Here is a 122,126-nt window from a genome sequence, read left to right as displayed (position 1 = left end):
GAGGGAACAGAAAATTACAAAGTAAGCATGGGAGGGGGTAGCATACAGGTTTATCTAAAGATCGCTGGACCCAAAACAAACAAAAGATTCTAATCCTATTAAGATTCTTATCCTCTTATCAATGACTACAGTTACAATAAATAACATCAAGGTGAGCGATAATTTGAGGGGTAGCATTTTTCTAGTAACATGTGAGCGAACACGGGATTTAGTGAATGCAGGTAAACAGAGTCATAAAACCAGCCCAGAATGGGAACTTCAAGAGACAATAGTCTCGTAAATAGTCACGCAGGCCTCACCCAGACATGCCATTAGTTCAGTGGATCAAGAATAGGCTTCTGCAAACTCAGGCCTCTATCACTTCCTTCTTTTTTCCTCAGCTCGACTGCCCTCCGGGCTCTAACTCCGTCATGGCGGAGACACGGAGGGGTCTCTACGCTGATGGAGTGATCCCCATACCAGGCCATGAGTGGGGATGGTGCTTAGGAGGGTTTTATGGTTCTGGGGCTCAGCTCTCTCACAGCTGCCTTAAGATTAATAGAGCCAACACGTATATAAAACTTACTACGCACCAGGTACATATATTAGCTTATTTAATTCTCACATGAACCCTAAGGGGATAGGTACTGCTTTTATTACCATTTTTATGGATGAGGAAACTGAGACACTGAAAGTTTAAGTACCTTGCCTAAGCCCATATGGAAATAATGGCTCTGAACCATTAAGTTTTTCTATTTTCGCATAGACTTCAGGGCTGTACCACTCAGCTGGTAGTGCAGGTGGTTGGGGAAGGTGTGAAGCATCCAACAATGTAATGAAGGACCCCTATCTGTGTTCCTGCCCAGTCCCTATCGCTGCTCTTGAGAGGCAAGTCCTTGGCATTGATAGGGACTTATATGCCCTATGAACAGGAGTTCCTGGAGCTGGCAGGCCGTAAAACCACTCCCAGGGCATTGTGGTAAGGCTAGATATATCAGCCCAGCCAGAAGGTTGCTGACATTGTGGTGTACACTGCAGTGGAAACACCTCAGAGCTTTCCTGCCCTCCCTCTTGCATGACAGCTCTTGCATGCAAATACCCTAATTAATGTTCCTGACAAGCACATGCTCTGGACACAGACCTTTGATAACCTGGGAGCATGCAGAGTCTTAAAGATTTAGGGCAGAAAAAAGGTGTCCATATTTTACCTTTCTAAGGTCTGACCATGACTGGGGGTTGTGGGAACAAGCTAGGGTCAGCCCTAGGCACTCAGTCCTTCACAGGGAGACTCAATCCTGTGTGTTGTGTGTTGGCTCTCACTAAAAGGTGCTCACCTTGGTACTTGCTTTCCATTTTGTCCAGTGGTCCATGGGCTGGTTGAGGCAGAAGTGACTAGCAGTTTTTTCTAGAACAACTCCTGGAGAGCCATGTCATGGCTTCTGGTAGGGTCAGCTCATGCTATTTTGGAGCCATTTAGGGAATTGTTCAGCCATAGTCTCCTTAAAAGCCAGTAAATGGCAGGTACCCAATAAATATTTGTTGAATTGAATGAATAAATGAACAATCAAAAATACTGAGCCTTCCTTAAGGCACTGATCATCCTAGATGAAACTCCATACTCATTAGGAGGAAAGAAGAGATTGGGTTCCTGTAGGGATTGAGGGCTCTCACCTGAACAGTTCATGAAATCCATCTGAAGTAGGCTTTAGTATAGAGATATGGTGGTATCACACAGAATCCAAGAAGGCAAGAAGTGTAGCAGGTCCTCAGAAAAGCCTAGTTAGAAGCTGAGAGCAATCAGAAGGGGCAGCCGCTCCCTTTGTGATTCTCTTTAGAGAGAATAACCTGGGCTCAGTATCTGCACTTGAAGGGAGCTGGCAGAAGGAGTTGGAAAAGTGTCATAACTGGGTTTCTTCAGATTGGGACGAGACCCTGAGAATCAGGGATAAACCACTGTGAAGCACAGGGTTGGGTGTGGTATCAGGGCCTATACTACTTTTTGACTCAAAATAAACAGCCCCTTTAAAAGAAGGAAGAGCAGGGAGAAGAACCTTAGATTAAGTGCCTGACAGGACCCTCAGCCTCCAGCAAGGCAGTGTAGGGGTGGACTCATTTCTGGATTTTGGCGCTCTGGTCTTTTCTGAGGACTGCTGTCTCTGACCACAGATGTCCCAGGCTTTTGAAGTCTACTTGAGTATTTTTTAAAAAATTTAATTAGTATTTTGTTTTTGCGACAGAGTCTTGCTCTGTTGCCCAGGCTGGAATGCAGTCATGTGATATCGGCTCACTGCAACCTCTGCCTCCCAGGTTCAAGTGATTCTTCTGCCTCAGCCTCCTGAGTAGCTGGGACTACAGGCATGCACCACCTTGTCCGGCTAATTTTTGTAATTTTAGTAGAGACAGGGTTTCACCATGTTGGCCAGGATGGTCTTCAACTCCTGACCTCATGATCCACCCACCTTAGCCTCCCAAAGTGCTGGGATTACAGGTGTGAGCCACTGCACCTGGCCTTACTTGGATATTTCTTATTCCTTCAGTTCCCTGCTCCTGATTCTCTGATTACCTTCAGTTCATCTCTGGTTCCCTAACCCTGATTGTTGTAGGGGTAAGGGATTGTGGGGGATCTATGTGGTCTCTCTTTGTATATTCTAGTCTTAATTCTCATCTGTTGTTTAAGAGATTCTAATTGTAGACCAAATAGTATTAATTGAGGAGAGAATTTTCATTGTCTTTAGTGTTTAATTTTTTTTACAATGGGCACGTATTAATTTTATAAACAGTTATACAGAAAATGAATTCACGATGCATGCAAAGATTTAGTTATAAGGATATTCACTGACATGTATTGCTTCTAATAGTGAAATAAATAGAACTCTAAATATTCAGCAATAAAAAATGATTGAATACATATGCAATGGACGACTATGAAGCCATTAAAATTATGCTGCAGGTCTATACTTATTAATATGATGGTGCTTATCATGTATTAAGTGGGGGAAAAAAACAAGTTATAAAACTATATAATCACCTTTTTGTTTATTTTAAAAATGATCTTCCAGTTGCAGAACAGATTTGATATTCTTCATAACCTCCTATAGCAGAACACCTAAATGCTACAGAAAGTGCAACATACATATATACTTAAATTCATTAGTGACCTCCCAAGAAGGTAAAGGTAATTCCCCCAAGGGCATACCTCTGAAACCAGCAAAATAAACTAATACAAAACAAAAAAGTAAAGAGTAAGTGAACAGAGAGGTTAACTAGAAACCTAGAGCTTTGGGATTTGTGTATAGGTGTGGGAGTTGGGGGAGAACCCAAGAATAAGCCCTGGGACCCAGGAAGATGGGAGAGGTGAATCTGAAACACTCCTATTCCCTATAAGCTGGGACCCTGAAAGTGACTACATTCTTAGTGGAAAGGGAAAAGTCCACTGCTCATAAAGGGAACCTACAAGGAAATCCACCTAGGATGCAGCACTAGATATTAAAATTAATAAAAATGTTAGTTTCCGTGTGAGACTTACTCTCACATTGACCTGTGCTTGGGATTTTTACTTTCCCTTAGATCAAGTAAACCATAAACTGAAAAATTTAAGTGGCTCCAGATTATTAATGCTCCCCAGAGACCAGCAGTAGCAAATCAAATCCTCCTTGGAGGAAAGCATCCTCAATCCAGGCTTCTGCATTAAATTCTGCCAAATATAAACTCACTAAAAATTACTAAATACATAAGGCTTCAAACTATCATGAAGAAGAAAATCAGCAGAAACAATAATCAACAAGTTTAAACTTTTAAGGACTTCGGAGTTTGGAATAATCAGATAACAAATCTAAAGAAGCTATTGTAAAATGTTTAAAGAAATAAAAAAAATAGAGTAGAAAAATAAAAGAGCAAGGGATAAGAGATCATAAACAATGTCCAGATATATTTACAAAAAATAGAACATCAAGAAATAAAAAATATATGTAACCATTAAAATGGAACTGTAATTTTGATTAAACAGAAGATACAGCAGATGAAAGAATTAGTGTACTGAAAGATGGAGCTGAAGAAATTCTCCAGAATGCAACAGAGACAAGCAAATAGAAAAGTTAAGAGACAAAGAAGGAGGAGGTCTAACATGTCAAATTGGAATCCCATCAGAAGAGAAGTGAAAAAAAATGGGGGCAAGGCAATATTTAAAGAGAAAACAGCTGACAATTTTCAAGAACTGATGAAAGACAAGGATCCATCTGGGCACAATGGCTAAAACCTGTATTCCCAGTGCTCTGGGAGGCCAAGGTGGGAGGATCACTTGAGGACAGGAGTTCAAGACCAGTTTGAACAACATAGTGAGACTCTGTCTCTATAACATAAAAATTAAGATGAAAGATTGCTAGGTGGGGTAATCTTAGCTACTTGGGAGGCTGATCTGGGAGGATTGCTTGAGCCCAGGAGTTGGAGGTTATGGTAAGTTATAATTGCACCATTGCACTCCAGCCTGGACTACAGAGCAAGACCCTGTTTCTAAATAAATAAATAAAAATAAAAAGACAAGGTCGGGTGCAGTGGCTTATGCCTATAATCCCAGCACTTTGGGAGGCCAAGGTGGGTGGATCACGAGGTTGGGAGTTCGAGACCGGTCTGACCAACATGGTGAAACCCTGTCTTTACTAAAAATACAAAAATTAGCGGGGTGTGGTGGTGCATGCCTGTAATCCCAGTTACTCAGGAGGCTGGTAGGAGAATTGATTGAACTGCAGAGGCAGAGGTTGCAGTGAGCTGAGATTGCGCCACTGCACTCCAGCCTGGGTGACAGAGTGAGACTCCATCTCAAAAAAAAAGACAAATATACACAAATATAGGAAGCACAATTTGTAGCAAGAAGGATAAATATTAAGAAATTCACTCTAGTTACACCTCTGTGAAACTGCAGAACAGTAAACACAAACAATATCAAAGGTTAAAAAGAAAGCATAGATCATCTACAAAGAAGCAGTAACTAAACTGGAAGTACACTTCTCAATAGCCAAGTAAAAACCAGAAGACATTGAAACAATTCAAGGTGCTCACAGACAGGAAAACTGTTCCTGAAAAAAATAATTTTGATGGGTATACAATTTCATGTTTACAGATGGGTTAAAAACAGAAAAAAAGACATTTTCAAATAAATGAAAACTGAGTTTACCACCAACAAACTGTTTCCTAAAGAAGTTTCTAATGGATGTGCACAAGGAAGATTTTTTTTTTTATTATCGCGTTTTAGGTTTTGGGGTACATATGAAGAACATGCAAGATTGTTGCATAGGTGCACACGTGGCAGTGTGATTTGCTGCCTTCCTCCCCTTCACCTATATGTGGCATTTCTCCCCAGGCTATCCCTCCCCAACCTCCCACCCCGCACTGTCCCTCCCCTATTTCCCACCAACAGACCCCTGTGTGTAGTGCTCCCTTCCCTGTGTCCATGTGTTCTCATTGTTCAACACTCGCCTATGAGTGAGAACATTCGGTGTTTGATTTTGTGTTCCTGTGTCAGTTTGCTGAGAATGATGGCTTCCAGGTTCATCCATGTCCCTACAAAGGATGCAAACTCATCGTTCTTGATGGCTGCATAATATTCCATGGTGTATATATGCCACATTTTCCCTGTCCAGTCTATCATCGATGGGCATTTGGGTTGGTTCCAGGTCTTTGCTATTGTAAACTGTGCTGCTATGAACATTCATGTGCATGTGACAAGGAAGATTAAAAACAAAATTATCCCAGAAGAAATGTGTGAGATGCAGGAAGAAATAGGCATTTCCAGTAAGGTTAACCATGAAATTAATTAGCATCATATCAGACACTTAGTAATGAGAGAGGGTGGCTCACTAATATACATATATATATTTTGAGATGGAGTTTCGCTCTTGTTGCCCAGAGTGGAGTACAATGGTGCAATCTCTGCTCACTGCAACCTCCGCCTCTAGGGTTCAAGCCATTCTCTGGCCTCAGCCTCCTGGGTAGCTGAGATGACAGACACCTGCCACCACTCCGGCTAATTTTTTTTTTTTTTTTTTTTTTTTTGAGACGGAGTTTCGCTCTTGTTGCCCAGGCTGGAGTGCAATGGCGCGATCTCGGCTCATCGCAACCTCCGCCTCCTGGGTTCAGGCAATTCTCCTGCCTCAGCCTCCTGAGTAGCTGGGATTACAGGCATGCGCCACCATGCCCAGCTAATTTTTTGTATTTTTAGTAGAGACGGGGTTTCACCATGTTGACCAGGATGGTCTCGATCTCTTGACCTCGTGATCCACCCGCCTCGGCCTCCCTAAGTTCTGGGATTACAGGCGTGAGCCACCGCGCCCGGTCTCCGGCTAATTTTTTAAAATATTTTAAGTAGAGACAGGGTTTCACCATGTTGGCCAGGCTGGTCTCGAACTCCTGACCTCAGGTGATCTGTCCGCCTCAGCCTCCCAAAGTGCTGGGACTAATTTTTTAAAAAAGATCTGCTACCAGTAATTCCACATCTGAGTATATCCTAAAAGAATTGAGACTGGGTGCTGTGGCTCATTCCTGTAATCCCAGCACTTTGAGAGGCCGAGGCTGGCGGATCACTTGAGGTCAGGAGTTTGAGACTAGCCTGACCAACATGATGAAACCCCGTTTCTACTGAAAATACAAAAATTAGCCAGGTGTGGAAGCATGTTTGTAATCCCAGCTACTCAGGATGTGGTGGCGCGTGTTTGTAATCTCAGCTACTCAAGAGGCTGAGGCAGGAGAATTGCTTTTATTCAGGAGGCAGAGGTTGCAGTGAGCCAAGATCGCACCACTGCACTCTAGCCTGGGGAACAGAGCAAGATTCTGTCTCAAAAAAAAAAAAAAAAAAAATTGGAAGCATGGTTTCAAATAGATAAATGTTCGTAGCAGCATGATTCATAATAGCCAAAAGGTGAAAACAACCTAAATGTCCATCAATAAATGAATGGACCAGTCCAATACAAACTGTTGTGTATGCATACCATACAATATAATTCAGTCTTAAAAATATGATTTAACCTTACTAAAATTCAGACACATGCTATAACATGGATGAATCTTGAAGATATGGTAAGTAAAATGAGCCAGTCACAAAAGAACACATATTGTATTATTTCACTTATATAAGGTATCTAGAATAGTCAAATTCATAGAGACAAAAGTAGAACGGTGGTTTTGTAGGGGCTGAGGGAAGGGAATGGAGAGTTACTGTTTAATGGTTACAGAGTTTTAGTTTGAGAAGATGAAAGGTTCTAGAGATATAGTAATGATTATACAATGAAGTGAATGTACCTGATGCCACAAAACTGTACACTTAAATTGTCAAAATAATACATTTTGTGCTATTTTGTGTATTTTACCACCAAAAAGATCTGCCAAAAATATGATTCTATGTATTAGAAAGGGATAAGTGAAAATTTGTATTAATAAGCATTTAGCTGTTTGATTTAAACATCAAATTTCACTCTGAAGTAAGAATGTATATATACATATATATGCTTAGAAAAATATATGAATGGACAAATAGAAAAATGTTTAAAGGAGCCATTCCTGGCTGATGGGCTTACAGGTAATTTTTATTTTCTTATATTTTATATTCATATCTTTTTCTTAATGTATATGCTGCTGAGGTGAGTACTTACACTCTTATTTTTATCTGTATTTTCTAATTTTCCTAAAATGAATTCATGAAATGAGTGTAGTAATTCTACAGTTCAGCTTCCTCTTTGTCCCCAGGACGAGCCCAGAGATGTACGTGCTTCCCTCTCTCTCGCCTGCCACTGCCCTTTCCCGTCAATCTGTTATTTGTTTCTCCCTCCTGATTTCTTGCAACTGTAAGTAGTTTGTTGGTCACGTTGGTATTTAATGGATGTTATTAGGTCTCAGAGTCTCAATATGGTGAGTAAGATTTTGACGGACATAACAGGATAGAGGTGATTACAGTCAGAAAGAATGTTATGAGCCAAGGGTAAAGTCTATGGTGTGAACTTTACGCCTGCCAGACTGAGTGGCCTTTCCCGCCTCGCCCCCTGCTGGCAACAATGATAAAAACTGGTCTTTTCCACCCTTTTTTTTTTTTTTTTTAGATGGAGTTTCGCTCTTGTTACCCAGGCTGGAGTGCAATGGCGCAATCTAGGCTCACCACAACCTCCGCCTCCTGGGTTCAAGCAATTCTCCTGCCTCAGCCTCCTGAGTAGCTGGGATTACAGGCACGCGCCACCATGCCCAGCTAATTTTTTGTATTTTTAGTAGAGACGGGGTTTCACCTTGTTGACCAGGATGGTCTCGATCTCTTGACTTCGTGATCCACCTGCCTCGGCCTCCCAAAGTGCTGGGATTACAGGCGTGAGCCACCGCGCCCGGCCCACTTTTCCCCACTTGATGGTTCGCAAAGCACTTTCACAGTAAATCCTCACAATCAAGGGAGGTTGGACTTATTGTCTAAGGTTTACAGAATAAAAAGGTCACTTTCGGCCGGGCGCGGTGGCTCACGCCTGTAATCCCAGCACTTTGGGAGGCCGAGGCGGGTGGATCACGAGGTCAAGAGATCGAGACCATCCTGGTCAACAAGGTGAAACCCCGTCTCTACTAAAAATACAAAAAATTAGCTGGGCATGGTGGCGCGTGCCTGTAATCCCAGCTACTCAGGAGGCTGAGGCAGGAGAATTGCCTGAACCCAGGAGGCGGAGGTTGCGGTGAGCCGAGATCGCGCCATTGCACTCCAGCCTGGGTAACAAGAGCGAAACTCCGTCTCAAAAAAAAAAAAAAAGATCACTTTCTTTTTTTGTCTGGAGGTGAATAGCAAACATAGAGTGATAAGAAACGTCTTTTTACTGTGGCAGTGCAGATTCCCGCCGGCCCCCCTCCCTCCACCCCCTGCTGACTCAGGGATGCTCCAACTCATGGGAGAACCCTTATCCCAGCTGCTGAAAACAAACCCTCCACACATGGGGAAAGGGTGCAACCATGCGCAAAAGAACTGTCACTTTTGGGGACTCAGCTATACTCAACTCAGGAAAGTCACAAAACAATCCTGGGTTTGAGAGAGAAGAGTTATGGGGAGAACTTTCCATTTGGACAGGGACTCCATCCACTGTGTCACCCGCCTCTCCCTATCCTTGGGGTGCTTTCTTTTGGGGAGCCTCCTCCAGGGCCCAAGTATCGCTTTTCTCCTTTAGGATTCCAAGCAGGTCCGAAGTCCCCTTTTACTTGTTTTTCCTTAGGAGAGCTGAGGGGCTGATGCTTTCACAAAGAACCACACTGCCTTCAGTTCTCCTATCCCGCCTGTGCCCACCGTCCCAGCAAAACGGAATCCCCGTGCTTCATCCGCTTCCTCACAGAGTGCATTTTGGATCTGTGTCCCAGAGCGTCTCTTTGGCAAAACTTAAGATACCTCTCTGTACCCTTAAGGAAAGGGAGGCTGGACAGGGTAACTATTTTGATTTTATATTACCATGGTGGGACCAAATAGGTTTTGAACAGCTCTAAGTGATAAGTGTCCACACACATATAACCATAATGCATCTTCTGTCAGTGTGGAGTCCTTCTCCCTTTCTTACTGTCTAGTTAATGTCAAAGATCTAATTTCTGTGCTCTCCCAATGCCTCTCACCCCAGTGAAGCAGGCCACTGCTTCAAATTGCTTCCCCAGCTGGGTGTCCTGCTGTTTCTTTACAGGGAGTTAAGTATAGCCTAATGGTCAAGGGTATAAGCTCTGAAGTCAGGCTACCTGGGGTTGATTTCTGCTCTGTGGATTACTGGCTGTTTGACCTTTAGCAAGTTACTCGACCTCTCTAAGTTTTGGTTAATTATAGCACCTATTGGATTGGGTTGTTTTGAGGTTGAAATGAAATGAGGATGAAAGAACATGGCAAGGCTTAGCAAGATAATAGGTTGGACCGCAGGAGGCTGGGTGCAGTGGCTCACACCTCTAATCCCAGCACTTTGGGAGGCTGAGGGAGGCAGATCACAAGGTCAGGACAAGACCAGACTGGCCAACATAATAAAACTCTGTCTCTATTAAAAATGCAAAAAAAAAAAAAAAAAAGAAAAAGAAAAAAGAAAAAATTAACTGGGTGTGGTGGCGGGCTCCTACTGTGGTCCCAGCTACTTGAAGGCTGAGGCAGAAGAATCGCTTGAACCTGGGAGGCAGAGGTTGCAGTGAGCCAAGATCGCGCCACTGCACTCCAGCCTGGGCAACATAGTGAGACTCTGTCTTGAAAAAAAAAAAAGGAGAAGAAAGAAAGAAAGAACGTAGCATAATTCCAGGCACGTATTATATGCTCAATAAGTGATAGGTATTATCACAATAAGCACTGCTGTGTTTCCAATCTGAGGAACATATCTAGTTCACAATTTATTTGTAGAGCAGAGAAAATGGATTTAACTAATTGTCAATGAAATAGCTCCCTCTTCTCCTGATAAATTTCCAGCCCCACCCCTTTGTCCTAGCGCCTTTTTAATGACTCACCCCTCAGGTCTCTTGCTTCTTTTCCAGAGAACTGTCCTGAGGGAGTGACTGAGGAAAGCAATATGTCCCTCCCTGCCTGTGGTCTTGAGGAGAGAGGGCTTTAACCGAGGGTCTCTGGTTTCTCTGCTGAGAAGTATTGGATGTCTGTTGTCTGGTGCGAAGGTGCTCAACAAGGCTAACAGGGTTACGTTATTGACCCAATAATGGCCTTTGGGCCTGAGGCAGCCATTTGGGGTGCACTGGGCCGCGTGTTGTCAGGCTGACTCTGATTTAAGCTGCAGCTGTGGTGAGCTTAACCTTAACCCCTAACCCTGCCAGCATCCCATCCAAGAAGCCTTGCCTCTGCCTTTCTCCCTCAGCTGAGAGAAGTGTGGGAGAGGACAGGAGCATCAGTGCTCTGAGCGCAACCCTCAAGCAATGGAGGGCACAGGTCAGTGCCCAGCCTCCTGTGCTTTCTGAGGTGTGTTCTCCAGTATTCCTCAGAGGGTCTGCTCTGAGCTCCACCTCAATAGCTAGCTCAACATGCACCTTTGGGTTGGCATTTTCTTCTTCCCTGACTCACATTTTCCGGCTCCTCCCTTCTAATCCCTGGGATCACCCTTTCAGGAAGTCTCAAGTGCAAGTCTCAGGGGCACTGTTTTCAGGGAACACAACTCAAGACACACCCTTTGGCCTGTTTCCTCTTCGTTGTTTCTCCCCTGAATGACTGTGTAACTAGGATCCCGATCTGGAAGGAAAGAGGAAAGGAAGGGAAAGGAGGGGAACCGAAAGGAATCTAACCTCCTCAGAGATGGGGCCTGATGTATATACGCTGGAGCCTAGGATGTGCTAGGGACTCTCTCCCACTTGTCACCTCATTCTAAGTTTAGCAACAAACCTGTGGGACAGAGTATCATTAGCCCCATTTAACGGATGTGAAACGGAAAAGGCCATGAGAGTAGCCAGCCGAAGGTCACACGTTGACCTCGTGGCAGAGGAGAGTTTTAAACTCTGATCTATGCTCTTTTTAGCTATCTTCCTTTTTGGGCAAAGTCCCTTGACAGAATCTGAAAGAAGACAAACTTTGAATCAATAAGACGATTTTAGTTTTTTTTTTTTATTAAATATGTTAACAGCTTTACTGAAGTGCAATTGACATCAATAAACTATACATATTGAAGGTATACAATTTGGTAAAATTTGACACGTACATATACCTGTGAAATCATCACCACAATTAAAATAGTGAACACATTCATCTCCAGTTTTAGGCTGTTTTTGCGTTACTATAAAGGAATACCTGAGACTGGGTAATTTTTTTTTTCTGAGATGGATTTTCGCTCTTTTTGTCTAGGCTGGAGTGCAATGGCGTGATCTTGGCTCACCACAACCTCCGCCTCCTGGGTTCGAGCAATTCTCCTACCTCAGCCTCCCGAGTAGCTGGGATTACAGACATGTGCTACCACACCCAGCTAATTTTATATTGTTTTTGGTACAGACAGGGTTTCTCCATATTGATCAGGCTGGTTTCAAACTCCCAACCTCAGGTGATCTGCCCACCTCAGCCTCCCAAAGTGCTGGGATTACAGGCGTGAGCCACCGTGCCCTGCAGAGACTGGGTAATTTATAAAGAAAAGAGGTTTAATTGGCTCATGGTCTGCAGGCTGTACAAGCATGGGACCCCCATCTGCTCAGCGTCTGGTGAGGGCCTTAGAAAGCTTACAATCATGGCAGAAGGCAAAGGGACAGCAGGCAAATCACATGGTGAGAGCAGGAGCAAGAAAGGAGAGAAGTCCCGGAGCAGATCTCACCTCAAAAGAACTCATCACCAAGGTGATGGTGCTAAGTTACTTATGAGGGATCCACTCCCGTGATCCAGTCACCTTCCTCAAGGCCCTATCTCCAACATTGGGAATCACATTTCAACACGAAATTTGGAGGGGACAAACATCTAAATCATGTCACTCCCAAAAGCTTCCTCGTGCTCCTTTCAATCTGTCCCTTCTGCCCTTCTATGACACTTATTCCCTCTTTCTTGGGAACCACCAATCTGCCTGTTGTTGCTTTTGACTGATTTGCATTTTCTATTTTATATAAATGGAATCACATAACATGTATTCTTTTTTGTTTTGACCTCTTTCACTCAATACAATTATTCTGAGATCCATCCATGTTACTGTGTGTATCAATTGTACGTCCTTTATTGCTGAGTAGTGTTCCATTGTACAGATATGTCACAATTTCTTCATCCATTTACCTGATCACGATCAAAATATTTTGGCAACAAATAAAGCCCCTGTGAATATTCATGCAAAAGTCTATGGCATATGCTTTCAATCTTGGGTAAGTATCTTGGAGGGGAACAGCTTAATCATAATGTAAGCTTATGTATTAGTCTGTTCCCACGCTGCTAATAGAGACATACCCGAGACTGGATGATTTATAAAGGAAAGAGGTTTAATTGACTCACAGTTCCACATGACTGGGGAGGCCTCACAATCATGGTGGAAAGGCAAGGGATGTCTTACATGGTGGCACTGCAATCTTTGCCGTCCCGGTTTATAAAGGGAAATTTCCCTTTATAAAACCATCAGATCTCGATAGACTTATTCACTATCAAGAGAACAGCATGAGAAAGACTTACCCTCATGATTCAATTACCTCCCACTTGGTTTCTCTCACGACACATGGGAATTGTCTCTCTCTCTATTTCTCTCTCTGTCTCTCTCTGTCTCTCTCTCTCTCTCTCTGTTGATACTTGCAATGTTGCAAGGAGTCACATGTACATGGTATAGCCAGTTGCCCTGGCTAAAGTCTCAGGCAACAGCATCACCTGCTAGACATGGTGATTCTAGCTCCCATTCTTTGAGTTCTCCACCAGACAGTGCTGAACAGATAGAAGCCTTGCTCACTGCACCGTCTGTATTTTTTACTCACAGAAACTGTGAGAGATAATGATCATTGTGATTTAAAGCTATAAAGTTTTGAAAGTGATTGGTTATGAAGTAATAGATAACTAATACATTATGTGATAACTTGGAATGTTTGTGTGTAAAATTTTTCACCTGAGACACTTGAAAGCTATTAGCTTCAATCACGGAGAAACAAAGACACATTGCAATTTTTGGAATTTATTGTGAAATGGGGCTTTTATGAGTTTTGCCAATCTTATCCTTATTATTAGGAGAAAATATTAGGTTTAATATTTTCTCCCCTAAGGCCAGACACAGTGGCTCATGCCTGTAATCCCAGCATGTTGGGAGGCTGAGGCCAGAGGATTACTTGAGGCCAGGAGTTCAAGACCAGCCTGAGCAGCACGGGAAGACCGTCTCAACAAAAAATAAGGCACATCTGTAATCCTAGTTACTCGAAAGGCTGAGACAGGAGGATCACTTGAGCCCAGGAGTTCAAGGTTACAGTGAGCTATAATTGTGTCACTGCACTCCAATCTGGGCTTTATTTCTAGAAATTTATATATCTGTTACTTCATGGGAAAATTTTTTTCAAAATTAAAATTAGCTTTCAGCCATAAAAAGATATAAAATACTGATAAAAAAAAAGGAATAAAGTACTGATACATAAAATGATATGGATGAACCTTGGAAACATTATGCTAAGTGAAAGAAATGAGACACCAAAGGCCACATATCGTATAATTCCACTTATATGATACGTTAAGAACAGGCAAATCCATAGACACAGAAAGTAGATTCATGGTTTTTAGGCATTGGAGTAAAGGGAGAATAAGAAGTGACTACTAACTAATAAGCATAAGATTTCCTTTAGGGATGATGAAAATGCCTTAGAATTAGCTATGGTGATGACTGTGCAACTTTGTGAATATACTAAAACACACTGAATTGTAGACTTAGAGTCAATTTTATGCTATATGAATGGTATCTCAGTAAAAATTAAAATTATTAAGAAGTTTTATCAACTAGGAGCAAGAGATCAACAAATCTGTCTATACAGTCTGTTGAAGATACATACATGAAGTTTTTTGTTTTTTTTTTTTGAGACAGTCTCACTCTGTCTACCATGCTGGAGTGCAGTGGTGCAATCTCAGCTCACTGCAACCTCCACCTCCCAGGCTCAAGCAATTCTCATGCCTCAATCTCCTGAGTAGCTGAAATTTCAGGCGTATGCCATCACACCTGGCTAATTTTTTGTATTTTTAGTAGAGACAAGGTTTCACCCTATTGGCCAGGTTGGTCTTGAACTCCTGGCCTCAAGTTGATCTGCCTGCCTTGGCCTCTCAAAATAATAAAGATCAATTTTGATAAGGTCATTGACAAATTTGTGGAAGTTCAGACTCAAAACAGAATTTGTAATGTTGTTTTTCATCCCTGTGACCAACCAATATAAGATACATATTTCCTTTTTTAAAAACAAAAAGTAGGCCGGGCTTGGTGGCTCATGCCTGTAATCCCAGCACTTTGGGAGGCCAAGGCGAGCAGATCACTTGAGGTCAGGGGTTTGAAACCAGCCTGGCCAATGGTGAAACCCTGTTTGTACTAAAAATACAAAAATTAGCCAGGCATGGTTGCAGATGCCTGTAACCCCAGCTACTTTTGAGGCTGAGGTAGGAGAATCACTTGAACCTGGGAGGCAGAGGTTGCAGTGAGCCGAGATCATGCCACTGCACTCCAGCCTGGGCAACAGAGTGAGACTCCATCTCAAAACAAACCCCAAAAGTATATTAATATCACTGAAATTATTAACCCATTGCTTTTTCCTTTTTTTTTCTTCTTTGAGGATATCTTTTTTTTTTTAATTGTACTTTAGGTTCTGGGGTACATGTGCAGCTCATGCAGGATTGTTGCATAGGTACATACATGGCAATCTGGTTTGCTGCCTCCATCCCCTTGTCACCTCTATCTGTCATTTCTCCCTATGTTATTCCTTCCCCACCTTCCCACCCACCACTGCCCCTCCCCCAGCTCCCCCAACAGACCCCAGTGTGTGATGCTCCCCTCCCTCTGTCCATGTGTTCTCATTGTTCAACACCCGCCTATGAGTGAGAACATGCAGTGTTTGGTTTTCTGTTCTTGTGTCAGTTTTCTGAGAATGATGGTTTCCAGATTCATCCATGTCCCTACAAAGAACATGAACTCATCGTTTTTTATGGCTGCATATTATTCCATGGTGTATATGTGCCACATTTTCCTTGTCCAGTCTACCATCGATGGGCATTTGGGTTGGTTCCATGTCTTTGCTATTGTAAACCGTGCCACAATGAACATATGTGTGCATGTGTCTTTATAATAGAACTATTTATAATCCTTTGGGTATATACCCAGTAATGGGATTGCTGGGTCAAATGGAATTTCTATTTCTAGATCCTTGAGGAAATTGCCACACTGTCTTCCACAATGGTTGAACTAATTTACACTCCCACCAACAGTGTAAAAGTGTTCCTATTTCTCCACATCTTCTCCAGCATCCGTTGTCTCCAGATTTTTTAATGATTGCCATTCTAACTGGTGTGAGATGGTATCTCAATATGGTTTTGATTTGCATTTCTCTAATGACCAGTGATGATGAGCATTTTTTAATGTTTGTTGGCCTCATATATGTCTTCTTTTGAAGTGTCTGTTCATATCCTTTGCCCACTTTTGAATGGGTTTGTTTGCTTTTTTTCTTTGTAAGTCTGTCTTAGTTCTTTGTAGGTTCTGGATATTAGCCCTTTGTCAGATGGGTAGATTGCAAAAATTTTCTCCCATTCTGTTGGTTACTGGTCACTCTAATGATAGTTTCTTTTGCTATACAAAAGCTCTGGAGTTTAATTAGATCCCATTTGTCTATTTTGGCTTTTGTTGCCAATGCTTTTGTTGTTTCAGTCATGAAGTCCTTGCCTACGCCTATGTCCTGAATGGTGTTGCCTAGGTTTTCTTCTAGGGTTTTTATGGTGTTAGGTCTTATGTTTAAGTTTTTAATCCATCTAGAGTTACTTTTAGTGTAAGGTGACAGGAAGGGGTCCAGTTTCAGCTTTCTGCACATGGCTAGCCAGTTTTCCCAACACCATTTATGAAACAGGGAATCCTTTCCCTATTGTTTGTTTTTGTCAGGTTTGTCAAAGATCAGATGATTGTAGATGTCTGGCATTGCTACTGAGGCCTCTGTTCTGTTCCATTGGTCTATATGTCTGTTTTGGTACCAGTACCATGCTGTTTTGATTACTGTAGCCTTCTGGTATAGTTTGAAGTCAGGTAGCACGATGCCTCCAGCTTTGTTCTTTTTGCTTAGGATTGTCTTGGCTATGTGGGCTCTCTTTTGGTTCCATATGAAGTTTAAGGTGGTTTTTTCCAGTTCTATGAATAGGGTCATTGGTAGCTTGATGGAGATAGCATTGAATCTATAAATTACTTTGGGCACTCGGCCATTTTCACAATATCAATTCTTCCTAACCGTGAGCATGGAATGTTTCTCCATCTGTTTGTGTCCTCTCTTATTTCCTTGAGCAGTGGTTTGTAGTTCTCCTTGAAGAGGTCCTTTACATCCTTTGTTAGTTGTATTCCTAGGTGTTTTATTCTCTTTGTAGCAATTGTGAATGGGAGTTCACTCTTGATTTGACTCTCTGTTAGTCTGTTATTGGTGTATAGGAATGCTTGTGATTTCTGCACATTGATTTTGTATCCTGAGACTTTGCTGAAGTTGCTTATCAGTTTCAGGAGATTTTGGGCTGAGACAATGGGCTCTTCTAAATACACAATCATGTCGGCTGCAAATAGAGACAATTTGACTTCCCCTTTTCCTAATTGAATGTTCTTTATTTCTTTTTCTTGCCTGATTGCACCAGTTAGAACTTCCAATACCATATTGAATAGGAGTGGTGAGAGAGGGCATCCTTGTCTAGTGCCAGATTTCAAAGAGAATGCTTCCAGTTTTTGCCCATTCAGTATGATATTGGCTGTGGGTTTGTCGTAAATAGCTTTTATTATTTTAAGGTATGTTCCATCGCTACCTAGTTTATTGAGAGTTTTTAGCATAAAGGGCTGTTAAATTTTGTTGAAGGCCTTCTCTGCATCTATTGGGATAATCATGTGGTTTTTGTCTTTGGTTCTGTTTATGTGGTGGATTACATTTATAGATTTGTATATGTTGAACCAGCCTTGCACCCCCAGGATGAAGCCTACTTGATTGTGATGGATAAGCTTTTTGATGTGCTGTTGCATTCGGTTTGTCAGTATTTTATTGAAGATTTTTGCATCTATGTTCATCATAGATATCGACCTGAAGTTTTCCTTTTTTGTTGAGTCTGTCGGGTTTTGGTATCAGGAAGATGTTGGTCTCATAAAATGATTTGGGAAGGGCTCCCTCTTTTTGTATTGTTTGGAATAGTTTCAGAAGGAGTGGTAGCAGCTCCTCTTGGTATGTCTGCTAGAAATTGGCTGTGAACCCATCTGGACCTGGACTTTTTTTGGTTGGTTGGCTACTAATTGCTGCCTCAACTTCAACCCTGGTTATTGGTCTATTCAGGGTTTTACCTTCTTCCTGGTTTAGGCTTGGGAAGGTGAAAGTGTCCAGGAATTTATCCATTTCTTCCAGGTTTACTGATTTCTGTGCCTAGAGTTGTTTGTAGTAATCTCTGATGGTGGTTTGTATTTCTGTGGAATTGGTGGTGGTATCCCCGTTATCGTTTTTTATTGTATCTATTTGATTCTTCTTTCTTTTCTTTTTATTAATCTGGCTAGTGGTCTGTCTATTTTGTTGATCTTTTCAAAAAACCAGCTCCTGGATTTATTGATTTTTTTGAAGGGTTTTTTGTGTCTCTATCTCCTTCACTTCTGCTCTGATCTTAGTTATTTCTTGTCTTCTGCTAGCTTTTCAGTTTTTTTTTTTTTATCTTGCTCATCTAGCTTTCAATTTTGATGATAGGGTGTCAATTTTAGAGCTTTCATTGCTTCTCATGTGGGCATTTATTGCTATAAATTTCCCTCTAGACACTGCTTTAAATGTGTCCCAGAGATTCTTGTATGTTGTGTCTTCATTCTCATTGGTTTCAAGGAACATCTTTATTTCTGCTTTCATTTCATTGTTTATCCAGTTGACATTCAGGAGCCTGTTGTTCAGTTTCCATGTAGTTGTGCAGTTCTGAGTTAGTTTCTTAATCCTGAGTTCTAATTTGATTGCGCTGTGGTCTGAGAGACTGGTTGTTATGATTTCTGTTCTTTTGCATTTGCTGAGGAGTGATTTACTTCCAATTATGTGGTCAATTTTAGAGTAGGTGTGATGTGGTGCTGAGAAGAATGTATATTCTGTGGATTTGGGGTAGAGAGTTCTGTAGATGTCTATTAGGTCTGCTTGGTACAGATCTGAGTTCAAATCCTGGATAAACTTGTTAATTTTCTGTCTTGTTGATCTGTCTAATATTGACAGTGCAGTGTTAAAGTCTCCCACTATTATTGTGTGGGAGTCTAAGTCTTTTTGTAGGTCATTAAGAACTTGCTTTATGTCTCTAGGTGCTCCTGTATTGGGTGCATATATATTTAGGATCATTAGCTCTTCTTGTTGCATTGATCCTTTTACCATTATGTAATGCCCTTCTTTGTCTCTTTTGATCTTTGTTGGTTTAAAGCCCATTTTATCAGAGACAAGGATTGCAACTCCTGCTTTGTTTTGGTCTCCATTTGCTTGGTAAATCTTTCTCCATCCCTTTATTTTGAGCCTATGTGTGTCCTCCAGTGGGTCTTGACTTTTTATCCAATTCGCCAGTCTGTGTCTTTTGATTGGGGCATTTAGCCCATTTACATTTAAGGTTAATATTGTTACATGTGAATTTGATCCTGCCATTTTTATGCTAGCTGGTTGTTTTGCCCCTTAGTTGACACAGTTTCTTCATTGTTTCCATGGTCTTTACCATTTGGTACGTTTTTGGAATGGCTGGTACTGGTTGTTACTTTCTATGTTTAGTGCTTCTTTCAGGAGTTCTTGTAAGGCAGGCCTGGTGATGATGAAATCTCTGAGCAATTGCTTGTCCGTAAAGGATTTTATTTCTCCTTCACTTATGAAGCTTAGTTTGTCTGGATATGAAATTCTAGGTTGAAAGTTATTTTCTTTAAGGATGTTGAATATTGGCCCCCACTCTCTTCTGGCTTGTAGGGTTTCTGCCAAGAGATCTGCTGTGAGTCTGATGGGCTTCCCTTTGTGAGTAACCAGACCTTTCTGTCTGGCTGCCCTTAGCAATTTTTCCTTCATTTCAACCCTGGTGAATCTGAGGATTATGTGCCTTGGGGTTGCCCTTCTCAAGGAATATCTTTGTGGTGTTCTCTGTATTTCCTGGACTTGAATTTTGGGCTGCCTTACTAGGTTGGGGAAGTTCTCCTGGATAATATCCTGAAGAGTGTTTTCCAGCTTGGATTCATTCTCTCTGTCACATTCAGGTACACCTATCAAACGTAGATTAGGTCTTTTCACATAATCTCATATTTCTTGGAGGCTTTGTTCATTTCTTTTCACTCTTTTTTCTCTAATCTTGCCTTCTCATTTTATTTTATTGAGTTGTTCTTCAATCTCTGATATCCTTTCTTCTGCTTGGTAGATTTGGCTATTGAAACTTGTGTATGCTTCGCAAAGTTCTCATGCTGTGATTTTCAGCTTCATGAAGTCATTTATATTCTTCTTTAAGCTGTTTATTCTAGTTAGCATTTTGTCTAACTTTCTTTCAAGGTTTTTAGTTTCTTTGCATTGGGTTAGCACATGTTCTTTTAGCTCAGAGAAGTTTGTTATTACCCACCTTCTGAAGCCTGTTTCTGTCAATTCATCAGACTCGTTCTCCATCCAACTTTGTTCCCTTGCTGGTGAGGAGTTGTGATGCCTTGGAGGAGGACTGGTTTTTGGTATTTTCATTCTTTTTGTGCTGGTTTCTTCTCATCTTTGTGGATTTATCTACCTGTGGTCTTTGTAGTTGGTGACTTCCAGCTGGGGTCTCTGAGTGGACATCCTTTTTGTTGATGTTGAAGCTATTTCTTTCTGTTTTTTAGCTTTCCTTCTAACAGTCAGGCCCCTCTGCTGTAGGACTGCTGGAGGTCCACTCCAGACCCTGCTTGCCCGGGGATCACCCACGGAGGTTGCAGAACAGTAAGATTTGCTGCCGGTTTCTTCTTCTGTTATCTTTGTCCCAGAAGGGTACCTCCCAGATGTCAGTCTGAGCTCTCCTTTATGAGGTGTCTCTTTGGATATATGGGGGTCAGGGAGCTGCTTGAGGAGACAGTCTGTCCCTTATAGGAGCTCAAGTGCTGTGCTGGGAGCTCCGTTGTTCTGTTCAGAGCTGCTGGGGCAGGTATGTTTAAGTCTGTTGCAGCAGAACTCATAACCACCTCTTTTCCTAGGTACTCTTTCCTGGGAAGGCGGGGCTTTATTTATAAATTCCTGACATGCTGCTGCCTTTTTTCAGAGATGTCTTGCCCAGCAAGGAGGTAATCTAGTCACAGTCTGCCAGCAGAGAAGTTGCTGAGCTGCCGTAGGCTCTGCCCAGCTGCTGTGTGAACTTCCTTGTGGTTTTGTTTACAGAGGTGTAGTTAGAACTGCCTCAGTAATGGTGGACTGCCTCGGTAGTGGCAGACTGCCTCGGTAGTGATCAACTGCCTTGGTAATGGTGGGCGCCCTTCCCCCTACCGAGCTGGACCATCCAGGTTCAGCTGAGCTTGCTGCAAAACTCTCAACCCAGAATGTTTCAGATTGCTGGTCTTTGTAGGGGTGGGGCCCACCAAGCCAGATCACCTGGCTCCCCGTTTCAGCCCTCTCTTTTTTAGTTGAATGGGTGGCTCTGTGTTCCAGGTGTTCCAGGTGCCACTTGAAATGGCCACCTAGATTTGTGTGAGTTTTTGTGTAGTAACCCGTGAGGCCAGCTGAAACAGCTATGCTGGAAACTAATGGCACTTTTTGGCCCAGGAATATCTTGGTCTGTGGGCAGGAAAACTCATTTGGAAATGCAGGATCACTCACTCTCTGTGTTGTTCTCGGTGGGAACTGCACTCCAAAGCTGTTCCTATTCGGCCATCTTGGATTTCTCTCCTGCTTTTCCCTTTTTTTACTGTGTGTGTGTATATGTGTATATATACACACACAGAGGAAAGAAACTTTGTGTGTATACATATACTGTGTGTACATATATACTCTCCATATATACAAACTGTGTATATACTACATATACATATACTGTATGACTATATATATACACACTGTATATATACATGTATATCTGTGTATACATATATACAGAGGTACAGATATATACACATGTATATATACATATATGTATACATATATGTATATATATAGATATATATATACACATATATACATATATAGTATATATGGCATATCTGTGTATATACTGTATAGTATATGGTATATCTGTGTATATGACCTCAAAAGATCCACCTGCCTTGGCCTCCCAAAGTGCTGGGATTAAAGGGGTGAGCCACTGCGCCTGTCTTTTTAAAAAATTATTTTCAGCAGAGACAAGGCTATGTCTCTGTGTTGCCCAGGCTGGCCTCTTCTCTTCAATCACATTCTCTATGGTGCCACAGACAGTCTCAGTAGGATAATATTCCAGTTGCTCAGAATAGTGACCTGTTTTGGAGCACACCCTTGGATTGGCTTTTCTGCTTCCCAGTTTCACTTTTTCCATTGTTCCCCTTTTGTTCCTTGTGATTGCTTTCCACTATAAACTACCTGCATCCTGTTCTTGTCTCAGGCTCTACTTATTGGAGGAACCAAGACTAAGACAGATTCCTGTGTAAATGTGATGTAATGAATTAGCACTTGACAAGGACCCAGGAGGCCTGGGTTCCAGATCAACTCTGTTACTAACCTGATTTGTAAAAGTCACTTTATCTACTGAAAAGGTGGGCATTTTCATCATCATTTTCAGGTGGCACTACGGGAGAAGATCTTCAACCATTTGTTAACTGAGGGAAAAAAAGCAAGAAAAATGCTTGTCATGCGCATAAAAAGAGCATGTGTGTGTGCACACATGTTAATAAATGCATACAAAATGGTGGACCCATCACGGTTTACTACATATTTTTGTATAGCTTGAATTGTTTACAATAAGAATGTATATTAATTAGCTTTGTTTAGACCTCTGGGGGAAAAAAGAAGACTGCATCTTGTGTAATTAAAAAAAGAACGTCCACCTCCAAGGAAGTGGAATGATGCTTATTAAAGTGCAGAGCAGAAGGCATAGCGGGCCACCAATCAAGGTAAGAAAGCCGAGCTGTGCTCTCGTAAGCGCGCTAGGAGGCAGCGGAGCTGAGACCGAGGCCAGGCGGTGCAAGAAACCGCGAACCGAGGAAGGGCGGCTGGGTCTTTTTGGTCGCCAGGGGGCAGAAGTATAGGGTAACCTAAATCTGCAATCAACCCGCGGTTGCCCAGGCTCCAACGCCAGGCCGAACATTTCAGAAGTCATAAGTTCCATCTCTCTGTCGCGGCTGAGACAGATTGGAGGATTTTCAGAGTCAAGAGGATGCCCCCCCCGCCCCCCGCCCGAGAGAAGCTTGGCACTCTGTGCAGTCTCAACCACTCTCCCCTCTGCTCTTCCCTTCCCTACCCCCTAATACCCATGGAGGGGAAATTGAGTCACTGGGAGGAGAGGCCAGAGTCATCAGGGGAATGAGGGCCGACGCCAGCCCTCAGGGCCTTCCAGATGCTAGGAGAAGGAGGGTTCTCCAGGAAAACAAAGGGGGGTGAGGGGGGAGGCGGTTGGCTGGGCAGGAGCTGAGCCAGACACATGGAGAAACGCTGCCCAGGATCAAAGGAAATATGACATTTGAAAAGAATGTGCGCGTCTGCATGTGCTGTGCCGGCGGGGAGGGGGACCGGGGAGGGGCAGAGTCTGGGGAACAGGGGCTGGGCCTCGGGGTCTCTACCCTTGCCTTTCTCGCCTCTGCTTCCCACCTCCCCTGCTCTGTTCGGTGCAGGCAGGTTGATGGTTCGAGGTGTTCCTCGTCCTTCCTTCCCGTGTGTTTCTCCTTCCTTTATCTCCTAGATGAAGCTGGAAGGGAAATGTAACCTGAGGAGACCAAGCAAAGAGAGGGGGGAAGAAGAAAGAAAAAATCAAACTAGGCCGCCTCCCCGCTTGGCCTCGGAACATTCTTCTCTCCCCGCCGGCCTGGCCTCTTCTCCCCGCCCCTCCTGTGTTGCGGCCCTGGGCTTGGAGCCGGGGCAGCTCCGCACGTCACTGGGGTCCCCCGAGGCTGGGGGGGTCCCCTGGGCGGGCCCGAGGGAGGACCGAGGGGAGGGAGGGGAGCCGCCAGGGCTGCTGCGGAGCTCCGGCCCGTCGGGCCAGCCCTCCCTTCTTTCCCCAGTCCCGCAGAGCCTGTTTCTCATTAGAGTAACGGGCGCGGTCCCGCCCGGCTTCTGAGTGTTTGTAAACGTCTGACCCTGGGCCGTCGCTTAACCCTTCAGGTGCTGGGATGGGGCGGCGTTGGGGGTGCAGCTCTGAACCCGAGGGATTTAGAGATTGGAGACGCTGCGGCCTCAGAGAGCTTTGAAGCTGTGTAGGAGGAAATGATAACCACCCCCCAATCCCTCCCACCCTCCAGCCTTGCCAGTATCTCCCACCGAGTTGCGAATCTCTCCTCTAATTCCCTCTCACACAACCCAGGCCTCTCCAAGCCTGACTTTCCCGAAAACTCCCGTCCGGGTCTTTCTTCCTCCTCCAACCCAGGTGACAGGTGTCCAGCCTGGGGGAGGTGGGGGAAGGCGGGGGAGTGGCGGGGGGGGGGCACAGGGTCTCGAAGTTCCAGGCCCCTAATAAACCTGGCCAGGAGTTTTAGAAGAGCCGGAGTGGGATGCTATCGGGTCAGAGTTTCATTCCAGACTACAGTTCTAGGGAGGAGGGAGCCAACTTCCCGTGGAGGCTAATTAATGGCCCCTCTGGGTGGCTGGGACAAGGGCAGCGGCAAAGCCTGGCCTGGATCTACACCCATCAAGGGCTGTGGGCCTAGGGACAATTCTCAAAGCCTCTTTGACTCAGACTGCTCCCAGAGGGCATCCAGGCTGGCTAAGCGTTCTTCACTTTACGGGTCCGGGAGGAATGGCTGATGGAGGCGCTGATTCGGCAGGGCAAAGACTTCCAGAAGGCCCAGGCAGAGCAGTTCCAGGCAGGGGACTTGGAAGAATAGCCTTTTCCTCTTCCGAGCAGCCCGGTGCCACTCTGCACCCAAAGACCCTCCTGGCCTCAGGCTTGGAGGGAAAGGGGAGGAGAAGTGGTTCCGTCTTGCTGGGTGCTGTCTACACAGTCTTCAGAACTTAAAAAAGGGTATTCCATGGGCTCTATACCCTGAGGGCCCAGGATGTGGCCCCTTTAAGGCTCTCGGACCCAGAACCATGAACTGAGACTAAGGGAGGTGGGGGCTGGGCTCCCTGCGGAAAATGATTGTCACAAAGGCTGACCAATAGGCAACATTACTATCACTCTTGAAGGACCGTTTTCCAATTCAGTTTTTTTTTTTGAGGAGGAGGGACTGAAGAGAGGGCAGAGGGAGGGAGGGTGGGGGAGGAAGAGGGGCGCGTGGTTTTACCATCTCATCCCTGGAGGAGGGGCTGGAGCATCCCCGGCAGCCAATCAGGGACAGGCTAGAGGCCCCGCTTTGAAGAAGTTTGGGGGAAAAAAGTTTGGAAAAGTTTCTATAATAACGAGGGGGCGTCTGGAGGGAGGCGGCAGCTACGGAGGAGGGGGCTTCTCACAGAAAGGGAGGGAGGGAGCCACCCTGGTGAAGATACAGCAGCCTCCTGAGCTCCCCCCTCCCACCCAGGCCGGGACCTGGGGGCTCCTGCCGGATCCATGGGGGCGGCCAGCTGCGAGGATGAGGAGCTGGAGTTTAAGCTGGTGTTCGGGGAGGAAAAGGAGGCCCCCCCGCTGGGCGCGGGGGGGTTGGGGGAAGGTTAGTGCGGGGCTGGGAAGGGGTCTCGGGGTCAGTGAGAGGAGGGCCGGGGATCCTGGTCTGGGGGATTTCAGGCAACGAGCCTAGGGTGGGGGGTGAGGGAGTCAGAGGTCGAAGGGAGTCGCGGGGGCTCGCTGGCCTGCTGAAGTGAGGCTGGGGGCCGGGGCACCACTTTCTCCTTTTTAGGTCGTGACTGAGATGGGGGTGGGGGTGCCGTTGGCTGCGCGCCGCCTCCCGACTGGGCCGCCTGTCACTGAAATGGGGGGCAGGCGGGAACGGAGGCCCCAAGAGCACCGGGCGCCGCCAGGGGAAGGGGAGGTTCGGCGCTGGAGCTGGCCCCTCTCAGACCAAGCACTGGCGCGAGGCCGACTGGACGCCAGGGGCTGGGGGCGCTGTCAGGCCACGCCGGGGCGCCCCTCCCCCTCCCTCGTCTGGCCGCAATGAGAGGCAGATGGCGGGGACTGAGTCGGGGGCGGCGGCTGCAGCTCGCACGAAGCCGCGCTGCCCGCCGTCCCCCTTCCCTCGGCTGGGCCGGGCACGCATCACCCCCTCGGCTGTACCTCCGCCCCCAGATGGCGGGGAGCGAGGGAGGAGCCGCTTCCCCTAGTCACCACAGCCCTGACGCCCCCCTCCCCTCTGGCCACGGTTGCGATGGCAACTGGGGCTCCTGCCAGCGCCGTTTGGGGGTTTGGGAACCGCTGCTAATTGGGTTCATGTGTGAGTCGCCCCCAGTCCAGCACAGTGCCTCAAGAAACACGCCTCCAGGCCCAGGCCCAGCTCCAGCTCCTCTGGACCCATCTCCCTCACCTTAAGTCCCGCTGGATCGGGTACCCTCAGTCCCAGGATCCAAGGGCCAGTGGGCAAAGGCCTGGCATGCCTGCCTCAATCTCTTTCATCTTCCCAGGTCCAACTCTGCTTTTGCCTTTGTGGCTCAGAAGGTCTCCTTGCTGAGGGGCAGGGACATAGCAGGACTTGCAGCCTGGCCACTCAAGGAGCCTAGCCATCTCAACCTGCTTCTCTCTCGCCCCCTCTCCCTCTGCTCCCCTTCCATTTTGACAGAACTGGACTCAGAGGATGCCCCGCCATGCTGCCGTCTGGCCTTGGGAGAGCCCCCTCCCTATGGCGCTGCACCTATCGGTATTCCCCGTCCTCCACCCCCTCGGCCTGGCATGCATTCGCCACCGCCGCGCCCAGCCCCCTCACCTGGCACCTGGGAGAGCCAGCCCGCCCGGTCGGTGAGGCTGGGAGGACCAGGAGGGGGTGCTGGGGGTGCTGGGGGTGGCCGTGTTCTTGAGTGTCCCAGCATCCGCATCACCTCCATCTCTCCCACGCCCGAGCCGCCGGCAGCACTGGAGGACAATCCTGATGCCTGGGGGGACGGCTCTCCTAGAGATTACCCCCCACCAGAAGGCTTTGGGGGCTACCGAGAGGCAGGGGGCCAGGGTGGGGGGGCCTTCTTCAGCCCAAGCCCTGGCAGCAGCAGCCTGTCCTCGTGGAGCTTCTTCTCCGATGCCTCTGATGAGGCAGCCCTGTATGCAGCCTGTGACGAAGTGGAGTCTGAGCTAAATGAGGCGGCCTCCCGCTTTGGCCTGGGCTCCCCACTGCCCTCACCCAGGGCCTCTCCTCGGCCATGGACTCCCGAAGATCCCTGGAGTCTGTATGGTCCAAGCCCCGGAGGCCGAGGGCCAGAGGATAGCTGGCTACTCCTCAGTGCTCCTGGGCCCACCCCAGCCTCTCCCCGGCCTGCCTCTCCATGTGGCAAGCGGCGCTATTCCAGCTCAGGAACCCCATCTTCGGCCTCCCCAGCTCTATCCCGCCGTGGCAGCCTGGGGGAAGAGGGATCTGAGCCACCTCCACCACCCCCATTGCCTCTGGCCCGGGACCCTGGCTCTCCTGGTCCCTTTGACTATGTGGGGGCCCCACCAGCTGAGAGCATCCCTCAGAAGACACGGCGAACTTCCAGCGAGCAGGCGGTGGCTCTACCTCGGTCTGAGGAGCCTGCCCCATGCAATGGGAAGCTGCCCTTGGGAGCAGAAGAGTCTGTGGTTCTTCCAGGAGGTCCCCGGAAGGAGGTGGCTGGCATGGACTACCTGGCAGTGCCCTCCCCACTCGCGTGGTCCAAGGCCCGGATTGGGGGACACAGCCCTATCTTCAGGTGAGGGTTGCACCTGGCACCACCCCCTCTGCAGCATTCCACTAGGGGAGCAGGAAGGTGAAAGGATGGATTTGAAGATACTAGTTTCATGCCCTCTGAATTTCAAAAGAGAATCTGCTACAAGCTCAGCAGCTGCCAACTACCTGCTTTTAAAGAGAATTAGAAAAAAGCACACCCTTTGGATGATTTACAAAAGGGCAACAGTTCCCTGTGGCCAAATTAGAAAAAGCCCCTCCACCCACTGAACCCCAGGTATTGTAGGAGGATCAACTAGGTTAAGGAGTTCCTGTAGCCTATAGAGCGCTCCCAAGCCCAGGCTCTGCGTGGCATATGGCTGAGTGTGGAACTTGGGCTGGATTTCAGCCTTCCACTCTGGCCCTTTCAATAGGTGCCAGCCCTAAACAGATTTCCACTCTGTTGCAGGAAATTTCCCTTCTCCAATCCTTAATTTCTAGAGGCTGACCTAGTGACTTAAAAGTATAGTTGCTAACTTGAATAAAATAGCGTATTTTTGCAAGTCAAATAATTCATATTAAAACTTGCAGTTCTATCCCTTCTATCCTCAGAGAATCCTGCCCATTTCAATAATCCTAAATCTTGAGATGTTAGCCTGAGTTGGCTCCGTCCAGAGCTGTTTCTAGGGGAAAGAACCTTTAACACTGGTACCCCTGGGTTTCCCATAGGGCAAAGTTTCTCAAACTCAGCACTATTAATTCAGCACTACTGATATTTTGAACAGGATAATTCTTTGTTGTTTGGGGCTGCAGTGGGCACTGCAGGATGGTTCAGCAGCATCCCTGGCCTCTACCCGTTAGATGCTAGTCGTACCCACTCCCCTAGTTGCGATAACCAAAAATGTCTCCAGACATTGCCAAATATCTGGGCAATTACCTGGGGGAAAACTACCAGTTGAGATCCTGAGATCGACCATCCTAGGGTATCAGGGAGCACAATACAGGACAAGTTGTCCCATCTGAAACCCTTAGCTACCTGGAACTCCATCTATCAAGCCCCAACTACTGGAAAGGGAGCTGGCTTAGGAGCAGAATGTGCTCAGTCATAGGTCTGTCGGTGGCTGCTGGCTTCAGTTTGTTTGTTTGTTTGTTTATGAGACAGCGTCTTGCTCTGTCACCCAGACTGGAGTGCAGTGGTGTGATCTTACTCAGCCTCAACCTCCCGGGCTCAAGCTATCCTCCTGCCTCAGCCCCCTGAGAAGCTGAAACTACAGGAGCACCAACACGCCCAGCTAATTTTTGTATTTTTTGTAGAGATGTGGTTTCACCATGTTGCCCAGGCTGGTCTCAAACTCCTGGGCTCAAGCGATCCTCACACCTCCCCTCACCCCCACCTTAGCCTCCCAAAGTGCTGGGATTACAAGTGTGAGCCACCATGCCTCAATTTTTTATTTGTAAAACAAAGGGTTCATATCTGAGGTCTTTTGTGGTCTGAAGTGGCACTTCTTTATTCTTTCCATCCAGGTCTAGGGATTAGGGCTTGAGAATCCTCTGTATCTACGTGAAGCCTTCTCACCCCAATCCCTGTGCTCAGAGCTGGGAAGAAGAGAGTTTTAGGCCTGTTGTCATCTTCCACACCTCAAGGGGCTGTGTCCCCTTTGCTTCTGGACTTTTGGATTTCTTTAGTTCTTTATCTTTTTTTTAGTTAAAAAAATTCTTTTTTTCCCTTATTTTCACACATGTTGATGTACTTCTTTATTTCCTCTGTGCTTTCCTTTCTCTCAGACCCATACCCCCTCCTCCCTCCCAGATTCAGTATGGTCCTGACTGGGGCAGAGGCTGCACCTGATCAATACTCTTTTTTCCCTCCCAGGACCTCTGCCCTACCCCCCCTGGACTGGCCTCTGCCCAGCCAATATGAACAGCTGGAGCTGAGGATCGAGGTGCAGCCTAGAGCCCACCACCGGGCCCACTATGAGACAGAAGGCAGCCGTGGAGCTGTCAAAGCTGCCCCTGGCGGTCACCCCGTAGTCAAGGTAAGGACAGAGGGCAGGCCTGCTATCCCTTCTCCTCTCCCAGATGGGTTCCAGCTATGCAGACCCATGGCACTGCCCTTTCCCACACTCCCTCTCAGCTCTGACCCTGCAGGCAGCCTGGGGGAGGGGCTGGAGTTGGGGGAGGAGGGGTGCAAGGACCCGGATATGCTTTCTACTCCTCTGTCCTTCCACCCCCACTCAGCTTATCCCATGGGACACCAGCCTCATGTCTACTCTGGAAAATGGTGGCCTGCCAGATATGGGGGAGGGTTTAAGCTGAGGCCAAAAGTCACTGGGAGTTAAGTTTTCTCTATATTGAGTTGGGCCAGTCTCTTTGGAGGCTCTTCTGCCTTTGCCCAGCCCACTTTGGGCTTTCTTCCAAGAAAAACACTGAACTCCAGGCCATGTTTTCTCCACAACGGGTGCCCAGTTCCCCCAGGGATTCCCTTGCAGGATATCCTTTATCTTTCACCATTCCCATCCCATGGTGGACTGAAAATCCAGGGATGAATAAAGAATGAGATGGTGGGGAGTTCAATGAGGTGGCCCCTCTCTCCCTCTGCCAGCTCCTAGGCTACAGTGAGAAGCCACTGACCCTACAGATGTTCATCGGCACTGCAGATGAAAGGAACCTGCGGCCTCATGCCTTCTATCAGGTGCACCGTATCACGGGCAAGATGGTGGCCACGGCCAGCTATGAAGCCGTAGTCAGTGGCACCAAGGTGCTGGAGATGACTTTGCTGCCTGAAAACAACATGGCGGCCAAGTAAGTCCCCATGCAACTTCCCCTCAGTCTGCAGGCTTTAGACTAGCTCTCTCCATTGGGCCTATGCTAGCCCATTTCTTCCTTTTCCCAGAAGAGCTAGACATCATTCCTAGGAGCCGGTTTCAGGCCTACCCACCATCTGGAAGAGGACTTTTGGGGATGGGGGGTATCCTGGAGAGGCCATCTCTGGATTAGAAAATAGCCTCCTAGGCATACATCGAAAGTCATTCAGGGCTTTGGATGGAGGGGGGCAGCTTCCCTCTTTAGGGATGTATCACCATTCTGGCTTCAGCTAGGAGGGCTTGCCATCCATCCTTTGCCTTCAGCATTGACTGTGCGGGAATCCTGAAGCTTCGGAATTCAGATATTGAGCTTCGGAAGGGTGAGACGGACATCGGGCGCAAAAATACACGTGTGCGGCTGGTGTTCCGGGTACATGTGCCCCAGGGCGGCGGGAAGGTCATCTCAGTACAGGCAGCATCGGTGCCCATCGAGTGCTGTGAGCAAAGAGGCCCTGGGCCATCTCTCTGTCTCTTGCAACTCTTTTGTCTGTTTGTGTGTCTCTGCCCGTTCCCCCTGCAGCATCCTGTGCCCTGCTGCCCTGGGTAGCTCTATAGAGGACTCAGCCTTTATTTCTATTCTAGTTTGCCCCTGCCACAGACTGTCTGGGGTTACCCAGAGTGACCCTGGACCCTATCTGTTCCTGGGGTGCCCGGTGCCCTTGTTTGGGAAACTCCCTGGTCTACCCTGTTTAACCCTCTCTCTACTCTGGGAGTGGCCCCTTACATGGTCTGTGTGACCCCATGGATACTACTGGTTTATTTGTGTGTCTACTGCTGAGGAGGGCTCCCTCAGAGCCTTGTGGCAGTTATTCCAAAGAGGGTGGGGACAGAGGAGGCTGCCCCTCCATGCCCAGCCCAGCCAGTTCTCTTCCTTGCACTGCTCTGCAGCCCAGCGCTCAGCCCAGGAGCTGCCCCAGGTGGAGGCCTACAGCCCCAGTGCCTGCTCTGTGAGAGGAGGCGAGGAGCTAGTACTGACTGGCTCCAACTTCCTGCCAGACTCCAAGGTGGTGTTCATTGAGAGGGGTCCTGGTGAGTACCCACTGGGGAGGAGAGGGCAGGCAGGGAGAGCCTGAGACCAGCAGGTAAAATATCTCTGGCACTGTCACTAAACTAGCCAGTGGAGCCTCGGATTTTTTATTTGTAAAATGGGACACAGACTACCCTTCCTATTATACTGTCTGCTTTCCGTGTGGGATGAGTATGACAGCAATCTAAAATGTTGAGGATGCTGAACAAATGTAAGCGATGCACATTCTGTTTATTAAAGAGGAGTCTGCTTTGAGATAATTTACTCCCATGTAGCTAGGGCATATGAGGAGAAGGCAAGAGGTGATTTACACCCTCACAGCTCCCCACTGGGTGGCTCATTGAGTTATGGGCGGTGATTAACAGAGCCTGTTAGGTGCCCCGAGATGGAGCTGCAGGCGTGGAGGAAGGGAAGACTGAGGGTTCCAGCTGCATGCACTAACCTGAGACCTTTGCCCTCCCCAAACACTGCTCACCAACAGCCTCAGTCCCTATATCCTTTATCATTATTATTATTATTTGTAGCAGGGTCTCACTTTGTGACCCAGTGGAGTGCAGTGATGCAATCACAGCTCACTGCAGCCTCAACCTCCTGGGATCAAGCAATCCTCCCACCTCAGCCTCCTGAGTAGCTGGGACCACAGGCACATGCAACCACACCTGGCTTATTTTTTAAATTATTTTTTGTAGAGTTAGGGTCTCCTCATGTTGCCCAGGCTGGTCTCAAACTCTTGGGCTCAAATGATCCTTCTACCTTGGCCTCCCAAGGTGGGAGTGGTGGGTGCTGGGATTACAGGCATGAGCCACTGCATCCGGCCCCTGTATCTAAATGCAGCGTCCTAAGACCATGTTACAGCTTCTCCAGAAGTTCTGGGTCATGAGAGTTGGGGGTCTCATTGCCTTCTGTCGAGCTAGGACCCTTTCCTACCTTTGGTCTTCCTTCTCAGCATTATCATGGGAGACAATGTTTGGAGTTGGGTGGAAATATTCAATAGTTGCTTCCGTTACTAACTCGCTCTGTTTCCTGGGCTGGCCTTGCCATTTCCCTTGGTCTCAGTTTGCTTCCCTGTACCTTGAGGACAGTTTTAAACCCTACTTCTTCCACTCACATTAAGTTAACATGCAGTGGGCTCCTGTGTGTCAGACCATCTAGCGCTTCTGGATTTGGCCTTGGCTCTAGCAGGAGGGGAAATGGCAGAGAACTAGGGCAGGGGCAAGGGCGCTGGAGCTGGGCTGCAGCTCTCCATTCCCTCTGCACAGATGGGAAGCTGCAATGGGAGGAGGAGGCCACAGTGAACCGACTGCAGAGCAATGAGGTACCAGTGTCACTAAGATACCTCCTGGGGGCGGGGTGGGAGAAGGCACAGGGGATTCTCAGCTGTGTCCTCTTGCTCATGGGAGTGACTTTTCTGGAGGAGGTAGACTGGCCATTCGGTAAGCAGGTGCATCTCTAGGGAATGAACTTTGCATCTTAACAAATGGAGAAAGTGAGGAGCTGGAGTCCGGGCCCTTGGAAAGGCTGGGCTAAGTCTAGGTCCCCAAGGGCTCCCTGCCTCATTTTTACTCTTCCTTAGGTGACGCTGACCCTGACTGTCCCCGAGTACAGCAACAAAAGGGTGTCCCGGCCAGTCCAGGTCTACTTTTATGTCTCCAATGGGCGGAGGAAACGCAGTCCTACCCAGAGTTTCAAGTTTCTGCCTGGTGCGCTCTGGGACAGCCCACGGTGGGAGGTATAGGGATATGGGGAGCTGGAGCAGGGGCAGAGGCAAGCAGTGCCCATTGTGAGGGGCCAAGGGGTGAATGGAACCTGGGAGGAGCAGGCAGCTGGGAGGAGCAGGCAGCTGGAAGGTGTGCAGTGAGAAGACTGCCAGACCTCTCACCAGCGTGTCCACCCACTTCCTGTCTTCCCAGTGATCTGCAAGGAGGAGCCCCTACCGGACTCATCTCTGCGGGGCTTCCCTCCAGCATCGGCACCCCCCTTTGGCACTGACATGGACTTCTCACCACCCAGGCCCCCCTATCCCTCCTATCCCCATGAAGACCCTGCTTATGAAACTCCTTACCTATCAGAAGGCTTCAGCTATGGCACGCCCCCTCTGTACCCCCAGACGGGGCCCCCACCATCCTACAGACCGGGCCTGCGGATGTTCCCTGAGACTAGGGGTACCACAGGTTGTGCCCAGCCACCACCAGTCTCCTTCCTTTCCCGCCCCTTCCCTAGTGACCCGTACGGAGGGCGGGGCTCCTCTTTTCCCCTGGGGCTGCCATTCTCTCCTCCAGCCCCCTTTCGGCCTCCTCTCCCTGCATCCCCACCGCTTGAAGGCCCCTTCCCTTCCCAGAGTGATGTGCATCCCCTACCTGCTGAGGGATACAATAAGGTAGGGCCAGGCTATGGCCCTGGGGAGGGGGCTCCGGAGCAGGAGAAATCCAGGGGTGGCTACAGCAGCGGCTTCCGAGACAGTGTCCCTATCCAGGGTATCACGCTGGAGGAAGGTGGGTGTGGGACTGGGGGCTGTGAGTGTGAGTGTGTGCAAGAGATTGCTCTGCATGTTTGCTGAGGGCTGGAGCTGGGCTTTTCAGAGATCAGGCATCCCTGGTCTCTCAGGGCCAGCTGGAGTGTCCCAGGAGGCATGTTCTTGATGCCTGTGGCCGCCTGAATCCAGTTAACTGAATTCTGAAGGGTGCATGGGGTAACTGTCTCAGCCTTTCTTCTGCCTCTGCCTCTGCCCTCTGCTCCAAATCAGAAAATCTCAGAGCTAGAAGCACTTTCAAGATCATTCCATCCAGCTCGCTCAATTTGCAAGTTCAGGCACTGAGTTCCAGAGAGGGATAGTAGCTTGCTGAGGTCCCAGTCAAGCACACTTGCCACTGCCTCAGCGTTCCCCTAAACATGGTGCCTTTGGTCGGGGTTGGTGAGGAAGAGCTTTCCTATTTTGCCTCTCCTTCCTCCCATTGGCTACACCCATCTCAGGCCCTGTTGATACCAATTCCCCTGACATTTTGGGCTAAGCCAGCAGGAAAGGGATAGGACGGGCACCTGGGAGCCCACATGGAGGGAGTTGGGGAAGATTTGATTCGGAGCAGGTGTCAAGACACGTTGGGGAAACTGAGGCCCAGTAGAAGAGAAGCCAGTGAAGGAGGAACCTGGAGTCCTCCTAGATTAAGGCCTGCCTGGAATGGATTGGGGGGATCTTTGAAAAAGGAGGGGACCCACCTCTAGCCCAGTCTCTCAAGTGCCCCTCCTTTACAGTGAGTGAGATCATTGGCCGAGACCTGAGTGGCTTCCCTGCACCTCCTGGAGAAGAGCCTCCCGCCTGAACCACCTGAACTGTCATCACCTGGCAACCCCAGTCCTGGCCTCAGCCCTGCCCCCTTTCCCTCCTTCCTGGAGTGGTGGCTACAGAAGCTTGGGGCCAACACTGGCTCCTCTTTCCCCAGCTTCTGCCTGTTTCGCTGTCTTCCCTCCCCTCCCCCAGCTGTGGTGTGGCCCCCAGACCTGGTGCTGCCTTGGAGGGCTGGGGGAAGGAGCCTGTGGAGGAGGGGAGGGGGGTGGAGACTGAGGCTAAGTGCCAGAATGGACTGGAGCAAAGGCGTGTCTAGAGTGTGGGCAAACGGGTGCTGGGAAGCTGGGGACAGCTTGATGGTAATAAACTGCTCACTGATAAGTGCTTCAGGTTCCAGAGCTCTTTGGAGAGAGGGGTAGAGGCAGCTTACTCCAGCCCTGGCCCAAAGACACCCAGAAGTTGGAAAGAGATGGAGTGTGGCTGGGAACATTGCATCCCAAAGAGTTTCTCAGTGGAGTGGGGAAGGCATAAGGGGGCTCAGAAGCTCCTTGACTGGGGCCAGGGTTGGGGGCTAGGGCTTGAATAGGCCTCTCCACTCGCTTCTCTGGGGGTCCAGATTCCTTAGGAGCTTTGGGATGGGGGCCAGAAGGCTGCATTTTTTCAAGCTGCTTAGTCTTGCCACCACACAGATGATTCTGATTGATAGCAAGATGAGGACACATTGATGTAGTTGAGCTCTCTTATTTACAAAGGAGGATTCTAAGGTTCAGAGAGGGAGCAGGACTTGCCTGATAGGACTTGCCTATCTCGTCACACAGATAATCAGCAGCACGTTGAACGCTGTGCTCCTGGGCTCCTGTTCCCCACCCCTCACTCAGACACCCTGACTCAGGAGGCCCAGGCCTCTTAAGGCTTCTCTCCCTGGAGTGAGGGTTGAGGCGAGGGAGAGCTGGCACAATCTGTTCACACTCTGGATCCTCCACTCCTGGGGATTATGAAGACATTCTGGAAAGATTTGTGCTTTAGAGGTAGACTGCAGAAAACAGTCTACCCAGCAGCTCTGAATACCACCTGCCCTGGGGCTCAGGGCACTGCATGAGTTCCTGGCCTATACTGCAAACACACCCATGCTGGCCTTCTAAATAGCTGGTACATCCATTACAACTGATGGGCCTGGGCTGGAAACCTGGTTTGTCCTCTGTCTTGATGACTGATGAGAGGCCAAGTCCCCATTGGGCTGGGGAAAGTCAGACTTTGTCTGTCTTGTTCACCTGGAGCCTGGCACACAGTAGGTACTGAGTACAAATAGCTTGAATTGGCTAGGCTTGGCTGCAAGGGGACATGCCTAAAAGACACTCAGGGAATTTGCACTTGGGAAACTTGCCTCACCTTAAGGCTGGTGGGGCCTCTCTATGCCCAGTGAGTCCAGACAGTCCTGGCAAGTACTCAGGAGAGCAGGGGTGGGTGTGACAGAGGCTGGCTCTGGATTGGAGGACAACAGAACCAGAGTGACTCCTCGCCTGTTGCTGCTTTGCAGTGAATTTCCTTTACCTTTCTGGAACACAAACTGCTGTGAACCAAACAGTCATCAAGTGATCAACTCACTGGACCTTGGCTGCTTTTCAAAGATCTCCTTCAGCCCCCATGCCAGAATCATTGGCCCATGATCACCATGTCAGCAGAGACCCTAGGCACTTGTGTCTTATTCAGCACCACCTCTAAGATCTCTGACAGCCTCTGTGTAAACAAAAAGCTGTTAGGACTTGTTGCCTCTCAAGGTGGCCTGTTCTGTTTTCTGCCAGGACACCGCCATTCATGCATTGTCAGACATTTATTGAGCAGCTACAAAGTGCCAGCCAATGGGTCCTGGAGGAATTCATAGCCTCATGGGGCAAAAGTAAAGAAACAGCTCATTACAATTCAACAATTCAAACTCAGTATTTTTTGTACAGAGAGTATGTTAGATCTTGAGGAGTCAGTGAACAATATGTGTGTGTGTGTATGTGTGTGTGTGTGTGTGTGTGTGTGTGTGAGAGAGAGAGAGAGAGAGAGAAACAGAGGGAGATGGGGTCTTGCTCTAGTGTCCAGGCTGGAGTGTAGTGGCAGGATCATAGCTCACTGCAGACTCAAATTGCTGGGCTCAAACTATCCTCCCGTTTCAGCCTCCCAAAGTGCTGGGATTATAGGCATGAACCACGGTCCCTGCCTTCAGTGGACAACTTTTTTCTTCCCTTGTGTGCTCCTTCACCCATCACCCTCCTCCCAGGTAGTGGATTCCCCACCAAGCCACACCACCCCATGCCACTCCTCTCCACAGTGAACAATTTAAATATGATATGCAGAGGGAGCAGAAGAGAGACATTCTGTCCAGCTGCGGCAGCTGCGGGGGTTAGAGGGAACTTCAGCAGGTGACTTCTAAACTGAGACCTGAAGAATGACTAGGAATTAACCAAGTTAAGAGTAGAGGAAGAGCAGGCCAGGCAGAATGACCAGGAAAGGCAAAGTCCTGGAGGGCAGCAGCACGTAAGGAAGGCTGACAGATCTCTGGGGCCTGGTATGCCTGGAGAACGCAGAAAGGTTTGGCTTCGAGGGTGGGAAGGCAGGTGAAGTTCTGGAAGTGGGGGGCTGTAAGAAGGGACTGCAGAGGGAAGCAGAGGCTGAATTCTGAAGGGCCTTATGGCCTTCCAGGCATTTAGAGGTTTCCAGGTATGATGGGCACTCTCCCATTAGACTGTAGGCCTTCAGCTGTAGACCATAAAGTTCTACCTCACATTGAGCTCACATCAGCTTCCTTGTGCCTGCTCTGCAAGGGGCTGGTTATGCCCTCTGGGACCACACTGTTCAGGCCTACCCCCTCTTCTCATTGGAATCCTATGAAGGCCAGGCTCCTGGCACCTTTTTGTGTAGTCATTCTGAGACTCTAGGGCTGCTGTCTCCTCCCAGGCTCCCTACAGACATCTAGCTTCCTGAGGCTGCAGTTAGGAAAGAGAAGAGGCTGGGTCTCCAGGTGGTGTTAGAAAAGACCTTCTAGGCCCAGGTCTGAGGATTACTTGTGTTTGAATCACTATGAGGTTTTGTTTTGTTTTTAATATGGATTCCTAGGCAACACTTAACCTACTAGAGAGCAAGGGCTGGAGCAGGTATCTGCATATTAGAGTGCCTCGGGTGATTCTTCAGCACAGGAAAGTTCAAGTACTACAGTTACTGCCAATTGTCATTCCTTCCTATTCCAGACTCCAAAATAGCCAGCTGCCTGCCCTCTAAATCTTGTCAAGGCTGCCCTGGGTAGAGAGTCATCTGGTGAAGAGGAGGAGATGGGTCACACAGTCCTCACACTGCAGTTCATCCTTCCCCTCACCTGGCTCTGACCTGCTAGCTAGAGAATCTGAGGATGGTCTCAGGCACAGCCTGGAGCCCCGGTACAGGAGCATCTGCCCTTGGAACTTACTGAGTCTCCTTCTTTGGCTGGAACTCTGGGCCTCCACGATGCTTGGGGAGTGGCATGTTGTGCAGCTTTCCATTGGGGTTTGGGCTCTGCTTGGATTGAATTCTGTGATGCCTTGGAACCCACTGCTGGACTTTCTAAATTGTCATGGAGAGGAATTCCTGGAAATATACAGGAGGTTGGCTGCTTTTTTGGGAGCCTGTTTTAATGGCCTCAGTGTCTTGATGGTTCAGGTAGCCAATTCCCCACAAAGTGCTGCAGGGCCCCTGCTCTGTGCCAAGCTCTTTGCTAGGCTCCGGGGACATGCATTTCATGTGGCCTTGACCTGGAGGAGCTGACAATCCCATCACTAATGAGAGAGACCTTCCTGCCTAGAGATTTAGGTGAACAGAGCAATGAGTAATGGTGGGAAAGTCCCAGGGGCTTTGGGATGTCAGAGAAGGGCACGGAATCTGTCCTCTCTCACTGCTTGTGTATCTCTTGTAGTAAGAGTAGACAATTACGTTTTGAGATAACCCGTGAGTCCACCCCTTATAGTGGGAACATGACGTTCTCTGAAAGGAACAGATGTTCCCAATGTCTGTTCTACTGGAATAAAGAGTGTCTGGGGTCAGGAAACGTGGATTTGTTACTGAGGCCTTGTGTAGAGTTACAGGAAGCATCTCTCTGTACTTCTCTCTCTTGGACCTGAACCCTGAGGGCACTAGTTAGGCCAGGCTGTGCCCAAGCAGCTCCTACCATGGTGAGGCAGAATCCTGGCAGGGCTGGGAGCCAAGGGCCAAGGGGCAGGGAGGCAGCTCCATTGCTGGGTGGCGCTCCACTTCTATGCTCCCCCGAGCAATTCCTTTCAGTTCTTCCTGGATGTCTTACTTTCCTAGGGCTGCTGAACCAAAGCACCACAAACTGGGTGACTTAAAACAACAGAAATGTATTGTCTCACAGTTCAGGAGGCCAGCCGACTGCAATCGAGTTGTTGGCAGGATTGGTATCTTCTGCAGGCCCTGAGGGAGAATCTGTTCTGTGCCTGTCTATTAGCTTCTGATAGTTGTTGGCAGGCTTTGATGCTCCTTGGCTTGTCGAAGCATCACTCTTATCTCGGCCTCTGTTATCACAGTGGCTGCTCCCTATGGCTCCTCTGTGATTCTGTGTCTAAATCCACCTCCTTTCTCTTATAAAAGACACTGATCATTGGATTTAGGGCCTGCCCTAATCCACTATGACCTCATCTTAACTTGAATACATCTAGAAAGACCTTGTTTTTAAATAGTGTCACATTTACAGGTACTGGAGTTTAGGACTTGAACATATCTCTTTTGGGGACCCAATTCAATCCCATACACTGGGTTTCCTACAAAGTTTTGTCAGTCACTATGATCTCAGTTTTGCTATGGAAGGTTAAGTAAAAGTGCCTGTGTTTGGATCTAAGTGGTGAAGAGGAGAGCATTGTCTTCTGATGCTGGCTTGGTGGATGCAGCCATAATTCATGGGATTCCCAGGGGAAAGGTGACTTTTGAAAGAGGGAAGAGTAGGAATTTCAGGACCAAATCCTCAAGCAATTCTTCCTGTCCTGCTGCCCTTAGACAATCTGGTATTATTTTATTTTGGATGCTGGCCGATTGTAGGTTTACTTACAACTACATTTCCAAACTGGAGAGAGTTAATAAGATGAAAAACGTGTAAGTCATTACATGAGGATGGCATTCTCCATGAGTGTTATATATTAAAAGCTCTGCAGAGTCCTCTGAGAAATCTCTTTAGCTGTTTAATCCAGTGTTTCCCAAACTTACTCAATCATGATGCTCTTTTCTATTGGACAGTACTGTATTCATTAATTACTTGCATGTAACACATTACTCCAAAAAGTGGTGGCTTAAAACAACAATGAAAAGTTATTTCTCAAGGTTTCTGGGGGTCAGAAACTTGCAAGTAGCTTGGCTGAGCAGTTTCGGCTTGGTGTCTTTCATGAGGCTACAGTCATTGGAAGCGTTACTGGAACTGGAGGATCCATATTCTAGATGGCTCAGTCACAGGGCTGGCAAGTGGATGCTGGCTGTTGGTGGGAGGCCTCAGTTCTTCACCCTCTGGGCTCTCCACAGGGCTGCTTGTGCATCCTCATGATGTGGCAGTTGGGGCTTACCCCATCGTGAGCTATCCAAGAAGCCACGGCGGAAACTTTATAACCTTCCTTTGGAAGGAACTGTCACTTCCACCATACCCTATTAATCACACAGACCAGCCCTAATTTAGTGTGGGGATACCAGAAGGTGAGGGTTATATGGGGCTATCTTGGAGGCTTAGTGCTACATTCATTCATTCATTCAACAAATATTAACTAGTACCTATGAGTGCCAGGCACTGTTCTAGACACTGAGGATACAACAATGAACACAACAGACACACCCTTGTCTCCATGGAGCTCATATTCTAGTGATACGTCATTCAATGCTTAAGACAATTTGGGAAATGCTGCATCACAGATATTTAGAAGAGTAAGTGAGAATTATGAATACAGAATGATAAATGTGGCCAGGTGCCACATTTATCTCTATATAGATTTATAATTCATAGATGTCTAAATGATGTATATGTATGTACACACAGATAGATACAGAAATAAATATAGATATGGTATATATAGATATGGTACATACACACACACACACACACACACACACACACATATATATGTTGGTATATATACATATATTTGCTAGCTTTGTCTGCAAAGAAAGCCTCAAAAAAAGTGTAAACCCATTAGCAACAAGTGTACTTAGCATCCAGATCTTGGTTTCTAAATAACATTTTCCAATAAAGGAACCAGGGTTCCTTGGAAAAATGGTTAATTCTTGAGCTGGGACAGGGAACACATAAGATGATCCTGGAACAACTTGTAGTGCCAGAAAATAAAGAAGTGCTAAAAAAAAAAAAAGTCGGGGGAGGGAAGGGGCATATCAAAGGGACACAGGAGCCAACTTGAAAGAGCTCCCAATGGCCAAATCTGGAACAGTTTGAGCAGTATAATAGATAATGATATTGGATTATAACTCTAAGAGTAAAATAAACCTTTGTGAATCCATATTGATGTAAAAGTATTGAATAAATAACTAAATGAGAGAGAAGGGACAAATCTTACTTGCAGAAGAATTCTAATTACAAATGTATAAGGAAAAGGAAAATAGAAAGTCACTACTAGATCATCACAATAATAATTGCTACAGACAAGATCCATTGAAGAATGCTAAAATCAGTAGATAAAACTTTAGGAAAAACAGGACATTTGCAAAACTTTTAAGTATCTGCCCTTAAATATACGAATACCTGAGTGGTTTTCACACACTATCACAAGTTCTTTGTTGTCCTTTCTCCAGGAGGTGCAGCTTAATTCCTCTTGCCTTGAGTGTGCTCTGAGCTTGGGGACCTTCTTCTTACAGACTGTGGAAAGAGAAAAACAGTAACTTTACGGTAGAGAAACCTCACAAACACCACCTAAACCGAATGGTCAAGTTGAAGATCACCAGCAATAAATCATGTTGACATCATGTGCCCCCATATGCTGCAATGAGAAGGGCACATCACCTCTGTGCTACTTGGGCCAAAATCGACAACCTTAGTCTATTCATGAGAAAACACCAGACAATCCCAGATTGGGGACATTCTACAAAATACCTAATCATGAGTCTTAAAAAGTGTCAAAATTTAAATTAAAAAAAAATTTTTTTTCCTTAAACAGGGTCTCACTCTGTTTCCCAGGCTGGAGTGCAGTGGCATGATCATAGCACACTGCAGCCTTAGCTTCTGGGCTCTAGCAATCCTCCCACCTCAGCCTCCAAGTAGCTGGGACTACAGGTGTACGCTACCACGCCCATATAATTTTTGTATATTTTGTAGAGACACGGTTTTGCAATGTTGCCCAGGCTGGTCTCAAACCCCTAAGCTCAAGTGATTCACCCACCTCAGCTTCAAAGTGCTGGAATTACAGGTGTGAGCCACTGCAGTCCACCCACTTTACATGTTTTAATTCTAAATTTGCTGCAGTCCTAAACTAAGGCTCAGAACAATTGATTAAGAATAGCAGCAGCAGCAGCAGAAGAAGAAATCACGTAAAGGAGGCTGGGCGTGGTGGCTCCTGTCTGTAATCCCAGCACTTTGGGAGGCTGAGGCCAGTGGATCATTTGAGGTCAGGAGTTTGACACCAGGCTGGCCAACACAGTGAAACTCCATCTCTACTAAAAATACAAAAATTAACTGGGCATGGTGGTGGGTGCCTGTAATCTCAGCTACTCAGGGGGCTGAGGCAGGAGAATTGCTTGAATCCAGGAGGTGGAGGTTGCAGTGAGCCCAGATCATGCCACTGCACTCCAGCCTGGGTGACACAGAGAGACTCTGCCTCAAAAAAACCAAAACAAGAAAAAACAAAACAACAAAAAAAGGAAACACATTAAGGAGTATTATCTGCTCCTGGAGGCTTGACAAGCCCTTTATGTATATAGCTCATCTCATTTAATCACCTCCCAACAGTCCTGAAAAGTCGGTCCCATTTTTATCCCCATCTCACAGATCAGAAAACTGAGGTACAGAGGGTTTAAGTAATGTCTAGAGTTCCACAGCTTGCCAGAGACAGAGCTGGAATTTGAAGGTCTATTTCCTAACTCGAGGTCTGGCAATCTTTTCCACAGCACTGCAGCTAACACCTTATCACATGGGTGAAATCAGATGAAAAGTAAACATCCAGAGCAGTCTTCAAATGAGGCAGCCAGATAGGCCAGAGATAGAACTTCAGACTTTTAACCAAAGGTTCTGGGATTCATGCTCCCAGTTGGACACTGTTTACTTCTTAAGTAGTAAAATGAATGGAGTTGGATTGGTCCAAACAGTGCCTAAGATCCCTTCCAATTCTAACACTCCAGTAATTTATGTTTCAAAAGAACAACCTGCAGAGGAGCCTGCAGAAGGGAACGCTCCCACTCAGGGTGGCCTGATAGAATACAGGACATGCAGGTCCAACCCCCATCCCCCTCCGCAAAAGGTAGAGTTGGGGTGGGGAATATCGGCTGAGTGTTCGTAGAATGAGGGTATTTTTTAGCCCCCACGGACTCCCTTTCCCTGCTGCATTCTTTAGGTTCTTTAAAGATGCTGCTCAGGCTTGGAGAGAAGTCTTCTTCATCCTGATGGCAAAGGGCGTCTGTCTTGGTACCTTGCCAATCCCTAGTCCCTAACATGAAAGGTTTTTCCAAGACAGAGTAGGTAAATTTCAATTTTTTTTTTTTTTTTTGAGACAGAATCTTGCTCTATCGTCCAAGTTGGAGTGCAATGGCACAATCTTGGCTCACTGCAACTTCTGCCTCCTGGGTTCAAGCGATTCTCCTGCCTCAGCCTCCTCCCTAGCAGCTGGGATTACAGGAGCACGCCACCATGCCTAGCTAATTTTTTTTGGTATTTTCAGCAGAGATGGGGTTTTACCATGTTGGCCAAGCTGATCTCAGGTGATATGCCCTTTAGCCTCCCAAATTGCTGGACTTACAGGGGCGAGCCACTGCACCTGACCTCAAAGATCAGGTTATTTTTGTATTATTTTCTCCATCCTCAAAATTTGGAAACTTCCTAACTTAGTACTCATTGGCTACTGCTCATAGTCCTGCCTGTTTTTGGGATTTCCCAATTTGGGGTGGATCTGGCTACATTTCATTTTATGTCTCCATCAAGACTCCCTGTTGTTTCTTTGAGGTTGTGTAAGGTCAAGGCGAGCTTCTTTTGTTCTCCCAAGATGTAGCAAAATGTCACAATTCTTTTTGGCTCCATTGTTCGTTAGCTACTCCATTTTGTTATTCTATTTGCACTGTTTCATCATTGAACAAGCTTTCTTTTTATAAAGATTTGTGATGGTTAATTTTATGTGTCAATTTGGCTGGGCTAAGTGATGCCTAGATAGCTGGTAAAATATTATTTCTGGGTATGTCTTTAAGAGTGTTTCTGGAAGAGATTAACATTTGAATTGGTAGACTAAATGAAGATCTTCCTTCACCAGTGTGGGTCCACATCACCCAATACGTTGAGGGCCCGAATAGAACAAAAAAGTGGAGGAAGAGCAAATTCTCTCTCTTTGAGGCAGGTTGTCCATCTCCTCCTACCCTTGGACGTCAGAGCTCCAGGTTCTTGAGGGAAGGGCACACATAGATTAGTGTTTTCTGGACAACCAGTTTACTCACTTCTTGTCTGACCCATGAATGTGTCTGTATCTTCTGAGGTTCATTTGGTTCAGATGGTACAGACACCACCCTTCCCCAGGTTACTGAAATGACTTTCAGATTTGGACTGAATTGCACTACTGGCTTTCCTTGTTCTCCAGCTTGCAGTCAGCAGATTGTGGGGCTTCTTGGCCTCCATAATCACATGAGCCAATTCCCATAATCTCTTTCACTCTCTCCTCTCTCTTCTGTTTCTCCTATTGGTTCTGTTTCTTTGGAGAACCCTGACTAAAACAGGATGATAGAAACCGCAGGAGAAAATGTTAATGCCTGTTGGGATTAGAAAGGCACATACAATAAAGCCCTATCCTCAAGGCTGCTGCAGCTGTGATAGGAGCTTGTCAAATAGCTCCATTTATTTGTTCACAAAGGATTTACTACGTGTTAATTATCAGGCAATGGTAGGCACTCAGGATACCAAGATAAACAAGATATGACTCCTGTCCTCTAGGAGTTCACACCTGAGAGATCACTAACTGGTGACTTGAGGCATTGGTTTGATTGGCAAGGTGCCTTAATAATTTCTGTCTGTTATCTATGACTTGTAACAAACCAAGCTTAGTGGCTTAAAACCACAATGATTGACTTTTCCTCACAGTTCTGTGGCTTAGCCTGGGTAGGATTCTCCAGCTGGTCTCACCTGGGCACACTCATGTGGTTGCATTCAGTTGGCAGTTCAGCTAGTTGGTCCTAGACAGCCTCAATCCCATGTGTGAAGCCTCAGCTGGGGTGGCTGGAACAGCTGAGATGACTTTGTTTCTCTCTGCCCGTGTGACATCTTTCTGCTGGTATCTCAACTTTCTTCCTTCTGGCTATCCTGGGCCTCTTTACACAAGGGCAGAGCATTCCAAGAGGGTCAAAGCCAAAGTTGCACAACTTTTTGAGGTCTCGACCCAGTGTTGCAAATGCTACTCCCATTGCATCTTATAGGCCAATGCAAGTCACAAGTCCAGGCTAGAATGGGGAGGAGGAGGAATAGAATTCATCTCTGATGGGGGAGCAACAAGGTCATATTGTAAATGGTGGGCAGATAGAGATGAGAGGAATTTGTGGCCATATGTTGCAGTCTACTACAGCTGCTACAGCAAAACAAAATTATATTTATCATAAACATCAAGTTTACTATGTTTTTTCCTTAACAATGGGGAGATCTGGCAACAGCCACTGGAGCTGAGTAACTGCTGTGCCATTTAGACCGGACGTTCTGTCTTTAGTCCATCGTAGTCTCTACCACTTCTTCTTTAAAGAGTTGGGGTCTTGCTCTGTTGCCCAGGCTAGAGTGCACTGGCATGATCATGGCTCACTGAAATCTCATCCTCCTGGACTCAAACAATCCTCCCGCCTCTGCCTTCAGAGTAGCTGGGATTACAGGCACACACCACCACCCCAGCTAATGTTTTTTGTTTTTTTTTTGGTAACATGGGATTTTGCTTTGTTGCCCAGGCTGGTCTTGAATTTCTGGCCTCAAGTGATCCTCCTGCCTCGGCCTCCCTGCTACTACTTTTTAAAGGTGAGGAAATTGGGATTCCCAGGGCTAGGATGTAGTAGTTTCTGGGCTACTGATATCAGAGTCTATGTTTTTAACCACTATATTCAATGGCCATCACCAAATGGGTTCTATGGATGATTACCTGGGAAACCACTGCTGGGAGTTACTGAAAAAGCTTGAGTAAGCTCATGCCACAGAGAAAGTGATACTCTTCAATTAACTAGGGGTCTGGATTCAGGGCTGAATAGGGGATCTGGTGTCTGCTAGATCAGTTTGAAAGTTATTTCAGTAGCCTGGGCCAGGGAGGTGTCTGTAGCATCTGAACCATATGAAACTCAGAAGATATGGACACATTCTTGTGTCGGTCAAGGAGAAATGAGTGAACTGGTTGTATAGAAAACAGTAATCTAAGTGTGTTACTTCCCTCTGAGAAACTTTGTTGGCTCCCTCCTGCCTACACCTGCAAGTCCCAGTGGTAACACACGGTTCCATTAAAAAATAAAAAAGGCTGTAATGTAAACTATGGACTTTGGTTGTTAATGTTGTGTCAATGTTGGTTCATCTATTCTAACAAAAGTATCACATTGGTGCAGGATGTTGATAGTGGGGGAGGCTGTGCACATGTGGGTGCTGATGGGAAGTCTCCTTTCCACTCAGTTTTGCCATCACCTTAAAACCACTTTAGAAATAAATTCTATATACACCAAAAGTGGAGGAGTAGGATGGTTTCTGAGGTGAGTTTAGGAAACTCAGGTAAATAAAGTCGATTTTTTAAAAAACTGCAGGACTTACAGCATTACTTTTCCTTCATAATGCTGAATACAGTCACAAAACATAATTATGCAATTGTTTTTTCCACTTAAGGCATAAGCTCTGTGAGAGCAGGGCATGTGCTCATTGATGTATCACCAGCGCCCAGAATGGCTTGGCACATGGTGGACACTTCTCAATACAAGGAAGAAGGAAGAAACAATCAATTCACAGGGCTTGATGATTGACTGGCTGAGAGAGATGGGGGGCAGTTAGCTTCAGAGTGGCTTTGGTTAGTCATACCCTTCCTGGAGACTCCCCCCCAAAACTCCCACTCCCTGTCATTCGCTGCTTGACTACTAATAGCCTGAGACCCCTCAGCCTCCATGGGACCAGCTTTTGCCCTCACCCTGCCATCAGTGGCTTCTAGGCATGTGACCTTCATCCACTGTGCTCACTGACCGGCCTTCAGACCTCCAGCCTCCTGCAGCTACTCCCCCAAAAAGTCCCTTTCACACCGCTTGGAAGCCCAGCCCAACACACTTTGAGTTCTGAAACACTGTTGCTCCTGTTTTTTTTTTTTTTTTTTATGAATAACCCAAAGTGCAGCAGTGCCTCATGGTAGTAAATATGGGTAAGTGTGGGAACCCCCAGGGTCTTCTGGTGTCCTTGGGCAGCCAAGGAGTAGATCCCCCTGAACCTGCCCCCAGGCTTGTTTTAAGAAGGGCTGGAAATACGCCAGCACTGAGGCAAGGCAGAAATCACCGTATCTGGTGTGATGTCGGGGGCAGACTCTCTTTGCCAGCTCAAGCCAAGATAAACAGTAATTCTAAAGTCCCGGGGATAATGTTTGTTTCAGAAACAAGTCCCAGAGAGAGGTGGGAACAGCCTTTTCATGTAAAGTTAGAACATTCCTGCTAACAGAAGAACAGTTTCCCCTCTAAGTATTGATATAGTTGTGTAACAACAGGTGTACCTTCTTTCTGTTAAAATTAAAAAATTATAAAGATAGTATCTGCTTATTTTAGAAATTCTGAAAAGAATGTAAAGGACTCTGAAGCAGGAAGTGGAAGCCTCCTGTTGTACTCCCTACTCACTCTCATCTTAAAGGCATGCCATATATCTTGTTTTGCAGCCTGTGCCCTTGTGTTCCTCACCGCCCCCCTCCTTTAGGAATCGCTCTGCCCTCTACATCATTATTTTTATTGGCCACATAATTTACCATGGTATGGATATTTATCATAATTTACCATGGTATGGGTGCACCATAATGCTGGAGAACAATCTAAGCGTGCACAGCCTTCAGTGCAATCATTCTGCTTCTAGGAATCTGTCCTACAGAAACACCTGCACCAGCCTGAAACACTGTAGGTGCATTAATGTTCACGATAGGATTGTTTGCTAATAGTGAAACACTAGAGACAATCTGTTCACTTGTAATAATTGAAGAGAGATGAGGAGCCAACCACTAAGGCATGTATGAGAAACTCTGACTTTAAGAACTCTGTCAAGGAGACAAAAGACCACTATAAAATACTGAACATGAGTTTTCGACTCACAAAAGTTTCCCTTTTGGGGGGCAGACAGGGTGGTATCAGGTTGCCTGTCCTCTAACCTGGGCTCCTGGGATCTAAAACTATCGGAAGGCCACTCCTGACAGCAGCAGTAGTAGTTGCTGTCCTCCTTCTCCTCTTCTTTCTTTCTCTCCTTCTTTGTTTTTTTTATAGAGACAAGGTCTCACTATGTTGCCCGGATATCACCTTGGCCTCCCAAAGTGCTGGATTATAGGCATGAGTCACTGTGTCTGGCCTTTTTTTTTCATTTTAATTAAAGACAAAAGTTAACATGGTATTCTGCATTTTGCTTTTAATTTTTGGTATAATAGAAAAATCAAACCAAGTTACACATTTTAAAAAACTGACAAGTACCAAAAATATCCTAAAATCCAGAAAAATGGCATGGTATTTTTTAAAAAATTAATAAACTGCCCGATACACAGTTTCTGTGACCTCTACCTGTGTGTGGCCATCCCAGGTGAGGTGGCACAGTGGACAATGGGAATATATCTGAAAGGCTTTTCAGCACAGGACAACAAACAGTAAGCATGCATATGGAAGTTACTGCAAGTCACGTGAACACATCCCACTGAACCCACAATGAAAGGGTCTCTAACCTACCTTCCCCACAGCTAGGTCCCAAAAAAGCCTGTGGCTGCTCCAATGTCACTTCCCAAAAGGTGATGTGTGACGGAGTGGAAGTTGTAAGAGAAAGACAATAGTCTTGAACAACCATGGTTAAAATATCTTTTGCAAATTCTATAAAAATACAGGACCATGTGAACACACTGCTGGGTCCCCTCCCAGGGCCTTGGCAGGGGCCTCTGACCTGAAGCTTTAGCTTCCTTAGCAGACACTGTGCCTGAGGGTATGGATGCTGCTGCATGAATGGGGGCGTTCCCGCCAGCTCTCCTTCCTTGCACTTGGCTTCAAGTTTACCTTTACATGTCTTGGAGATAGTCCCATATTAGGACAAACAGAGGTGCCTAATTCTACCCCTACTTCTTTTGAATGATATTATTCCATTGTATGAACATCCACATTTAGATCATTTCTAATCTGCCATAATGAATAATGCTGCAGAGAATATCCTTGCTCAGATGGATATTTAGCAGCTGTGAGAATGTATCTGTAAAATAGATTCTCAAAAGTGTGATTTCTGGGTCACAGAGTATGTCTAGTTAAAATTTTGATAGATATTGTTAGTTGCTGTCCTTGGAGGCTGTGAGAACATGCCAGCTGGGTGTGAGAGTGGGCAAGGCTGTGTGTTAGCAAACGTTGCTGATTCTTGCAGCATTTTTTTTACTTACAGAGGTTAAAAAAATAGCATTTTTTTTAACCTCTGTAAGTAAAAAAAATGGTACCTTGCTGTAGTTTTTATCTGCATTTCTCTTATTAAGAGTGAAGTGGAGCATGGTTTCGTATTTTAAGAACCATATACAGTTTCCTTTTTGCGGACTGCTTTTATCCTCTGTCCATTTATCTATGGATTAATCTTTTTCTTCTTTATTTGTCAGGGTTGTTTAAATACTAAGGAAATTAGCCCTTGATCTGTGATATAATTGGCAAATATGGCAAATATATTCTCCTAGCTTTTCATGTGTCTGTTGACTCTTTTTATGATGTTTATGTTTCCATGGGAAATTATTCTATATTTATGTAACTAAAAGTATTAAACAGTTTTAAAAATCTAGTATGGGTATCATTCTTAGAAAGGCCTGCCTCTCCCAAATGTAATAATATACAAGTTCTTCCATGGTTTGCTGTAGTACTTTAATGATTTCATGTTTATTATATAAGTGTTTGATCTTTCAGAAATTTGTTTTTCTGTGTGATGTTAGGTATGAATATTTTATTTTATTTTATTTTACCTCAGAAGGCTACCTTATTGTCCCAAGATCATTTATTGAAAAATATATTTTGGCAGGGCATGGTGGCTCACCCCTGTAATCCCAGTACTTTGGGAGGCTGAGGCGGGCAGATCACCTGAGATCAGGAGTTTGAGACCAGCCTGACTAACATGGAGAAACCCCATTTCTACTAAAAATACAAAATTACATGGGTGTAGTGGCACATGTCTGTAATCCCAGCTACTCAGGAGATTGAGGCAGGAGAATTGCTTGAACCCAGGAGGTGGCGGTTGAGGTGAGCTGAGATCGCATGTCACTGCACTCCAGCCTGGGTAACAAGAGAAAAACTGTGTCTGAAACAAAAAAAGAAAAAGAAAAATGCATCTTATCTCCACTGATTAAAAAACTATCTTGATTAGAGGAGAAGACCTCCTGGCAAAAAAACAAAAACAGAAACAATCTTGAGCATATACTATATTTCAGTATATAGTTGGTCTTATTTTCTAGCTTTTTAATCTGTTGCATTGAACAGTTTATTTATGCACCAGTTGCTCACATACCTTTAATATGTTTTGATTTTGAGGTCTCTAGCCTCCAGAACTGGGCGAGAAAAATTTTCTGTTATTTTAAGCCACTCAGTTTGTGGAAATTTATGACAGTAACCCAGGAAACTGGTACAATGACGGAGTTGGGATTTGAACCCAAGTCTTGACTCTAAGTCCTGTGTTCTGAATGGGAGCACAGGAATATCCATTTCTGTTCCTAAGAGAGAGTGTTTATGAGGGGAGGAGAAGGGGAAATCAGTATAATTCAGTTGCCTTAGGTCTCCCCAGCCTGTGGGTATTAAGAGATGGAGTGTGCTGAATATTCTCTGTGTATTCTTCATTCTTTTCCATCCTGCCCTGTGTCCAGGAGGCTGACCTCAAGGGACAGTTTAGCCTCCCATGGCCTTGCCATTTGGCTTCTGGTTGGGATTGTTCAGTGCTGGGCATTTAAAAGCCACAGGAAGGTGGCTCCCTCCATGCTGGGCCGCAGCTTGCTGGTGGCTGTGGTCTTTACCCAGGCCCATGGCTTCTGTCTTGTGGCCTATGGCTCCAGCTCTTGCCCAGTGGTTGGCTGCAGTAACCACTTCTGCCTCTTCCCTTTCAGGCCTACTGGTGGTAATAGCTTCTTGCTGATACCTAGCCCTCAATTACTGCACCAGTCTCTTACTGATTTTCCTTAACCCCACTCAAATCCTCATAAAAGATCCATTGTTTAAACTTCCTTCAGTCATCACTTTTATGGGTACCGTGTTTCCTACTGAGATCCTGATCACTCTGGGGACCATAGTGCATGACACACAGAGAGCAACTCTGGTTTCCTTGACTCTAGCCCTCAGGGCTCATTTGGAGCCACCTTAAGTCCTGACCATTCCCTGTGCCTCTAGGAAGTTACTTCTGCTTTGCGGCCCTCAAGGAATGCAAGTTGCTCAGGGACTATGGCAAAGTCAGGGAGAACCTGTCTCCTTTCTGGGTTACTCCTATACAGAGGTCCCAAGCAGGACTCCCTGGGTTCAAGGGCTCCCTGCCCCATCTACAGGAACTTGGATAGGTGTGGATCTGGGCCAGGTATTTGAGTGACGGAACTGCCTCTCTCTCTGAAGCCTTGGAGGGATAAAGATCTATTACTCTGCCAAGCTCACAGGGCAGGCCCCTCCTTTAATCAAGATGAGCTTTCTTCTTAGAGGTTCTCATTCCTCATGCAAACAGACTCCTGACAGGGTGTGCTTCCCTGTTGCCAGACATGCCTAGACATATCTAATTCTACTTACACTTGAGCTGGGATCCTTTTATACAGGGTTAGGAAAGTAAATGTGGGCCAGGTTGCAGAAGGCCTCCAACATATCAAACCAATTTTAACCTAATATTGTAGGCAAGAAATCACTGAATGTATTCTAGATAGGGAGAGACTTGGATCAAGAACTGCTAAGAGCTTAGCTTGGTTGCCATCTCAGTGCCCATATTTTTGCCCTCCTTCTAGCTGAAATATCCCCTCAGCAGAGAGACCCAATGAAGGCATTCTCCATTACGGTACATTATCTATTTCCAGCAGAGTATTTCTCCTTCTCTGAAATCATACTCTTTTCTTCTTTTTTCTTCCCTATTCCATGGGGCAGGGAGATCTCCACCTTAGTCAAGGCTATAGCCTCAGGGCATGGCTTATAGTAGACACTCTGAATACATGTTAAATTTGTTGAATGAATGAATGAATTTGGTCCCATGAATGAATTTAGATGAGGAAGCCCAGAGAGGTCAAGGGGCTTAGTGACCTGCTTGAGTTCACATTAACTCATTACTGGCATAACTGGGATTAAAACCAGGTTACCTAACCAAATCTGCTACCCCCAGGAGAGGCAGGAGCTGGGGCATGGGTTAGTAAAAATAGTCAGGAGAGGATTTCTGGGAAGGTTTGGTGACATGTTGGCCAGAACTGAGATGGGGAAGAAAAGACAAGCTCTTGGAAGTTGAAATTAACATGCATTGGGTATCTACTCTGTCCCAGGCACTGTGACTGATGCTTTGCCTGTGTGGTCTGATTTATACCCTCTGCTGTATAAATCCCAATTTATTATTATCCCAATTTTCATGAGCTAAGGAAATAGGGGCACAAGAGTTTAAATAAATTGCCTGCTTTTACCCATTTATTTATTTTCATTTTTATTTTTGTTAGTCTTTATTTCATAATCATAAACTTAACTCTGCAATCCAGCTAGGCATGGAAGGGAACAAGGAAACCATGGAACCCAAAGGGAACTGCAGTGACAGCACAGATTCTAGGATACTGCGAGCAAATGGGGTGGAGGGCCCTCTCCTGAGCTACAGAAGGAATGGTCTGGTGGTTAAGATAAAACACAAGTCAAAATTATTAGAGTTGTCCACAATCAGCAATGGTGATCTTATTGCTGGTCTTGCCATTCCTGGACCCAAAGCGCTGCATGGCCTCCACAGTATTCATGTCTTCTTTCGTCCTTGCCAAAGATCACATGCTTGCTATCCGACCACTCCCATCTTGGCAGCGCAGATAAAAAACTGGGAACTGTTCGTGTTGGGTTCAGCATTTGCCATGGACAAGATGCCGGGACCTGTATGCTTTAGGATGATGTTCTCATCATCAAATTTCTCCCTGTAGATGGACTTGTCACCAGTGCCATTATGGCATGTGAAGTCACCACCCTGACACATAAACCCTGGAATAATTCTGTGAAAGCAGGAACCCTTATAACCAAATCCTTTCTCTCCAGTGCTCAAGAGTACAAAAGTTTTCTGCTGTCTTTGGAAACTTGTTTGCAAACAGCTAGAAGGAGACGCGGCCCAAGGGCTCGCCTTTGATGGCACTGTTGAAGAACACAGTAGGGTTGACCATGGCTGATACTACAAGGCTCCAGGCAGCGGCAGTCTGCAAATCCATTTACAAAGAATTGACTCCTAAGCTTGACCTCTTCCGACCCTCAACATGGCCTCTTTGAACATAGGATTGAACCCAGGAGTTCTCCGTGAAGATGGTCACCATGCTTGGGGTTTATGGTCAAATAGAAGAGACAACAAGAATTAAGTATTCATTCAGGGAAGGACTGGGGAACAGGAGTATGTGGCTCTCACCTTGCTTTGTAAGAGAAACTAAAGCACAATAAGGGAGGAGCCTCTTTTGATAAGAGCAGTTAGAGGTCGAAAGAGGGCCAGAGATGGATATTCACCCCAAGGGCCTTTGGCTTCAAGGTACTGTAGAGGGGCAGGACAGGGGGGCCAGGCAGGGTGGAGCAGAAGGCTTTGGAGACAGAAGTAACACAGATCACTTTTTCCTTTTCTGGATTCCAATCTAGGGAGAAGAATCGGGGTGTGGGATGAAGTGGGGTGTGGTAGGCTGAGTCCAGTCCAGACCAGGAGTAGAGCGAGTCCCTCCCTGCCCCCAGCTGGGCCCCTTCCTTGCAGTGGGGTGCTCCTGGTCCCTTGCCTGCACACAAACATATGATGGCCCGGCAGTCCAGCTATTCCAGGGCAGGCCTAACTTAAAGTGTTATGCCTTTTGTCCCCATAGGTATATTTGTGTCTATCAGACTGTGGCTCTTCGTTTAGTTTGTAAAATAAGGTCACTGAGGCTGAGACATAGGCCCTGCCCTCCACAGAGCTCGATTCTGTTCAGGCCTAGGGCTGTATAAGGTGTTCTTTGTGCTTGGGATGTGAGCAGAGCCTCGGTGTTGAAGGTGGCCCCCCAGCCCAGGGCTAGTCGCAGACCACTGATACCATTTGGCTGGCTGGTCAGGGGTTGGTTGCAGGAGACCTCGGAGGTTACGTTACCGCCCGGACCCTCTATCTCCTTCCCCTCACAGCATAACTCAAACGTGCTAAAAAGGGCTTTCATAAACAACTCAAGTCTGAAGACTCTGGCAGCTCTCCCGCCCCTCCAGCCCTGGGGGGCTTCAGGAGGGCCTGGGCTGCCCGCCAGCCCCAGGCTGTCCCTAGACTTCAGTGGGGGGTGGGGAATCAGTGCTCTTACCCTTTCCTTCCTGCTTGGTCTCCAGCCCAGAGTTTCCTTAGGCCCCGGCCTCCCTGGGCTCCCCACCCTACTCTACCTTAACCCTTTCCTCCCAGGGAAGGAGTGGCCGAGGTCTCGTTCTCTAGGGACGCCTGGGAGAGGCGGTTGTGGGTGGGGGAGAAGGTGGGGGCAATGGGGAGAAATTCCTGTTCCAAATCTCAAAAAACGGTCCCGGAAACCAACCCTCCCCTCCTTCCTCTTCCTCGTCCTCCCACTAGAGAGAGAGGAATATGGAAGGAAACTAACTTTGACCCCTGGATTCTGGCTCTGGGCCCAAAACTTGGGTGGAAGGCAGAGGCCTCCGGGACCCTCCCCGCCCCGACTCCCCCGCCCTCCTCTCCGCGCCCCTTTAAGCTATCCAGCAGACAGAGAAAGCGTCGATCCAGGAGGGGCTGGCGGAGTGCTGGAGGGGGAAGGCCGGGGGCGGAGGGAAGGGCGGCCGGAGCCCGACCGGTCCCACCCCTAGCTACAACCCTGGCAGGAAGAGCTCGTCGCGGGAGCCGCTGCCGAGGGGGACGAAGCTCGGGAGGGCGGGCGCCCGAGCCTTGCCGGGTAAGTCCCGCCGCAAGGGGGAAGAGGCCTTGCGGGGGGCGCGCCGCGGGGAGGAGGGGGCGTGGCTTAGGAGCCGCGGGCTGGGGGCTGGGGGCTGGGGGCTGGGGGCTGGGGCGCCGGCCGCGCCGAAACCCCAGTGACACTGTAGTCTCCTTCGTTCCAGGAGCGGGCGGGACAGCCATGCTCCTGTCCGGGGGCGATCCCCCGGCGCAGGAATGGTTCATGGTGCAGACAAAATCGAAGCCTCGGGTGCAGCGGCAGCGGCTGCAAGTGCAGCGCATCTTCAGGGTCAAGCTGAACGCCTTCCAGAGCCGCCCGGACACCCCCTACTTCTGGCTACAGCTCGAGGGGCCCCGAGAGAACATGGGCAAAGCCAAGGTAAACAGCTTCTCCCCACCCCCACCTATCTCTTCCAGCCAGATCCCTCTCTCCCCTTCCCCTGGGGAGATGGTGGTCCGCAGAGGCACCACCGCCCTCCCCCCGCCTGGATTTAGCAGTGTGGCAGGCAGGTACTGGGCCATCCTCCTGCCTCGCCAGATCAGCCTGCGCTCCTTCCTTGCCCGCTCTTTCCCTCTGGTTCCTTGCTTTCCTGCCCCACCCCTTCCTTACGTGTCACCTCTGTCCCTCAAGTGCACTGAGAGCGCCTCCTCGCTGTGTGTCCCCCCCATGAGCCTTCCCTGTCCAGGGCCCCAGCATCCGCAGCCCCACTTTTCCATCTGGGGAGCAACTCAAAGCGCTGCATTGCTGTGGCCTCTGCAACACACCTCTTTGTTCTCCACCAAGACTCTGGAAGGCCCAGGTCCTTCTGTCCTCTTTTAAGTCTCCTTAAATCCTGGGCTGCCCCTTGGAGCCTCTGAGTGCTAGGACTGGAGGGCCCCTTAAAGACGCTTCTAGAGTGATATTGGCATTTTACAGATGAGGTACTGGTGGTCAGAGAGGGTGAGGGGCCTGCCTGAGGGCTCAGAGTCAGGTAGGTGAGGTGGTGGGGGTTGGACCAGAACCCAGGGATCTGGGCTCCCTGCCTCACACTCTTGATGCCATCCAACTTCTTGTAGGGGGTCAGAGTGGGGTGCAGATTCCCTGGTCTTGGAGATGGGTGGGAATCTGGGAGGAGGGCTGTGAGCTTTCAGATGAAAGGGCTTGCTGTGTGGGGCTGGACATTGGACAGGCCAGATCACAGCACGCCTGCAATCTCCCTGGCTTCTCTCACAAGCTTTTCCTCTACTTGGGCCTCTCAGATTCCCCTGTCCCTCAAGGTTTCCCTCTTCCCTTAGATTCCTATATCTTATCTCTTCTTTGTCGGAATGCTGTAGCCTCCCTCTGCCCCAGACCACCTGCCCCCCAACACACACACCTACTGCAGCTGGGTCTGTACCTATATCCTAATTGGTCAAGGCCATGGGTGCGGAGGCCCAGAATTCCACCAGCCAGCCTGGCAGGCAGGCTGGGAAGTTCCTTCCTCAACCCCTTTGTGGAGCTGCTAGGTCAGCAGTTTTTCCAATTTTGACGGAGGTGCTAGGAGAGGGAAGGGATCTTTCCAGAGAACAGATGTGCAGGAGGCCTTGAGAGTAAGATGTTTCAGAAGCCATAGGCTAACAAGAGAAGCCTTTTAGGCTCTTTGGGTTCTTGATATTTTGGTTACTTTGAAAGGCAGCAGCTCACCCTCTTATGGGACTCCCACTTTCTTTCTTTCTTTTCCTTTTTTTTTTTTTTTTGAGATGGCGTTTTACTCTGTTGCCCAGGCTGGAATGCAATGGCATGATCTCGGCTCACAGCAACCTCCACCTCCTGTGTTCAAGTGATTCCCCTGCCTCAGCTTCCTGAGTAGCTGGGATTACAGGCACGCGCCACCATGCCTGGCTAATTTTTGTATTTTAATAGAAATGGGGTTTCACCATGTTGGTGAGGCTGGTCTCAGATTCCCAACCTTAGGTGATTCACTTGCCTTGACCTCCCAAAGTGCTGGGATCACAGGCATGAACCACTGTGCCCAGCCAGGTCTCGCACTTTCTGAGGCCCCCCCTCAACCCACTTCTTGCTTAAATCCTGGATCGGCTTCTCCAGGCCTGCCTGCTCCATCTCCCTCTGCTGCTTCAGGGATCTTCAGGCCACAGATCCTTATGCCTCAGGCTCCCACTCTAGGCCCTGCTAATGGAACCAGTGACTCCCTTGATTCCTAGCCCTGTTCCTCCACTCCCCTTTGTCTTCCCTTTGGGAAAGGCATTGTTGAAAAGTGGGAACCCAGCATGAGGGGATTCTGGGTAGCTCCCTGCCTTATTGTACACAATGAGCAGAAAGGACTTTGTTGGCAATTTGGAGCAGGAGGACAGGGAAGGTGGGGAGGATAAAGTTTTGTCTCAGGGGTTAGGGGATCTGGGTTTGATTTGCTGTCACCAAGTTACAACCAAGGTAGGAAAGTTATGGTGGGGAGAGTTTGAGGTTGGGGTTTGCTAACTGTTAACTGGGTGACCGGTTCAAATAATGTATCCTCTCTTGAGCCATTCCCTTATCAGATGATAATACCTGGTTCATCAAGAGGTTGTGAGAGTCTGCTGAAATCATGCATGTCGCAATACTTTTATAAAATGTGGAGAGCTATAGACCATAGATGTTAGCTACTGCTGTTTTTAACTTTTGAGCAAGTCCTTTTCCCTCTCTGGGTCTCAATCTCCCTGTTTGTAAAGTGAAAGTCTTGGATTAAATGCTGTCTAAGGTCCAGCAATCTGACACATGAATGTTTCCCAAGTGTAAGGATGTCTCGTGGTTCCCATAGGGAGATGGCGTGGCTGACCCCAATCTCAGCTGTAGGGACACAGAATCATACACTTTGTTAATGGCCTCCTGAACATAGGCCAACAGGCGGAGAGGACTCTGGGAGACCACAGGTTGCAGGATGTGGGGAGGGCTGAGGGTGAGGGTGGCTTGCTGGGGCCGAGGGGGGGAGGAGTCGAGAAGGATACAGGCTCATCTAGAGAAGGGCCTGGGTGTGTTTCTATGTGGCTGGTTTTTCAGGAAAATCTCTGTAAAACTTGAGCGCTTTCAAATTGTTTTGTTGTGGTGGGATGAAGAAACATTGAAGACATTGCTGTGATACACATTCCCAGGCAGCAAAACAAACACTGGGGAGGCCTGGCCTCTGAGGTGAACTCAGTGAGTGGAGAGACAGGTTTTAGTAATCATCAGTGGAGGCCCGGGACAAGCCCTGCTCTACCCTTCTGCCCTTTGGCAACGAGGTGAGGATGGGGTGGGGGCGGAGAGGAGAAGTGACCATGGAGGGAGGTGATGGGGAGCCCAAAGGCAGTGGCAGTGGGCAGGAGTACCTTCTGGAGACTGGATTCTGGAGCTCTGGGACAGGGTGTGGCTTGCTGACATCTGGCTTAGCCGTCAGATGGAAAGTGAACTATCTTCATTGCACACTCACTAACTGTGAGCAGTACCCTGAGAGTTGGTTGTCGTCAGCCTCTGGAGTTGGCTCCTATGGACCTGCTGTTAAAATTTCAGGAATTGTGCAAGTGAGTGGAGGAGTATTTACAGACATGGGAGTGTTTATGCCACAGAAATTAGCAAATGCGACAAATGAGCGTTACCCCCCACCTCCAGCTGATTTTTAAACATTTACCAGCACACCTACTTGTGTTGTAGGCACCGAATCCTTCTTTTTCTTTAAACTTAAATTATCCTTTATCAAAGTAATACACATTTGAAAAGTCCAATCATTACCAAAAGGCTTAGAAGAGCACGTGGTAGTTCACTGCCCTGGCCCTCCCAATTCCCCGTTCAGTAACCATCCCTATAGACAGTATTTTCTCTGGCATTTATGCATCTCCACATTTCTAAAAGAATATGTAGACACTGTTCCTTTCAATTAATTTATTTTAGATGTTATCTTTTTTTGGTCCCATTATTGTATGTGAGGATTTAGCTCCCTTTCACTGCCATTCCCTCTTCTCAAGATAGTTCTGTTTCAATTATCTGCTAAATCTACATTTAGCATTGCCTCATTATGCCTGTGCACGTAGCGTTCACATGTAAGCACTGAAGTGTACGATCGTTTTGTTTTCTTTCTTACTTTTTGGTTTCACTGAGGTTAAAGACTCTTTGTTTTTCAATTTGCCTGTTTGTCTTTGTACCTATTGTTAATTCTTCTCACTTCCAGTAGCCTCTCAGTGCGGTTTTTTACAAGGTCAGCCTATCAGTTCAAGGTGTTCTTTTGGTTCTAAATTTTTTTCTTGGAGCCATCTCTCCTGTCTGGTCAGTTGCTTTCCAGGCTGACACAGCTGTCATTCTTGGCATCCTTTGCCTTTTTTCTTTGCTAAATACTTATGTCCTGGACCTTGAAACTGTTTCTTTCTTGGGTTGATAGAACACATCCGTCTGTAGTCTCAAGTTAAAAAGATGGTGCAGCAGCAAAGTGTATGCAGATTCCTGCTTTCAACATGCCTGTCCCTTGAGTCACACCCTCCAATCTGATCTAGTTGTCCTGTGTGTGGACAACTGTCACCCTAAAACAGTGCCTGGCGTGTAGTCAAGAATTATTTGTTGAATGGATGAATAAATTCTGAGATTTCTCTTCACCATCGCCCTGCAGACTGCCTTTGCTTCTTTCCTATTTAGTTTACTGGAAAACTGCTCTCCAGTGGCTTCCTGGGAAAGGTTTTACAGGAGGAAAAGTGCTGAGGTTGTCTGTCCACATTGCATAGCCAAATAATACTTGATTGATAGTTTGGTTGATATCAAATTATAAAAGGAAAACTATTTACCTTCAGAAATGTGAGGGTTGTGCTTCATTTGGAGGAGTCTGAAGCTATTCTGGTCCCTGGGCATTTGTGTGAGATGTTGTTTTCTCTCTGGAAGTTGTCAGTTTTCCCCAATGTTCTGCAGTTTCCTAGTGAGACCTCTTTGTGTGGGTCTGTTTTCCTCCATCATCAAGCACTCTTGCTGTACTTAGGGGGCCTTCTATCTGGACACTCATGTTCCTCAGATCCGGGAAATTGGGGGAAATACTTAGTGGGTTATTTCCTCTCCTGTGCTGTCCCTGTCCTCTCTTTCTGGAAGCTTCTACTTTTCATATGTTTTCTCCTCTTTTTTGACTTTAACTTTTTGTTCTTCTTTCTGAAGATTTCCTTAATTTTGTCTTTGAAGTTTTTTCTTGGGTCTTTCATTTCTGCGGTCAAATTTTTAATGTCTAGAAGTCCTTTATATTCCCTGTTTTTAAAAATAGTATCCTATGCTTTTAAAATAAAAGTTGGAATGTATGTATCCTATTGTATTCTTGTTTAGTGTGTACCATGTTCTCTGTTGTCTCTCTGAGGAGAGAAATGATAGTAAGCCTTTTTTTTTTTTTTTTTTTTTTGGTTGGGGGGATGGGGTCTCACTCTTGTTGCTCAGGCTGGAGTGCAGTGGCACGATCTTGGCTCACTGCAACCTCTGCCTCCCGGGTTCAAGCGATTTTCCTGCCTCAGACTCCCAAATAGCTGAGGCTACAGGCGCTTGCCACTACGCTCAACTAACTTTTGTATTTTTAGTAGAGATGGGGTTTCACCATGTTGGCTGGGATGGTCTCGATCTCTTGACTTTCTGATCCACCCACCTTGGCCTCCCGAAGTGCTGGAATGACAGGCGTGAGCCACCACGCCTGGCCGGTAGTAAGCTTTTTGGTTTTCTTCTCCTTACCTAGTTTCTCTTCTTTCAGATTGCTTTTTTTTTTTTCCTTTATGGTTTGGTCTCTGTGTTTCACAGTAGAAGTTTTCATGATAATCCTTGCGTGATAAAAAGTGAAGGACAAAAAGCTGATTGGGAGCAGAGGCTGTGGGCAAGACTTGTTGGTTTTGATCTTGAGTGTACAGAGATTATGGGTATTGTTGGTTAGGGACCCCATTTTGTGATCTTTAAGTCTTTGCTCATGGGCTGACCAGATTTTCCAGAATGTATGCCTCTCTTCTCCAGCCTGGAGGATCAGGGTCTGGCTGCCAAGCAAATGTCTGAGTGGGAAGAATGAGTTTCTCTGCATTTAGCTTGCATTGTGTGTATCACTCTTTGGCCCTCCTTACTCGGTCCATGTTTTTTGTATGGTACTCACACCTTCCATTATGCTGATCAACCTCTGCTCCTAAGACCGCATTTTGCACTCCCTGGAGAACACCCCTCCAGTGAACGGGAAGGTAGTTGCCAAGCCTGTGTGTGCGTGTGTGTGTGTGTGTGTGTGTGTGTATGAATGTGTGTGTTATGAGCGGTTGGGCTCCCAGATCTAATCGCTCCTCAAAGAACCTGGTTTTTCATGTTCCCTTTCACTCCCAATTCCAGAGTTTCTTGGTGTTGTTTTCTGAGCCTTTTGAGTATCCTGCAGTATAAATTGGGGTGGTTCTGGAAAGTAGGCAATGAATGATACCTGACTTATGAGAAAAGAGAATCCTAATTAGGTGTTAAGTAATAAAGCACCTTGACAAGTACAGAATAGTATTAAAATATTTTGTATACGTGCTTTTATTCAACTTACAAGTTGACTAATGACCCTTGGGATATTGGACAATATATTCTTACAAATACAGTGCTCTTTTTCTGTGCCCTTTCCTATTCACCTGTATCATCTTTCTATCTAGTTGTTCCTGTCTCTTCTTCTCTACTTTTTCTCCTCTTGGAGGAAGAAGGTCTGGGTTGGCTTTAGGCAGGAAAGTTGTTCAGATATTTTCAGGCTGTAAATGCCTGTTGTTTCCTTATCTTCTCTCCCTCTACAGTATAGACAGCATCATGGTAAGGCCCCCGACAGTGGCGCTAGAGTGCCTGAGCATCCTAGCCTACTAACTGTGTGATCTTGGACATATGGCCTTCCTTGCTCATCTAAGATGGGGATAATTGTGTTTCCTTAAAGGGCAGAGAGAGGAATAAATAAGATAATATATGCAAAGTGCCTGAGACATAATAAGCTCTAACTAAATATTAGTTCAGATTTATTATTTAAAAATTATCACAGTTCCTATATATCTCATAAATTTAAAATATTAGGCCAGGCATGGCGGCTTGCACTTGTAATCCCGGCACTTTAGGAGGCCAAGGTGGTGGGTGGATCACATGAAGCCAGGAGTTCGAGACCAGCCTGGGCAACATGGTGAAACCCCATCCATACTAAAAATACAAAAATTAGCCAGGCATGGTGGTGCTCGTCTGTAATCCCAGCTACTTGGGAGGCTGAGACAGGAGAATTGTTAGTACCTGGGAAGCAGAGGCTGCAGTGAGCCAAGATCGTGCCACTGCACTCCAGCCTGGGTGACAGAGTGAGATTCTGTCTCAAAAAATAAAAATAAAATGAAATATTGAACAGTTAATGGAACCATAAATATTCTAAGCTCTCTGCAGAAAGACAAAGAAGCTACCCATAATCTTCTTCCCCAGCACATCACTCCGTTTTTACATGTTGTTTTCACGTCATTGAAATGGGGGTGCATGGGGTGGGGAATATTTGTTAAGGTCTGAGACAGTTAGCCCACACCTGCTCAGATTTACCCTTGCTAGGCAGTGGGACCAGATGAAATTGGGATAGGAGGGGTTGGCTTGGGATGTCCATCAGGTTTTGAGTTGGTTTTAGGCTGATTGCAAAGGTGTTGGACATGTATTTCAGGCTGTTTGAGAAAGAGGTTGTAGGTCAGGCCTGGAGCAGTGGCTCACGCCTGTAATCCCAGCACTCTGGGAGGTTGAGGTGGGCGGATCACAAGGTCAGGAGTTCAAGACCAGCCTGGCCAACATGGTGAAACCCATCTCTACTAAAAAATACAAAAATTAGCCAGGTGTGGTGGCTCATTCCTGTAATCCCAGCTACTTGGGAGGCTGAGACAGGAGAATTGCTTGAACCCGGGAGGCAGAGGTTGCAGTGAGCGGAGACTGAACCATTGCACTTTAGCCTGGGTGACAGAGCGAGACTCCGTCTCAAAAAAAAAAAAAGGTTGCAGGTCTGTGGCCTCAGCCAGGTGGAAGAGGGACACATAGGCCTGAGCAGGGAAGGATGGCCCGGGGACTGAGCAGAGATGCCTGGGTAGTCTTCAGGATGGCTATTGGAGATCCAAAATGGAGTATGGTACTGCCAGGGGAAAGCAGGAAGAGGGATGAGAGGGATGACTGTCAAAGAAAGGGGATGTGGAGGGGGATGGGGGCACATGAAGTCCATATGGGGTGGCTGATTGGAGGGAGAGCTCATGGGACCACACTGATGGAACTCAGCCACAGAGTGGAAGAACCCCAACCTCGCCCACCCCAGCCACTGCTAAAGATGGCGAGTATGAGCCCTGTGAAATCTGTGAACTCTAGGACTTGGTTTGCCCAGAAAGCCAGAGGTCTTCCTTCTAGTTAGCTATTTCATGTATGCGCAGGTGCAAGGGTTCCCCTGGACACTGGCCCGGTGTCTTATCTCCTTCTCTGTCCCTTCTGGGCAACAGAGTTACTATGATTCAGGGGTACAGGTTGTGCTAGAGACATCTGGAGGGAAATGAAGCTAGAGTTTCACATGATTACCCTGTAGTCACTGTAGTCAGCCAGAAGAGGTGGAAGAAACTCTGGTATCAGAGTCTCTAGCTGTGTGCCCTTGGGAAGGCTGCATAGCTCTTCTGAGCCTGCAAAATGGGAACAGGCTGTGCCAGGCGTCATCCTAAGTACTTTCTGCGTATTAACTCACTGAAGTGTCACAGTGGCCCAATGAGGTGAAACTGTTGCTGTTTCCATTTTACAAATGAGGAAACTCAGGCATGGGGGCGGGGGTGTTGTGTGATTAATAACTTTCCCCAGGTTGCATCAGTTCCTAGCTTATGGAGGGTGCTCAGTAGTGTACAGCCACTTCCCCCCAAGCTGTCGCACGCTTCAGGAATCCCAGGGTGGAACTAGACCTCAGGAGCATCCAGTTTAACCTTCCATTTTATTGGTGAAGAGACTGAGGTGCTGAGAAGATGATAAGTGCCCCATGATTAACCTAATCAGTTGAAGACAAGTTGGAGCTGAAACATGGGTTCTTTCCCTCCTCTCTCCCAGGCTTCCCTGTTCTTTTGGTGTTCCTTGGAAAGAAATGGGTGTGTGAGGGTGCAGGACCAGGGAAAGAGTGGCTGGCCATGGGGGAGTCATTTGGCTCAGGGTGGGTGGGGGGGTGGTGGTGGGACCACATGGTTAGTGAGGGGCTAGCCTTTTGGGTATGAGGGCAGATCCAGGTTCATGCCCCTAAAGGGCTGACTTCACTGTGTTCTTCCCACTGTACCCAGGAATACCTGAAGGGCCTGTGCAGCCCGGAGCTGTGGAAGGAGGTTCGCTACCCGCCGATCCTGCACTGTGCCTTCCTTGGGGCCCAAGGCCTCTTCCTGGACTGCCTCTGCTGGAGCACCCTGGCTTACCTGGTGCCTGGCCCCCCTGGCTCCCTGATGGTGGGCGGGCTGACTGAGTCTTTCATCATGACACAGAACTGGCTGGAGGAACTGGTGGGGCGACTGCGCTGGGGCCCTGCCCCTCTGCTGACCCCCCGGGGGATCTGGGAGGCTGAGGTGACCCGGGCCTTTGGGGCCCTGGTCTGGATCCGTGGTGACCAGCATGCAGGGGACCTACTGCAGCTGCCCCCAGCAGTCCAGGAGCTGCTGCTGAGCCTGGTGCGGGATGCTGCGGGCAAGGAAGACATCATCGAGTGGCTCAGCCGCTTTGGCATCTCTGACAGCCACTCTGACCCAGAGGTTTTGATCTGCCCTCCCCAGCAGCAGAAGGAAGCCCTAGCCATGGTGTCTGTGGGAGAGAGTCCTGGACCCTTTCTGGACATGGGGACCCTCCAGAACAGGGGCCCAGAAAATTCAAAGAGGTTATCTAGCCTGGGAGCCACTGGGTCCCTGATCCCAGCTCAGAGCACACCACAGGAGACAGCAAACCAGCTGGTACGGTAAGTTCTGGAGAATGTGTCTGGCTTCTCTGATCCTACCCCTGCTCCCCTACCCCAAGGAAATAGTAGTAGTTTGGGACCACACTGGCCTTCCACCTTTTCAATGAACTTGGGCTTCCTCCAGGGTCGTTTCCAACAACCAAGGTGGTACGGACAGTGCTCGAGAGGAAGGGCCAGTGCAAGCCACCAGCAGCCAAGACTGCACGAACTACACACAAGACTTGCTGCAGCAAAGGCAGGTCCAGAGGGTAGAAGACAAACTCCTCTTCCAACCTCCAGTATCAGCCCTGGGTGTGTGCCCACCCTGGAAGGCCTGGACCCCGGGGACAGCCTTTGGGCCATTGTGGCCTGGGGCTATTGCTGCAACCTTCTGGAGGATCAATGAGCTGCATTCTCTCCATCTGGCCTGGCTCCTATCCCAGGCGTGCTTCAATTTCCCCTTCTGGCAGAGGCCACTGGGACCCATTCAGTTGAAGCTGCCAGGGCAGAATCCTTTGCCCTTAAATCTAGAGTGGAAGCAGAAGGAGCTGGCTCCTCTGCCCAGTGCAGAAAGCCCAGCTGGTAGACCAGATGGGGGGCTGGGAGGAGAAGCAGTCCTGCAAAATTGTCCAAGGTCAGAGACTCCCCCAAAAGTTATGAGTTTATTGGTGGTCCCAGGGAGCTCAGATGTAAAGGACAAAGTTAGCTCGGATCTTCCACAAATAGGGCCACCCTTAACCTCTACACCCCAACTACAGGCTGGAGGTGAGCCAGGGGATCAAGGGAGTATGCAGTCTGACTGTAAGGGACTGGAAGAGGGACCTGGTGCAGTGCTGCCAGCAGGGAAAGGGAAGCCCATGGCTCAAGGGGGGCTGACAGATCATTCAGTACCTGGAACTCAAACAGTGCCTGAAACTCTCAAAGTGCCCATGGCTGCAGCAGTGCTCAAAGCTGAAAATCCCCCCAGAACTCAAGTGCCACCTGCAGCTCCCAAAGTGCCTACATCCCAAATGATGCTGGCAGTGCACACAGAGCCTGCAGCTCCCAAAGTGCCTTTGGCTCCAACAAAGCCAGCAGCTCAATTGATGGCCACAGCTCAAAAAACAGTTGTGAATCAACCAGTGTTGGCAGCTCAAGTGGAACCCACAACTCCAAAAACTCCCCAGGCTCAGAAGATGCCTGTAGCGAAAACATCACCTGCAGGTCCCAAAACACCCAAAGCTCAAACTGGGCCTGCAGCTACAGCTTCCAAAGCACCTGCAGCTCCCAAAACAACTGCAGCTCCCAAAACACCTGCAGCTCCCAAAGTACCCGTGGCCCCCAAAGTCTCCAAAGCTCCCAAAACACTTGCAGCTCAGAAGGTGCCCACGGATGCAGGGCCAACCTTGGATGTAGCCAAACTTCTGAGTGAGGTCCAGCCTACATCAAGGTCTAGTGCCTCCTTACCGAAGGGCCAGGGGCAGGCTGGAAGGCAGGGTCCCCAGCCCAGTAGCACCTTGGCTGTCAGCAGTAAGCACCAGTTTCAGATGGAGGGGCTCTTGGGGGCTTGGGAGGGGACCCCAAGACAGCCACCTCGCCACCTGCAAGCGAACAGCACAGTGACCAGCTTCCAGAGGTACCACGAGGCCCTGAATACACCCTTCGAGCTGAACCTCTCAGGGGAACCTGGAAACCAGGGGTTACGGCGAGTGGTCATTGATGGCAGCAGCGTGGCCATGGTGTGAGTAGTCACGGGCATGGGGTGGGCTGGGGATGCTCTGGAGCTGGGGCAGGGCATTCCTGGGGGACAGAGTATGGGCATCGCTTCCCAACTTTCCTGTGGGTGACATGGGGAAGAGATGGGAGGGAAGTGGTTCATGTTGAGTGGCTCCTGCATGTCAGGCAGTGTGCATGGAATCCTCACAGCAGCCCTCAAGGGCAGATTTCTGGTTTCTCTTTCTGTAGATGCTGAAGCAGGCTCAGAGGTGGGAAATCTTGCCCAACGTCCCTGAGCCAGCAAGGGGTCCAGCTGGCCTTGCACAAACTGCCAAGGTCCATGCCCTTCCCAGGCTAGCTTTTAAACTTTTAGTCCAAACTTCAAGGCCCAGCACAGCTCTCTGTTGTGAAACTTTTCCTGACTGTGCTGGCCCTTAGCGATTGCCCTCCCTGCACAGCACTTACTGCTGTAGAGGTGTTAGCATACACATGTGCATGCCACTTAATTTGCCACATGATAAGATAGTTACCTGTAAAGAGCACACTCCCAGCACACAGTAGGTGGCCAAGGAATTTTTGTTTGCTTTAAGCTCTCAACTGAGCTCTCTGAGTGGAGGGGCTGCTTTCCTCCACTTGTCCTCATTGGGCCTACACACATGCATGCACACAGGTACACACGCACACACACACACACACACACACACACTCTCTGTCTCACACACACACAGTTTCTGGCAGTGCCCCACACCCAGTAGGTGCTCACAGAATGTCTGAGTATGGAGGGAAGAGGAAAGGGCATTGTTGGTGTCCTTGGTGCTGGCATTACCTCCTTGATGCCCCAGGGCTGGCTCTGAAGGAGGAGTGGTGAGGCAGGGCCTTTTCTTGTCCCACGACCCCACAGGCATGGCCTCCAGCACTTCTTCTCCTGCCGAGGCATTGCCATGGCAGTGCAGTTTTTCTGGAACCGGGGACACCGAGAGGTCACTGTGTTTGTACCCACCTGGCAGCTGAAGAAGAACCGGAGGGTGAGAGGTGAGGTGTCCCCGGCCTGCCCGGCCTCCACAGTGTCACCAGGCTGTCTTCTCTCAGCCTTGCTGCCCCACCCTCTGCCACCCCAGAGTGGCCATTTCTACTTTGTCCTCCCTTGACCATTTCTGTCTTCTGCCTTTCTCCCCCAGAGAGCCACTTTCTGACGAAGCTACACTCGCTCAAAATGCTTTCAATCACGCCCTCCCAGCTCGAGAATGGCAAGAAGATCACCACCTACGATTATAGGTGTGCCGGTCCCCAGGCCTGCCCTCCGGGGCTCAGGGAGTTGGGCCCGCCTGGTGTGTCAGGTGGAGTCCAGCCTGTCTTCTCTGGGGAAATGGAGGCAAACATGTTGGGGGTGGGTTGTGCAGAGGGTGGGGTGGAGCATGGGCCTCTGTTGGCAGAGGGATGGGCACAGTAAGGAGAGGGCTTGAGGTTGGCTCTCCCCAAGCCCGGAGTTGTTCCTGACTTTGGGATTCTGGAGTCCATCTCCCTTAGCTAACAGGCATTCTTCCCCCGTGATTTGTGAACATGAGGTTCCCCTGTCAGATGGTTTGGGCACCCATTTGGGTTGAGGCTTGTGTCTCCAGATTGCTTTAGTGTTTTCCTCCCTTGGAGCCCTGGCACTGGGGGAGGTCTGTGCATGGCTGATGTGGATGGGGCCCTGAATGCCTAAACCGCGAATTCTTGTCTGCTTGTCACTCCTCAGCATGGCTGCGGGACCACTGTGCTCAGGGGGAGCCTGTGACCCTGCCTCTCTTAGGGCAGGGAAGGCCCTGCCATAGTCATGGGTCCGGGGTTGGAGTTGGTGCTGGGCAGACAGAGGTCTTGGTTTCACGTAGGCAACTCTCATGCCAGGCAGGGAGAAGTTCTGTTTCTCCACACTTCTCCCAAGACCTGGCACCCAACCAGGACTGAGAAGGGCTGGGCAGAGAGGCTCATACATCCCTCTTTGTAGAGCTAGTCCCCTGCATAGTGTCTTTCAGTGCCTCTAAGTTCAGGTGGAGGTTTGAGGGAAGATGGCTTTTCTGCAGACAGTCCCTCTGCTGGGCACTTGTGGAATAGCATGCTTGAGGGAGGCAGAACGGAGTTTCAGGGAATACTGAGAAGCTGGTAGCCTTTGCTTTCTTCCCTGGTCATAGCCCTCTTTAGAGGAGAGGTGATTCTTGGAAAAGTGGATTTGTTTAGTCAGGTATGTGTACTTATATGTGCTAGCGTATATATGTATGTATGTCTTGACGTGTATGAATGTTGTGCATTGGTGAAGTATTACAATGGAATATTTGTGTGTATGCGATGTCACAGGCAGTTACCTAGACACTTAAAAGCATTCTCTCATTCAGTTTTATCCTCATGGCAATGTGGGGTAGGTATCTTGTCTCTGTTTTACAGATGCAAAAACGGAAGCGGTAAATATACATGTGCGAATGTGGATGAATGTGAGTTTCTCTGTCCGTGCATGTGTACGTATGTGCCTATGTGTATAGCAGGGGTATGTGTTTGTATATACAGCTGGGAGTGTGTGCATCTGAGGTCACCCCTGGATGACCTTGATCCTTACCAGTGATTTCACATGGCTGCACAGAGGAGGAGGTGGGCTTGGGGGTCCTGGATTTCTGGGTAGGAAGGGCAGTGCCTTTGTCTGACACACTTCAATGTGCTGCAAGTTCATTTTCCCAAATGACCCAGGAAGTGAAGGGGCTGGTTATTGGGTCATTAGTGACTCCCCCTCTCCCTGCAGGTTCATGGTAAAACTGGCAGAGGAGACAGATGGCATCATTGTCACCAATGAGCAGATTCACATCCTGATGAATAATTCCAAGAAATTGATGGTCAAAGATCGGTAAGGCAGCTCCCCAGAGGCCTGAGCCATTCCTTCCCCTTGGATGTTAGGCAGCCCCTGGCAGGGGAGAGGTTAGGGTAGGAAGAGAGGCTTTGGAGCAGTGGCCACCAGCACCTGCCAGGATGTGGGTCTCAGCCCCATGGAGAGGCCAGGAGACAACAGGGTGTGGGGGGGTCAAGGGCTCACAGTGATTGTGCCTTTTCTCCCCCTGGGCCCAGCTTGCTGCCTTTCACCTTTGCGGGGAATCTCTTCATGGTGCCTGATGACCCCCTGGGCCGTGATGGCCCCACCTTGGATGAGTTTCTAAAGAAGCCAAACAGGTAATGGGTCAGGCCTCCTCAGCCTCCCAGGCCCTCCTGGGGCTGATGAGAAACTTCCCCTTAATGTTGGCCAACGTTTGTCTAGAGCTTAATATTGGTCAGAGTGATCTGATTTTTTCATGTCTCCATATTTATGCCACATGTTTATATGTTCATAAACCACTTATAGTAGGTTTTAATACATACATGAAAGCACATATGTAGAATGTAATTTTAACATTCTATATGCATCCTTTAATACTATATGTATCTTTCCACAACTGGCATTTGTACTCAATGGTTTATTAGTTTTTTTAGGTGTATCCTATGCTAATTCATGTATTTCCAGGTAATGCTCATATAGTATTTCATTCCATGAGTACCCTATAGATTTTTCTGTTTCCTTGTGAGGGCCATTTGACCACTTCCATTATATGCTGTTGGGTCCAAGGCTGCAGTGAACAGCCTTGCTCTTATTCTTTCTGTCCAAGGGAAGCTGTGTCTAGAATATTCACCAGGTAGGATTTTTTCTATGTTTATTATCTCATTTGATCCTCACAACTTGAGTTATACATAAATGACCACTGTCCTCATTTTATAGATGAAGTATCTGAGACTCAAGTGACTTTTCCAGGGTCCCGTTGCTGGTGCCAGCAGAACTGGTTTGCAGTAACTCAGATCCTCTGCTGCCCACCTGCCGGTTCCCAGATCCAGCAGGGGACCTTGTCAGGATGTTCTGGGCAGGGCACTGCTTCTCCGGGCCCAGATCCCCCAGTCTCAACTTGCCAGTTTGGAAAAAAGTGATGTGGATGAGGTTTGTCTGCTGTGTCCTCACAAGTCCCTCATCAGGCTCTCCTTCACTTCGATGACCCCCCGCCTTCCCCCAGATTGCTCATCCTGCGTTAGGCTGGAAGCCGCCAGTCATCTCTTATCAAACCATTATTGGCTTATAGTTAAAGTGTTACTTTGTCAGTGAGGTTTTGATTGGATGGGCCTTCAGAGCACAGATGCACCTCTAATATTGGGGGTCTGGCCCATGCAGGAGGTGGAGGAAGTATTTGTAGGCAGGGTCCCAGCTGTGCCTATGCCATGCAGGTTGTTGGCATTTGGCCCAGCCTCAGGACACTTTGGAATGGGGTTTCCACAGAGGTGCTTTCCCTTTGGAGGACTGCTCAGGATGGGGCTGCCCCTCCCTCTTCCATGTGTTTTGGTGTAGGTTGGACACTGACATCGGCAACTTCCTGAAGGTGTGGAAGACCCTTCCTCCCAGCTCAGCCAGTGTCACTGAGTTGAGTGATGACACTGACTCTGGGCCCCTGGAGAGTCTGCCAAATGTGGAAGAAGTCAGGGAAGAGGAGGAGGAGAGGCAGGATGAGGAGCAGAGACAGGGGCAGGGCATGCAGAAGGTGGCTGAGGAGGACGATCTTGACTCTTCGCTGGCATCAGTGTTCAGGGTGGAGTGCCCGTCCCTTTCGGAGGAGATTCTGCGGTGCCTCAGCCTCCACGACCCCCCCGATGGGGCCCTGGACATCGATCTCCTGCCGGGGGTGGCTTCCCCCTACCTGGGCATCCCCTGGGATGGGAAGGCTCCCTGCCAGCAGGTTCTTGCCCACCTGGCCCAGCTTACCATCCCCAGCAACTTCACTGCACTCTCCTTCTTCGTGGGCTTCATGGACTCCCACAGGGATGCCATCCCCGACTATGAAGCCCTTGTGGGCCCCCTGCACAGCCTCCTTAAGCAGAAGCCCGACTGGCAGTGGCACCAGGAGCATGAGGAGGCCTTCCTGGCCCTGAAGCGAGCCCTGGTGTCTGCTCTGTGCCTGACGGCCCCCAACTCCCAGCTGCCCTTCCGCCTGGAGGTGACCGTGAGCCACGTGGCCCTGACGGCCATCCTCCATCAGGAGCACTCAGGGAGAAAGCATCCCATAGCCTATACCTCAAAACCCCTCCTCCCTGACGAGGAGAGCCAGGGCCCCCAGTCAGGGGGAGACAGCCCCTACGCTGTGGCCTGGGCCCTCAAACATTTTTCCCGCTGCATCGGCGATACCCCGGTGGTCCTGGACCTTTCCTATGCCTCCCGGACCACTGTGGACCCTGAGGTGCGGGACAGCCGCGGGGTTTCCAAAGCTTGGTTGATCCGATGGTCCCTTTTGGTTCAGGACAAAGGCAAGAGGGCCCTGGAATTGTCCCTCCTCCAGGGCCTGCTGGGGGAGAACCGCCTGCTGACCCCTGCGGCCTCCATGCCTCGCTTCTTCCAGGTTCTGCCGCCTTTCTCCGACCTGTCCACCTTTGTCTGTATCCACATGTCGGGCTACTGCTTCTACCGTGAGGATGAGTGGTGTGCTGGCTTTGGTCTCTATGTTCTGTCGCCCACCAGCCCCCCTGTCTCCCTTTCGTTCTCCTGCTCTCCTTACACACCAACCTATGCCCACCTGGCAGCCGTAGCCTGTGGCCTGGAGCGCTTTGGCCAGTCCCCGCTCCCGGTGGTTTTCCTCACTCACTGCAACTGGATCTTCAGCCTCCTGTGGGAGCTCCTGCCCCTCTGGAGGGCCCGGGGCTTCCTGTCCTCCGATGGGGCTCCACTCCCTCACCCAAGTCTGCTCTCCTACATTATATCCCTCACCTCTGGCCTCTCATCCCTTCCGTTTATCTACCGAACCTCCTACAGGGGCTCTCTGTTTGCTGTGACAGTGGACACCCTGGCCAAGCAGGGTGCTCAGGGGGGTGGGCAGTGGTGGAGTTTGCCAAAGGATGTGCCAGTCCCTGTAGTGACTCCCCATCCCATGGGCAAGAGGCCCAACTTGCTGGCATTACAGCTCAGTGACAGCACCCTGGCCGATATCATTGCCAGGCTGCAGGCTGGGCAGAAACTGTCTGGCTCCTCACCCTTTAGTTCTGCCTTTAACTCACTCAGCCTTGACAAGGAGAGTGGATTGCTTATGTTCAAGGGAGATAAGAAGCCCAAGGTCTGGGTAGTCCCGACGCAACTCCGGAGGGATCTGATTTTCTCTGTGCATGACATTCCCTTGGGGGCCCACCAGAGGCCTGAAGAGACCTACAAGAAGCTGCGCTTGCTGGGCTGGTGGCCCGGGATGCAGGAGCATGTGAGAGATTACTGCAGGAGCTGCTTGTTCTGCATCCCCCGAAATCTCATAGGCAGCGAGTTGAAGGTGATTGAGTCCCCGTGGCCCCTCAGGTCGACCGCCCCCTGGTCGAACCTGCAGATCGAGGTGGTGGGCCCGGTCACCATAAGTGAGGAGGGCCATAAGCATGTGCTTATTGTGGCCGACGCCAACACCAGGTGGGTGGAGGCATTTCCCCTGAAGCCCTACACACACACGGCTGTGGCCCAGGTGCTGCTTCAGCATGTGTTTGCAAGGTGGGGTGTTCCCGTGAGGCTGGAGGCAGCCCAGGGGCCCCAGTTTGCCCGGCACGTCCTTGTGAGCTGTGGGCTGGCCCTGGGGGCCCAGGTGGCCTCCCTGAGTAGGGACCTCCAGTTCCCCTGCTTGACAAGCTCAGGAGCCTACTGGGAATTCAAGCGGGCCCTCAAGGAGTTCATCTTCCTGCATGGGAAGAGGTGGGCGGCATCCCTGCCCTTGCTACACCTGGCCTTCAGGGCCTCCTCCACTGACGCCACACCATTCAAGGTCCTGACCGGAGGTGAGGCCAGGCTGACAGAGCCCCTGTGGTGGGAGATGAGCAGTGCAAACATTGAAGGGCTCAAGATGGACGTCTTCCTGCTACAGCTGGTGGGGGAGCTGCTGGAGCTCCACTGGAGGGTGGCGGACAAGGCGAGTGAAAAGGCCGAGAACAGGCGTTTCAAGCGAGAGAGCCAGGAGAAGGAGTGGAACGTGGGTGACCAGGTCCTCCTGCTGTCTCTCCCCAGGAATGGCAGCAGCGCCAAATGGGTGGGTCCCTTCTATATCGGGGACCGGCTGAGCCTGTCACTCTATAGGATATGGGGCTTCCCAACCCCAGAGAAGCTAGGGTGCATCTATCCCAGCAGCCTGATGAAGACCTTTGCCAAGAGTGGCACCCCCCTGTCCTTCAAGGTCTTGGAGCAGTGAGCGGGAGCAGCAGGGGTGTCCCCTGCCCCAGGGCCCTGGGTTTCTGCTGCTAGGCCTCCCCCGTCCCAATAGTGCTCTCAGTCCACTGGGGGCCCTCAGTTGTGCCTTTCGTAGAGAAGTTGCTTCATAAAGCTTTGCTGAATTGCCTTGAACTAGGGACCAGCATCCCCATGGAAACATCCCCAGTTTGGGGTACTTGGAGAATTTGCCAACGGCTGTCAGATACGGGTCTCTGGCAGTTTTACACTGGGAAGTAGAGTCCTCCTACTGGGATATACCAGGCTCAGTGTCTTTTCACTAAGTATCCTTTTCCCCTTCACACGTCGTGTGTGGTGGTGTGTGCACACACACCCACCCCAGAATCTTACTGCTGTGGCTCTGGACCTCAGAATTGGAACCACAGTCCTTTCCCAGACAGAAACCCCAAATGTGGGCTCCTCCCTCCAAACCTGTTCTTTTGGGGACCTTTGCCCTTAGAGTTGTTGCAGCTGACATAAACCCGGGCAGGCTGTAGGGAGTGCCTCCTAGCCTCATGGTCAGCTTTCTTAAGCCAGGTGTGGCCTGCTCAGCTGTCACGGCAGGGCTGGCCATGCTCCCAGGCCTCGAGGGCAGTGTCTTGGAGTGGGAGGATGGCCAGCCACAAGCCACCAGCTTGTCAGCATGGGAGGGGCAAGGGGGAAATGGGTTGGCCTACCTCATTTGACTCCAGGCAATGGAGACAACCGAGACCCTTGCTTTGATGGTGTCCACCCCACAGGAATCAAGGATCTTGATGCCAAGTGTGGCATCTCTACCTGAAGAGCTGCTTCTGTTAGACCCAGGGGCCCCAGCCTCTGTTTTAAGGGGGGAGGGTGTCTGCAACAAGAGGCTGGCACACGGCAAAGTGCTGGCATGGCTCTACCTCCCAACCCTATCCCAAAGCCCACCGCCCCCTGCTCCTTCCACCTCCACTGTACCCCTCATCCCAGACCCTACAGATTGTGTGATTGCTTCATCTGTATCATCCCCCAAGTCCTGTGGACCTGCCTTCTGTGTGGAGCAAAACCCAGGCTCTCACACAGCCATTCTTTGCAGAGAGCACCCTTGCAGTGAGAGTGAGTTCTTCACAGCTACACTTACCCCTCCGAATTGCTGCCATTGCCAAGCAAGTGGGCTCCATTTGAAGGCCAGTGCCACGTCACTCTGGCTGGCCCTCTGAGTAGTCTCATTTCTCCAGAAGCTGAGCCAGTCTCCTGGTCTAGTTCAGGTTGCCAGAATGCTTGGTGTTGCAGAATGCTAGAACCAGTGGAGAACTCGCCATCTTGCTTGTTTTACATCAGAGAAAAGGGGACCACAGAGGGAAAGTGACTCGCCCAAAGTCAACACAGCTAGTTCGTGGCTGAGCTGAGACCAGGGTTAAGCTTCCTGATTCCCAGTTCACCATGAAAAGGGTTCTAGCAACAGATTCAAGCTGGAGAATCCTTCAAAATCCTATATCCACATTCTCCAACTATTCATCTCTCCAATCGTCCAGACAAACTATCTGGATGTTGCCCTTAAACCATTTCTAGCTGTTAACCCTGTCCAGAAAAATGGTTGAGTGACAGCTGAGAAGTGGAAAGGTGAGCTGTGGGATATTTGGCAGGTGCTCTCTTTCATCCTTCCCACCGCCCCTTCTTTCTCTTCCTCCTCTGCCCTGCAATGTTACATCCAGCCTCACTCTCCCTCCCTGGTGCTGTATGCGTTCCCCTTTTTAGATACATTTATGATCACACACCTTTTAAGTGATTTTTTTTCATTTGATTTGTCAATAAACGAATCAAACTGGAGCTGATGTCCAGTTCTTTGTTTAGCTTGAGTCTCAGTTACGGGGAAGGAGGAGCATGGGGCAGTCACGAGGCATGGCTGCTGTATGTTTCCCAGATACACTTGCAGATTTGAAGGCCTGGATAGCACCTTTTCCAGATTATCTGGACCAGGCTCTTACTGTACAGATCAGAAGACCAGGGCCCAGAGTGTGATATGCTTAAGGCTCCATAGCTGGTTCATGGCAGGGCTGGAAGGAAGGTCCCACCTCTGGGCTTCTAAGCTGGTACCCTTGCAGTTTATGTCTTAGAAGTGGGCAGGGTGGGAATGAAAATGAATGATGAGGCCTGGTGCGGTGGCTCATGCCTATAATCCCAGTACTTTGGGAGGCCAGGGTGGGTGGATCGCTTGAGGCCAGGAGTTCAAAACCAAACTAGCCAACATGGCGAAAAACTGTCTACTAAAAATATAAAAATCAGCTGGGTGTGGTAGCAGGCGCCTGTAATCCCAAATACTGCTTGAACCTGGGAGGCAGAACTTACAGTGAGCCAAGATATCGCCATTGCATTCTAGCCTGGGCGACAAAGGGAGACTCCATCTCAAAAGAAAAAAAAGAAAAGGAAAGAAAATGAATACATGAATGCTGAGAGAATGGTGTTAGTGCTGAACCAGCTTGATTGTACTGGAAAAATGACAGACCTAGGTTTGAGTCTATATTTGCTACCTATGAGGGGCTGTTTCCTGAGGCCTCATTTTCCCTATCTGTAAAATGCAGGGTAACAGTTCCTAAGTTATGAGATGGTTCAAGGATTACATGAAATAATCTGTTTGAAGAGGTGAGTATGGCCAGGGATGGAACAGCATTCATCACATGTAGCTAACATTACTCTTCTTCCTGCCCTGGAAACTCTTGCTGTTCTCTCCCTTCAGGCTCAAAGACCTTCTTTCTTTATGTTTTTTTATTTTTTTGAGATGGAGTCTCACTCTGTTGCCCAGACTGGAGTGCAATGGCATGATCTTGCCTCACTGCAACCTCTGCCTCTCAAGCGATTCTCCTGTCTCAGCCTCCCCAGTAGCTGGGATTACAGGTACCTACTACTACGCCCAGCTAAGTTTTGTATTTTTAGTAGAGAAGGAGTTTCACCATGTTAGGCTGGTCTTGAACTCCTGACCTCAGGTGATCCACCCACCTTGGCCTCGCAAAGTGCTGGGATTACAGGTGCGAGCCATTGTGCCCAGCCTAGACCTTCTTAACCCTGGCCAAGCTTCATGACTTTAGGCCTTTGCTTTTTGCTGCCTTTCTCACCTGCCCAGGCTTCTGCTCAGCACTGGCAGGGGTATGGGTGGGGGTGGGAACCATCTTTCCTGAGAACTCCCCAGCTCGAGGGTATACCATTGTTCATTCAATATTTATGGGACACCTACTATGTGCCAGGCTCTGCCTAGGTGTGGGATGGCTAGCAGGTAACAGGAGTGACATGGTCTCTGCCCATTTGCAGCCCACAGTCAGGTGAGGTAGACAGACAATCCAATAAACAACTACAGTCAGGGTGTAAGGGAAACAGTGTGGCCTAGGAGCCCATGGCGCAGGGTCCTGGGGTCTCAGCCCACGTGACAGTCAGAGAGGTCTTCCCTGAGCCCCTTCACCAAAACTAATAAATTGCTCTTAGTACAGGTCAGCAATGGAAAGGGTCAGCACTCTAAAGTGGAGCGTTGACTGGAAAGGTGGCCTGGCGAAATCCTGTTACTTTTTACTCTAGATAACTTCAAGCAAGCATCAGATTTTACTCACACTGGCTTCTAAGTCCTCTGACAGTGAGGTTTTTCTTCTTTATTGTTCAACAATCTACCAGGTCTGAGCAGAAGTTTGAGATTCCTTTTGTTTTTGGAGGGATGAATTAAAGAGTTTTGTCCACAGTCAAGCACCATGGACACTCTAGGCAACCAGTCACTGCCTTTCTGGTTTACACCATCACAGTTTTTCCTTCTCATTGAGGCCCTGGCAGGAGGGCTTCCCCAAGTCTCTAACAGAGAAATTATGAAGTTGCCAGTATCCAGACAATCCATGACATAGGCAAACAATAAAAATAAAGAATATCCCTATCCCGCGCCCCTTTTAAAACTTACATAAATATCTGGTGAGGTTGGGACCACCTAAGCCTTGCTATACCACGCTTTCCTAGCAACTATTTACTGAGTCCATGTGTTCATGAATAAAAAGGAACACACCTGGAGGACAGAAGCTTTGTAACAGGTAAATTGCTACAATAAATAAAAAATCCTACCTGCTTTTGAAAGATTGTCCAAGAATCCCTGAGACATGCCCAAGTTTTAACTTGTTTACTAATTCATCTGGTAACAGTGATTTACATATACTGAGTACTTGCTCTGTGTTGGGTACTGTTCTAAGTGCTTTCCAACCCTGTGGGGTATACAAAATTAATATCTCCATTTTATAGATGAAGAAAATGAGGAATGGAGAGGTCAAGTAACTCACTGAAAGTCATGTGCAGCCAGCCACTGAGAGGCTGAATTTGAGCACTGACTCCTGTGCTCACCATCTTTTTTTTGTGTGTGTGACAGAGCTTTGCTCTCATCTCCCAGGCTGGAGTGCAATGACGCGATCTTGGCTCACTGCAACTTCCGCCTCCTGGGTTCGAGCAATTCTCATGCCTCAGCCTCCCGAGTAGCTGGGAATGCAGGCGCATGCCAACATGCCTGGCTAATTTTTGTAGTTTTAATAGAGATGGGGTTTCACCATGTTGGCCAGGCTGGTTTCGAACTCCTGACCTCAGGTGATCCACTCGCCTCAGCCTCCCAAAGTGCTGGGATTACAGGTATGAACCACTGTGCCTGGCCTTGGTGCTCACCATCTTAATCACTGTACTACTGCTTCTGACAGAAGTACATTCATTTGTTTGTTGTTAGAATTTGTCTCCCCTGGCTTAATCTATGGTCTTTTCACCTGTTATTAATGTACTACATAGTGTCTGCTAAGATGTCTCCATTAAGATACTCCATCCTCAGTAAGATGATTCACAAACTAAAAGGGATTTACCTCCATTGGGTCCAAGAACTATTCTCTTGGTCCTGATAAGTTTTGACTGAAATGCTGTACTCTCTTTTTCCAAAGAGTGCTGTTTTCCCTCAGCTAATAAGTGGTGCTATTTCTTAGGCTTGCACATTCTTGTAGATGCTGAAAAATGAAGTAGTGGAGATTCCAGGAGCTGAATTGTGAAAGATCTTGAAAATCATGTTAAGAAATATGGATTTCACTGGGCGAGGTGTCTCATGCCTGTAATCCCAACACTTTGGGAGGCCGAGGCGGGCAGATTATAAGGTCAGGAGTTCAAGACCAGCCTGGCCAACATGGTGAAACTCTGTCTCTACTAAAGATACAAAAAATTAGCCAGATGTGGTAGTATGCCTGTAATCCCAGCTATTCAGGAGGCTGAGGCAGGAGAATCACTTGAACCCGGGAGGCAGAGGTTGCAGTGAGTCAAGATCGTGCCATTGCACTCTAGCTTGGGTGACAGGGTGAAACTCTATTTAAAAAAAAAAAAAAAAAAGAAATTTGGATTTCATTCTGAGGCCCACCTGGAGTCCCCAAAGGGCCTTAGGCAGTGAAGTTTATTTACACAGGTCACTAAGGCAACCATAGTCTGGAGAATTGAAGGGAAAAACTGGAGACCACAGAACCAGTTAGGAGGCTTTCACAGAAATCTAGCTAAAAGATTGTTAGTTTGAGCCAGGTAGATGGAAAGAAACGAATAGAACCAATGGATGTGAATGAGTAGATATGAGGGTTATGGGAGAGGGAAGAATTAAGAATAATGGCTGTTTTTGGTTTGGGCAAAGGAGAGTTCCATTTGCAGATACAGAGAACAAGGGTGGGAGAACAGATTAGGGAGGAAAGACTGTAACTTCAGGTTTTAGCATGTAGACTTGAAAGTGGAATATTCAATGTATGAGTCTGAGTTTTAGAAAGGGGGATTGTGGATAGAGATAACATTGACAGCATGTGGACAGTCATTTGTGCCTTTTTGAGTATGTTAGGACCAAAGAAGGCTAGGGCAGAACCCGGATGAAAACCAACACTTAAGAGATGTAGGGCACAGGCAGAGAGGTGGAGGAAAAGCCAGGGAGCACACAGTTGGGGAAGTCAGGGCAGAGAGTGCTTCTGGAAGGAGGGCATGATCAGCAGGGTCAAATGTTAGGGAGAATCTGAGTGGCAGGAGGACTAGGAAGTGTTCACCAGCTTCAGGAACACGGAAGTTCTGAGCCATGGCTGAGGGCAGTTCAGGTGGGGCAACCGAGGCCATAGTTCACCAGTGATTAAGAGGTGTGCAACTGGAGAGTGTAGACATTTGTACTATGATACTTTGCTTTAAAGAGGAGATGAGCTGACACTAACTAGCTGCAGGAGTAGATAGGGCTGAGGATAACTATACCTACATCTACAACTACTTCCATGCCTATCTTCTCTTTTAGATTTAAGAGACTTGAGTGCTTAAACTTCAAGAGCTGCTGAAGGGAAGGAGTGAGTAGAAAGGAGAGTGACAGATGAGAAGATGTCTGGAGGAAATTGGATCCAAGACTGGTGGATGAAGATAGCAGCTTTGACAGGCAGAGAGACTCGACCCCCACCGAGACAGAGAGGAGGAAGCAGAGATGGGGAGGAAGGTGAGTTTGCAAGTGTGGTGGTGGGCAGGGTCCTGCCTGGAGTTTCTGTGTTCTCAGTGAGGTTGAAGGTGAGGCTGTCTGCTGCTGACTATGGGCCATGGGGGCAGAACTGGTGGGGCAAAAGATTTAAGGAGTGAACAGAAGGCAGCAGTGGATTCTGGGGAAGGTGAGGGGCAGCTGGCAAAGAAAACCAGTAAAGAGTTAGAGGATTGAGGATTACAGGATTGAGGACCAGATGTGACTGGAGGCCAAGGATTTAGATCCATATTGAATCCTGCATCAGTGGGACTTCTCTGTAGTAATCAGTTGCCAGGGCATGGGCATACGGAAGGTGAACAGTTGGAGTCTGTTCTTGGGATTCTTAAAGTCTGAGGAGCTTTTGGTACCTGGAGAGGAACACTCACCACCACCTGTGCTTTACTTATTGTTTAATCTATTCACAAACCTACTGAAGCAAAAATTGTCTAAACATTTAAACACGATTTCTATAGTCAGCAAATCAAAATCTATACATTTAACAAGTCAAATTATTTAAACATTGATTAAAAGCAATCAAATCCTCCTAAATATTTCAATTGAGTCACTAATAAGCCAGTTTTCTCTAAAAGCTTCATTTTGGTAAAGCACACATACCATTATAAGGATTCTGAAGTTTATGACACCTACACTTAAATCTATTATAAAAATGGGCTTGTAGACCTGAGAAATAGATGCTATCTCAGCTCAGGCCAATTTTTGAATTTAGATATCTAAAATAAAAATATATCTCAGTGCAGATCAAGTTTCAGATTATTAATCAATCAGTGAATTTCTAGTTGGGACCTGGGAATTGATTCAGCTTCTAAAATGATTAAAATCTGAGCTGGTATTCATCTTGTATATATCATGGGAAATTTTCAAGCCCATACGTTTTCCATGCAGTGGTATTGTAGCTGGATGCCTTTTCTCTACATGATGCCATCTTTAAGTTTAGTGACTATGATATGCAGATGTCCAGAAGATGTCCATGCCTTGATCCCTGCAACCTGTGAACATGTTATATTATATGGCAAAATGAACTTCGAATATACAATTCAGGTTGTGGACCTTAAAATAGGGAGATTATCCCTGAGTTATCTGGGTGGGCCCAATCTAATCACACGAATCCTTAAACTCAGAACACTTTCTCCGATGAAGTCAGAGAGTTGTGGTAGAAAGCTAGGACTGAGAGATTCAAAGTGTGAGAAGGACTTAGCTTGCCATTGTTGGCTTGAGAATGGAGAGGCTAGGACCTAAGTCCTACAACCATAAGGAACTGAATTCTAAATGAGTTTGGAAGTGGATTGTTCCCCTCTAGTAAGGAAGGCAGACCTGCTTATACTTTGCTTTTGACCTTGTGAAACCCTAAGCAGAGAATCCAGTCATGTTTTGTTGGACTTCTGACCTACAGAAACTGTAAGATAATAAATAGCTGTTTTAAGCTACCAAGTTTGTAGTAATTTGTGGCTGGATGTGGTAGCTAACACCTATAATCCCAGAATTTTGGCAGGCTGAGGTGGGTGGATCACTTGAGGCCAGGAATTTGAGACCAGCCTGGACAACATGGCAAAACCCTGTCTTTACTAAAAATACAAAAAATTATCTGGGTGTGGCAGCATGCAACTGTAATCCCAGGAGGCTGAGGCATGAGAATCGCTTGAACTTGGAGGCTAAGGTTGCAGTGAGCTGACCTTATGCCACTGCACTCCAGCCTGGTCGGCAGAGCATGATTCTGTCTCAAAAAATAACAAAAAAATAACTTCTAGTTGTCTTCCCCAGTAGCCAATCTCCCCTTCTTCTTTATTATACAATTCTCAACTTCTAGCTGGACATGGCTGCCTGGAATAAACACTATAGCTCCTAGCCTCTCTCCCTGGCTTGGTGAGCCCAGGTGCCTAAATTCTACCCAAGGAGACAATCAGAAATATTGGGTGCACCTTTCAGAAAGCTTCTTTCAAGGAAAGAGATGTGCTGTTTCTTCCTTCCTCCTTCCTGGGGGCTATTAAGCTGATGTAATGGCTGGAGCTCAGGGAGCCATCTTGGGTCATGAGGTGGCAAGCTAAGGATGGTAGATGAACAAGATGGGATACTGGGCTTTCAACTTATCATAAGGCTGCCGTCCATCCCTGGACTCTTATTTGCAGATTCTTCTATGTAAGACAGAAATGATTTCCTATTTTGTTTAAGCTATTGTTATTTTGGGTTTTACTGTTACAGCCAAACCTACTCTTAATCATTTTGCCTAATTAATATCTCATTATAATTAGTGGAGTAATACAGAGGATCCATTTTCCAGGAGCTGAACAATCAAGCCTGAGCAGTGAACAGTTGTCTTTTGGACATTTGAGTAATTCACTGTCTTATAACACACCATTGAACTGTTTTTTTTCTTAGTTGTAAAGTATGCCCAAATAGTCCCATCAGTATCTTTCGTTCTTGGGACAGTGCCAGATCTTGGAATTACTCACAGTTTTCTGTACTCACCCCTCCCTATTTACACAGATAAAGAAAAACAAATGTACCTTACAAATAGACAAAATGCCTACTATATTTATATTCTTCTACTTATCACAACTAACTAAAAATAGCCTATTATATTTACTCTTCTTCACTCATTATATTAACTACCTTTTGGCACACTTTATAGTGACTTCTTCCCTTCTGAATATCATTATAGACACATGGATTTAAAAAAATTCACCTTGTTGCAACTAACTATATTATTATCCTTTTGGTAATCAAATTGTCAAAGCATGTCAAGTGGGAGCCTCTTTAGATTTATTCCTTTGTCTTTTCAGCTCTACTTTGTACATTTAAAAAGTATTTTTGAACCATCCTTTTGTTGGGGTTGCGCTCCTGTCCAATGAGCACATAGTGAGGGCCGTACTGCTAGTGCCTAAACCACACACTTGCATCAACTAGAGCTTTGCTCTACCTTGGTACAATTTTTGGAAAAAATGAAAACCCGATTTTAAAAAAATGGTATCTTTGCTTTCTGTCATCAACAACATGTTCTGGGCCTGGAGTTATTTAAGGTGTGCAGCTATTCTCCAAGGAACCTGAGGTCTTTTGGTATATATTTTTTAAAATTGTGACTAATATTTGAAGCACAGCTCCAGTTTCTAAGAATGGATATCAGATTGTTCCTGATGTTGTTTTTAGGATTAGTGACAGTTCAAAAAGTTATTTCCTTTTAAAACCACAAATTCACCTTGGTATTTCCTATTTAACTCAAACATGATTAAACTTTTAAAATTTAACTTTAGCATATAGTTTAATATTTATTTTTCTCTACAACATACCTACTTGTATCCTGTAACACCCGATCCAAACTTCAATGGTATCTTCTCTTTAGTGATTGTATAGTGTCTCACTGACCACCATTCTCTAGTTGTTTTACGGACAGATTCATCCGGGCTGGGTCAATGGGACAGCGGCATAAGAAAGAGAGAGGGAGGGTTTGGCATACTGGCAGGAGAGCGTCTGAAGGAATGAATCATGGAATCCCAGGTAATAGAAAGCTTAAGAGAAAGAATACAGTAATACAGATCAGGAGAAAAAGAGATGGTGGGGATAGGCTGGAACAGGTACAGTGAAGATAACTCACTTAGAGAGAGCTTCACTGTGAGAGAGCTGGGAGGAAGGAGGCGGCAGTTAGAGTGTGGAGTGACTGAAGTTCAAACTTCAAAGGTGGAGCAGTTTCAGGAGGTGGCCAAACCAGAGGATGCATGGTTATCGATGTTTTCCATGGTCCACCTCCAGCTCTGTACACCCACTGTCAGCTCTGCTCACAGCCAGAGCAAACACACACACCCTAGTCTCAGGTAGGAAGGTAAGGGCCAGAGTCTATCTGGGATTTGGCACAGAAGGACAGACAGGATTGCTGCCTGCTGGCTGCTCTGCTATACATGCAGAATGTGTACCATGTTAAGACTAGGTCATACACCCTCCTTCCCTCCTCACCAGCCATAGACTCCAGGCCCTTCCCACACTTCTGCCTGTAGCGGAGCCTCTTGCCCTAGCCCATACGGTGCTGGTTTAGCTTCTGATGGTGCTGGCTGAGATCTGTGATGCTGGCATTCCTCACAGGAAGAAGCCTGCAGGGTATGCTCAGGCTAGTCCATCTGGGCCCCTGTGGGGGCCTGTCAGGCTCACCTGTGCCACCTGTCCCAAACAGCATTGAGCAGGAAGCTGGGGTAGGGGAACAGGAGGAGCAGAGGCTGCAAAGTAGTGCAGATCTGCCTTCTTGCCAAACCTTGCCCTGATCCTAGGGCTGCAGGCAGCAACAGATGCAGCAGGTGGCTGGGAGGGTAACTGGGGATGGGTGAGTGGGAAGGCCAGGTCTGGAGATGCCACAGCTCTACTCTTTTCTTAAACTTGGGTGTTTGGCACAGGGTCCCATGCAAGGAGGTGGGATACAGGCAGCCAGAGGGAGTCTCTCTCCTGCCTCTACTGGTTCTGGGGCAAGAGAGGGCAGAAGAAAGTGGTCAGGGGCTGGATGCTTGTCCTTGAAAGGCTTGGGTCCTCAGAGGGGGAAGATGAGGAAGCCAGAGAAGCTTGAGTATTTCCAGCCACCCAGTAGATTCCCCCGACGCAGGCGCAGAGACACTCGGTCCCCGGGGTCCAAGGGCAGTAGCACAGAGCTGGTGGCTGCCTCCCGGGTCACGTCTGGGTCATTGGCAAAGGCGGAGATGACAGGCCATGTGTTCAACATCAGGCTCACCTGGGGGGGGAGGCCAGTTAGCCCCCATCCCCCAGCTCTCAGCTCAGGACTCCCACTTTCCCAGGGGTTTCTTCTTGGGAAGCTGGGGCTTAATGGGCTCTCCCAAGAGGGCTGCAGGGTGGCCAGGGTTGGCCTCTGCATATCCTCCACGCTCAATGCCAGGCAGGCCCATTCCTCCCCTGGTCCTGGCCTCCAGGACACAGGTCAATGGAGGGTCCACCCAGAGGTCAGCTGGGCTCCACTTCTTCCTCCTCCCTCCCCTCCTGAGCCGGGGATGGGGCCCAGCGCTGAGGTCACCTGGACGGTTTGGCGGTTGTACACCTTCACCACATGGAACCGGAAGCTGTAGACACCCCGGACAGGGGCTACGAAGGAGCCCGAGGCCCGGTCAAAGCCACCGCCCTCGTTCACCAGCACCTGGGGGAAATGCCCATGGCTCAGCAGTACTATGGGGATGGGGGGGAAGGGGGACAGGGGTGGTGAGTAATGAACAGAAGCGGTGGCAAGTAGGAGCGAATAGGAGTGAACAGATTCAAAAGAAATGGTGAGAAGGAGAAAGGAGGGGATTACGTTCGGGTGGAGGGGCAACCGGCCAGTTTAGGGAAAGATGTAGGAAGCTGTTTTCTTAGCCTGAGGGACAGCAGAGTGGGCTTGGGACCCCTGCAGGGTCCTTCCAGTTCCCCTGGACAGGGGTAGGGGGATTACCTGGTCGAAGTAGATGGCCCCCGTGGTGCCATTGCCGGTTTCCCCTGCTGGCTCATGGTGGTGGCTTCTGACCGCAGCAAATGCCACTCGCCCAGGGGGCGCCTCTCCCAGGGCTGCTCCCCCGGGCCCCCCTGCAGTAGCTCGGCCAGGTTCACAGACCACCAGGCACTCCCCCTCCAGCAGGACGGGCTCTGACCCCTCCTGGGCCCACCCGGTCCCCAGGGCCAGAAGCACCAGAGCCAAGGGCAGCCCTGGACTGTGTAGGGGACCTGGTAGCCAGTGTGGCTTGGCTCCCAACATGGCCGGGTGGCTCTGCAACCCACAAGTGCCCCTGTCTTCTGCCCCTTTTCTGTTTCTGCTTCTCTCCCTGGACCCTCACCGCTGGCACCCTGCTCGTCTGCCCTCTCTAGGCTGGCTGCACCTCGTCTCCATACCTGGGTCCCGGCTCGGTCCTGCCTCCCACTCTCACTCCTGCTGTCACTGCAGTTCCCTCCTCCTTGGCAGAGCATGCAGTGACAGCAGTTGGGCTTTGGGAGGGAGAGGAAGGATGAAGCCGCCCTCCCGCTGGACGGGAGGGCTGCAGCCAGAGAGCTTCAGGGCAGCCCTTCTGGATGGGACAGCACTGAAGGCTGGACCTGGGGGGGATGGAGAACATACGTGTGTGTGCAAGGGGTGTGTGCGAGAATGTGTGAGTGTGTGCATGTCCAGAGGCAGCCCCTCAACCCCTTCCTCCTACTATTCCTCCTGTCTTCAAAATCCTCCACAAATCAACAGCCCTTCTCCGTGGCATCATTCTATTTGTTGGAAGAAAGGGGTACGCCACCCGGGGTAACCCCCTCCCCCCGCCCCGCCTCTTGGGAAGCTTTGGTGGAAAGTGCCACGATGTTTTGGCAGAAAGTGCTTGGGCCTAGAGCACCACCGGGCCAGTCACGCTCCCTCTTTGGTCGGCCACTTCGTCATTTGCGGGAAACAACTTTCAGCGCGTAGTTCCACTTTCCGAGAAATATCTGCGTAGAACGCGCGAGCACCCCGAGGGCCGGGAGACAGACGGGAGGGCTGGCGAGAAGCGCGAGGAGCCAGCCCTGGAGCTGCCGAGGGGGCTGGGCCCAGCTGCCCGTCGGGGCCGCGGGGCGCGGCGGCGGGATTGGGAGGAGGGCGCGCAGCCGGGCCCTGAGCAGGCCCAGCCCCGGGAGGAGCCGGGCTGACTCCGCCCCAGGCCAGGAAGTGACTCAAGAAACTGTTTGCGTGCGATGTGGACTAGAGAGGTCCCCGTTGGGTGAGGAACCCGGGAAGGCCCGCCCAGATTCGGGTCCCCTGCCCTAGTCCCCTGGGCTGGGGGCGCTGGCGAAGCGGGGGCCCGGCGGGCGCCGAGAGGACCCGAGGCCGGCGCGGGCGGCGGAGGCGGTAGGCGCGCCCCTCCCCCGCGCCCGGGAGCGGGGAGCGGGGTCCGCGGTGCGGAGCGGGCCGGGCCCGGGCGGTGGCAGCAGTCCGCGGTGGGCGGGCCCGGCCCGGCCCCTGGGCCCTGGGCGGCGCTCGTGGCGTGACGGAGAGGGACAGCGGACGGCTGGGGGAGGGGTGGGAGTGGCTTGAACCTCGGAAATAGCAGATCAGGGGCCCCAAAGGACAAACTAGTTCAAGCCCCTGCTGAGGATTCGTCTGTAAGAAGCCCTGTTGGACTCCTGGATATTGCAGTCTCCCAGGAGACTCCTTCTGGCCTCCAGGCCGAGCTGGAGCCCCCCACCCTTCCTGCTCAGGGCTTTGGTCATCCTTTTCCAAAGCCCAGACGCCCACCCCAGAGAGACAGCCTTGTTTACCGGGACTTCCTCTCCGGAGACAAGGCCTGTGGGACACATTCCCTCTCTACCTCCAGTGGACTCAGATGCTTGTCACCTCCTGGGGCTGTTTACCAGCGCCTTAACTTGGTGCGACCTGTTGATAGGTGGTGTAGGCCCAGAAACCAGGATTTGGGCTGAGGGTTCAGTGAAGCTCTGAGCCACCTTCTCCCCTTCCAGGGCTGGGGGCAGCAGCCATGCCTACCTGGGAGGCCCGCCCCGCGTCCCCAGACCGCTTTGCGGTGTCCGCGGAGGCTGAGACCAAGGTTCGGGAACAGCAGCCCCATGTGCAGCGCATCTTCAGCGTGGGGGTGAGCGTCCTTCCGAAGGACTGTCTGGACAACCCCCACATCTGGTTGCAGCTGGAGGGCCCCAAGGAAAACGCCAGCAGAGCCAAGGTGAACTCCCTCTCTCCCCCAACCCTCCAGGCACCAAGGACGCTTTCCCCGAGAGGCGGGGGAGAGGAGGGGAGAGGAGTGGAGAGGAACGGCCTGTGCTGTCTTACTGGCAACCTCAGTGCCTCTGAGTTTTGAGAAACTTTCCAACTCTGTATTAGTTTGGAGTTTCTCCTGAATTTCTGCTGTGATGGCGCAGCCGCACAAAAATCATTCTGTGCTCTTTGGGAGAGTAGCCATATCTGGCTGAACAAGTTGGCCCCACCAAGGAATGCACTGTGGGGTGGAAGGCTGGGCCCCATTGCTTTCTTTGGGATTAGGCTGGGGTTCTAGGATGTCTCAATCATGTACCAGTTTTGTGCTGGGAGTCTCAGTTTCCTTATCTTTAAAATGGGAATAACACATGTGGATACTCCAGGCATCCTGGAGCTCAGGAGAGAACAAGGAGCCTGGAGAGGCGCAGTTTACTTTTCCTGACCTTCCCTTCCTCCCAAATAGGAGTACCTGAAGGGCCTCTGCAGCCCGGAACTGCAGGATGAAATCCACTACCCGCCCAAACTGCACTGCATCTTTCTGGGAGCTCAGGGCTTCTTCCTTGACTGCTTGACCTGGAGCACTTCAGCCCATCTGGTGCCCAGGGAGCCCGGCTCACTGATGATCAGTGGCCTGACTGAGGCCTTTGTCATGGCTCAGAGCCGGGTAGAAGAGCTGGTGGAGCGGCTGAGTTGGGACTTCCTGCCAGGACCATCTCCCGGAGCCTCTCAGTGTCCTGGAGTGCTGAGAGACTTCTCTGCCTTGCTGCATTCCCCTGGAGATGCCCATAGAGAGGCCCTGCTGCAGTTGCCGCTGGCTGTCCAGGAGGAGCTGCTGAGTCTGGTGCAGGAGGCATCTAGTGGGCAGGGGCCAGGAGCATTGACTTCTTGGGAGGGGAGGAGCTCAGGCTTGCTGGGTGCTCAGTGCCAAGGAGTGAGAGCTCCCCCTAGTGATGGCAGTGAGTCCCTGGACACTGGATCTGTGGGACCCATAGAGTCTAGGGGAGCAAGGGGAGATGGTTACGCTGTAGAGAAGGGAGGGAAACAGGGTGGTCCCAGGGAGATGGCTTTTGGGTGGAAGGAGTTGCCTGGGGAAGAGGCCTGGGAGAGAGAAGTGGGGCTCAGGCCACAGTCCGTGGGTAGAGGGGCAAGGGAATCAGCACCCCTGAAAGGGAAGACCCTGGGAAAGGAGGAGGCAACTCAGGGAGGAGGAGGGGTCTGTGTCCACCGCGAGTCTCCCAGTGCCCATGGCTCCTGTCACAGGACAGCTCAGTCCCGAGGAGCCTCCCTCCTCCAGCGGCTCCACAATGGGAATGCCTCTCCTCCAAGGGTGCCCAGCCCTCCACCTGCGCCGGAACCCCCGTGGCACTGTGGAGACCGGGGTGACTGGGGAGATGGGGGGGACAGGGGAGACAAGCAGCAGGCCACGGCACGAGGTCGGGGGCCTCACTGGAAACGAGGTGCCCGAGGGGGCAACTTGGTGACTGGCACACAGCGTTTCAAGGAGGCCCTGCAGGACCCTTTCACCCTGTGCCTTGCCAATGTGCCTGGCCAGCCAGACCTCCGCCATATTGTCATTGACGGCAGCAACGTAGCCATGGTGTGAGTACCTGGTGGGGCTAAGGGCCTAGGGGAGGGAGGATGAGATAGGTATCTTTGTCCACCTTGGGGATGTGTACTGAGGGGCTGGCATTGTAACCAGGGTGCCAAGCCCCTCCTCTGGCTGACCCCTTCCCATTGCAGGCATGGCCTCCAGCACTACTTCTCCAGCCGGGGCATTGCCATTGCTGTGCAGTACTTCTGGGACCGTGGCCACCGTGATATAACTGTCTTTGTCCCTCAGTGGCGCTTCAGTAAGGATGCCAAAGTTAGAGGTGAGTTGGGCCTGGTCTTCTGTGTCCTGGGGTAGGCTCTGTTTCCACCTGGAGGAGAACCCTATTATGTTCTTTTTAAATAGAGAGTCACTTCCTGCAAAAGCTGCATTCCCTCAGCCTGCTCTCCCTCACACCCTCACGAGTCATGGATGGCAAGAGGATCTCCTCCTATGATGACAGGTACTTGCTCCTCTCCTGGCCCCAGGCTTGATATTCAAGGAGCCTAGTTGAAGATTGAGGGAGAGAGAAAAGCTCCTGGTGGTTTATGCTGTTTCCAAGCCTTGGTAGTGGGTAAGGGGCTAGTTATTCCTCTGTGTCCCTTATGATTGGGTTAGGTAAACCTGCCTGGCAGCTGTGATGAGATGAACTGTAGACAACCATGTTTGCTCATTTATCATTCATCAAACAAAATGATACCTTGTATTTATATAGTGCCTCACTGTCTAGAAAATACTGGTTTAGTGGAAAGATGGGGAAGCTCGTGACATAGATAGCTGACAGATGTCTTCTTATAACCTGAATTTCTAAACATGCAGAGAAACTTCCCTAACATTCTGGAAAAAACACAGTAAAGGTCAAAATAACAAGTAAAATGAAGAAACACAACCCATGAATAATAGGACTGTACAAAACATGGTATAATAGAAAGATCACTGGATTTAGAATTGGAAGAGCTAAATTTGAGCCTCAGTAGCACTCCTCATTGACTTTGACTGTGGACCCATGTCTTAGTGAATTAACCTCTTTGTCTCAGGGTCCTCCTCCATTCATGTACCCTCCTTGTGAACATATGAAAAAGATAAGGTGTGTGTCTGCATTGCTCAAGGTGTGCTCGGCAAGAGTACAGTGACATTCCCTCCTAACTTTGCACACACCTACTCAAGTGTGGCAGCGGGTGTATCTCCAATCTATAGTTGTGGAGACAGAGGGTCAGAGTGGTTACCTCTCTTAGCAAAGGGAAATTAGACCTCAAAACTGTCAGATGATATGAATGAAAATACAAGGCACACTTCTACCATAGTCTGCATAGGTAATGTGAGAAATGAACAGATTTTAGAAAGCCAATTAACCAAGTTAAAATATTTACAAGTTCTTTATTCTCTAGAACATTATTCAGATTTTAAAAATTAGTTTCCAAACCATAGTGATTATATACTTAACGTAATATAAATTGGGAATTCGCCCATTAACAGTGAATAAGCACAGTGGTGCATAGTGTAGGCATAGTGAATGAATGTTGCTGAACAACATACTGTGTAATGAGATCATAGTAAAATATACTTAACCAGAAAATACCATTTGCATGCCATAAGTGTACCATATACATTTGTAAGTCATTTCCTTAATTTGTTTCCCAGACAGAAGCTTAGAGCCTGATATCTGTCACACCTGATCCTGACTCCCAGTTCCCCCATACCATGCTGTTCTTCAAATACTGACTGCTCACTTAGTACTCGGTGCAGGAGGTGGGAACACTGGGAACAAGATCTGATTCGTGACTTTAGAGAGCCATAAGAAACTATAAATCAAACACTACAGGAACTCAGAGGGAAGGGAGCCCCCTTCTGGCTGGGGTTTTGTGGGAAAGGAAAGATTTGTGAGTTTTTGTATTGATTGAGAAGACTGTGGGATGGGCTGGATCTCTGGGTTTCTAAATCTGTTAAGAACACCACCCACCACCTCATGAGTCCTACTTTGTCTTGTAGAATCAGAATTACTGAAGTGGGACCCAGGCATCTTTTTTTTTTTTTTTTTTTTTTTTTTTTTTGAGACAGAGTCTTGCTCTGTCACCCAGGCTGGAGTGCAATGGCGCTATCTCGGCTCACTGCAATCTCCGCCTCCCGGGTTCAAGCAATTCTCCTGCCTCAGCCTCCTGAGTAGCTGGGACTACAGGCATGCACCACCACACCCGGCTAATTTTTTTGTATTTTTAGTAGAGATGGTGTTTCACCATGTTGGCCAGGATGGTCTCAATCTCTTGACCTTGTGATCCGCCCGCCTTGGCCTCCCAAAGTGCTAGGATTACAGGCGTGAGCCACTGCGTCCGGCCCATCTGTTTTTTAAAGTTCCGCTGGTGATTCTGTTCCTCAGCAAGTTTTCGGAAGTGCCTTCCAGATAGAGGGAATAATTGGAGAAACCTGGAAGTCAGCATTAGACATATTTGAAGAGCAGAGCATAACCTGATTATTGATTTTAGCTGGAGTTGAGATTGCATTAGGGAATATTGGGAGAGATAAGGCTGTAAGAGTGATTTGAGCTGGGCTCTAGAAGGCCTTAGCTGCCAGGCCTGGGCGTGTAGACTTTATTTGGTAAATAAAGGGTAAGTGTGGAAGAGTTTTGTATAGGGGATAAGCATGCTTTCTTGGGGCGGGGCAGGGGAGGCTGGAGGGTGGTGAGTGGTCAGAGGCAGGGACCCCTTGTTAGGAGGTTATGCATGATCTCAGTTGCAATATATGAATTACTAGGGTAGTTATGGTGGGCTTGGGAAGGAAGGGAGCAGAGCACAAGGCTTTTCAAAGGCAGGACATGTTGGATTTGCAAGAGATTGGTTGGGTAGGGTGGAAGACAGTGTCAGAGCTAGATCTTACTGTTTACTAACGAGACGCAAAGTGTTGCGCGAAGGACTGTGGTGAGCAGATTGGATGCTACTGGGAGACCACCTTGGATTCATCTTTGTTTCCTCTCTAGCCCATAAAACCTGTATCTAGTCAGTTGCCTGTAGCTGGGCTAAGGTGGGGTACGGGGCCAGATCTCCATCACCAGAAGTTGCTCATGGGAATTAGTAACATTTTTGAGGTTGGGGCCTTGGAGTGTCCCAAAGGGTTGCTGTGGTTATTTTTATTTTTATATATTTGGGGGGCATAGAAGTACAGTTTTGCTACATGCATAGTGGTGAAATCTGGGCTTTTAATGTAACCATTATCCAAATAGTGAACATTGTACCCAATAGGTAAAATTTAAACCTTCTCTCAGTTGCTGTGGTTTTGGAGACAGGTTCATGGTGAGGCTGGCTGAAGAGAAAGATGGGATAATTGTCTCCAATGATCAGTTCCGGGACCTGGCGGAGGAGTCTGAGAACTGGATGGCAATCATCAGAGAACGGTGAGAATTGGGCACAGATGCAGACCTTTTTCTAAAGCCAGCTCTGCTCTGGCCACAGGGTGAAAACTCTGGGAAGGAGGTGAAGTTTTCTTGAAGGATGGAGCCAGCAGTTTCTGGTGATACTGGTTTCAGTTGTCTGGGAGGTGGGCAAGGGCCCTTTCTATGACCGTATATTCTCTTTCACCGTCCAGCCTGCTGCCTTTTACCTTTGTGGGAAACCTCTTCATGGTACCTGATGACCCACTGGGGCGAAACGGTCCCACCCTGGATGAATTTCTGAAGAAGCCAGCCAGGTAATCAATCTAGACTCCTTGCAGACAGCCTCACCTTGGCCCTCTCTTGGCAGGCCCGGAGGCTTGGGTGGAAGTGTGACCTCAGTTTTGGCCAGCTTAATTTTGCAGTGGTTTGAGTTACCTTGGCCTTGGCCATGATAAGCTTCCCAGGGAATCCTGACGTAGAACCTCCTTGCTGGGAGGGAAACACCTGCTTCCTGTTTCCCTTAATCAGTGTGTTTTATGGAGTTATTTGGAAAATGGTTGCTTATACTGAGAGCCAGTTGTATTCTGCATGCCTTCTGCTGACCATTACGTAAGTGATTAATTGAGGACCAGAACTAGATCATGTAATAGTGGCAGAGGTCACCGTGGTTCCCAAAGTACGGTCCATCGCCCCTTCAGAAGTGGGTTGATACTGCCACTAAGTGGTCAACTTCAGGAACTTCAGGACTTCTCCCCGAGAGCCAGGAACAGGCAAGGTAATTAAGAGATGGGTAGCCTACTAAGATCTAATTTCCCCCCCAGGATGCTCATCAGCTCTTTTTGATCTGTTTCTTCCCAGAACACAGGGGCCTTCTAAGGCTCAGCATCCTTCCAGGGGCTTTGCAGAACATGGTAAACAGCAGCAGGGGAGAGAAGAGGAAAAAGGTAGTGGTGGCATTCGGAAGACCCGGGAAACAGAGCGGCTCCGACGCCAGCTGCTGGAGGTGTTTTGGGGTCAGGATCACAAGGTGGACTTTATCCTGCAGCGGGAGCCATACTGCCGGGACATTAACCAACTGTCTGAGGCCCTGCTGAGTCTCAACTTTTGAGCCTCACCTGCTTGAGTGGCTGCTGCCCTGTCAGCTCCAGCCACCTCCAGCTCAGCCCTTTCTGGGAGAGTCTCTCTGGTGCTCACACTCTTATTCAGAGCCACCCTGAGTTGACGCTTTGGATCAGGAAAGCCACTCTGGGACAGGTCCATAAAGTGATCTGATCTTACCGAGTCAGGACCTCAGCCAGCTCTCAAGAGGTTCTGCTCAGCCTTAACTTCTCAACTTTGCCTTAGCACAGGGTTTCTGTAGGGAGTAGGGGCTGCTGGGGAGGATTAGTTCTGGAGACTGAGACTGTTGGCTCCACCTCCAAGCTGAGCTGAGGTGGAGGGCAGGGTGGGTGGGAAGTGACAGGAAGTTAAGCCGTTTCTCTCCCTGGCTGCTGCTCTGGAGGGCCAGAGGACAGGATGCTCCCTGGCTGAGCTCCTGGGTGTGTGGAAGGAGATGCAGGGCCCTGGTCGGGCCACAGCATTATGTGGACTGGGCCGCAATAGGGTGGAGTGAGCTAGTGAAGAAGGCAGAGGGCCACTTGGCTTCTGATCCCAGCTATGCCTGTTTGTGACCTTGATTGAGTTTCTTGGGCTTTACTTCCGCCTATAAATCAGGGGTAAAAATACCTGTTGGGAGGAGAAATGAGAACACAGAGGAAAGCTTCTTGGAGAAAAGGTGCTTGGACCAAGTCTCAGGTGTGTTGCCTGTGGCTGCACAGGCTCCCTAACCAAAACCTCACTTTCAGAGAGATGTGGGTCCTCTGTCTCCAGGGTCCACACCCTAGATTTTAACACTGCATTCTCACTATAACATGCCCTACAATGGCTGCATCCCTTTTGAGCAACCTCCAAAATCCACATTTACACAGTAGGTAAATTAGGGACGACTACATTATCAAAATACTCTCAGGGTTCCTATAAATGGCAGCTCTCCTGTTGTATTCACGTTTGTTTACAGACTAACAAATGTGTTGGCAAGTCCCTGGTTAGATGCACTGCACTTGCTAGTATTGAGATGAACACATCGATTTTTCACCAAATCGGTGAAGCCATGCTCTGCAATGACAATAATAATGTGATCTGACCCTAATGTTTTTTCTATGGAAGACATATGTTGCATAAAGCGAGGCATACTTCTGCTTTGTGTGTGTGTGTGTGGGGATGGGAGGACTTAGAGAAGTTGCACCAGTTGGTTCTAGATGAACCAATTATCTGGTAAATGAAAAGAACCAGAGTTGGAAGGCACTTGACTGGCCACCAGACCAACTCTGCTATCACTGGCATGCTCTCTCCACCCTGATTCCTATAGGTCATTGCCCTGGATCTGCTTGAAGTCCTCCTGTGCCAGGGAATTTACTACCTCCAAGGTAGCACATTCCCTGTGTAGATGGTATTAATCAGTACTCCTTCCTTTAGTGCAGCCTAAAGTATGCTTTTCTGTTACTTCTACCTTTGAGGCTGATCATCCCCCCAGGAACAATACAGAGCCAGTCAACTTCCTGGAATCCAAGACCAGATAAAAAAGTAGGACAGGTGCCCTTAGGTTCTGTTCTGTGGGCCCTGTGGCGAGTCTCTGGACAAGATCTTTTCCAGGTCCTGACTTTCTGCCTCTCTCTGAATGGCACAGGCAGTTGAATACTGCATAGAGTGTGTAATGATGATGGGGAGGGTCATTGGGTCCTTGTGTGCTTACCCTTCCCTTTTTGGTGATTTACACCACTGCACCATACTGACCCAGGCTGGGGGCAGGTGTGTTGGAGATAGGCTGGTCAAGGAGATGATAATGATTCAGAGATAACCCAGTGTTCCCTGAGAAGAAGAGAGTGTTTAATGTGGCCTGAACTGGTGGCTGGGGGGACTGTGTCTGGTCAAGATGGCAGATGTCATAGCTTTAGGTAGGTAAAAATGGTCCTAGATGAAAACTTGGGAGTCTTTTTTTTGCTGATAGGGTTGTTTATAGTTCTTGATTGGTTTCTTTTCACTTTCAGTGATGGTGGGTGTGCAGTAGATCAAAAGTATCTTCTGCCCTTTTGTGCTAAGGGCCCTGGTTGAATGAGTGGTTCCAGTCAGATGAGAGGCAAGTCCTAAACTTACAGACAGGGATGCTGGCTTTGTTCTGCTGCAGCCTGATAAACTGGGATCACTGTGTGGTTAGTAATGCACTTGCCATTTGGTTACACAGACTGAAGGCTATCCCACACCTGGGCCTCACCTCTTCCTCTTCTGGCATCCTAATGGCACTCTGACAGCATCGAGGGTGACTACAGGGCCCACTGGAAATGGATCACCATTCTCTCTTCTAGTCTCTACCTTTATCATAACCTGATGTTTCAAACTTGTGACCAGTTCTTTTGGTAGCTGAAGGACCAAGAAGGGAGAGGCTGAGGAGACAGACTGCCCATTATAACTTTCAAAACCCCATATGGGGAAAAGAATCATCTAGGGTGACATTCCTTGAAATAAATCCCAAGAGAATCTAGGCCAAAGAGATGAGCCAAGGTTAGTGAGATAATTTATTGCCTAAACTGCAGAGCATTCTCTGCACAGCATAAAGGAGAAGTGGGGCAGCAGCAGGACATACAGAGAAACCAAACTGGGAAATATTACAATGAGTTGAAAAGATTAAGCTCCCAACCTGATGAGATTACAGCCTTGAGACAATAAAGTGGAGCAACAGAACAATGGGAAGGAAGAGGACTGGGGAAGGAATCTAAGAACCAGTTGGTTTCAGCTGTCTAGAGGAGCTGAGCCTATTCACAGTGTCAACCTGGAAGCCTGTGAGGGACAGGCCTCAGGCCCTTGCCATGACCTACTTAGGCTATGACTTCCTTCAAGGCAGCCCCTAGCTCTGGGAAGGAATACTGGTAGCCAGTGGCCAGTGTTCGCCGTGGGGTCACCTTCTGGCCCTCCAGCAGCATGATGGCACGCTCTCGCCCAAAGACACCTTGCACCACAGTGCTGGGGAGAGGGATAAAGGCTGGGCGGCCCAGGGCAGCACTTAAGGTCTGGGCAAACTCAGCATTAGTGGCGGAGGATGGAGCCACTCCATTCAGGACCCCGTGCACGTGGCTTGCTTCAAGAGCATGGGTCAGGATTCCTGCCAGGTCCCTGATGTGTATCCAGGGGAAGAACTGTTGGCCTGAGCCGATGGGGCCCCCGAGGCCCAGGCGAAAGGGCAGCAGCATGTGGCCGATGGCACCACCCCCACGGCCCAGCACAACCCCTAGAGCAGGCAAGAGGGAAGGTACAGGGGGGCCTCTCAGCCTTGAAGCAGCCCCACTGCTCCTCCTGGTTTCTGTTTCCCCTTCCTCACTCTCCCCATGCTGTCTTGGCTCTGTAACAGAGGTGAGCAGTATGGCTCTCTTTAATATTTACACCTTCTCCTCTGCAGGTTGGCTAGAAGTGGTGGCATCCTTTCACTCTGTAATCGTAATCTCAGCTCTTCTGATCCCATCACTTCCCCAGCCCAGAGAAGACATTCCAACCCTGTCTGATACATACCCAGGCCCCTGGTTCTCACCTGAGCGCACCACCACCTGGCGTGTAGAATCTCCAGGAAGCCTGGCTGCAGCTTCCCATTTGGTTACAAGGTTGGAGAAAAAGTCAAAGTCCCCTCCTGGGCTGTCTTCATCATACTCTGCAGTCAGACTGGGCTGGTAGTAAGCTGCCAGTGGAACACACTCATTTGCCCTGGGTGTCCTTGGTCCTTCCTGGATCTCTGCAGTGGAGGCTCCCCTTGGCCTCACCTTCTTTGGCCCTTGGGATCTCCCCATTTGGAGACAGAGCTATTTGGATATTTTCCCCTTGAGCTTCTCCATGACCTGAACTGTTCCTTCCCTGGAGGAACTCTTTGGTTGCAGGGCTAAACTTAGAGGCTGCTAGAGTGTAGCAGTTAAGAACAGGAACTTGGGTACCAGGCTGCCTGAGTTTAATCAGCTTCCTCATTTATTAACTCTGACTTCATGCAAATTACTTAACCTCTCTGTATAGAATTTTCACATCTTTAAAATGGGAATAATAGTACCTACCTCATAGGGTTGTTATAAGGAATAAATGATAATAAGCATAAAACATTACAAATAGTGGCTGGTGTGTGCATTATAATTGTTTGCAATTACTTGGTCCCAAAGGTGACTTAACAGCAACCAGGAACTCTGTTCCTAAAGAACTGTGGTGTGAGAAGTAAGGGATTGGGAATAGGTGGACTTTTCCCTGGCACTAAGAATGATGCCACTCTCCACTCTTTTTCAGGGTCTAAATTTCTTAGTGAAAGTACGCAAAGGTTAGGACAAACATGCATGGATTAAGGGCCTAGGAAGTCATTTTGCCTGGAAAAGACCAGTGCTCTGCTGTGTGCATAGCTACAGAGGTCTGAGTTACCCCCTCCACCTGGCTAATATAAGGGGTTGATGATTTGGGGGCATACCTACACCTGTGACTAAGACCCACACCTTGGGAGGTTGTGGGGCTTTGGTGATGGCTTTAGCCAGCAATTGGGTGGTCTCCAGGCGGCTGCTGAGAACCTCTTTTCGGAAGGTTTCATTCCATCTGTAGAAGAAACATGGGAAATAAAAAGCCACTAAATACCTAGGTGCACATATCCCTCTCTGTCTTTTCCTGGGAGCTGTTTTATACCCATTTCTAGTAAAACCCTGAATTTTGGCTTAAGAGAAACAGTCGGAGTCTCCTGTAGAGGGAAAGGGCATACATTTCCTGGGCATCCTGAGTTGTATGTGAGGACTTAAGCCAACTGGCTGAGTGGAGGAGCATGTGGGCATGGAGGAGTAGAGCAGAATGAGTAGTCTGGGATATAGGTTTAGTTCAGAATCTGGCAGTTGCATTACCCATGGAGGTTCTCATTAGTCAGACACTCTCCTCCCTATGCGCTAGTGGGTATCAGCTTTAGGGGCCAGGCTGACCTTCGGAGAGGGTTGAGGATGTTCTCTCCGGCCAGGTTGACGGCGGCATCGCAGCTCGGCAGCCCGGAAGTAGCGAGCTCATCCTGTCGGAGAAAGCAGACAGTTCCCCTGCCCGGCCCTACGCCGCCCAACTCTGCCTTCCCACCCCCGTCTAGAGGATGGGCGTACCCACGAGATCCGGCCGGGCCCGGGCTGTCGGGAGACGAACGTCACTTCGTGGCCCCTGGCATTCAGCAGCTTGGTTAGGGCTGTCCCAATGAAGCCCGTCCCGCCACCTGATCGGAAAATACAAATTGTTTATATTCCCGGGGAGTCAGGTGGGGGCGCCTTCCGTCCCCGCTGTGACCCCCTATTCCGGCGCCATCCCATCTGACACTAGACTTCTCCCCACCTCTCCCCCTCCCCGCGTTGCAGAGGTGACAGGTCACAGGGATTAGGGAGATTCGGCTTTTCTGGCTAGGAGGCCGAGGCAACGTTGCCTGTGCACGAGACAGTGCCCTCCCGGAAGCGGCTTCCCAACCCTCAATCTCGGACTGAGCCCGCCCCTCACTCTCTCTTTCTGCCTTCTCACCCATAAGCACACGCATAGCGACTAGAACCTAACGCGCCTGCGCAAGGTTTAGAGTTTACCTCACTTCGGACGCGACTGCGACCTCTCTGCGCATGCCTTTTTTGGGAAGCGCGTTCCCATCGCGGTCTTCATCTTGTGCTTGGCCCTCCTCGGCAACCCGGAAAAACTTGTCTGGCAAGTGAGGCGGGGGAAGCACGCGGTGGGAGGGATTAATAGACCCGGAAAGGGCAGAGGAGGTAAGACTTTAGTGTAGAAAACCAACCAAAGCAAACCCAAACCAACAAAACCCTTCACCTAAAACCCAAAGCTAACCAGACTGCAGAATTCTGGGTATCTATTAAGTTGGCGGGTCAGTAATACAAGAGAACCCTTCCACCGGTAATCTGGATTTCTTTCCGCTCGGCCAGTGTTTTCTTCTCCCTCTTCCCGCTGGCTCCTAACAGCATTTAAACATCCCAAAGTTCTCCTCATATTAAAATAACCCTTCTCCAGATCTTTTTTCCTCCAGCTACTGTTGTCTTTTTTTTTTTTGACTTCATAGCCAAACTTCCCAAACGTGTGCTTTGCATTTTCTACTTCTTATTTCACTCCCACAGGGTTTGTGCCTTTATCATTCATTTCCTCATTCTCCAAGAACAAAAGTTTCCCATGTGTCACCAAATCTAATGCCTAGTTTTCTTGACCTCTCAGTATCATTGGGCATCTGCTGATTTCTTCCTCTCTTTGAAAATGTTTGGCCTCAGTGAAAGACGTTATTTTCTGGGTCTTTCTCTTACCTTTTTTCAGTCTCTGATGCTCGCTTTACCTCTGCTAAGTTCTCAAAACATTGGTGTTCCTCAGAACTGGGTCCTAGGACCTTCTCTTCCCACTCTGCACTTTTCCACAGGCATCTATGCCTTGAATTCAGTTACCGGTCTTTTACAGAAGACATATGCAACTCAGATCTCTCCTCTGAGCCCCTAATCCCTATAAAAACTTCTTACTACACACCTAGTTTTGGATGTCTGAAACCCTGTTGATTTTAAATACTGAATCTCTTCCAGATTTATCTAAGAGGGGTCTTTGAAAAGTTCATGGAACTGCCTCGTGGCAGCTGCCCCCTTCTGCGCGGTCACGCCGAGCTAGCGCCTGGGCCTGGAAGCAGGCCGCAGACCCTCAGCTTCGCCTACCGCTTCCCGACCATGGACTCCTGCAAAGTGAACGAGCTTCACGCCTTTGTGAAGATGTGTAAGTAGGATCCAAGCGTTCTGCACACTGAGGAAATGTGCTTCCTGAGGGAGTGGGTGGAGAGTATGGGGGCAAAAATACCACCTGCTACTCAGAAAGCTAAATCAGAAGAAAATACCAAGGAAGAAAAACCTGATAGTAAGAAGGTGGAGGAAGACTTAAAGGCAGATGAACCATCAAGTGAGGAAAGTGATCTAGAAATTGATAATGAAGGTGTGATTGAATCAGACACTGATGCCCCTCGAGAAATGGGAGATGAAAATGCAGAGATAACAGAGGAGATGATGGAACAGGCAAATGATAAGAAAGTGGCTGCTATTGAATCCCTAAATGATGGTGAATTGCAGAAAGCCATTGACTTATTCACAGATGCCATCAGGTTGAATCCTCGCTTGGCCATTTTGTATGCCAAGAGGGCCAGTGTCTTCATCAAATTACAGAAGCCAAATGCTGCCATCTGAGACTGCGACAGAGCCATTGAAATAAATCCTGGCCTGGCGCGGTGGCTCACGCCTATAATCCCAGCACTTTGGGAGGCCGAGGCGGGTGGATCATGAGGTCAAGAGATCAAGACCATCCTGGTCAACTTGGTGAAACCCCATCTCTATTAAACATACAAAAAATTAGCTGAGCATGGTGGGGTGCGCCTGTAGTCCCAGCTACTCGGGAGGCTGAGGCAGGAGAATTGCTTGAACCCAGGAGGCGGAGGTTGCGGTGAGCTGAGATGGTGCCATTGCACTCCAGCCTGGGTAACAAAAGGGAAACTCCGTCTCAAAAAAAATAAATAAATAAAAAATAAAAAATCCTGTTTCAGCTCAGCTTTATAAGTGGCAAGGGAAAGCACACAAACTTCTAGGCCACTGGGAAGAAGCAGCCCATGATCTTGCCCTTGCCTGTAAATTGGATTATGATGAAGATGTAAGTGCAATGCTGAAAGAAGTTCAACCTAGGGCACAGAAAATTGCAGAACATCAGAGAAAGTATGAGCAAAAACGTGAAAAGTGAGAGATCAAAGAAAGAACAGAAAGAGTTAAGAAGGCTTGAGAAGAGCATGAGTGAGCCCAGAGGGAGGAAGAAGCCAGATGACAGTCAGGAGCTCTTTTCCAGGTGGCTTTCCTGGGGGAATGCCTGGTGGTTTTCCCAGAGGAATGCCTGGAATGGGAGGGGGCATGCCTGGAATGGCCAGAATGCCTGGACTCAATGAAATTCTTAGTGATCCAGAGGTTCTTGCAGCCATGCAGGATCCAGAAGTTATGGTGGCCTTCCAGGATGTGCCTCAGAACCCAGCAAATATGTCAAGATACAGAGCAACCCAAAGGTTATGAGTCTTATCAGCAAATTGTCAGCCAAATTTGGAGGTCAAGTGTAATGCCCTTCTGATAAATAAAGCCTTTGCTGAAGGAAAAGAAACCTAGATCACCTTATGGATGTCACAATAATAGAAGCAGTGTACCTCTGACCTCATCAAGAGAGCTGGGGTGCTTTGAAGATAATCCCTATTCCTCTTCCCTAAATGCAGCTGAAGCATTTTATAGTGGTTTGCTATTAGGGTATTCATTCAGATAGTGTTTTCCTACTAGGAATTACAAACTTTAAACACTTTTTAACCTTAAAAATATTTAAAATAAATTTAAAGAGTCTGTTAATTCTTATATTTTTCTTTACTAATCATTTTTGATTTTTTTTCTTTGAGTTATTGTGCAGGGAAGATACTTAATATATAGAAGATTTTTGCTCTAATTTGAGTGAAATACAAGTTTATTAGTGCGAGGCAAACATAACTAATTTGAGGATAAAGTTTGGGTTGGATATGTGGTTCCTGAAGCATTTTGTCTTGTCTTTTTAAATGCTTTATCTTTTTCTTTAAAGATTTATTTCAATAAAATTAATTGGGACCACCAGTATTTCAGTAGGACCTGGGTAGGGACTGGAAATATTTGGCAGGGCAGCAGCAATCTTGCTGTGTTTTATATAATATGCATCCTTGGGGCAGGTTGCCCTTAAATGTTACACTGTGGTGAAGGGATGATTATTTTGTAATGCTGCAGTAGAGTTGGAGTACTTAGGTCTGTTCTTGTCTAGTATATCTAATAAATGTATCATATTATTTCCACATAGGGGAAATAAGGGAATACTTTTCCTTTTGTATTTCTATGCTTAAAATTCTCTTTCTTAGTCAAAAAATGCCCAGCTCTGTGTCTGCTTTCTATGTTTTTCTCCCTTACTTTTCTTGGGCTAAAGACAGGCTTTTTCTGCCAGTATCATCACTGCTATCATCATTAACAGCATAATTATACAAGCATATTTAATGCTGAGTTTAATTAATATGTAATACATATGGTAATTGTAGGGTGATACCCACAACAACTGTAGTTTCTTACTTGGCCATGAGAATGCTTATTTAGGCAATCTGGCAAAATCTTGTCGTATCAAAAGACATTGGAAAGAGGGATTCCCTTTGGTGTTTGGTTTTCTACTTAGAAAATAACTATTGCAGATAGAGTTTATCTTGTGGTATTCATCTTTGTATTTTGAAGATAATAAGGTTTGAATTAAATTGATATACACGGAGGGGAACCAATTTTTTTGATCCAATGTAAATTATAAATGAGATAATCCACACTTATTCATTGTGGAGTTGTTGAGACTATGAAAGACTCATTGTTTTTGTATTCAGCTCTTCCTTAAATAGTGAAACCATACCCCTACCTCTGCTTGCTTTCTTTCCCTCCCCTCCCATGATAAAGAAAATGATAAATTTTCTGTTGTGCATTCAATTCTTATTTTAAATAAGACTAAGTATAGGCACTGTACCTGACATTGCTATGTTTCTACCAATGTTTCAACTTAAAGTGCTAGTGTTTAAAAATATTTTCAAGGGATAAGACCTTCCGTACTTTGCTTATTTGAAGAATCAGTGGTAGGAGCAGTGAAGTAAATTCTATGGAGTACATTTCTAAAATAGCACATTTCTGAAATCATAAATAAGTTTTTTCAGGTTCTAACCCTTTGCTGTACACAAACGGACAGAAACGCATCTGTTATGTAAATGAGAAAAAGCTATTATGCCAATGGAGCATGCTTTTTAAATCCTTTAAAAACACTCTCCAGATAAACTTGCATTTGAGCTTGCGTGTTCTTTTTGTTAATGTGTATTCTTTCTCAAAATTGCCAATGTGTACTTGGCTTAACTCAAGAACAGTTTTTTCTGGATTCCTTATTTGATTTATTTAACCTAATTATATTCTGATCTTGCAAGTATTACCGTAAGTGTATAAAAGTAAAAGTATCTCCTTTAGCAACTGAACTACTTTAGTTAAACTTTGTAGCTCTTAGAGTCTATCTGACACTGGAGGTTAAAATATTCAAACCTTAGACAATAAGACATGAGAAATTTTCATCTGCACTTCTGGGTGTAGGGGCAAGTGCAGCTGGTTTGCCCTTTAGGAAGACAAGGATCTGCAGCAATCACAAGGACTTTGTTCATTGAAATGGGACTGTTTTCCCCACAGCTGCTTCCTGAAACAACAAAAGGAGCTGAGCTAAGTCAACCTCTGGGGCATCAGGTCAGCCCTTCTGGGGTAGGATAAAAAGTCAGAGAGGGATCTTGGCTGCTCCCTCAGCTTGGGCTGAGGCAGAGTAGGATGGGGGATTTGCTGGTGATGGGTGCCTCTGCCCCTTGCCAATGCCACCTGTGTGAATATTCCCTTGTTCATTTTGTTTGAACAGATTTTTGTGACTTCTCTCAGGCTCTGAGATGTTACTTGCTATTCACATCATCATTTTACATATTTCTATTAATATATGGTAGAACCAATCAACCAACCAACCAATCAACCAACCGAAATCCTAATTCTGGAGACACATTAGATAAAGGATCCTAGAACTCACTCTTCCTTTTTGTAAGATAGTCTGCTCTGACCCCAGGGTCTGGGGCCATAGGAAGAGCATTCCTGAGCCTCCATCTCTGTGGAAATGCCAGATCTTCTCTAGGGGCTGCACCTTGTCTTCTCCTTTCTCCCTTCCACTAAGACTTTTAGATGCCCCTATCCCCAGTCTGACCCCTAACCAGACATCTGTTCCCAGTGGGGCCTTTTGTAGGAGCCGAAAAACCTGGCCAACCTCCATCATCAGCTCCATACCCTCTGTTGTTGGCTAGGACCTGCTGTGGTGAACAAGTACCCTTGAGATCTCTCTTCTCTTAGTTTCCAGGACAGTAAATGAGAAATACCCTATTATGTGCTCTGACAGTACTGGGGATGGATGGATGGATGGATGGATGGATGGATGGATAGATAGATAGATAGATGATAGAGAATGATGTTAGTCTTTGGCCAGGCTGGACCTGAGGGGAACTGCTTAGCATCAGCAGCTCTTCTTATACCACCAGAGGCTACACCAGCCCAGAAAAATTCCATTTCCTACTCACTCAGAGGAAGGGCTACTGGCTGTAGGCTGTTACCATTATCTGGCTCTGTGCTAGAAAATGGCCATCAGAAGGCTTCTCCTGAGTCTGTTTTCCCCTGGCCCCAGCACAGCCCTCTGAAATTAATCTATGGAGAATGTATTTCCCCATCTCCAGTGTGGCTGTGGCCCTTCTCCTAGAGTCTACTCAGCCCCACGTAAGATGGGGATAGTGGAAGGTTGGGCCCTGGGGAAGGGACCCAGGGAGACATGACCAGGTACTTGCAGGGAAGATCAGCTTTCTCCAGCTCCTTTCTCATGGCAGACACTCAATTAGAGGGCCTCCCAGGTGCTGGATAGCTCTGTGCTGGGAGGATGCTACTTCTCACACCCCTCTGCACAGCAGAGATGATGAGGGCTGGGTCTGCTTTTCTCCCTGCACTCTGGTGTAACAAAGGTGTTGTCATGGGACCTATTAAATAGACACTCATGGTAGTAAATGTGGAGACCAGGCAGCTTTGAAATCCTCAGACACATGTACTTGTGTATGTGTGTGTGTGTCATGGAAGACACAGGATAAAGTCTGTTGTCTGTGGTCCTGAGGGGTTGAGGCAATGATCACCAGAGCTGGCTCTATCTTTCCCCTCGTGCATATTCTGCCCACTCAGTTCACATTTTGTTATACCATTCAGCAGTTGGCAACCTGAGGGGATCCTAGGGAGGGAGATGTAGACTAGTCCATCTTCTCCTCCATGGACCAACATAGGCCAGACCCAGCTATAGGAGGCTGGACCACAACCAACATGGGATTTTTGCTGAGTTTAAAGAGAAGGTCACTATATCACTGAGGGATCTCATTGAAGACTTGATTAGATAGAGAAGGAGATTATGGAGAAGAAAGAAAGATGGCAGGAGAAGAGAAGGGGGTGACCATGACAACAGAGGAGGAGAGAGGACTCAGAGGGTGTCCCTAAAACTTTAAATAATTAAGAGCCAGCCATGGGCTCAGTATCCAGTTTAGATCTAGGCAGGATCCCTGGGGCACTGAAGCTGAGGATGTAACTAGTGGTTTGAAGGTGGAGTTGAGAGGTTCAGGATGCCTGGTGTGGATTGTGGGGAAGGTTACAACCAGAACCTTTTATGGACTGCTCACAGCACTCCAAATACAGGCAAAGGCCAGAGTATTGATTCCTAGACGAAATGCTGTTACACAGCATGGGGAATTCATTTTGTTGAGGTTGAAAAACTTTGAGAGGAAATAAAATCTCTGAAGAGAAGCTATATTCCATCTACAGAGGTAGTGTGGCTTATTGCCTCTCCTCCATTCTGTTGAAAGAGCTCTCGTCAGTGACTGCTATGTTGCTAAATTCATTGATCTCAGATCACCACATACTCTGCCTCTGCAACATTTGTTTTAGCAGAAACACTTTCTTCACTGGTTTCCAGGACATGCTCTGTCCTCCTCTTACCTCATGAGTCACTGCTTAGTCCCCTTGGCTGGCTTTGAGTGTCACCTGATCTCTAAGCATTGGCACACTGCCATCTTTGTCTTTGGGCCTTTTCTCCATGTAGACTCACTCCTTAGTATGAATTTCAGGTTTTTGAATAGTATCTAATAAATCCAAATTTCTGATTCCAGCCTGAACATTTTCCCTGAATTCTAGGCTTAAATATCAAACTACCTACTCAACATCTGTATGTGGATGACTGATAGCCATCTAAACTTAACACACCCCAAACCATACTCTTGATTTCCATGGCCCCAAACTTGTTTCTTCAGTGGTTCTCCCAGTCTCAGCAAATGGCAGTATAATTTTTCCATTTGCTCAGGTCGAAATAAAAAACTTGAAGACATCATTAACTCCCCCTGATCCATGAGCAGGAATGGTTGGATTTATCTCTAAAAGAAATCCATATGTGCAATAAACCCATAATTAGGTATCTCACCATGTCTACCACAGTTACTACCTGGTTCAAGTTAATGCCATCTTTGTCTGGATCATCATAAGGGGCTCCTTACTGATTTTTCTGCTCTAACTCTTGCTCTCTTACAATTTATTCTTCACTTGGTAGATGGAGTGATCCCTATAAAAATCAGTCATGCCACTCATCTGCTCGAAGTCTTCCAATGGATTCTGGTTTCAGAGTAAAAGCCAAACATCTTACAAGATCTCAGGGAATCCCCAAGACCCCCAGTGATTTGGTCCTCACCTCTCTATATGACCTCACCTCCTGCCTGTCCTGCCCAAGTCACACTGGCTTTTCAGTATAGTGTGATAAACTTGCTTCTGCCCCGGGGCCTTTTTGCTATTCCCCTGCTTGAAATGCCACACCTCCAAATAGCCACATGGCTCTGCCAGACCTCACTTCCTTCAGGTCTCTAATCAAATGTCTTATTATTTGACCAGAATATTTAAAATAAGCTTTCTTCCTCACCTTTGAAACTTCCTTTTGCCTTCATCCTGTCTTATGTTTCATACCACTTATTATCATCTGAAGCATTGTGTATTTACTTGTTTATTTGTTTGTCACCTGTCTCCTCTCACTAGAATGCAAACTCCACAAGAGCAGGGGTTTTATCTACTTTGTTCATTCTTCACCCCTGAATTTTGGAGAGTACTTTCATTTTGTAGATGCTCAATTAGTATTTATTGAGTAAACGAAAGAATGGTGGTTGAGAGTGCAGATCCTGAAAAAAGATTCCCCGAGTTCAAATTCCAGATCTTCTCTTTAACAACTGTGTGACTTTGGGCAAGTTTTTAAACCTCTCTGTACCTTAGTTTCCTTATAGTAATTGAAGATAACAAGTACCTGCCTCATAGAATTGCTATGAAGATTAAGTTAATACATTTAAATTTCAGATCAGTCCTCAGCACGTAGATTTGATAGATGTCAATCATCATCATCATCATCTGAAATTATTAGCTAGAGTGTTAGAAATATAAGAAGAGATAGAATTTTGGAAATCTGGGAGAAGTGAGAGGATGCAGAACATATGGATGGGATTGGTGGAAGCTTTATGTGGCAGACTGTATTCTTCAAAGATGACTGCAACAATATCTCAGTTTCACATGCTATTCTGGAAACTTTTCACTCCCCATCAAGAGGTAGAGTGCATGTACTTTCCTTTCGAGTACAGATGGGTGTTTATGACTGCCTCAAGTGACATAACTTCCAAGACTAGGTCATAAAAATGCCATACACTTTGACTTTATTTTCTTGAGTGTTCACTTTTAGAACCACCCATCATGTTATGAGAAAGTCCAAACTAGCCCATGTAGACACTACATAGAGACGCCATATGGGTGTTCCTGCTGACAGCCCAGCTGAGGTCCTTGCCAACAGGCAGCAACAACTGTCAGATGTGTGAATGAAGATGCCGCTAGATGCCTCCAGTCCCTTTTGAGTCACCCCAGCCTTCAAGTATTTCCACATAAAGCACTGGATTTCATGGAGCATAGACCTGGTGTCTCTGCTGTACTCTGAAATTCCTGAACCAGGCAATCTATGAGAATAATACTATGGTTGTTTTATGACACTAAATTATGGAGCAGTTTGCAGTGCAGCAACAGTAATAGGGTACTCAAGTTCAACTGTCAAGAGACCAGTCAACAGTGTAGCAAATAGATAACAGGCAGAAAAAGCCACACACAGCCGAGTGCGAGAAATGGTCCTGTTTCATTGCTGGGTCACGGATTACTAAACGAGATTTGAAACCCTTAGCGGCATATCTGATCAGCAGGGGTTTAATGGGAAGAAGATGACTGGAATGTAATTCCAGAGTAAAAGAAAGATATATGGACAAGCAGATGAGGTTAAAGTGGTTCTGTGTGTGAGGAAGACATAAGTAATTTTAAAACAAAAATTTATAAAATGTCTGTGGGAGGAAATTACATTTTTGTGTGAATCTGAAAATCACACTCACATGTAATAAAATGTTCACTGATTTTATGACACAATATACTCTTGGAGGTTGCTTGAGAAGGCAGTTTGCCAGATGAATTAAACTTATCTATTTCTTGGCTTACTAGACCACATTTGGCATCCTTTTTTGGGAACCACTGAGTGAGTGAGGTGGTAAACGAAGTATACTTTTATTTTTCAAGATTGAATGGCTAAAGCATTGAAACATGAGTGTAAAAAAGTGGAGGCACTCCTTTTTTTTTGTTAATATATTTGTACCTTTTCTTTTTTTCTTTTTCTTTTTCACACCTGGTGAACAGGAAGTAAAGGTGCTCTTTATTGTAGATCATCTGACCTGTCCAAAACACTGAGTAAAAAATGAGATTATAGAAGCTGTTAATTGAATACAAACAGTGCTACTTGATGAAACAAATGGTGGAAAATGCCTTATTATGATGGAAATTAAAAGGTGATGTTTTTAAGGTTTGGGGATATGAAAATAGGCTGGGATATAAACCAGGCCAGGTGTTAGCTATAATTCTTTTAGTAATAGTGTTTATGCCCAATTAAATTCAATATCCTTGTGGGAGAAGGGAGATAACTGAGCTAAAATAGGAAAATAAGTTAATGAAAAATTGAAAGAATATGAAAAGGCAATAACCTGTAAGAGCCCTGTAAATTACAGACACAGTGGAAGTTCAAGAATAACAATTTCTGGATCAGTATTTTCGTGCACTTAACATTTTTTTCCTTGATGATTAATAGCATAATTAAAGAGGCTGTTATGGGTAAAAATATGCCTCTTAAAATATGGTAAAATTGACTGGGTGAGGAAAAAATGAGGTCACTGAAAAGTGTTAATTATAAATTAGGAAACCGAAAATTCTCACAGGGACTGAAAACCAACAACCAAAAAACCCCCAATATACCAAACTTTTTTTTTTTTGAGATAGGATCTCTGTCACCTAGGCTGGAGGGTGGTGGTGAAATCACAGCTCACTGCAGCCTTGACCTCTTGGGCTCAATTGACCCTTCTGCCTCAGCCTCCTGAGTACCTGGGATGACAGGTGTGTGCCAGTATGCCCGGCTAATTTTTGTATTTTTTTTTTTTTTTTGTAGAGATAGGGCTTCGCCATGTTGCCCAGGCTGGTCTTGAACACCTGGTCTCAAGTGATCTATTCTTTTTGGCCTGGCAAAGTGCTAGAATTACAGGCATGAACTACCATGCCCAGCCAAACCAAACTTTTAACTGTGGCATGATGCTATACGAATATAACTCAGTGAGCAATCACAAAATGAACACATCCCTGTAACCACCACTGTAGTCAGGAAATAAGACATCACTAACACTTCAGAGCTCCCTCACCCACAACCATGTGCCTCTTCCTAATTCTTACCATCTCCACCCTCACCAAATATGACTGCCATCTTGACTTTTAGCAACAAAGATTAGTTTTGTTTGTTTCTGTTCTTTATATAAGTGTACTGACACAATAGATCTCCTTTTAAGTTTGGCTTTTGGTTTCCTTAACATTATGCTTGTGAAATTCATCAATGTCATTGTACTAGCAGTTAATTTTTATTGCTGGGGAGTATCCCATTGTATGACTGTACCATAATTGTATTCATTCATTCTACTGTTGAAGGACTTTTGGTTTTTTTCACATATCATGTTGTAAAGAACATTCTTGTTCATGGTTTATGATGCAGAGATTTTGTTGGGGTGTATTCTTAGGCATAGAATTAGTGTCATAGGATATGTGTATTTTCAGTTTCTCAGCTGATACTGAGAAAGTGAACAGGTGATGGAGCTGTTAACTGGCACTTCCTCTAATAGTGTAGGATAGTTCCTGTTTTTCTCCTTGTCAATAGTTGATATTATTCTTTTTAATTTTAGCTATTCTAATGAGTGCATGTTGCTATTGTTCTGTGGTTTTAATTTCTATTTTTCTAGTTACTAATGAGGTTAGTACCTTTCATATATTTATAGATTAATTGGTTATCTTACTTTTGTTAACTTCCTGTTCAAGTCTCTTGTCTGTGTTTCATTGAGTTGTCTGGTATTTTTCTTATTGATTGATAGGCACAACTTGTAAGTTCTGCATGTGAGCCCTTTGTTGATACGTGTGATGCAGGATCTTCTCTGGTTCTATAATTTGCTTTTTTCACTCTCTTAAAGATAGGTGTCTTTTCATGAGCAAAAGTCCTTCTTGTAGTCCATATTTAAAATAGTTTTTCCTTTAAGGCAATGATTCTTAATGATGGGGTGAGTATTTTTCAGGTAATATTTGGGACATACTGATTATCTATCTATCTATCTATCTATCTGTTTTTTTTCCTTGTTTATCTGAGATTCTAATTGAACTTGGCATCCTGTTTTCTTCCTCCTAAATCTCGTAACCATACTCCCAGGGGACATTAGAGAATGTACTGGAGGAACTTTGATTCTCATAACTGGGGAGTGATGGCGGGAAATCTGTTGGCATTTCGTGGGTAGAGGTCAGGGATGCTGCTGAACATCCTACAATGCACAGAGCAGCTCCCCACAACAAAATTGTATCTAGTTTGAAATGTCATTAGTGCGAGGTTGAGAAGCTTGCTTTAAAGTTAGTGCTTTCTTTATGTGCCTTGAAGAAATCTATCTAAACTCCAAAGTAATAAAGATATTTTTCTATTGTATCATCTCAAAGTTTTGTTGTTTTATCTTTCCCATGTAGATCACTTGGAATTAATTTTTGTGTGTCTCTGAGATAGGGCTCAAATTTCATTTATCCTTCTAGATATTCACTTGACCCAGCAATATTGATTGAAATGACCATCCTTCCCACTTCTCTGCAGTTCCTCCTTTGCCATAAAACAAGTGTTTATGGATAAAGGTGTTCGTTTCTGATCTCTATTCTGTTCTATTGCTTTAGTTGATTGTGTTTGCATTCACACCATATTTTACTGATTATAGTAGTTTTAAATAACTCTTGGTATCTGGAATTATCTTTTTTTTTTTTGCCTTTAAAACATTTATATAAACGTTTGGGGTGCAAGTGAAATAGACCCTGATACAAAGATTTGAGTGCAAGTAGTTTATTTCTGATGTGATTCCTGGAAGCACTGATGGGTGAGTGAAGAAGTGAAACAGAGAAGGAAAGAAGGAAATAAAATATGGGATATATTAACGAACAAATTACCTCTGTGGCACCTGGGGCTTTATCTCACCCAGGACTTTTGGAAGATGATGTGGGACATGTCTCAGCACTGTTCCACCAGAAGGGACAAGAATGAAATAATGAAACTGGGTTATTTATCCAGCAATTCTCATCCATAATGGGTTAAGACAACTTTAGGGACATTAACTCCCTGGCATTTCTTGTCTTCTCTGTACTCTGGCTGAGCATGCTCCTGTGACCTCAGAAAGCTCTTGGGGAGAGTTGTGGATGATTGGCATAAGAAGGCTTCTGTAGATACTCACTTTGATGAGCATTAATGACACGTTGGCAGGACACCAACATTATCAGTTACTCTCCACCTTTTGAAATGATCTGATCCAATACCTCACATTGAGTTCATTTCATCTTGTCACTGATCGTTCAAGGGAGTAGTCATTTCAATTTATAATAAGAGTTCTTATAAAGGGAAGTGTATTACTCAGGGTTCTTGAGAGAAACTGACCCAGTAGGATAGATATTATTTGTAATAGAGAGAGAGGAGAGAGGAGAGGGGGAGGGGGGAGGGGGGAGTGGGGAGGGGGGAGGGGGGAGTGGGGAGGGGGGAGGGGGGAGTGGGGAGGGGGGAGGGGGGGAGTGGGGAGGGGAGAGGGGAGAGGGGAGAGGGATTAAAAAATTGGCTTGTGTTGTGGAAGCTAGCAAGTCTGAAATTGTAGGACAAGCCAGCAGGCTGGAAATTCAGATAAGAGTTTAAGAGTTGATGCTGCAGTCTTGAGTCTGGATTTCTCAGGGCAGCAGGCTGGAAACTCAGGCAGCATTTCTATGTTGCAGTCTTGAGAATTCTTTCTCCTTTGGGGAACCTCAGTCTTTGCTTTTCAGGTCTTCAACTAATTGGATATGGCCCACCTACATTATGGAGGGTAAGTAATTTGCTTTACTTAAAGTCTACTGATTTAATTGTTAATCACACAGATTCAATGCAGTCCCTATAAAAATACCAGTGATATTTTTCACAGAAATAGAAAAAAATCCTAAAATTTTTATGGAACCACAAAAGACCTCAAATAGCAAAAGTAATGCTGAACAAAAAGCAGAAAGGTGGAGGCATCACACTACTAGACTTCAAAATATATTGCAAAGTTGAAACAACCAAAATAGCATGGTACTGGCATAAAAAACAGACGTGTAGACTGATGGAACAGAAATGAGAACCCAGAAATTAATCTACATAATTATAGCCAACTAATTTATGACAAAGGCACCAAGAACACTCATTAGTGAAAGGACAGCCTCTTCAATAAATGGTGCTGGAAAAACTTGATATCCATATGCAGAAGAATGAAACTAGACTCCTGCCTCTCACCCTATACAAAAATCAACTCACAGTGGATCAAAGATCTAAATATAAGACACAAAACTGCAAAACTACTAGTAGAAAGCATAGGGGAAACACTTCAGGACATTGGTTTGGGAAAAGATTTTGTGAATAAGACCTCAAAAGCACAGGCAACAAAAGCAAAATAAGTGGGATTATATCAAACTAAAAAGCTTCCGTACGACAAAGGAGACCCTATACAAAAGGAAAAGACAACAGAGTGAAACTACAACCTACAATATGAGGGATAAAAAAAACTATTCATCTGGTAGAGGATTAACATCCAGAATATACGAGGAACTAAAAATCTCAACAGCAAAAAAACAAAAACAAAACACCCAAAATGAATAAAACATGGGCAAATGATCTGAACAGACATTTCTTAAAAGAAGACAGACAAATGGTCAACAATATTTAAAAAAAACTCAATATTACTAATCACCAGGGAAAGGCAAATCAAAACCACAATGAGGTATTATCTCACCCCAATTAGAATGGCTATTTGTTTTTCTTTTATTCCAGACTACACACAGGAGTGGGAAAATGGCTATTATCAAAAAGACAAAAAACAACAAATGCTGGCGAGGATGTGGAGAAAAGGGAACTGTTACATACTGTTGATGGGAATGTGAACTAGTACAGCCACTATGGAGAATGGTATGGAGGTTCCTCAAGAAACTACAAACAGAACTACCACATGATCTAGCAATCCCACTACTGGGTATTTACACAAAGGAAAGGAAATCAGTATATTGAAGAAACATATGTACCCCCAAGTTTATTGCAGCACTATTCACAACAAGCCAAGATATAATCAACCTAGGTGTCCAACAACAGATGAATGGATAAAGAAAATGTGGTATATGTACACAATGGAATAAATTCATCCAGCCACATTCAGCCATAACAGAGAATGAAATCCTCTCATTTGCAATGGCATGGATGTAATTAGAGGACATTATGTTAAGTGAAATAAGCCAGGAGCAGAAAGTTAAACACCACATGTTCTCACTCATATTCGGGAAGCTAAAGGAAAGTTGATCTCATGGAAGTAAGAAGTAGAACAAGAGGATACTAGTGTGATCACACAGTCACCCTTATGTCCCATGGTCAGATACTCAGTGTCTGCTAGGGCCCAGTAGCACCCTGGGAGCTACTTTGCCTATGGTAAATAGTTCTCTGCTGCATATGGCATAACCTAACTATGGAACCCTAGAGGTCTGTGGTATAATTCACTTATGAGGGCTTGTCAGTCATTTCACAAGTGCCCACCCTTATCTGTCATGGATACCTTTAGCATCCATGGGATCTGCTGGGTCATATGATCAAGTGCCAGGGCTGCTCATACAGCAGTCTGAACCTGCTGCAGGACTCTGTTGTTTTGGGAGATTCTCTAAAAACCTGACAGTGGCCTTCTGATAAACCTAATAAATGGGCTGGAACAGTAGTTCAAGAAATTTCTAATCATCTGAGTGGTCAAAAAGTGGAGTAGTCACCCAGGCTTGGGGATCAGCAAGTGGGGATGAGGTAGGAGAATTTAAACAATGGGTTAGGGTGGTACATGGGTAAATTAACTAAGTTCCCTTAAATACATTTTTCAGTTCCTAAGAGAATCAGTGACACCCTTGGTTAAGAGTCAAGAACTTTGTATGACCACAGAAGTCCTTTAACTTTACTGGGTCCTACTCATACAACTAGGATTTTGGATTAGGCAGTAGCAATAATAGCTAACTATGTTGAGCCCTTATGTGTTTTAAGCAAGTATTAGCTTGCTTTCAATAACCACATGAGATAGTGTATTAGTCCATTCTCATGCTGCTGATAAAGACATACCCAAGTTTGGGTAATTTATAAAGGAAAGAGGTTTAATTGCCTCACAGCTCAGCATGGATGGGGAGGCCTCAGGAAACTTAACAATCACTGCAGAAGGGGAAGCAAACATGTCCTTTTTCACATGGTGGCGGGAAGAAGTGCCAAGCAAAAGGGGGAAAAGCCTGTTGTAAAACCATTAGGTCTCTTGAGAACTCACTATCACAAAAACAGCAGCATGGGGGTAACTGCCCCCATGATTCAGTTACATCCCACCAGTCCCTCCCATGATATGTGGGGATTATGAGAACTACAATTCAAGATGAGATTTGGGTGGGGACACAGCCAAACCATGTAATTCCACCAATGGCCCCACCCCACATCTCATGTCCTCACATTTAAAAACACAATCCTACCCTCCCAATAGTTACCCAAAGGCTTAACTCATTCCAGCATTAACTCAAAAGTCCAAGTCTAAAGTCTCACCTGAGACAAGACAAGTCCCTTCTGCCTATGAGCCTGTAAAATCAAAAGTAAGTTAGTCACTTCCTAGATACAATAGGCATACAGACATTGGGTAAATACACCCATCTCAAATGGGAGAAATTGGCCAAAATAAAGGGGCTACAAGCCCCATGCAAGTCCGAAATCCAATAGAGCAGTCATTAAATCGTAAAGTTCCAAAATGATCTCTTTTGACTTCATGTCTCACATCCATGTCATACTGATGCAAGAGGTGGGTTTCCATGGTCTTGGGCAGCCCTGCCCCTGTGGCTTTGCAGGGTACAGCCCCCACTCCTGGCTGCTTTCACAGGCTGGCATTGAGTCTCTGTGGCTGCACATGACACAAGCTGTTGCTGGTCTACCATTCTGGGGTCTGAGGATGGTGGCCCTCTTCTTACAACTCCACTAGGCAGTGCCCCAGTGTGGACTCTGTGTGGGGGCTCCCAACTTACATTTCCCTTCCACACTGCCCTAGCAAAGGTTCTCCATGAGATCTCTGCCCCTGCAGCACACCCCTGCCTGAACATCCAGGCACTTCCATACATTATTTGAAATTTAGGCAGAGGTTTCCAAACCTCAATTCTTGATTTCTGTGTACCCACAGGCCCATCACCATGTGTAAGCTCTTCTGGCCACATCTGGGATGCAAAGCACCAAGTCCCAAGACTGCACAAAGCAGCCAGGCCTTGGGCCCAGCCCATGAAGCCATTTTTTCTCCTAGGCTTCTATGCCTGTGATAGGAGGGGCTGCTGTGAAGACCTCTGACATGCCCTGGAGACATTTTCCCATTGTCTTGGTAATTAACATTTGGCTTCTCATTACTTACACAAATTTCTGTAGCTGGCTTGAATTTCTCCTCAGAAAATGGGTTTTTCTTTTCTAGCACATCACCAGGCTGCAAATTTTCTGAACTTTTATGCTCTGCTTCCCTTTTAAACATAAATTCCAATCTAAACCATATCTTTATGAATGAATAAAACTGTAGGCTTTTAAAACACCCAAGTTAAATCTTGAATGCTTTGCTGCTTAGAAATTTCTTCTGCCAGATACCCTGAATCATTTCTCTCAAGTTCAAAGTCCTGCAGATCTCTAGGGCAGGAGCAAAATGCCACTAGTCTCTGTGCTAGAGCATAACAAGAGTTACCTTTGCATAGAGAATTAGGGTCCTCATCTCCATCTGAGACCACCTCAGCCTGGACTTTGTTGTCCATATCACTATCAGTATTTTGGTCAAAGCCATTCAGCCAGTCTCCAGGAAGTTCCAAACTTTCTCACATTTTCCTGTCTTCTTCTGAGTCCTCCAAACTGTTCCAACCTCTGCTTGATACTCAGTTCCAAAGTCGCTTCCTCATTTTTGGGTATCTTTACAGCAGTGCCCCACTACCTGGTACCAATTTACTGTATTAGTCCATTCTCACAGTGCTAATAAAGGCATACTTAAGACTGGGTAATTTATAAGGGAAAGAGGTTTAATTGATTCACAGTTCTTCAGGGCTGGGCAGACCTCAGGAAACTTGCAATCATCGCAGAGGAGAAACAACACATCCTTCTTCACATGGTGGCAGGAAGAAGTGCCAAGCAAAAGGGGAAAAACCCCTTATAAAATCATCAGATCTTGTGAGAACTCATTCACTATCACAAGAGCAGCATGGGGGTAACTGCTGCCATGATTTACCTCCCACTGGGTCTCTCCCATGACGTGGGGATTATGAGATCTACAATTCAAGATGAGATTTGGGTGGGGATATAGCAAAACTATGTCAGATAAGTACTATAATTATCTGTATTTTGGCTATGGAGAAACTGAGGCACAGAGACAGTATGCATTTTGCTCAAAGTCACACAGCTATCATGTGATAGCTCTGGGATTTGAACTTAGGCAGTTGGTCTTGCTGCTAGCTTAACCACTGTGGCACAGTACATTTCAAAGATAAGTTTGAGTGTTTCCGCTCTAATTATACAGTGATTCTAGAATGAAATGAGATGATATATGTCACATATTGTCACCTTGCATTATTCTATACAAATGACACCCCTTCACATCTTAAATTTTTCTCAAAACAAGGTTATTACAATTTTTTTTCCCCAACCAGATCTTGGACAAGCTGTGCTCCTCTGAGACAGTAACATCAGGCAAAAGTCTCATAGACCGTGATATCTGACAGGGTGAGTATTGAACCAGGTGTATTCACTTTTGTATCCTGAAGCTGGGAAACTGTAGGCCCTCAGTAGGATTTGTTTATTGATTGATGGCAGGGCTGTACCAGAGAAACATTTTCACTCGAAAGGTGCCATGCTGCAGATGGCCAGCTGGGGGAGCCTTAGCCCAAAGGCAGGCAGGGCAGGCTGAAACAAGCAAAGGCTGCGGAGTGATTGGCGGTTAGCGGTCCCGAGTCCTCCGGGTGTTGGGCTGGATGTGAAGGGTTGAGTTGCCCGTGAGGAGAGGCCTTGCCTGCCCCGGAGGCCAGTTCCCGCTCAGCCAGGGCATGGGACAGTGGAGAGGCCCCTCTGGAACCTAGGAGGAACCTGCGCATGTCAAGACAGTCTTAGGGGACAGGAGCTGGTGGCGGGAGGGGAAGCAGAACTCCGAGCACCTCAGTGCTCTTGGAGGGGGACAGGCATTGGGAGGCCAGCGGCTGAGCTGGGTTCTGGGCGCTGGCAAGGGCTCAGCAGGGCAGGGAAGAGAAGGGCGTGGACCATGGGCCTGGAGGCTTCCCAGCAGCCAGCCCCTGTGACTGGGAGAAAGTCCTGCCCCTGGGCTGAAAGGCTCCCATCTCTCCCTAGTGGTGAGAGAGCAGGACCCCGAAGGGGCCCCAAGCCGTGTCTGTCAGTGTGTGCCTCCTTCAGGCGATTTCCCACCCCACCCCCATCTTTCTGCCATTCAGAGGGGCTGCAGTGTGTAGGAGATGAGGTGGGGAGATTCCCCTTTCCGCAGGGGCCCTGGCAGAGGGGTCTGGCACTGCAGGGGTGCATGCAATTAGTGGATGCACGTCCACAGAGCCTGGGTGGGCAGCAACGAGGGGCCTTGGGTGGATGAGAAGGCCGGAGCTGCTTGCACTCATCTTATTCCAACCCCATGGAAGGCGGCTCAACCACGAGGTGACTTGCTGAGGCTGGGCGAATTCTCCGTTCCCATTTTACGCAGGGAAGCCAGGTAGAGACCTGAGAGAAGATAGGAGGAAGAACCCAGAACCCCACTCTCATGGGAAGTGGACTCAGACCAGAGACCCTCCTCTTCTTCATGTTTTATTTTATTTTGTGTTTTTAGAGACAGGGTCTCACTCTGTTGCCCAGGCTGGAGTGCAGTAGCACCATCACAGCTAACTGCAGCCTCAACTTCCTGGGCTCAAGCAATCTTCCTGCCTCAGTCTCCTGAGTAGCTGGAACCACAGGTATGCACTACCATGCCCTGCTAATTAATTTTCTTTTTTTTTTTTTTTGTGGAGATGGGGGTCTCACTATGTTTCCCAGGCTGGTCTCAAACTCCTGGCCTTAAGTGATCCTCCTACTTCAGCCTCCCAAAGTGCTGGGATTATAGGTGTGAGCAACTGAGCCTACTTACTCCTTTTTTGACTCTATTTCCCCTTCTCCAAGGAACAGGCTGAAGGAGAGTCCTCTGTTAGCTGCTAGTGTGAGTCACAACTCCTGAGGCCCCTGTAGATGCTGTGGTCCCAGCAGTCCAGCCTCCTACCCTCTTCAGGCCACTTCATCCCCAGGTGCTAGCACCTTCACCTCTTGCTTTTCCCTCCCAGGGAGTCTCATGAACTGTTTCCTTTGGGGAAGTTGAAGAAAGACCACAGTCAAGCTTGGAGGGGACCATCTCTGTTACTCAGTGCCACAATAGAGGACTTCCCAGCTGTCATCTCAAAATTTCTTATTCCAGGTACTTGTGGGTGAAGTCTAATTCTAGAGTTCCCCAGAGTCACTTTATCTCCTGGGGCAGTAAAAATCTGCCCATGGCACTGATCTTGGAGGAGACCTCTTATCTTCAGGGACACTGCATCTGCTGGAGGTAGCAGAGGCCCTGCCATTGTTCCTTCCTGCCTTTGAGTTGTAGCACCTTCTTGGCTGGTCTCGAGAACCCCTCTACCCACACTGCAGGCTGGAGGTCACCTTGCATGCTCCAGCTCCTAGGCTGGGTGAGCCTTAGAGCCTTTGGGTGGATTCCTGTTTTAGTAGCTTAGAAAAGCAGATCCTGGCTCATCTTGCTTCCCTCACTTGCTAGGACTTAGAGCAGAGAGAGAGGATAGCTTTTTTTCAAGTCCCTCTCCCTTTTCAGACAGGCGGTACAGCTAGAGAAATTTGTAGAGACCAGGGAAGCCTGTTCTGCATAGTGAGAGTCTTGCATACTTGGGACATCAGAACAGCCTCCAGGGGTTCTAAGTGTGTGTGAACTATTCTCAGGGGAGAAATGCTGGAGGGCCTTGGGCTGACATTCTAGCCTTTCCACACTGCTCTTGACATCCTAGGATGAAGAGGGAAGGCCAAGGTCACCTTCAGGGCATTCTTTGAATGTGGCTGGCCTGGGGCTGGAATGGGAGAATAAGGTGTGGTCCTGGCTCTGAAAAACCGAAGTTACTCTGGGTCTGTGCCTTAAGGTTGTGGCTTTATGAGGTCAGATTTCCTCTCTTAGAGCTAGTGTCCTGTTCCCTTTAGCAGAACGGAACTCTCTCTCCTCTGTGCCTCCCTGTGATTGCTGACCTGGCTTTAAGCACTGTCTCAGTGGTTAAGTTTTGCAGAGAGGGCTGGTTACCTCCCTGGTACCTCTCTTTTGTTATTGAACCCTAGTTTTCTATTGCATACCTGTCTTTTCTTCATTTACTCCCCATTTTGTCATGTCTAGCTCCCTGCAGCTTTCTGAGAAAGGGTACTTGGAAAGCCATTTTTTTTTTGGGACTTTCAAAGATGGAAATAGATGTATTCATTCCTCACAATTGATTGGTAAACTGGCTGCTTAAGCATTTCTAGAGTTGAATTATGTTTTCTGGTATCAGGAGTAACTATGAGCTATGAGAGATCTTTCTGTTTCATGGTAAACAGACACAATATGATGGACTCTTGGAGAAATCGCTGGTCATAAGAGAAATAGGCGAGGTTTCTGATGAGCCTCCCAAAGTACACATAGCCAAGAAACCCAATCATATCTGAGCCCAGCATACTGGAGCTGTGGATTGGGGTGGCCAAGAACCTTGTCATGTGTGTGTAATAGCTTAAAAGTATTTATTCCCAAATGGCTAAGAAATTAACCCAGCACCATTTATTTTTCCATAGTTTGTGTCTTTATTATATACTAAATGTTTTCTTTAGGCTAGAGCCATTACTGAGCTCTCTAGTCAGTTTCATAGATCTATCTGGTCAATTCTTGTAGTATCATATATATTTTAAAGTTTCTCTTCTCTTTATGTATTTATTTTATTTATGGTGTGTCTTAAGAAGCAATCTCAAACTGTCAAAAGGCTCTGATTTTGTTCTTGGGCTACCTAGTGCTTTTGACAGCCTTGGAAGATGCAATGGAAAGCATGTCCATCAATACTAAAAATGCCATGAGTTGAGAGGAATACACAAAACCCAGGAGAGCAAAGTAGCAATCTAAAAAGATCCTTCTAATGATTTATTAAAGTCTCAAAAGATTATATATATATATATATATATATATATATATATATATATACATATAATTTTTTGTTTTTGTTTTTGAGACAGTCTCATTGGGATTACAGGGATTACAGGCACCCACAAACAGCCACACCCAGCTAATTTTTGTATTTTTAGTAGAGACGGGGTTTTACCATGTTGGCCAGTCTGGTCTCGAACTCCTGACCTCAGGCAATCTGTCTTCGGCCTCCCAAAGTGCTGGGATTACAGGCATGAGCCACTGCACCCAGCCTGTCTCTCTCTCTCTCTATATATATAGATACACTTAAAGGATAGATATAGAGTCTCTCATTTGGTTTAAAACCAGCTGCACAAGAATAAAAGTGAGGATGCATGCCTTAACAGTTGCATATGTCAAGAACACATGGGGTTTCACTTGGATGCAAAGTCAGCTTGAGGCTGCTCTACGCTGATCAGATACAATGCCTACAGGAACCATGATGGTAACTGCACTAGTGCAGTGGGCTGTTAATTTAACTGTATTACATTATATTTAATTTAATA

General features: G+C 47.4%; 5 protein-coding genes, 1 non-coding gene and 3 pseudogenes across 11 annotated transcripts; 6 read left to right on the top strand and 3 right to left on the bottom strand.

Moving 5' to 3' along the window:
• Window positions 1-23,940: 23,940 nt before the first annotated feature.
• Window positions 23,941-36,529, top strand: NFATC4 (nuclear factor of activated T cells 4). Of its 3 annotated transcripts, XM_012468034.3 has the most exons (11): window positions 23,941-24,100; window positions 25,191-25,319; window positions 26,379-27,474; window positions 29,302-29,464; window positions 30,031-30,230; window positions 30,557-30,729; window positions 31,181-31,321; window positions 32,579-32,634; window positions 32,893-33,019; window positions 33,230-33,811; window positions 34,569-36,529. In XM_012468034.3, exons 1-11 carry the CDS (start codon window positions 23,941-23,943, stop codon window positions 34,634-34,636), a joined length of 2,895 nt encoding a protein of 964 aa, XP_012323457.1. In that variant the 3' UTR covers window positions 34,637-36,529. The 3 variants fall into 3 exon arrangements, with proteins under 3 accessions (XP_012323457.1, XP_064230791.1, XP_012323493.1); XM_064374721.1 differs by lacking the exon at window positions 23,941-24,100 and having other exon boundaries at window positions 25,049-25,319; XM_012468070.2 differs by lacking the exons at window positions 23,941-24,100; window positions 31,181-31,321 and having other exon boundaries at window positions 25,049-25,319; window positions 34,569-34,983.
• Window positions 36,530-52,844: 16,315 nt separating this feature from the next.
• On the bottom strand, window positions 52,845-53,342 carry LOC105729807 (peptidyl-prolyl cis-trans isomerase A-like; annotated as a pseudogene).
• A 1,642-nt stretch (window positions 53,343-54,984) lies between these two features.
• On the top strand, window positions 54,985-75,679 carry NYNRIN (NYN domain and retroviral integrase containing). Its single transcript, XM_064374718.1, has 9 exons — window positions 54,985-55,064; window positions 55,228-55,442; window positions 64,301-64,959; window positions 65,084-66,658; window positions 67,535-67,665; window positions 67,812-67,908; window positions 69,404-69,505; window positions 69,724-69,825; window positions 71,021-75,679. Exons 2-9 carry the CDS (start codon window positions 55,245-55,247, stop codon window positions 73,869-73,871), a joined length of 5,715 nt encoding a protein of 1,904 aa, XP_064230788.1. The 5' UTR covers window positions 54,985-55,064; window positions 55,228-55,244; the 3' UTR covers window positions 73,872-75,679.
• A 1,770-nt stretch (window positions 75,680-77,449) lies between these two features.
• Window positions 77,450-86,760, bottom strand: CBLN3 (cerebellin 3 precursor). The gene is made up of 3 exons (XM_012468209.3): window positions 85,786-86,760; window positions 85,378-85,497; window positions 77,450-85,080 (listed from the first exon to the last, which is right to left on the bottom strand). The coding sequence occupies exons 1-3, from the start codon at window positions 86,083-86,085 to the stop codon at window positions 84,883-84,885; spliced, it is 618 nt and encodes a 205-aa protein (XP_012323632.1). The 5' UTR covers window positions 86,086-86,760; the 3' UTR covers window positions 77,450-84,882.
• KHNYN (KH and NYN domain containing) lies at window positions 79,227-98,182 on the top strand. Of its 3 annotated transcripts, XM_012468109.3 has the most exons (9): window positions 79,227-80,339; window positions 87,798-88,015; window positions 88,511-89,646; window positions 89,788-89,918; window positions 90,002-90,098; window positions 92,892-93,020; window positions 93,212-93,313; window positions 93,858-94,002; window positions 97,489-98,182. In XM_012468109.3, exons 1-9 carry the CDS (start codon window positions 80,228-80,230, stop codon window positions 97,495-97,497), a joined length of 2,079 nt encoding a protein of 692 aa, XP_012323532.1. In that variant the 5' UTR covers window positions 79,227-80,227; the 3' UTR covers window positions 97,498-98,182. The 3 variants fall into 3 exon arrangements, with proteins under 3 accessions (XP_012323532.1, XP_012323515.1, XP_012323522.1); XM_012468092.3 differs by having other exon boundaries at window positions 79,230-80,339; window positions 93,858-98,182; XM_012468099.3 differs by having other exon boundaries at window positions 79,232-80,339; window positions 92,913-93,020; window positions 93,858-98,182.
• LOC135274478 (U4atac minor spliceosomal RNA) lies at window positions 83,188-83,313 on the top strand. The gene has a single exon (XR_010342302.1). It is a non-coding gene; the product is annotated as a U4atac minor spliceosomal RNA (small nuclear RNA).
• SDR39U1 (short chain dehydrogenase/reductase family 39U member 1) lies at window positions 96,593-99,610 on the bottom strand. 2 transcript variants are annotated; one of them, XM_012468142.2, is made up of 6 exons: window positions 99,588-99,610; window positions 99,185-99,291; window positions 99,017-99,099; window positions 98,524-98,645; window positions 97,618-97,761; window positions 96,593-97,320 (listed from the first exon to the last, which is right to left on the bottom strand). In XM_012468142.2, the coding sequence occupies exons 1-6, from the start codon at window positions 99,601-99,603 to the stop codon at window positions 96,911-96,913; spliced, it is 882 nt and encodes a 293-aa protein (XP_012323565.2). In that variant the 5' UTR covers window positions 99,604-99,610; the 3' UTR covers window positions 96,593-96,910. The 2 variants fall into 2 exon arrangements, with proteins under 2 accessions (XP_012323565.2, XP_064230789.1); XM_064374719.1 differs by having other exon boundaries at window positions 99,567-99,595.
• LOC135274228 (putative protein FAM10A5) lies at window positions 98,269-101,696 on the top strand (annotated as a pseudogene).
• Window positions 101,607-103,936, top strand: LOC105729356 (hsc70-interacting protein-like; annotated as a pseudogene).
• The last annotated feature ends 18,190 nt before the right edge of the window (window positions 103,937-122,126 follow it).

The sequence above is a fragment of the Aotus nancymaae genome, unplaced genomic scaffold (assembly GCF_030222135.1).
Source record: "Aotus nancymaae isolate 86718 unplaced genomic scaffold, 86718_ANA_hifiasm-v0.15.2.pri h1tg000011l, whole genome shotgun sequence".
Lineage (NCBI taxonomy): Eukaryota > Metazoa > Chordata > Mammalia > Primates > Aotidae > Aotus > Aotus nancymaae.
The sequence above is the reverse complement of the archived record's forward strand: the minus strand, read 5'-3'. Positions and strand labels throughout refer to the sequence as shown.

What these genes read in the sequence shown, in the direction of transcription:
- NFATC4 (XM_012468034.3), top strand. Translation starts at nt 23,941, where the DNA reads ATGATAACCACCCCCCAATCCCTCCCACCCTCCAGCCTTGCCAGTATC. An exon ending in GAAAACAACATGGCGGCCAA is followed by an intron (nt 30,231 to 30,556) that starts GTAAGTCCCCAT and finishes CTTTGCCTTCAG; the next exon opens with CATTGACTGTGCGGGAATCC. An exon ending in ACCGACTGCAGAGCAATGAG is followed by an intron (nt 32,635 to 32,892) that starts GTACCAGTGTCA and finishes ACTCTTCCTTAG; the next exon opens with GTGACGCTGACCCTGACTGT.
- NYNRIN (XM_064374718.1), top strand. Translation starts at nt 55,245, where the DNA reads ATGCTCCTGTCCGGGGGCGATCCCCCGGCGCAGGAATGGTTCATGGTG. An exon ending in ACAGCAAACCAGCTGGTACG is followed by an intron (nt 64,960 to 65,083) that starts GTAAGTTCTGGA and finishes GGCTTCCTCCAG; the next exon opens with GGTCGTTTCCAACAACCAAG. An exon ending in GAAGAACCGGAGGGTGAGAG is followed by an intron (nt 67,666 to 67,811) that starts GTGAGGTGTCCC and finishes TTTCTCCCCCAG; the next exon opens with AGAGCCACTTTCTGACGAAG.
- KHNYN (XM_012468092.3), top strand. Translation starts at nt 80,228, where the DNA reads ATGTCTGGAGGAAATTGGATCCAAGACTGGTGGATGAAGATAGCAGCT. An exon ending in TAAGGATGCCAAAGTTAGAG is followed by an intron (nt 89,919 to 90,001) that starts GTGAGTTGGGCC and finishes CTTTTTAAATAG; the next exon opens with AGAGTCACTTCCTGCAAAAG. An exon ending in ATGGCAATCATCAGAGAACG is followed by an intron (nt 93,021 to 93,211) that starts GTGAGAATTGGG and finishes TTCACCGTCCAG; the next exon opens with CCTGCTGCCTTTTACCTTTG.
- CBLN3 (XM_012468209.3), bottom strand. Translation starts at nt 86,085, where the DNA reads ATGTTGGGAGCCAAGCCACACTGGCTACCAGGTCCCCTACACAGTCCA. An exon ending in GGGCCATCTACTTCGACCAG is followed by an intron (nt 85,498 to 85,785) that starts GTAATCCCCCTA and finishes CATTTCCCCCAG; the next exon opens with GTGCTGGTGAACGAGGGCGG. An exon ending in ACAACCGCCAAACCGTCCAG is followed by an intron (nt 85,081 to 85,377) that starts GTGACCTCAGCG and finishes CTCCCCCCCCAG; the next exon opens with GTGAGCCTGATGTTGAACAC.
- SDR39U1 (XM_064374719.1), bottom strand. Translation starts at nt 99,591, where the DNA reads ATGGGTGAGAAGGCAGAAAGAGAGA. An exon ending in ATCCTCAACCCTCTCCGAAG is followed by an intron (nt 98,646 to 99,016) that starts GTCAGCCTGGCC and finishes TTTCTTCTACAG; the next exon opens with ATGGAATGAAACCTTCCGAA. An exon ending in CCAGGTGGTGGTGCGCTCAG is followed by an intron (nt 97,321 to 97,617) that starts GTGAGAACCAGG and finishes TGCCTGCTCTAG; the next exon opens with GGGTTGTGCTGGGCCGTGGG.